This window comes from Lithobates pipiens, unplaced genomic scaffold, assembly GCF_037356315.1.
Source record: "Lithobates pipiens isolate NorthernLeopardFrog02 unplaced genomic scaffold, aLitPip1_a1.2 Scaffold_22, whole genome shotgun sequence".
Lineage (NCBI taxonomy): Eukaryota > Metazoa > Chordata > Amphibia > Anura > Ranidae > Lithobates > Lithobates pipiens.
Window position 1 is genome coordinate 39,318,185 of NW_027507784.1, and position 138,099 is coordinate 39,456,283.

Sequence of the window (138,099 nt, forward strand, 5' to 3'; positions counted from 1 at the left end):
GAGAGACAGGAGGGGGGCCGGGAACCCACCACCAGCCAAGTGCTGTCGGAGTTGGATGACGAGTGGGCTATTCATGAAGAGGGTTTGTCCCTTTTTTTGCATTTAAAAAGATACTTGGTAATTTCAAAGAAAAAAAAACAGGAAAAAAAAAATATTATAATTTTCTAACAGGTCACTTCTTTATTTTCTTATTTTTATAGTTAGGGTCCCTTTGCATTTTGACGCACTAAAACAAGTGTGTCCAGGTTCTCCATAATAAAAATAGTTCCCATTCCCACCAATGCATTTTGAAAAATACATAATTTTCTTTTCTGCATTTTAGATCATTGGGAGGCCCATATATGCCAATGGCAATGCATCAAAATGCGTATAACAAGTATAAACTGGCTTGGTCAATGGTGGTACAGTACATGTACAAAACATCATTTTTTTTTTCCTTGAAAATGACTTAGAATCCCGAAACATTATGTATCATTTTTTCAGCAAAGGCCCTACAGAATAAAATGGTGGGCATTGCATATTTTTATCTCACACAATATTTGCGCAGCTGTTTTTCGAATACAAATTTTTTGGACAAAATTTACTATAGTGGATTGTAATGAACAAAAACACAATATAATACCCAATTGTTTGCTAGAATATAAAAGGTAATGTTACGTTGAGTAAATAGCTACCAAACATGTCATGCTTAAAATTGCACACGCCCGTAGAATGGCGCCAAATTATCATACCTAAAAATCTCTATTGTCAACGTTTTAAAAGCCTTTACAAGTAACCAGTTTAGAGTTACACAGGAGGTCCGGCGCTAAAATTATTGCTCCTGCTCTGACATTTGCGGCGATACCTGACATATGTAGTGCGATCGCCGGGGGGGGGGGGGTGTTTCTTAAAAAAAATGTATGTCATTTTTTTTTATTTACATTTTTTTTAACGTTGTATCTTTCCATTCGTCAATTCGGAAGCACGTGATACCAGTTGATATTGTCCAATCAGCTCATGCCATTTCTCTTGGTGGGTTGGACTAGCTTCGGAAAATATCGTATCCTTCTGATTTGAATCCGTACAATTTGAATATATAGAAAATATAACAATCTTCTGGAAAAACTGCAACATTTTTCGAATCCACCTGGACCAACAAATATATGAAACGAATGCCAAAAATGAATCTGTTAAACATAACAAATATGACAAAACGAAATTATTCAATTCAATCCAAAACGAAGCGAAGGTTCCAGCGTGCACGGGTCTAATCTAGACATTTGCAGAATGAAAAAAAGTTGTTTCATTTCGATTCATTAACTAACTTGTTTAGAAAAATTAACTAATTTTGTTTACAAAAGTTTGTTTTCTGAAATTATTTTGTTTTGTTTATTCGTTTTTCTAATTCGATTCGAATTTTCCAAATTTAATTCAAATAGCCGGGAGTGAAACACGGAGAAGCACTGTGACCCACGAGACGCCAACTTTCTCAAGGGGTTTTCATCGTTGCCTCAAGTCCCATCCTGAGTCGCATATTTTTCCAAGATGCTGATATAACTCTGGACATTACACTTGGTTCTGTTTCGGCCCGTGGTGGTGTTTTGAATGTTCCCACTCAATGTTTCTTGTTACAGCTCCTACAGTTCTCTATTATAAAAAATAAATATAAAATCCAACAGGGATGGTGGAAACCCCTCATAATCAGCAAAGTAGGTGTGCAGGCCTGGGAACTCAGCAGAAGGGATGGTGGGAACCTCTCATAATTGGCACAGCAGTTAATGGGCACAACAGGTGTACAAACCTGGGAACTCAGCACAGGGATGGTGGGAACCCCTCATAATGGGCACAGCAGGTGTACAGACCCAATAACTCAGCACAGGGATGGTGGGAACCCCTCATAATGGGCACAGCGGGTGCACAGACCTGGGAACTCAGCACAGGGGTGGTGGGAACCTCTCATAATGGACACAGCAGGTTACAGACCCAATAACTCAGCACAGGGAGGGTGGGAACCCCTCATAATGGGCACAGCGGGTGCACAGACCTGGGAACTCAGCACAGGGGTGGTGGGAACCTCTCATAATGGGCACAGCGGGTGTACAGACCTGGGAACTCAGCACAGGGGTGGTGGGAACCTCTCATAATGGGCACAGCAGGTGTACAGACCTGGGAACTCAGCACAGGGATGGTGGGAACCCCTCATAATGGGCACAGCAGGTGTACAGACCTGGGAACTCAGCACAGGGGTGGTGGGAACCTCTCATAATGGGCACAGCAGGTGTACAGACCTGGGAACTCAGCACAGGGATGGTGGGAACCCCTCATAATGAGCACAGCAGGTGTACAGACCTGGGGACTCAGCACAGGGATGGTGAGAACCCCTCATATTGGGTACAGCAGGTGTTCAGACCTCGAAACTTAGCACAGGGATGGTGGGAACCCCTCATAATGGGCACAGCAGGTGTACAGACCCCGGAACTCAGCACAGGGATGGTGGGAACCCCTCACATGGGCCCACTGGATCCCCCTGAGAACTTCAGGCAGAGATCTCACCAATAGCCCCTGAGAGACAATCTACCAAAATCCGAATATATTGGATGAACTGATCTTTGAGTCTTGTCCAGGGAGCTTACAATCTTAAATCCGCCCAGCAATATCAGTCATTGGTGTGTATGAGGAGTTTGTTGTCCTTATGAACCCCATCCCTGCCAAACAAAGGCAGGTCCTCACAGATGGCGTGGATAACGAGGTGACATGAGGGTGCAGACACCAAACTCCTCTTTGTACTCAAAGTAGCAGGGAGGTGCGAAGATTGTCCTGGCCCCGGTTAACCCCTCGCGGCCCGCATTCCCACACACACAGGCACTTGCACGCCGCGCAATGACGGCCAAAATTAGGAGGAATTTTAGGAGGGTGACACAGAGCCACCTGCCCCTCGCTGCCAGGAACACATTGCACTTTTAAACATTTGTCGGAAGGAGCCATTTCCCCTATAAACGCCTCCAATGAAAAAACAAAACAGTGTTATGATGGCTGCGTTCCGTTCAATATTTTCAGTTTTTCAATGGTAAAATATTTTAAATTTTTTTTATGTTTTCCCTTTAGGACCCGTTTACAATAACGTGACGTGGTAACGCGCGAGTTGCCGCAACACATATAACAGGGGTTGCTGTATTGCTGTGACATTCATTTTGGATGGCAACCCAACAAGCTAAGGCAACACACTTGTGTTGTAGACATGATCCCCCACCCCCAAAAAATAAAAGAAAAGAGTCTCAGATGGGTGTCCCCATTAGATGATTACCTTCACTTCCTATTCTGGTGACAACTCTTAACACATTGGATTTCCCATCACTTATTGTACCGGTGACAACAGTACAGTAGAGGGTGAATCTTCAAGTACAGTAGAGGATGAATCTCCAAGTACAGTAGAGGGTGAATCTCCAAGTACAGTAGAGGATGAATCTCCAAGTACAGTAGGGGGTGAATCTCCAAGTACAGTAGAGGGCGAATCTCCAAGTACAGTAGAGGGTGAATCTTCAAGTACAGTAGAGGGTGAATCTCCAAGTACAGTAGAGGGTGAATCTCCAAGTACAGTAGAGGGCGAATCTCCAAGTACAGTAGAGGATGAATCTCCAAGTACAGTAGAGGATGAATCTCCAAGTACAGTAGAGGGCGAATCTCCAAGTACAGTAGAGGGTGAATCTCCATAGGCAGCAATGAAAACCTAACAAGGGGGCCAATCATTGCTGACGCCATCCAGAACTAAAATGAACTGGCTATGCATACCCTTTGAGGAATATTTATATAACAGTTAACTTGACATTTGCTGAACATTCGCTGCAGATGAATCTTCCTGGCACCCATATTTGCTGCCCCCTCTGTATCATTTCCCCTATCTCCCGATGGACGTGAAACTGGTCCTGCCATGGCATGGGATGCCCCATAATTCTCTGCATTGCATGCTGGGAGTAAGTACCCTGTGGTGTTCCCAGGAAAGCGGTGCAATTACACAGAGAGACAATTCCAAAGAGCGTCAGCAGGGGGCGCAGCCCTGGGGGCTGTGAGCACACGCCAGGACCCTATCGCACACCAGGGGGAGCCATTTGCAGTAATTAGCGCGTCATTGCCGCTTTGTTCACACTTTCTCCTTTTCTCTGTGCTGTGTGTCATGTGACCAATAAAAGACCCCCGTCTCACCGTATTCCCACCTGCAGCACAATTGCCCCAATGATGGCAGGGACACAGGAAAAAAATCATTAAATGGCAGAGGAATATTAGAATTTAAGAGCAGCGCCACTCAAAACTGATCTATAAATGTGTCTTTGCTGGAAAGTTGTGTCACATGCTGGCCGCAGTGTAGAGACGCATCCACCAGAATTTCCAGCGTCTCCGACAAATGGCATCAGGCAAATGATGGTGTCACCCCCCCCCCCCCCATAGGATACTTCATAATGTAGATTAGATGGACAAACCAGCTTCAAAACCTTTAACCACTTGCCTACCGGCCACTTTCACCCACTACCTGCCCAGGCCAATTTTCAGTTTTCAGCTTTCCGTGCTGTCACACTTAAAATTAGAATTGCGCAGTCATTCAACACTGTACCCAGATGACATTTTTTTCACACAAATAGAGCTTTCTTTTTGTGGTATTTAATCACTACTGTTTTTTTTATTTTTATTTTATGATAAATAAACAAATAAACACCAAAAATAAGAAGAAAACAAAAACTAAATATTTTTCATAGTTTGTTATAAAATTTTGCAAACGGGTCATTTTTCTCCTTCGCTGATGGGCACTGATAGGCTGCACTGGTGGGCACTGATGAGGAGGCACTGATTGGTGGCACTGATGGGCACTGAGGAGGCAGCACTAGTGGGCACTGATGAGGTTGCACTGATAGGCAGTACTGGTGGGCACTGATGAGGCAGCACTGATAGGTGCCACTGGTGGGCACTGATGAATATATACTGATGGACACTGATGAGGCAGCACTGGTGGGCACTGATGAGGAGGCACTGATAATCGGTGGCATTGATGGCCACTGATAGGTAGCACTGACGGGCACTGAGGAGGCACCACTGGTGGGCACTGAGAAGGCACTGATGAGGCTGCGCTGATAGGCGGCACTGGGGGGCACTGAAAAGGCTGCACTGGTGGGCACTGATGAGGCTGCACTGATAGGTGGATGAGGCACTGATGAGGTTGCACTAATAGATGGCACTAAAGAGGCTGCACTGATAGGTGGCACTGGTGGGCACGTATGAGGCTGCACTGATAGGTGGCACTGATGAGCACTGATGACGCTGCACTGATAGACACTAATAGGTGGCACTGATGGAACTGATAGGCACTGATAGACAGCACTGATGGGCACTGATAGATGGCACTGATGGGCAGCACTGATATGTGACACTGATGAGGAGGCACTGATGGGCACTGTTTGGCAGCACTGGTGGGTACTGATTGGCAGCATTGGTGGGCATTGTTGGGCCTGCACTAATTATCAGTCTAGATGTCCCTTTCACACAAGCCAGTTATCGGCTCTCCCCTCTCCTCTCCTCTTGCTGTCAGTGTGAGAAAAGGAATGCTGATAATCGGCTTGTGTTTACATCCTGATCAGCTGTCATTGGACACAGCTGATCATGTGATAAAGGGCGGCTGTAACTGGCTCTTTACCCCGATCAGTGATCAGCGCTGCCCTATTGACATCCTCCCGGCAAAGTGAGCTGTAGCCGTCATTCGGCTATAGCGTGGGTGAGAAGAGTTCTATATGGCCTTGTGGGCGGGGCAGTAAACAAAATACTCGCTGTTGGGAATCCTGAGCTGTTCTGTGATTTAGCTCACTGATGCTCCCCCAGAACTGAAGTATCAATATTGTGTGGAGTTGACATTTTGAAATATGAACAAAGAAAATCCCTCTATAGTGTGTACTTGTCTCATTCCAGAGCACCAAGTGTCATTTCTGTCTGCTGCTTCCTTCTTCTGCTATCAACATGAATCGCTTCTGACAGGTTTTCCTGACACCAAGAGAAAAATGGTGACATGGGGAAGGACCTCCAGCTGATTGACAGCCTCACCTATGTTCCTGTGTGCTGTGTGAAGAAGAGGGTGTGTCCCTTCCTTCCAATCAGCTGTCAGAGTTCCACAGATAAATAGGTACAACTTATGTAGGAGGATTTGTTTCATCTCTGTGTATCACTTGAGGCCAGTCACTTCACTGGGTATATGGAAGGGTTTACAGACACTTTAAAGCTGAACTTCAGTCAATATTAAGTGTTGAGATGCATTGTTGGAGAAGAACCTACCTGCTTTGTGTTATAGTGAATCAGGCCCACCCAGCGCCTTTCGTTGCTGTCTGGTGATCTGGGAACCTGTGCTTGTGGTGTAAGACCAGACTTCCTGGCCACGCCCACAGCAGACTCCTCCCCTATCTCTCACATCCAGAAATTCACTTTTTTTTTTAATACAACCTAAGCAGATTCAGCTGTGCCTTGGAAGTAAGAATGTGATTGGATACAAGAAGAGGAAGTGACACCTCAGGGTTACAGGAAGTACATACCCAGTGACCCTGTGAGGTGCTCTCTGAATTCTGTTTGGGTTACACACAGTTTGCTCCGTGTTTGCAGTATTTGCTTATAGAGCGCTGGCAACTCATTGATTGGCTGTCTAGAACTGCTCTTAAACTTCAGCTATAGCTAAATCTATGTTTTTTGATATCACCTGTTATCTGGAAGAACAGGCTTCCATTACTCACCCCCTTCTGAAAAAAAAAAACAATCCTGTTTCCTGATATACAAATGACCACCAGAGGGCGCCAACCAAAGTGTAAAAAAATAAATAAAAATTTAGAGTGACACAAAACATTACTTTCAAACAAATGTTACAATATAACATATATACTGACAACTACTACTACTACTAATAATAATAATTTAAACAATTACTAATAATTATAATGACTTTTTGACAAATGTTACAATATAACTTGTTCACTGACATATAATAATAGTAATATTAATAACGAATAAAATAATGACTATTTGTAATAATTACTTCTACTAATAATAATGCTTTTGGGGAAAATGGTATAATATAGAACACATGCGGAAAGTATTCACTTTTTCCACATTTTGTTATGTTGCAGCCTTTTTCCAAAATGGATTAAATTCATTATTTCCCTCAAAATTCTACAAACAATCCCCCATAATGACAACGTGAAAGGAGTTTGTTTGAAATATTCGCAAATGTATTAACTACTTAAGCCCCGGACCATTTTGCTGGCCAAAGACCAGAGCACTTTTTGCGATTCGGCACTGCGTCGCTTTAACTGACAATTGCGCGGTCGTGCGACTTGGCTCCCAAACAAAATTGGCGTCCTTTTTTTCCCACAAATAGAGCTTTCTTTTAGTCATATTTGATCACCCCTGCGGTTTTTATTTTTTGTGCTATAAACAAAAAGAAGAGCGACAATTTTGAAGAAAAAGATGCATTATTTTTTCTATTTTGCTATAATAAATATCCCCCAAAAATATATATAAAAAATTTTTTTTCACTCAATTTAGGCCGATACATATTCTTCTATATTTTTGGTAAAAAAAAAATCGCAAACCGTTTATTGATTGGTTTGCGCAAAAGTTATAGCGTTTACGAAATAGGGGATAGTTTTATGGCATTTTTATTAATAATTTTTTTTTTTTACAAGTAATGGTGACGATCAGCGTTTTTTATCATGACTATGACATTATGGCGGACACATGAGACATTTTCGACACAGTTTTGGGACCATTTTAATTTATACAGCAATCAGTGCTATACAAATGCACTGATTCCTGTGTAAATGACACTGCCAGTGAAGGGGTTAACCACTAGGTGGCAGTGTAAGGGTTAAGTGTGTCCTAGGGGTGTGTTTCTAACTGTGGAGGAGCGTGGTTCTGTGTGTGACACGTCACTTATCACCGCTCTCGATCACAGGGAGCTCTGATCAGTGACACTGTCACAAGTCAGAACGGGGAGATGCTTCTTGACATTAGCATCTCCCCGTTTTTCCTCTCCGTGAGACGATTGCGGGTATCCCTGCGGTGATCGAGTCTGTGGGACCCGCAATCCGACTCACGGAGGTTCTGACCGGCGCACACGCGATGGCACGGTGGCAAATTTAAAGGGACGTACAAGTACGCCTATTTGCCTGTCCGTGCCATTCTGCCGACGTACATCAGCGAGCGCCGGTCGGGAAGTGGTTAAAAATGTAAAAAACAAAAAAAATCCCATGTACATAAGTATTGACGGCCTTTGCTCAATACTTTGGTGAAGCCCCTTTGGCACCAATTACAGCCTCAAGTCTTGTTGAGTATGATGTATGATGAGTATGATGAGTATGATGTATGATGAGTATGATGAGTATGATGTATGATGAGTATGATGTATGATGAGTATGATGAGTATGATGTATGATGAGTATGATGAGTATGATGTATGATGAGTATGATGTATGATGAGTATGATGAGTATGATGTATGATGAGTATGATGAGTATGATGTATGATGAGTATGATGAGTATGATGTATGATGAGTATGATATATGATGAGTATGATGAATATGATGTATGATGAGTATGATGTATGATGAGTATGATGCTACAAGCTCAGCACACCTATTTTTGGACAGTTTCTCCCATTCTTCTTTGCAGGACCTCTCAAGCTCCATCAGGTTGGATGGGGAGGGTCGGTGCACAGCCATTTTCAGCTCTCTCTAGAGATGTTCAATTGGGTTCAGGTCTGGACTATGGCTGGGCCACTCAAGGACATTCACAGAGTTGTACCATAGCCACTTCTTTGTTATCTTGGCTGTGTACTTAGGGTTGTTGCTCTTGTTGAAAGATGAAACTTCACCCCAGTCTGAGGTCCAGAGCGCCCTGGAGCAGGTTTTCATCAAGGATGTCTCTATACATTACTGCATTCATATTTCCCTCGATCCTGATTAGTCTCCCAGTTCCTGTCTCTGAAAAACATCCCCACAGCATGATGCTGCTACCACCATGCTTCACTGTAGGGATGGTATTGGCCAGGTGTTGAGTGGTGCCTGGTTTCCTCCAGACATGACGCTTGCTATTCAAGCCAAAGAGTTCAATCTTTGTTTCATCCTCTATGGCAGTGGTTAGGGATGGACTGACAACTCATGGGGCCCCCGGGCAATAGGAGATTATGGGGCCACACAGTATACACACACACAATATACAATCACACAGTATACACAGACATGTTTCTATTGGCTGAGAAGGTACTGGAGAGGTGGGGCAGCTATAATCTCAGGATTTTTAGACCAAAAGGATGTCGGTAAGGGATATTTCAGAGACAGATGTAGAAAAAACAAAGATTTTTACATACTGTCCCTGGTTTTACTGAGGCTGGCAAACCTGATGGGGCCCCCTAGTGGCCCGGGGGGCCCTCGGGCAGTGCCCGAGTAGCCAAATGGTCAGTCCGTCCCTGCCAGTGGTCATCAACCCTGTCCTCGGGGCCCACTAACAGGCCAGGTTTTAAGTATTACCTTGGGGAGATGCAGACTAGAATACTACAATCACTGAGCAGCAAATGATATCACCTGTGATGTATTTCAGTTATCTTGCAAACCTGGCCTGTTGTTGGGTCCTGAGGACAGGGTTGATGACCATTGCTCTATGGGGAGGAAGGGCCGTAAAAAAACACTGGTTTTTACCAATCAAGGAAATCTGCCAACATCTCAAAATGACTTGTAGAGACAACAATGATACCCCAGTTGGGACCTTAGAGGCAGACAAATGAGGTGATAAGACAGTATAGCAAGAGTATAATAAGAGATAACAAAATGTTATTGTTGTACAATCATAAAGCATAAGCATTTAGTCAGTAGATAATCATGTTAATAAAAACAGATCATATTGGGACATGCTGATTAAAAACAAATAGCAAATAGCACCCACTAACTCAAAAATGTTGGAGCACCAGGCTGGCCAATATGAAATTACGAGGCCAAATCCTGCATGGTGTTCGCAGAGCAATCCGACGCGTTTCCAAGTAATGTTTTTTTCCTTCTTCAGGGAGAGAGAGGGGGATGCAGCACAATCTAGAGTGTGATGGTATTAAACCATCTCCCAGGGACCCTCCATAGTATTTCCCCCAAAAAATTGCATGTTAACACACATGCAGGACACCAAGGTCTGAATGGACCACAACTCCCAATAAAAACGTTATTTCATAGTTTCCCACCCAACTCCCTCCTCCACCACTCAGCTGTCATCACAAAATCCCAACAAAATCCCAACCCCCCCAAACAAGATTTTTTTGTTGATAATTTTTCTTTTCATAGATATTGTTAGACCAGTCACGTGGCATCATTACTACATGTCCCTTTCATCGTTACATTGGGAGACCAGGGCACTGTGGTCCCCATGACGCCCTGTACACAAAGTACCTTGTGGGCGTCATGCAACCCAGAAGACTGAGGACATCTTGTGGTGGAGCGAGGTACTGTACAGGTGTTGCCACTGTTTTTTTTTTCAAAGATACAACCTCCAGGGCTGTCATCTTCATCCTTGTTTTGCTACAGGTCAGAAAGTTTATGGTGACAATAAAACAAAAAGCAGCATTGGGGTACAATCCACAGAAGAATTAGAAAAGAGGAAATCGTCCCAAAAGTGGCTTTTCGGGTATAACCGGGGACCGGCGGACACCTGCTGGCTTCTTGTCTTTTTGCTATTGCTTAAAATAAAGTCAAAACTTTTTGTTTTCATTTTGGATAGAGGATGAGCTCATTCGCATCATGAGGTGGATCGCAACTCTTTTGTTTTGTGCATTTTAGGGGAGCCCGTGAATTTCAAAATAGGTGCAGGCGTGATTTTTCAAATTGCATCGCACCAAAATGCATGGTACATACGGTTTAGCGGGATTAAGTTCATGCATGTAAGAATTAACCTGTCTGCAAACCTCAAACATGCAATATGAACAAAGTATATCCATATATAGTGTGTACTTGTCTCTATCCAGAGCACCAAGTCTCATTTCTTTCTGATGCTTCCTTCCTCTGCTATCAACATGAATCACTTTCCTGACACCAAGAGAAAAATGGTGACAGGGGAGGGACCTCCAGCTGATTGACAGTCTCAGCTCTGTTCCTGTGTGCTGTATGAAGGGGGGTGTGTCCCTTCCCTCCAATCAGCTCTCAGCTCTCCTCACTGAGCTCTGCAGAGAGTAACTTCAGCTCTCTCCGCCACCTTTTTTCTGATCTCTAAGACAAGCATTATAAATTCAGCACTTTGAAAGGATGTAGGGGAGAGAAACTGCAGATAAATAGATACAACTTATCTAGGAGGATTTTCATCTTTGTTTTACCTGTGGATAGTCACTTCACTGGGTATATGGAAGGGTTCACAAGCACTTTAATGGCATCAGGGCATGTCTGCAGAAGGCAGTGAGTTTTCATGTGCTGCAGGAAAACGCACAATTTTGCATGCATTCCTGCACCACCCTGCACCTGCTGTGAACAAGCCCTAAGGGAGGGTTATAACCCCTGTCAGTTTTTTTTATCACCCGTGTGTGTCCCATTTGGGGAGATTTCCCTTCGTTTCCGGCCCTATAGCCAAAACAGGAAGTTATAGGAGATCCCTGCAAAGTGAGGGAAGATCTAGAACTAGTGACCCCATTGGAAGATTTCCCCTCTACTGGGGTTCTGGGGACAACACAAAATTTGGGATTTTCTTTCACTTTCAATGATAATGGTAAACAGGACAAACCGAGAGGATGAATCTCCTTAATGGGGACACAGAGAACAATAAAGACCTGACAGAGGTTCTAATCCCTCTCCACTCTATCCAAAACTAAAGACACATGTTTTGTTGCAAACCCTGATTGAAGTTTTCTACATCATATCGGATCATTGGACCGATGCTGCATGCAATGATTGTGCGTACCACCTGTATATATATATATATATATACATTTTTTTTATTAACTCAATGGGCATGTGTTTTTTTTTCATCCTGAATAATTATGGATGAAGTGTGTGTATATATATATATATATATATACACCCCTCACATTTTTGTAAATATTTTATTATATCTTTTCATGTGACAACACTGAAGGAAAAAAAAAAAATATATATATATATATATAAATGTATTTTTATTTTTTTACATTTATTCATTTATTATTATTATTTATTTATTTATATTTATTAATTTATTTTTTAACTCAATGGTCTTTTTTCATCCATTATGAATTAAAGATTATATATAGTATACATTTATTTTATATTTTATATATATATATATATATATATATATATATATATATATATATATATATATATATATATATCTCATTTATTTATATTTAAAAATTATATTTATTAATTTATTTTTTAACTCTATGGTCTTTTTTCATCCATTATGGATGAAAGATTATATACAGTATATATTTTATTCTATATTATTTTCTATGATATACTTAATATATATATATACACACACACATACATAAAAAAAAAAAAATATATATATATATAGTATATCATATAAAATAATATAGAATAAAATATATACTGTATATAATCTTTCATCCATAATGTGTATATATATATATATATATATATAATATATATATAGATATGTGTGTGTGTAAAAACTTTTTTTTTTTTGGTTGAACTCAATGGACATGTGTCATTTTGAAGGACTATATAAGAATCCACAGTTAACATCACTCCATAGATATGATTGCTCTGATAGGTCAGTATAGCCGGGGTGTGGTGTGTCCAGGTCACCAGCACCGGCTAGGTGGCACATGGCTGGGCCCTGAGTGTGTGTGGGCAGATGACACCCCGGTGACACCCCCCATCTGACAGATGGAACCTGTGCACTGTATTAGTGCCTTCACACACACACATAATGAGTGCTGTTATGGTGCCCTGGTGCTAATTGGTGCACATTATCACGTGTGAAATCACCCTGATGCAATGGGTGGTGTGGGCCCAGAGTACCGGGGTCATGACGGGTCTATCTGGACCCAAGCAGAGGGGTGATATCTAATCACATGACTGGGGTGTAATGGCAATCATTAGTCAAAGTTGAAAACTGCATGTGGGGCCAATGACAACCAATCAGAAGTCTGAAGATAAAACTTCCTTTTAAAAGCATTTTTCGGCTTATTTATGGGTCATCAACAGAATTCTGTATTATTTTAAGTTCCTTGTAAAGTATGTAATGAATATATTCATGTGCTGGCAGCCATATTTGCTCATTATATACGCAGCCTGTAGTTGTGGCTGTGCTTTACTGTTCCTCCTTCATATATACATAATGAGTTGTGATTGATTACGGTTGAATAATCATAGATATAAAGATCACTGGGTGTTTTTATTTACAAATGTTAAACAATGAGCATGTGTTTCCACACAAACATACACAATGTTATAAAAACAAACAAACAATATAAGCAAGATATCTTCGAAGTGAATAAATATTACAGCATGATGAGTGAGACCAACAATCTTTGTGGTTGGCCACTTATGATTGGTGGTAGACATGTGCACTGCCGGAAATTTTCGTTTCATTTGTTTGGGGTTTTTTTTTCGTTTTTCAGGTCATTCGAAAATTCAAAAATCTGAAGATAAGAAAGAAAATTTGAAAGAATAACTAACTGACTAATAATAAGTAACTATTAAATTATAGGTAAGCTTTAAAGCTCTCTGATGCCATTTTGGCCTCCTCCAATGTTTGTTCAGGGCCCGAGAATTGCAACCCCCCCTCCCCCCAATTACTATTACATTATAGGTATTGGAATTTCCTTTTAAATTTGGCTGTTGGTGAGCGCAACGAATACAAACTTATCCAAAGTTGCGATTTTATCCGAAATAACGAGTTCCGCATCTAAACAAATGTGACGGAACTAATTAATAATAAATAAAAACACGTTTTTATTTTTATTATTTTTATTTATTACTATTAATTTGTTACGTTCCATTCGTTTAGATGCGGCATTCGTTATTTCGGATAATACGTAGCTTTGCATAAATTTGTATTCGTTAAGCTCACTAACAGCCAAATTTGAAAGGATATTCCAATACCTATTATTTAATAGTTAGTAATAGCTAAAGTGGAGTTCCACCCCAAAAAGCGAAAATGTATTGATGTGCGTAAAAATAAAAAAAACATTTGTAGAAATTTTTTTTTTATGCACCTCTAAATGCCTGTTGCTAGGGGGTCCCTCGTAATCTGCCTCCTTCAGCGCCTGGGCTCCTGACGTCACTTCCCTCGGTGCAGGAAGGGAGATCGCCTCTTCCTCCCCCCCCCTTGTCAATCATCTGAGACACGTGACAGGTCCCAGATGATTGAGCGGCCAGTGACGGCGTGCGGTGCGGCTTGCGCATGCACAGTGGGTGCCCGCAGTTAAAATGCCGGCGCCGCTGAGTGGAGGGGGGGCGAGCGGGGCTTCGATCTCCCGCATCGCTGGACCCTGAGACAGGTAAGTGTCCGATCCTTAACCACCCGGCCGTATATATGCATTGGCCGGGTGGGAGCCGTCTACTCCTGATAGGCCGTTCAGGAACGTCCTTCAGGAGTAGCGGGATCGCGCGCGCGCGCCCGCGCAGCGGCGCGATCCCGATGTGCTCGTGTCACCCGGACACGGCACATCTCAGATCGGCAGGAGGGCTCTGTGATTGGCCCTCCTGATCACATGACGGCCGTGTCCAATCACGGCCGTCATGTGATGTAAACAAACAGCCGGTTGCTAGGCAATCGGCTCTCCTCTCCTCACACGGAAGTCACTGCTGAGGAGAGGAGAGCAGAACGCTGCAGCCGGCTGATGATCAGTGAGTATGAGCTGTTTTTACAGCTTTTTACTCACTGATCATCAGTGTAGTGTAAACACACAACACACCACACAGTACAAACACAGTCCCCACATATGTCCCCAAAACACACATGTCCCCAAAACATACATGTCCCCAAAACATACATGTCCCCAAATAATAAAAACACATGTCCCTAATAATAAAAACATGTCCCCCACATATGTCCCACTAAAATCACATGTCCCAATGATTATCTGCACACATATGTACGTGATCACCTGCACACATATGTACATGATCATTTGCGTACATATGTCCGTGATCACACAAACCAATTATTATACACTTAACGGAATTTTTTTTACCAAAAACATGTAGCAGAATATTGGCTTAAATTTATGACAAAATTTGATTTTATTGGATTTCTTTTCAAATAGAAAAAAGAAAATATTGTTTTTTTTCCAAAAAACGGAGTCGTGAATAAATAACACCAAAATAAAGCTCTATTTGTGCGAACAAAATGATAACAATTTCATTTGGGTACAGTGTAGCATGACCGCGCAATTGTCACTGAAAGCGCTAGAGCGCTGAAAGCTGAAAATTGGGCTGGGAAGGAAGGGGGTGAAAGTGCCCTGTATTGTAGTGGTTAAAAGTCAGCAGCTGCAGTATTTGTAGCTGCTGACTTTTCATTTTTAATTTGTAAAAGGGAACCCATCTTTAAGTTATCATTTCAGATTTTTGAATTTTCTAATTTCCAAATTTTCTAATTTTTGAATTTACAAATTTTCGAATATTCGAAAAATTCGTAAAACGGGTTTTCCTTAATTTGGAAATATCTGAATTAACTCATTTGTTGAAATTCGTTCAAAATTTTTTTTTTTTTAGGAAAAAACAATGTGCACTTGTGCAGTGACACCATCCTGGCTGGTTAGATATAAACATAGCTGTGCGGCGCTAGAAGCGAGACTCCCTAAACCAAAAATATACATTTTTACAAATCTTTTGCACACAAACATACATGAATATTACAACGTTATAACATGTCTATTGCATGGATGTTTCTTTGATCAATCTGCGCTACGATCGTTTCTCTGATGCTCAGATATGCGTTCGATCGATCAGAAGTGATCAGCAAAAATCTGGCATGGCTGACCGATCGTTCAAGAGCTCGTTAAATTGGGATATGTGGTTTATTATTGGGATATGTGGTTGATTTAATTTTTTATTTGCAATGAATAATCGATTGAATGATCATATTGATATGTGTGTAGCCAACTTTAGCCTTTCAGATAGATTGAAGATAATGGGCTCCATTCAAAATCGTTATCTTACCACATAGGGGCATGCGATAAGATACCGCTCTGCGTTTTTTCAAAAAGTTTTTTGGCATTCACTAAAAAAAGCTACTAAAATACCGCATGAGTTATTTTATGAAGTCACGCGGTATTTTAGTAGTGAAAACTTGCGGCAGTCTAAAGCCCCGTGGTAGCCGGTGTATTTATTACCAGTAGTATAGTCAGTGGGGGTTGCCAACAATAAAAATAAAAATGGCCTGGGCCCCCCCCCCAATACATACCAGTAGGGCCAGAACAAGGTGTGGGCAGGAGGGGGCAGCTACCCTGGGCACTGTGGTATTATGTGAGGTGGGAGGGTGCCACAAGGAGATGGGATTTGTTTTGGGAGGGGGGGAATTTGGAATGCAGAAGAGGGTAAGAATTGTTCTAGGAGCGCAAATTTGATGAGAGGGGTGCCAGGAGTGGTGATTTTGGGGGATTTGTGCTGGGAAGGGGGAATTACATAGTCAACATTACATAGTAGGTGAGGTTGAAAAAAGACACAAGTCCATCAGGTCCAACCTATGTGTGTGATTATATGTCAGTATTACATTGTATATCCCTGTATGTTACGGTTGTTCAGGTGCTTATCTAATAGTTTCTTGAAACTATCAATGCTCCCCGCTGAGACCACCGCCTGTGGAAGGAAATTCCACATCCTTGCTAGAAGAGGTGATATGGTAGAGGAGGGAGGGAATTTGTGCTAGGAGAGGATTTATTTTGGGGGCGGAGGGGTGTTTCTGCTAGTAGGAATGATTTGGGGGGGGGGATTTGTGATAGGAGGGGGGATTGTCAAGGGGGGGGGGTTGTGAAGGGAGGAGGCATTTGGAATGTGGAAAAGAGGATGTATACTCAGAGGAGAAATTTAAGAGGTAGAGGATTTTTTTTTTTTGGGGGGGCGGGGGTGTGCTGTGGGTATTTGAGGAGAGGATTGGAGCTGAAAGGGGGTATGGAGGGGGCAAATATTTGTGCTGGGAGAGGGGATTTCAGCAGGGGTGAATTTGTCCTGGGAGGAGGGGAAATTTATTCTTAGAGGGTAAACATGTGGGTTAGTGCTGAATTTTATTGGGGGGGGGGATTTTTGTTGGCACATGATGCTCATACTTAGGGGGGGAGGGGGCGATGCACGGCTTGGTAAGTTTGCCCTGGGCTCTAGATTAACATGTCCCAGCACTGCATACCAGACCTTTATCCAAGCATGCAGCCCAACAGGTCAGGAAAAGGGGGGGCAAACAAGTGCCCCCCCATCCTAAACCATACCAGGCCACGTGCCCTCAACATGGGGGGTGCTTTGCGAGCGCCCCTCCCCAAAGTACCTTGTCCCATGCTGATTGGGACAAAGGCCTCTTCCCTACAACCCTGGCAGGTTTTTGTGGGGGTCTGCGGGCAAGGGGCTTATCGGAATCTGGAAGGGGCACAGGAGGTAGTTTTTGACAAGATCTTTATTAAAAAATCGGGTTCTTCTCCCTGTTAGACATGGAGATGAGTGAAGGGAAGATGGTCCCCACCCGTCTCCATATCATTGGGTATCGCTGCGATCGGTAAAGCGAGAACAATAATTCTAGACCTCCTCTGTAACTCAAAACATGCAACCTGTAGAATTAGAACATCGCCTATGGAGATTTTTAAGGGTAAAAGTTTGTTGCCATTCCATGAGCGGGCGCAACTTTGAAGCGTGACATGTTGGGTATCAATTTACTCGGCATAACATTTTCACAAAAAATTGGGCTAACTTTACTGATGTCTTATTTTTTAATTTAAAAAAGTGTATTTTTTCCAAAAAAAAGTGCGCTTGTAAGACCGCTGCGCAAATACGGTGTAATAGAAAGTATTGCAATGACATTCATTTTATTCTGTAGGGTTTTAAAAAAAAGTAATTTTCTAGCAAAAAATAAATAAATATATTTTAACCTGCAAACAAGTCTTAAAAATAGGCTTGGTCTTAAAGTAGTTCAGGTCCAGTGTACTGCTTGTACCTTGATGAATGGGACATACCCCGAAAGCTTGTCCTGAAAAATTGTATGTTAGTGCAAATAAAAAAAGTATCACAGACAGCGGCGGTGCGTTCATTAAGGGCGCCCCCTCTCTCCAGCCACCCCCCTTTATGATTAATGGGTAGATTCATGCATTGCATGAATCCATCCATGGCCGCCACCGGCATCCCCTATTCAGTCGTCCGGCCCCTTTTCAGACCCATGGCACCTGAATTAAAGTGGTGGGGGGTGTATTTGCACCTGATTAGAACCATAGGCTCTAATAGGCTTCAAAAAAGGTGAACTGCGAGCGCAAAGCATTGCACTCAGATTCCACCCAGGTGTGTTAGAAAAGCGAATGAGTATTTGCTTTTAGAACATTGAACCACCTCTCCACCAACCAGGTAGCATGAGTCTGATACCCATCACCTGATCGGCTAAAAGGACGGGGGCTGCGATTGGACGCCTATCAGGAGGAGGGGAGGAGATGCATGAAGGACACAGCGCACCACTGCAAGGTCCCACAGCTCGCTGCCGTCACCTGCAGCCTGACCCACCACTGTCTCACAGTGGCAACTTTTGATGGGCATAGTGGTGGCATTTGATGTGCACAGTAGCTGCGTTTCATGGGCACAGTGGCTGCGTTTGATGCCACAGTGGCTGCATTTGATGGGCACAGTGGCTGAGTTTGATGGGCACAGTGGCTACATTTAATGGCACAGTGGCTGCGTTTGATGGGCACAGTGGCTGCGTTTGATGGGCAGAGTGGCTGCATTTGATAGCACAGTGGCTGCATTTGATGGGCACAGTGGCTGCATTTGATGGCACAGTGGCTGCATTTGATGGCACAGTGGCTGCATTTGATGGCACAGTGGCTGCGTTTGATGGCACAGTGGCTGCATTTGATGGCACAGTGGCTGCGTTTGATGGGCACAGTGGCTGCATTTGATGGCACAGTGGCTGCATTTGATGGCACAGTGGCTGCGTTTGATGGGCACAGTGGCTGCATGTGATGGGCACAGTGGCTGCATTTGATGGCACAGTGGCTGCATTTGATGGCGCAGTGGCTGTGTTTGATGGGCACAGTGAGCTTCAAATTATGGGGGTTTTTTCAGAATTTTTCAGTTTGTTTGCGCCCCCCCCCAAAAAAATTTTGAGCACCAGCCGCCACTGATCATGGACAGTACTCAATTGCTTCTATTGCTTCCTATGTGTGAAATTCCTGGTGTTCCTGTCAGTCCCTCTGCTTTCCTATTAAAAACAGACCACACTAGGTATGAGAGCACACCGCGGTCAGTTCTTTAGCTGTGCTGAGAACTTCTCCAATGATAAGACTTGTCCTCCACCCCCACCCCACCCCCCCCCCCCCCCCCCCCCCACACAGCCATCCACTGGGAAGATCAGTGTGCTGCTGTTTCTCCTCCCCCAGCTCTTATGCAGCTGAGAATTCTGGGAAGGTCACCCATTGTCTTCAAATTAGTAGAGTTCACGCTGGTTGCCCCAAAGGATTCTGATAGATCCTACATAATTCTAGCAAGCAGAGAATTCTGTGAAGGTTGGCATTGTCTTCTAATTAATGAAGTTCACGCTGGGTGCCCCAAAGGATTCTGGTAGATCCTACTAAGTTCTAGAGTGCAGACTATTCTGGAAAGGTTGAAGTTGTCTTACAGTTAGTAGAGTATACAGTGGCTGTCCCTGAGGATCTTGGTAGATCCTACACAGAGAATTCTGGGAAGGTCACCACTGTCTTCCATTTAATAGAGTCTGCAATGGCTGCCCCAAAGGATTCTGGTAGATGCTACATAGTTCTAGAGCACAAAGTATTTTTGGAAGGTTGCCATTGTCCTCCAGTTGGTAGAGTTCGCACTGATTGCCTCATTGTCTTCCACTTAGTAGAGTTTGCCCTGGCTGCCCTAAAAGATTCTGGTAGATCCTACATAAGCCAATCGTGTAGAGGATTCTGGGAACGTTGTCATTATCCTCCAATTAGTACAGTTCACACTGGTTGTCCCAAAGGATTATGGTGGATCCTTTAAAATGAGTGTAGAGGATTCTGGGAAGGTCACCATTGTCTACCAGTAGAGTTTGCACTGGTTGTCCCCAAGGGGTCTGGTAGACACCACATAATTCTAGAGTGCAGATGATTCCAGGAAGGTTACCACTGTCTTTCACATAGTAGACTTCACACTGGTTGCCCCAAATGATACTGGTAGATATAATTCTAGAACACAAAGGATTCTGGGAAGGTCGCCATTGATTTCCAGTTATTAGAGTCTGAAATAGCTGCCCCAAAGGACTCTGGTAGACTCTATGTAGTTCTAGAGCACAGAAGATTCAGGGAAGCTTGTCATTGTCTTCCAGTTAGTAGAGTTCGCACTGAAGGCCTCAAAGGATTCTGGTAGTACCTACATAATTTTAGTGCACGGTGGATTTTCGGCAATTTCACCAGTATCTTCCAGTTAGTAGAGTCTGCAATGGCTACCTCAAAGGATTCTGGTAGACTCTACACATTTTAATTTACAAATGTTAGTGTACAAAGGATCCTGGGAAGCTCACCAGTATATTCCACTTAGTAGAGTCTGCAATGGCTGCACCAAAGGATTCTGGGAGGTCTCTGGCGTCTTGCATCCATCAGCTGTGCACCATACAGCCAAGATCAGAGGCTTTCATCCCAGGCAGAAAGGGGGGACCTGGTGTGATTCTACTCCTGGGATTGGGGGGGTGGGGCAGTGGACATTTGCACTGTCTTGCTGGGGCAGGTGCAGAAAGTGACACTTGGGGCGTCGGGCAGATTAAAGGGCCCTACGCACCCAGCAACATCCCAGCAGAGAAGGACCTCTGATCACAGGCTGGGATAACACGACGGAGAGAGAAAGCAAAATACTAAGAGGAAGCCGGGGAGAGAGGACATGGAGAGAGGGGACAAATGGGAAACACTTTGTATTTACACAGGCTACGTGTCACACGGACAGCTATTTATTGTCATCGCTGGGTGTGAACCAAGAAGATGACATCTACATGTCAAACCATCTTCTGTACATCTCTGGGATATTAATGCTCCAACTACTGTCTACCCATACGCCTTGCGGCGCTTTAGTGGGACGGTAATCTGGCTTCTATGAATGGAGCTCTTGGGGCCCAGCGGTCCATTGCATTGCGTCAAGACAAGGAATAGGCTGCCAACGCACCACGCCAAAAGAAAAAACACGCTTTACTAATTTTTTTTTCTAACAATGCAGTGCACAACAACGCAGAGTATATCTGTTGTGGAGCCCTGTAGTGCATTGGGCTCTACTGTGCAATACGTTGGGGTGCCAACACATACACATACAGCAGGTATATTGCCATGCGTTGCCATTTACGTCTTTGCGGTGTGTTACCTTACATGCGTTAATGCCGACTGAGCCACACATTAATGTGCATTGGGTTAAGGCAGCCCATTGAAACGCAATACAACACACTACCATGCGTTGTGGGCAGGTGTGTTGGCGTTCCTTTCAAAATACATGGCACCACTACTCAGTAAAACCTTATGTGCATTACCATGCGTTGCGTCAAGCACCTTACTCTAGGGAAGTATAAATGGGCCCTAAAACTTCTGCCAATAGATGCCAGATTACCTTCTATTCCTTGGATCTGTGGAATGTATGGTTAGATCTGTGGGGCTACTACATTTATAATAATTCATGGTACATCCCATTAATCCCATTGGTTGATATTTCAATCAATTCCAGAAAAATATTGATCACTTTGCAGCTTTTTTTTTTATTATTATATTGCATTAAATTGTTATTTTCACCTTTATTTGATTGCTACTTTACTATTATACTATATACTAAAATGTACTTTAATTATTATTATTTTTTTAATGAGATCAGAGATCAGATATTAAATAAACAATGTACCTGGTGTCATCTGGAATGACCAATCAAAATTCATCTAAAAAAAAAAAAAAAAAGCAGCTGAAAGTGGATTTGGAAACAGGAAATCAATGTTATTGGTATTTTTTTTTTGTCCAATAAAGTCCCACATTTAATCCGACCGTAATAAGTCCAATCTATGTCGGGTACAGCGTATGGGGCAAACTCTCCCAGCAGATGTTGTGGGACATTATAGGGACTAAGAGACATTAGAGGAGGGGGAGGGCAGGAAACAAGGTGATAATTGTGTAATGAAGGAGATTAAGTCTATATAAACAGAGAGGGACAGTGTGTACAGACCCCCCCCCCCCCCCACTATAATATATTCATTATATGTCATTATATACTGCTAATTCTACATCATCATATAGACAGTGTACAGATACCACCCCCCACTATATGTCATAATACACTGCTAATTCTACATCATTCTATGGACAGTGTACAGAAGACACTGCACCCAACCACCACTATAATATATGCATTATATGTCATTATTATATACCCCCCCCCCCCCCACTATAGTATATTCATTATCTACCCCCCACTACAATATATGCATTATATGTCATTATATACCCCCCCACTATAATATATTCATTATATACCCCCCACTATAATATATTCATTATATACCCCCCACTATAATATATTATATGTCATTATATACCCCCCCACTATAATATATTAATTATATGTCATTATATACCCCCCACTATAATATATGCATTATATGTCATTACATACCCCCCCCACTATAATATATTAATTATATGTCATTATATACCCCCCCACACTATATGTCATCATCTACCCCCCCCCCACTATAATATATTCATTTCATTATATACCCCCACTATAATATATTCATTATATACCCCCCACTATATTATATTCATTATATACCCCCCCTATAATATATGCATTACATGTCATGATATACCCCCCCACTATAATATATTCATTATATACCCCCCACTATAATATATGCATTATATGTCATGATATACCCCCCCACTATAATATATTATATGTCATTATATACCCCCACTATAATATATGCATTATATGTCATTATATACCCCCCCACTATAATATATTAATTATATGTCATTATATACCCCCCACTATAATATATGCATTATATGTCATTATATACCCCCCCCACTATAATATATTAATTATATGTCATTATATACCCCCCCCACTATATGTCATCATCTACCCCCCCACTATAATATATTCATTTCATTATATACCCCCACTATAATATATTCATTATATACCCCCCACTATAATATATTCATTATATACCCCCCACTATAATATATTCATTATATGTCATGATATACCCCCCCACTATAATATATTATATGTCATTATATACCCCCCCACTATAATATATTAATTATATGTCATTATATACCCCCCACTATAATATATGCATTATATGTCATTATATACCCCCCCACTATAATATATTAATTATATGTCATTATATACCCCCCCACTATATGTCATCATCTACCCCCCCACTATAATATATTCATTTCATTATATACCCCCACTATAATATATTCATTATATACCCCCCACTATATTATATTCATTATATACCCCCACCACTATAATATATTATATGTCATTGTATACCCCCCCCCCCCCCACTAAAATATATTCATTGCATGTCATTAAATGCCCTCACTATAATATATTCTTTATATGTCATTATATGACCACACTATAATATAATGCCCTCACTCTAATATATTTATTATACGTCATTATATGCCCCAAATATAATATATACATTATATGTCATGATATGCCCCAACTATATATATATATATATATATATATAGATAGATAGATAGATAGATAGATAGATAGATAGATAGATAGATAGATAGATAGATAGATAGATAGATATTCACATTGCAAATTATTAAGTCAAATAACTAATTGGGATGAGTCATAATTGACTTTTTACGGGTCTACCCATGTAGAGTGAATAGTGATTGGTTGGGATGGGTTAGCATAGTCTTGTTAGGTGTGAAATGGTTTGGGTGATTCTCACACCATAATTTGTGGTATTTTGTTTTCTTTCCCTTAAAGTGATGAGTACACCCCTCCCAGCTGTATATTGTCACCCCACCCCCTGTATATAACATCCATCCTCTGCCCCCGGGGCTAGACCACACCATGCACAACACACTGACACTAGGCTGCTGCCTGACCACACCTGCCCCGCTCAGCCGGGATATGGGTGAGTATCTATCTATCTATCTATCTATCTATCTATCTATCTATCTATCTATCTATCTATCTATCTACTATCTATCTATCTATCTATCTACTATCTATCTATCTATCTATCTATCTATCTATCTATCTATCTATCTATCTATCTATCTATCTATCTACTATCTATCTATCTATCATCTATCTATCTATCTATCTATCTATCTATCTATCTATCTATCTAATTTATTCATCTAGAAAAGCTTTTCTCAACCTTTTTACCCCAGAGGAACATTTAAAATAACTTTCTGGTCTCAGGGAACCCCTGCTTAAATAAATGAATTGGGGGGTCATTAAGTACACCCCCCCTTCCGTTTATGGTCAGTGGGAATTATGCAGGCACCATCAGATGGGAGGTCAATCAGCCCTAGCAATCTCTGGAGGAACCCTAGGATTCCATGGAACTCTAAATAAGAATGTCCGATCTTCCTATCTTCTTTCCTGCCTTCCTTCACTTCCTTATTTCCTTCCTTCTTTATACTTATTCTGTAATTAGATCAGTCAATGAATAATTGCATGTTAATGTAAACCTTTAGTGCTCAACTGGAAAAGTGATTGATGAATTTCCTTACTCCAATTTCCATCATTTAGCGTCTTTTGTGAAACCATAGCAGACCTGTTTCCCATAGCAATGTTCCAGCCTAATTTGGGAAGGTGATGAGGGAATGTAATTGCGATGGGTAACAGTGATCCCTTTTGGGTTGCAGTGGGGGGGGGGGGGGGGGCAGACATTATCACTTTGTACATGAACTATTTAGGATCCCAAGTCATAGAGATGGTGATGTAACTTTTTACATTTTTTTGCTATTTAGGTACAAACCTCCCCCCATCGTCCGGATACTATTTGCCCCCTCAGTATTGCTCTTCTGCCTTGCCACCACCTACCTCTCTACAGATTAGTGCCCGGCTGGAGAACAAGAAACTGTGGGAAAAGTTCAACTCTGTGGGAACAGAAATGATACTCACCAAAAATGGCAGGTGAGCTACTACCATGGGAAGGAGGCAGGTCACCACCATGGGGGGGGATGGCAGGCTACCTCTAAATGAGATAGGCAGACCCCCTCCAAGAAAGGGGCCATGCTATCACAGAGAGAGGCGTATGGACTATCACCAAAAAAAGGGGGGGCAGGCTACTGCCAAGGGAAGTGGACAGGCTACCACCAAGAGAAGGGAGAGGCTAGCACTGAGAGCAGGGGACAGACTATCACTGACCACCAAGAGAGGGGAGTGGGCTACTGCCAAGGGAGGCCTACAGGCTACTGCTAAGGGAGGGGGGCATACTACTACTCAGGGAGGGGGGGGGGGCTGGCACAAAGAGAGGACGATGGACTACAACCAAGAAAGGGGAACAAGCAACTACCAAGAGAGGGGAACGGGCTATCACCAAAAGAGGGAAATGGACTTCTACCAAGGGAGGTCTACAGGCTACTGCTAAGGGAGGGAGACATACTACTACTCAAGGAGGGGGGCAGGCTACCACTGAGAGAAGGAGATGGTCTACATCCAAAAAAAGGGGATAAGCTACCACAAACAGAGGGGGGCAGGCTACCACTGAGAGAGGGAGATGGACTACAACCAAGAGAAGGGGACGAGCTGCCACAGAGAGAGGGGGGCAGGCTACCACTGAGAGAGGGAGATGGACTACATCCAAGAGAAGGAGACGAGCTACCCCCAAGAGATGGGGACAGGCTACCACTGAGAGAGGGAGATGGACTACATCCAAGAGAGGGGGCAAGCTACCACAGAGAGAGGGGGGTGAGCTACCACCAAGAGAGAGAAATGGACTTCTGCCAAAGGAGACCTTGGCAAGAGAGGGAGATGGACTACATCCAAGAGAGGGGGACGAGCTACCACCAAGAGAGAGGGGGACAGGCTACCACTTAGAGAAGGAGATGGACTACATCCAAGAAAAGGGGACGAGCTACCACCAATAGAGGGGGACAGGCTACCACTGGGAGAGGGATGTGGACTACATCCAAGAAAAGGGCTACCACAGAGAGAGGGGGACTGGGCTACCATAGAGCGAGGGGCACAGGCTAGAGGGGATATAGAGAAGGTTTTTGAAAACATTAGTAGACATTGACAAGAATAATATAAAAGGACATAAAAACATTGTAGTGTATTTGGATATGTTAGTGACATCGGATGAATCGATCTCACTCCTCTTTCCACCAGGCGCATGTTCCCAGAGTTCTTGGTTTCCCTTTCCGGCCTGGATCCGCACCGTCTCTACTCCCTGTGTGTCCAGGCCGTGCCCGAGGGTGAGAACCGCTACAAGTGGAGGGATGGAGTATGGAGCAGGAGCGGCCGAGCAGAACCAGGACCGCCAACCCGCTTCTATCTTCACCCAGAATCTCCGGCTCCTGGCCACCGGTGGATGGAGAGACCCATCTGCTTCAACAAGATCCGACTGACCAACAACACCCTGAGTCAGGGGGGGCAGGTAAGAAGTAAGGATGAGCGGAGACGTTTCAGTGAAATTGATTTTGCTGCAAAAATCTTGCTGGAATTTTGGCAAAATTTGCCTCTAATTTCACCAGATTTTATGCTTAGGTGAAAAATGCTTGGAAAACAAATACAGCTTAAAAATTATTTCTATGCCACTCTGTGAAGTGTTTTGTGTTTATTTCCTCACTTTGAGTACATTTTTTTTTCTTCCCTCATTTTTTTTCTGGTGTTTTCCCTCATTTTGAGAATTTTATCATTATATATTTTTTTCTTATTTTGTTAGTGTATTTAAAAAAAAAAATCTAATTTGTTTTAATATTTTGTTTTTATGTTTTTTTATCCCCGTTTTATATTGGTAATATATAGATTTTTCAGGTTTTTTTCCCTCATTTTGTGAGTTTTTATACCTATTTTTTTCCCTCATTTTATTTGAGCATTTTTTAATGTTTTTGTTCCTCATTTTATTTGAGCATTTTTTTATGTTATTGCCCCTCATTTTGTTTGACATTTTTATGTTGTTTTATATTTTTCCTCCTTTTGTTTGAATATTTTATTGTGTTTTATATTTTTCTTCATTTTGATTGAATATTTAAATTTTTCATGTTTTTTTTTTCTTCATTTTGATTAAGTAATTTATTGCTCTTTTATGTTTATTACCTCTTTTTGTTTGGCTTAAAATAGCCAAACAAAAAAGAGGAAATAAACATAAAAGAGCAATAAAATACTTAAACAAAATGAAGAAAAAAAAAACATGAAAAAATAATAGTTTATTTTTATTATTTTCCGTCATTTTTATTAGGTATTTTATCTTTTTTTTATGTTTTCCCTCCCATTTAGTTTATTTCTTTTTTTACATTTTTTTTATTGGCATATATTATTTTTTTAATTTTGTGTTAGTATTTTTTTGTTCATTTTATTAGTTTTTTTTTTCCTCAGTTTGTTTATTTCACTTTTTAATTTACATTTTTTTGAGTTTGAATATGTTATTTTTTCATGTTTTTTTATTTTATATTTTTTAAAAATATTTTTTCCCCTCATTTTGTTTGGCATTTTTATGGTGTTTTATATTTTTCCTCCTTTTGTTTGAATATTTTATTGTTTGTTTGGCTTAACAACAAAATTAAGAAAAAAAAACATGAAAAAAATTGTTTAATTTATTATTTTTCCAAATTTTTCTTAAGTATTTTATTTTTTTAAATGTTTTTCTCCCCCATTTAGTTTATTTATTTATTTTATTTGCAAATATTATTTTTTCATTTTTATGCTAGTATTTTTTAAACTATTTTTTTGTTCATTTTGTTAGAGGTTTTATTATGTTTTTTTCCCTCATTTTGTTTATTTCACTTTTAATTTTTATTTTTTTAGTTTGAATATGTTATTTTTTTCATTTTTTTTTTTTTAATTATATAATTTTTTCATGTTTTTTCCCTTATTTTACTTCAGTATTTTATCTTTTTTATATTTTATTTCTTTATTTGTTTGTTTCATCTTTTTAGCGTTTTTTTCTTATTTGGTTTGAATATTTTCTTTTTTTTTTCATGTTTTTCCTTCATTTTGTGTCAGTATATTTTTTTTAATTTTATATTTTTTTTTTCATTTTTTGTCCCTTATTTTACTTGAGTATTTTAGCTTTTTATATATTTTATTTCTTTATTTGTTTGTTTCATCTTTTTAGCGTTTTTTTCTTATTTGGTTTGAATATTTTCTTTTTTTTTTCATGTTTTTCCTTCATTTTGTGTCAGTATATTTTTTTAAATTTTATAGTTTTTTTTCATGTTTTTTTACCTTATTTTACTTGAGTATTTTAGCTTTTTTATATTTTATTTCTTTATTTTGTTTCTTTGTTTTAGCTTTTTCCTTATTTGGTTTGAATATTTTCTTATTTTTTTTTTCATGTTTTTCCTTCATTTTGTGTCAGTATATTTTTATTTTTTTTATAATTTCATCGTTTTTTTCATGTTTTTTCCATTATTTTACTTGAGTATTTTATCTTTTTTTATATTTTATTTCTTTATTTTGTTTGTTTCATCTTTTTAGCATTTTTCCTTATTTGGTTTGAATATTTTCTTTTTCTTTTCATGTTTTTCCTTCATTTTGTATGAGTATTTTTTTTTCTCATCTTGTTTGAGTTTTCTAATAGTATTTTTTCCACCCTCGTTTTCTTTATCATTGATCGTTAGATCGACTTCTCTCTAGCAGGAGTGGCTATAGATGGAACGAGATCTGGCCAGTCCCTGCTGACCCAACCGAATTTCGATCCATCTCTGGCCAGCGTTAGGCTTTATAATGGAGATGCGGTAGAGTGCTCAGCTCTCGTTTTGGGCTCATGTGATGTTTGTGTCTCCCCCTCCCCCAGATGGTTCTTCAGTCCATGCACCGCTACTCCTTGCGCCTCTATGTCATCCCAACCTCCGACGGCGGATCTCCACCCCGGCCGGCAACTTCCGTCTCCTTCCCTGAGACATCTTTCATTGCGGTGACCAGCTACCAGAACCCCAGGGTAAGAGAAGTCCCCACCACCCCTCTTCTTCCCACCAATCTGTACCAGGCCAACTCACCAAACCTATTTGACCACACCCCTTACAATCTGATTGGACAATCTCCTCGAGACCTAACAAAATCCGGTTTAGTCCAAGGCCACTGCCTGATTAGATAAGGATTGAAACATGTTTTGACCACTTCTAATTGTCACATAGTTGTTGGTAAAGCCTAAGATCTTTAATACTTTGAATTTCCACCGTTTTTACATTGGCCTCTCGCGCGTTTCGTCACGCTAAATGAAGTGAAGCATGCGTGCACAGTGCAGCTTGTTGATTATGGTTTTATCCATAGCATTAGGGACATCTTTAACACAGGGCAAAAGGGGGCAGCTGCCCCGGGCCCAGACTTTTTTGCGAGGCCCTTGAGCACGCACTGGCCACAAATAGTTGATAAGTGGATTCAGGGGGGGGGGGCCCAAAAAAATATTTGGCAAGGGTCCAATCATTATTAAAGATGGCCCTCCATAGCATGCTCCACCCACAATGCCCCAAAATAAAATAATCATAGGATATTATTTATTTATTGACCCCAATTAAAATTTCCCCCGTTTTTACATTGGCCTCTCGCGCGTTTCGTCACGCTAAATGTGGCGAAGCATGCGTGCACAGTGCAGTTTGTTGATTATGGTTTTATCCATAGCATTAGGGCCATCTTTAACACAGGGCAAAAGGGGGCAACTGCCCCCGGCCCAGATGTTTTTGCGAGGCCCTTGAGCACCCACTGGCCGCAAATAGTTGATAAGTGGATTCGGGGGGGGGGGGGGCAAGAAGATGTTTGGCAAGGGTCCGGGGGGGGGGGCCAAGAAGATGTTTGGCAAGGGTCCAATCATTATCAAAGATGGCCCATAGCATGCTCCACCCACAAAGCCCCAAAATAAAATAATCATAGGATATTATTTTTTATTGACTCCAATTAAAAGTCCTTAGTCCTTCCTTCTGTCATAGACCCCTCCCACTTATATTCTGACCCCTCCCCCTTACCTTCCTCTCTCTACTCTCTCTCCAACAGCTCTCCCTGCTGAAGATCGAGGAGAACCCGTTCGCCAAAGGAATAAAATACTTCAAGAATCAACAAGAAAGGTAAACGGGTCTTCTATTGTTTTCTGTAATGTGTCTATAATAATAATCTAACTGCCAGACACCAGTGTGGGGATTCAGGTTTTAGTTCCCCAGTACTGATTAAGGCATTTAAAAAGAAATGGCGTTTTATGGCCACTGGGTGGCGCTTATAATCATACTACCGGTAGGTATTTATACCCATAGACAGAATATGGCAGGTTTCTTTGGAGATATGTGCAGATGTGTGTCGCATTCCTTTAGCAAGCTTCTTATACATAGACCCCCACAATGTGTGTGAAGGTGTCAGGCACTCAGTGTGTGCATTGGCTGAGCTTCCATTATAAGGGCAGCATGGGTTTCTTGGGAAAGATATAGGGGTCATTCTTTATCTTTAAACCTGCAGTTTAATCTGCATGTATTTTGCCTTCCCCCTCATACATACTAATAAATGTAAAAAAACAAAAACAAAAAAAAAACACCATATTTTTCATCACTGTGATGTCATCACTGGGTCTCTGTGCTTCTTTGTGCAATGCAGGCAGATCATGGTTGGTGGGAGTGGCCTAAAACCACCACAGCACCCGGCCTCAGTACTCCTCACAAGCAGTGGCGGCTGGTGCTCAAATTTCCTGGAGGGGGCGGCCCGTGGCCCCCACTCAGCCAGCCATCCTTCCAACCACCACCACCAAACCCCCCTCCCTCATCGCTCGATCGATCGCCACTACCCACTCCATCAAGCGCCGCTTCTCTCACTCGCCCATCGCACGTCTCTTTCCCCGAGTCCCGGTGGTCTCCTCCCGACCAATCAGGAGTCCTGGAATCCGGCCAATGGGTTCTTAGGACTCCCAGGCCAATCGGAGTCTCAGTACCTGCTGATTGGCCAGGATTGACCAGGAGGAATACATTAGCGGATATTACTTTGCTATTGTCAGACAACTGGGTGGGCTCAGAGTGCAGTGCCCCCACCCTTTTTTGAACCCAAGATGTGCAGAAAAAGAAAAAACCCATTGAAATTCATGTGTCCTGCATGTAGATTAGGGGGCTGGACGCATGGACAGGGAGGGGTGGCGCTCGTGTGCCCTGCACGTAGATTAGGGGGCTGGACGCATGGATCGGGGGGCTCCCGTGCATCCTGCCTGTAGATTAGGGGGCTGGACGCATGGACAGGGAGGGGGCGGCGCTCGTGTGCCCTGCATGTAGATTAGGGGGCTGGACGCATGGATGGGGGGGCTTCCGTGCATCCTGCCTGTAGATTAAGGGGCTGGACACATGGACAGGGAGGGGGCGGCGCTCGTGTGCCCTGCATGTAGATTAGGGAGCTGGACGCATGGATAGGGGCAGGGGGTGGTGCCCATGCACCCTGCATGTAGATTAGGGGGCTGGGCGCATGGATAGGGGCAGGGGGTGGCGCCCATGCACCCTGCATGTAGATTAGGGGGCTGGACGCATGGATAGGGGCACAGACAGTGTGCTTACATCCCACCCAGGTGTGTCACAACAGTGAATCAATATTCGCTATTGTAACACTGATCCTCCTCCTGGCCAATCAGGGAGAGGGTTTTGACATCGGTCACATGAATTGGCTGAAAGGACATGCGATCCTATTGGATGCCTAGGAAGAGGAGGGTAGGAGCCTGAAGCCGCCATGGAGGTGAGGACACGGAGCCTCTGCACCATGCTGCCTGACACCCGCCACGATGGGGTAAGTGCCAGACTGACCAGCAAAGGGGGGGGGGCTGGGTGCTGCACAGGGGAGAAGCAACCCCCCCCAAAAAAAATAAAAAAAATACCGCCACTGCCTTCATGCATTCTATGTATGAAGATAAAAAGCATACTTACCCGAGACCCATCTTCTCCAGCGATGTCCATGACAGCAGTGGCTCTCTCAGCTCTTTCCCTCCTCATTGGCTCAGAAACAGCAGCGGGAGCCATTGGCCAGTGATCTGCCCACAGACACCCCCATTGCTCCAGCCCACCACCCCACACTAAGTAGGCGTGTGTATGACGGGAAAAAAAAAGTTTTGTTTCTTTTCGTTAATCTAGTCATTTCGTTTAGTTCAATTCGGTTGATTCGTTCAATTGGTAGTCGGAATTTGTATTTGACATTTTTTGAATCTTCTTTGAACTCACCGTTTTTTTCTCGGTTTAAGAGACCAAATCGATACATTTTGAATCGGTCAAAACGAAAAAGACGAATCTTCATCAAATGGCTACAATGACTCTTTAAATCTCCTTTTGGCCTTAACAAAATCAGCAATTATTTCCAAATGTTACTCTAATAACACACACAGTGTTTGAGTTCAGAAATGTGTTTACAGTTTGAATTCGAATGTAAAATTAGATTCAAATTTCAATTAGAATTTTGGAAATTCTGATGAATTTCATTTCGTTATTCGGGGGCATTCGGTAAAACTTTGTTTATACCATAATTCGGGTATTCGGATATATCCGAAACTCTAAATAACAAAAATTTTTGGAACGAAACAAACCGCACATGTCCAACACTAACCTCCCCCCCCCCATTTGCCGACTTGCTCGCTTGCCCTCTGGCCTGCCAGGCCCCCCGTCAGCCTTGCACTTACCCTATGCAGGCCAGGGCGGCTGCAGCTTTCCCCCTCCGCCCCCTCCGTGTTTCGGCCGTCGCGTCTCCTCCCGGCTAATGGGGTCTTCGGACTCCCGGGTCAATGGGGGTCTCAGGATCCGCATCCCGATTGGCTGGAAGGAGAAACAGGAAGACATTAGTGAATATTAATTCGCTAATGACACACAACAGGGTGAGCTCTTCACCCTGAGCCCATCCTTCTTTCTAAAGCCTCCAGCTCTAATCATGTGCTTCAAAAGTAAAAAAAAAGAAAAACATTGGAATCCATGCTTCCGGCGCCCTGCATGAAGATTAGGGACCGGGCGCATGGATTGGTAAGGACCCCCATAATGACCCACTGCTTTGGAGTCACTCTGCACATGCTCATTGTGGTATTTTGTATTGCTAGAGAGTTTTTTTTTTGTTTTTTTTCCTTGGGAGGGTGCATGTGATCAGCACAGGGCTAATCAGCACTGTCTAGACAGAGGGTCAGGTGTCCTGCAGCCTCATAGGAAAATCAGGGGAGAATAAAAACTCCTCCTACAAGCTTTAACCAGAAACTGATAGAAGTCACAAGACTGCTGTATACTGCTGATGAGAAAAAGGTATTTAGCGGCTATTATTCACTAAAATAATATAATTTTCATGTTCTGTGTACTGTAGGAGACCAGATATAGTGAATGCAGGGTGCTGGGTTAGGTAACACTCGAAGTATAGCAATTTGTGTAATAGCCACTAAACAAAGCTCTCTCTCAGTGCAATTATTGTGTCTCTCTTTTAATAACTGATACATTGGAAGGGTGTGCATTGTTTTAAGTGAGTTAGGAAGGAGAAGGAGCAGCAAAGCACAACCATTGTGTAGAGCTGCAAAGCAGGAGTGTGTAGTGAGCAAACGTGTCTTCCGCCACCTACATATATTAGAACAAATTGTACATAGGAATAACATTTTTTTTTCAAATAATAATATGCATTGAGAATATAATTTATAATCTGGTCTCTTTTGCATGTATATCTTGAAAGAAATCATTAAAAAAAAAAAAAAACTGCACGCTCTTTTTAAGCAGCGATTTTGGCTTGTTCTCTTTTTCAGCCACACACCCAAAAAAAGGATCTGTGGGCTGAAAAAAAATGACAGAGACTCAGGTAAGGAATATATGGCAAGGCAGGCCTGGACGGTACAGGCAAACATTCTGCATCATGGTTTTGTATTCAAGAGAACAGATTGCAATATGTCTATTGAAAATCATTTTCATGCATTACCAATATTTACCACAAGATGGTGCTGTAATGAAGCACAGATCGTGTATGTGTATATATATATATATATACATATATATATACATATATATCCACTTTTCCACTACAAGTGCACTTGGAAAAGCAGTCACTGTAGATCTGAGGGGAAGATCTGCAATGAGGGGAAGCTCTGCTGATCCAATCAGGTGCAAGCAAAAATGCTGTTTTTTTCTTGCAAGTAGTGCAAAGTGGATTTTCCTTTAGTAAATCAACCTCAATGTCTTTGTATTTTGTAGCTGATTAGATAGTAAAGGTTTATGCAGGCCATAGATTATGCTATTTTCTTTCCTTCTACCAGTGGTGGCCCGTCCATTAGGGGGCATAGGGGCGCTGCCCCCCCCCCCCAAATCCATGCACCCGACCCATAATCTCCATGCGGGGTGCTGTCGCATGAATTTAATTTTTTTTTTTTAATAAGCTCATGATTAGAGCCCGAGGCTCTAATTGGCTTCAAAAAATGGATGGACTCACGGTGCAGAGCACTGTGTCCTGAGCCCACCCAGTTGTTTGACATTAGCGAATTAATATTCGCTATTGTCTTCCTGATTCTCCTCCCAGCCAATCATGAATCATTAAGACCCAATTGGCCGAGAGGAGAAGCGATCGTATAGGCCGCTGAGGAAAGGAGGAGGGTGAGGCCGCCAAGCAGGTAGAAGCCAGAGCTGGGGTAAGTGCAAGAGGCCTTGGGTTTTGACACTGAGCGACTTACCACGACCGGGGGGGGGGGGGGGGGGGCGATGTTGGGTGTCTTTTGTGCCCTCCCCCAAATATACAGCATCAGCTGCCACTGGTTAGAGATAATACATTCCTGGAAGTGTTATACTGCCACATGACTTCCATGCACTTAGCATGAAACAATATAACAGTTGACAGGTCCGCTTTAGAGTGTGCCTCCTGTGCAGGGAGAACTGTAGACACAGTGCAGTTGCATAGCTCCCAACTGTCCCGGATTTGGAGGGACTGTCCTGGATTTGGAGGGACTGTCCCGGATTTGGAGCAATGTCCCTCTGTCCCTCATTCCTCCTCATTTGTCCCTCATTTTGGTCTGATCCATATAGCTGTATAAAAAAATTGCTGCATTTGCAAATTCCAAAAGCCAATATAAAGGAATTAATTATAGAGAGGGGACCATTATAGAGAATAAAAAGCTCCATTTGTTGTTGCCACCATCCCTAATATATTGTGTATGTAAAGAAAATAAGTACCCCCGGCCCGGTACTGTGGGACTTTAAGGGCAAACTTTTGAAGACCCAGTATTTTAGAAACATAGAAAAGTTTATTATTTCATAAAACACTATGACGGTCTGAGACAACACCATACACACAGTAGTACATGATCTCCATATATAATATGAGAACAAAATCAATTCTCTTATGGGCCGTCGCATTTCAGAAATTCAGGGTAAATCCCTTGTTCAGGGTCATGGGGGAGGTGATAGTTGGAGATACTCTGGACTAGAGAAAACAAACTCTAGAATACAACAGGGCAAACATTGTGTTAAACATGGAAGCATCACAGACAAAAAACACATGAACATATCAGTACTATATGCATGGAATCGAATGTTTGTTAAAAAGATTGTTGGGATAGCGCTGAATGCTAATGCTAATTCAGCGCCATGCCAACTATCTTTTTAACAAACATTTGATTCCATGAATATAGTACTGGTATGTGCATGTGTTTTTCTGCTGTGATGCTTCCATGTTTAACACAATGTTTGCCCTGTTGTATTCTAGAAGTCTAGACTTTGTTTTCTTTAGTCCAGAGCATCTCCAACTATCACCTCCTCCATGTCCCTGAATAAGGAATTTACCCTGAATTTCCCGAAATGCGTCAACCCTTGGAGAAGTGCTTTTGTTCTCATATTATATATGGAGATCATGTACTACTTTGTGTATGGTGTTGTCTTAGACCGTCATACTGTTTTATGAAATAATAAACTTTTTTTATGTTTCTAAAATACTGGGTCTTCAAAAGTTTGCCAATATAAAGGAATAGTAGTGGTAAAAAAAAGTAGTAGTGGTAAAAAAAAAAACACTTGTGGGTTTAACCAATCATTTTTTATTGTACAATTCTCTTTTAAGGGGGGTCCTATGCATGCATACTTTTGCTGATAGGTGTCCCTCATTCCCATCTCAAAAAGTTGGGAGGTATGCAGTTGCTGTCTATATCAGTGGTCATCAACCCTGTCCTCAGGGCCCATTAACAGGCCAGGTTTGCAAGATAACTGAAATACATCACAGGTGATCTCATTTGCTGCTCAGTGATTGCAGTATTCTAGTCTGCATCTCCCCAAGGTAATACTTAAAACCTGGCCTGTTAGTGGGCCCTGAGGACAGGGTTGGTGACCACTGGTCTATATGCCGTCTAGATCTCAACTTTTATCACCACGTATTTCCAATCTTTGTGTTTGCGGTTTGCTTGCTGCCCTGTTTGCTAAGCCTCACGTGTAACAAAGTGTCCTGCGTGTCCTTCCAGAATGTAAGCGCTTAAAAGAGAGCGCACAAGTCCCACTGAGCCCGGCTGGGGGCGACACGGAGGAGTCACAAGCGCTCTCAGAAGAGAGTGCAGAGGAAGCGGAGGAAAAGCAAGAATACGTAGAGGAGACTGAGGAAGAGAGAGCAGAGACTCAGCCGCCTGGAAAAGACACTTCAAGAGTCAGCAAGAAAAGAAGCCCGGGAGGGGACAGAAATCCGGAATGCAGGAGAGATCAGACTGTACATGAGAGCGCAGAGAAAAGAGAAGACGGAGGACAAAGGACGGACATGATTGTACAATGGGGGCCCCCGACACAGAGAACGCCATGGCTGCCACCCCCTGCGTTCTCTCCGCTAGCCCTGACACCGTACACTCCCTCCTCCTGTCTGATGGGACACAGGTAACCAGCAGCTACACAGGGTGCTCTGCATCTTTGGAGCTTATTTTTTTATGTTGTAAAAAAAAAAAAAAAAAAAAAGAGAGAGAGAATATTTATTCATAAATGTTTTCACCTAGAATCAACACGTTTTATACCTGTACCCAATGAGAAAAAAAATCTGCACACTGGCATAATACTCAAGAGAAATTGTAATATCTATTGGAAATAATAGTCAAATTATATTCCTGCATTAATAATATTTACCACAAGATGGTGCTGTAATAAAGCACAGAACGTATGTTAAAGCCGGAGTAAACCCGCTGAAGGTTTTTTTTTCTTGACCTGCAAAGGAAAAGGCATAATGAGCTAGTATGCACCGCATACTAGCTCATTATGAAATACTTACCTTAGAACGAGGCCCCGACATCTGGCCCGATCCACACCGAGGGAGCTGACATGTTCCCTCGGTGTGTCTCTTGTGAGTGGCCGGAGCGGCGATATCGTCACTCCCGTGTATGCGCGCGGCAGATTTCTTTCTGGCAGGGTCCAGGGTCTGCCGGACTTTCAGCCGAGAATCCCCTGTGCGCAAGCGCCGCGGCAGTCAGCGGCGCATTGCGAGGGGAATATCTCCTAAACCGTACAGGTTTAGGAGATATTATTTTTACCTACAGGTAAGCCTTATAATAGGCCTTATTATAGGCTTACCTATAGGTAAAAGTAAAAAAAATTACTATACAACCACTTTAAGATCATGTTTTAAAAATGTGTTGCCTGATTAGATGTTGAGCCCATAAAAGAGAAGTGAGGGATTGAAAAACAATATTATTAATATTCAAGGTACTTATATAAGTGCTGTCAATTTATGCAGCACTTTACATATACATTGTACACTCACATTGGTCCCTACCCTCAAGGAGCTTACAATCTAAGGTCCCTAACTCACATTCATATACTAAGGTCAATTTAGGCAGAAGTCATTTAACCTACCAGCATGTCTTTGGAGTGTGGGAGGAAACTGTAGTACCCGGAGGAAACCCACGCAGGCACAGGGAGAACATGCAAACTCCAGGTAAGTAGTGTTGTCGTTGGGTTTTAAACCAGCAACCCTTTTTTGCTGCTAGGCAAGAATGCTACCCACTACACCACTGTGCCACCCTACATATATACATATAGGTGGATGCTGCATCTGTCCCCCACTGCCTCTAGGACTGAGAACTGAGGGATCAAAGATGGCTGATGACTCAATACTCAGTGTGCAGAGAGCCATGACAGTGGCTTGTCAGTCACCGGCTCTCCACTCTGCCCCCTCCAGCACCCACTGGAGCGCCGGGCTGTGGAGGGGAACGGCAGCGGCTGGTTCAGGCTCCCAGCAGCTCACTGAGAAGGCTGAGCCAGCTGCCGGTCAGGAATCTAGGTGAATCCTGACATAAGAGTTGGGATCCCTTTAGAGTCTGGACCGGGTGAGTGACAACAGTATACTGAATACGGGTCACAGAACGAAATGCACTCCTGTGACCTACAGGAGTCGTGGGGCCAAAAGAGCTTTGGGTATACGTCTTTTTTTTGCTGTTCGTGTTGATTACTGTAAAAAGAGTTTTTCCTGGATTGGCTGAATAGAGTAATTAAGTTTATGGCCATTAAACCAAATCTTGTATATGCATTTCAAATGAATATTTAGCAGGTTCTGCTTGTCCCTTTGTTCCCCCTGTCCTCTACAGGCTTCATTCTGCTGCTTTTCACATTGTCGCTGTTTGTAGTCGCAGTCATGTGACCGTCTGCTCTTTTTTTTTTTTTTCACAGATTTGCCCAGCCTGTACATTCCAGTATGGCCCCCTTCCCTGCTCTGCCCCCCGTTCCTCCTCCCACTGCCCCCTACTTCCTTGGCCCTTGGACTTCATCAGCGGGTAGGTTTGGTCATCCCCATCCCGGACTTCCCCCCCAGTTCTTTCAGCAGCAAGTGTGTGTTTCGCCCTGGTACCTGTCCCCGCAGATTACCTCCAGAGGACTCTGAAGCTCTGAGTGTGGAGGAAGCCTGAGCGCAGAACAATGGACGTATGATGGAAGCTGGCAGAGCCCCCTCTGGAGCTGTGAACACTCTGCTGGGTTAGCTTGACTTGCCGCACAGCACTCTCCTGTAGTGATTAGTGGACCTGCCGCACAGCACTCTGCTGGAGTGATTAGTGGGCCTGCTGCACAGTACTCTGCTGGAGTGATTAGTGGACCTGCCGCACAGCACGCTCCTGGAGTGATTAGTGGACCTGCCACACAGCACTCTGCTGGAGTGATTAGTGGGCCTGCCGCACAGTACGCTGCTGGAGTGATTAGTGGGCCTGCTGCACAGTACTCTGCTGGAGTGATTAGTGGACCTGCTACACAGCACTCTGCTGGAGTGATTAGTGGGCCTGCTGCACAGCACTCTGCTGGAGTGATTAGTGGGCTTGCCGCACAGTACGCTGCTGGAGTGATTAGTGGACCTGCCGCACAGCACTCTCCTGGAGTGATTAGTGAACCTGCCGCACAGCACTCTCCTGCAGTGATTAGCGGACCATCCACACAACACTCTAAGACTGAGTAGAACCACCGTATACTGTTAGGCGGGTGAGTGCTGCTACAGACTGGGGTACAAGGGTTTCTATGAGAGTCAATGGGACAGGTGCAATCCTACAAAAAGATCAGGCTTGGGTTTTTTTTTTTCCTGAAGAAAGCTGCTAATTGGTGCACAGACCTGGGATTATGCACTCCTGCAATCTCAGAATACTTTCAGTTTTCAAAATGGACTTTACAGAGAAGCCTTCACTGAGAATAGAACTTCTCCTAAGTCAGGAAGCATGGAACCCAGAGGCAGGCAGCTTCATCAGGTCAGCAATGGCAACCATTGTGGTTCACTCAATGGAGGGGCTGCTTACTTATTGGTGGAATCCAGGGGTTGTAGGGTGAGGTCCCCCTAATATAATTCCTGACTGTTGCCATTTATTTTTTGTTTTGTGTGTTACATTGTCCATATTTTTAAATATATAAAGGGATGGTGGGAGCCCCTTAAAATGGGAAGAACAGGTGTACAGACTGGGGAACTCAGCACAAGGATGGTGAGAACCCCTCATATTCGGTACAGCAGGTGTACGGACCTGGGAACTCCACCCAGGGGTGGTGGGAACCCCTCATAATGGGCACAGGGGGGTGTACAGACCGGGAACTCAGCTGAAGGATGGTAGGAACTCCTTAAACCAGGGTATAGCATAGGTGCAGACCCAGGAACTCAGCACTGGGATGGTGGGAACCATTCATAATGGGCACAGCAGGTGTACAGACCTGGAAACTCAGCACAGGGATGGTGGGAACCTTTCATAATGGGCACAGAAGGTGTACAGACCTGGAAACTCAGCACAGGGATGGTGGGAGCCCCTCATAATGGGCACAGAAGGTGTAAAGACCCGGAAACTCAGCAAAGTAATGGTGGGAACCCCTCACAATGGGCACAGCAGGTGTACAGACCTGGGAACTCAGCACAGGGATGGTGAGAACCCCTCATAATGGGCACAGCAGGTGTACATATCTGGGAACTCAGCACAGAGATCTCAAACTAGAGCCCCTGAGAGATAGAAGCCTGATTGGTGGCTCAGGGGATAATGCAGTCAGCACTTAACCCAAAAGGGACATCCTGTTCGCAGGTTGTCAGGAAGTGACCTCAGCCACACAGACGGCCAAAACTGTCACTTTATTGGAAAACTAGAAGCAATTTATTGATAAAGCTCCGTATTTACAAAACACAAGCAGTAGCAGCACTGTGTCCCTCAGAATCGATGTTGTTGCTGCTCTTCTTCTGCTGCAGGCTCTTGAGTTTCCGGGGCCCGGGCCCTCTGCCCCCCTTCATATTTCTGTAGAAAGCGGTGCAGTTTAGAGGGGTAATCTGTCATAACGCCGGTGACCCCGTAATCAAAGGCTCGCTGGAAATCCGACTCCTGGTTCAATACCCAGAGGTAGACCTGTAGAGATGGGAGAGAGATTGTTTATTGACTGTCTGCATTAACCACAGCAACCAATCAGCTCTTAGATGTCACTTCTTTAGTCAATCTGACTTGCTGCGGCTTCTAATGCACATTGTGAGAAGCTCACAGTGTGCGGTGAAATCAGAGGAAGTCATTTCAGTGCAGGAGAGGAACCGGTAGAAATGTGCAAGACTGAAGGGAAGACCCAGATGTCAGATTTCATTTTTTGCCTCGTATTGCCCCCCCCCCCCCCCCGGGATGACGGCTCTGTGCACACATCTGTGCCAGCTCAATGTTCATGGTTATGCTCTGTGCAGACCCTTCCAACGCAGGCCTTGGATGACCAGTAATAATTAACTAGAATACTCCATTGCTCAATGATCGGTTCCTTCCTCTGACATAGATATGCAGGCATTTCCAAAGCCATCCATTATCAGCTTTGATCTTGTGTCTAGGGGTAGCCCAACATTTATAAATGTTTTCACACCTGAATTCAATAGGAAAATGTGTGAAAACTTTTATAAATGGGCCCCTTGGTGTCCTCCTCTCCTTACCTGAATCCCCCGGGCTTGTAGGTGCTTGAAGAGACCTTTCCTCATCATTAATCTGCAAAAGAGGTAAACATGGTTCTCTCATTACTTTATCATAGTACACATTACTACACACAGCACTACTACAACTGTAGATGTTCTTTACCCAAGTACACAGGTAGAATAGAGGGAAGGACGGCTGATTGCTATCCATGACTGGAGATGAATGGAGATCCAACCAACCATATTAGGCAGAGGTCTCCAAACTGTGGCCCTTTTCTTGCATTTATCTGGGCCTTGGGGCACTATTTCCTTCACTGACACCAACAAAGGGGCACAGTTCCTCCCAATGATACCAACAATGGGGTGCAATCAGACCAATGATGGGGGCACAATACCTCCCTATGACACAAATGATGGGTCACAATTCCTACCAATGACACCAATGATCGGGGCACAGTTCGTCCCAATTATACTAACAATGGGGTGCATTGACACCAATGATGGGGCACAGTTCCTCCCAATGATATTAATGGGCACTATTCCTCCCAATGATACCAATAATGACACCAATAATGGGGCACAGTTTCCAATGATACAAACAATAGGACACTAGTCTTCCCAATGCCACCAGTAATGGGGCACAATTCCTCCCAATGACACAACCAATGGGGCACTATTCTTCCCAATGACACCAACAATGGGGCACAGTTCCCAATGATACAAACAATGGGGCACTATTCTTCCCAATGTCACCAATAATAGGGCACAATTTCTCCCAATGACACAACTGGTGGGGCACTATTCTTCCCAATGACACAACCGATGGGGCACTATTCTTCCAAATGACACAACCCAAGGGGGACTATTCTTTCAAATGACACAACCCAAGGGGGACTATTCTTTCCAATGACACCAAGAATGGGGCACAGTTCTCAATGATACAAACAATGGGGCACTATTCTTCCCAATGTCACCAATAATGGGGCACAATTCCTCCCAATGACACAATCGATGGGGCACTATTCTTCCCAATGGCACCAAAAATGGGGCACAGTTCCCAATGATACAAACAATAGGGCACTATTCTTACCAATGTCACCAATAATGAGGTACAATTCCTCCCATTGACACAACCAGTGGGACACTATACTTCCCAATGACACAACCGATGGGGCACTATTCTTCCCAATGACACCAACAATGGTGCACAATTCCCAATGATACAAACAATGGGGCACTATTCTTCCCAATGTCACCAATAAGGGGGCACAATTACTCCCAATGACATAACCGATGGGGCAGTATTCTTCCCAATAACACCAACAATGGGGCCCAATTACTCCAATGATAGGGCATAATTCCATTTACTGACACAAACAATGGGGCACGATTCCTCTCATTGACACCAAAGATGGGGCATTCTTTACTCCAACTAATGCTGGGAAATTTTCTACTCCTGATGACCACAGTCCGGCCCCCCCAAAAGTCGGAAGGACAGTAAACTGGCTCTTTATTTAAGAAGTTTAGAGACCTCTACTTTAAAGCTTTCACATGACAACAGGACAGGCAGACCCAACCAGGCTCAGGCCCCAGTCCAGTAGGGGCGTACCTGCCTGTACCCCTGTATTGACATCCCTGTCCATAACCAATAAATCTACAAATACAAAATCATTGAGAGAGCAGCAAAGATTTTATGCTTATGCTACTTCAACCCGGGTGATACTTTGATGAGTTTCCGAGGATATTTCTCAGTTTGAATGGAAAAGGAATAAAGTTGTCAGTTTGTAAAAGTCTGGTTCAATGTGTGTTCAATGTAATTGGATCATGTGTGCTAGATCTGACTCATGTTTCTTTATTTGATCTTTCAAAGCATGCAAAAAAAAAGGGAAAGGAAAATGAATCTATTTGATCATAATTTAGAATAAACTGAAAAATAAGCAGCAAATGTGTATAGCTAAAACAAAAGAAAGAAATAAAAGCCCTGAAATGTGATCCGTATTTCCTATTACATTTGAAAGGTTGATGCAGAGTTGGTTGTGTGTGATCAGTGTTATCTTTCGTTAAGCTTTGTCTTACCCGAGTGTATATATATGTACAGTATACAATCATCTGCTGTGTACAGACCAATAAATATATATTTTCTAAAACTGTGTTTTATTCCTTTACTGGCTAGGCAACCAGACAGAATCGATTTTAAAGGTTTTCCCATATTTTTCTAATTGATCACAATGCTCCAGGCAAACACATCCACCACGGCCGGGGCTTCCCGGGATCTGCATTCTGCCCTCCTGGTATACAAATTCATAGGCCACACTACGCTGTATTTATTTTTTATTTTTTTTCTAAACTGCAACAAGCTTTATTGATGTCAGATTAGGTGAGACAAACTCTTTCTTCCCCGTCAGACGTGACTCTGCTCCTGATGCATTTCACCTAGCGGGCTTAAGCATAGAGAGTCAGAAATCAGTGATCTTATAGGTGGCCTCCTATGAGTAAACCCATATGATCAATTGCGTCAGCGGGTGCCATCACAACTGATGCATTTCACCCAATGGGCTTAAACTGGAAGTCCGGATTCATATTATCTAAACTTAAACCTGCTCCCAGCCCCATTCTATATAAGTCCTATACTAACTATACTGTAAAGTAAAACTGTTTCTACTCATCTATACTGAGGGTACTCCGGTCCAGTCACTTGATTTTCCCGGGGCCGGCTTCAGTGAAGAGAAGAGAAGAGATCGCCGACAATGGCGGCAGTGCCTGTGTGGTGACGTCACCCATAGATTTACTATGGGGCATCTGTTGTCTGCTGTCCCTCCTCCCATGAAACCCGCACTGGGATACAATCATTTAACTGGACTGGAGCGCCCTGAGAATAAGTAAGTACAGACATCTTTCAATTACAGCAGCGGTCTCCAAACTGATGCCCTTTGCTTGCCTTTATCCGGCCCTTAGGGCACTATTGCATCCACTGAAACCAACAATTGGGCACTAGTTCTCCCACTGACATCAATGATAAGGCAGAATTCCTTCCAATGAAACCAACAATGGGGCAGAATTTTTTCATTGACACCAAGGATAAGGCAGAATTCCTTCCATTACACTGACGATGGGGCAAAATTTCTTCCATTACACTGACGATGGGGTAGAATTTCTTCCATTGAACACAATGATGGGGCAGAATTTTTTCATTGACACCAAGGATAGGGCAGAATTCCTTCCATTACACTCACGATGGGGCATCATTTCTTCCATTGAACACAATGATGGGGCAGAAGTCCTTTCATTGACACCAATGATGGGGCACTATTCCTCCCACTGACACCACAGAGGGTATTGTTTACTGCCACTGAACGCCAGGACATTTTCTACTCCCACTGGCCCTAGTCTGCCCCCCTAAAGTCTGAAGAACAGTAAACTGGCCCCTAATGCTGCGTACACACGACCGGACTTTTCGATGGACTTGGTCCAGCGGACAATCCGACGGACTTTGCAGCTGACTTTCAAATGAACGGACTTGGCCCCACACGATCACTCCAATGATCACATGATAACGTAGAATAAGGAAGTTCATAGCCAGTAGCCAATAGCTGCCCTAGCATTGGTTTTAGTCCATCGGACTAGCACACAGACGAACGGATTGTCCGCTAAAAGCCGAGTCCGGTGGACAAATTTGAAGCCAGTCCTATTTCTAGGTCCGCCGGACTTTTGGGAAGAAAAAGTCCGCTGGAGCCCAAACACGATCAAATTGTCCGACAGACAAGAACGATCGTGTGTACGTGGCATAAGTTTGGAGACCCCTGTTTTACAGGATAGTTACTAGAATTTAGAATAGGGGTGGGAGAAGGTTTAAGATGAGATAGTATTTTCCTGGATTTCTACATTAAACATAAGAGGTGATTAAGTTCATCAATTGTCTTCTATGAGGTGTACGGCTTTTTGATAGCGACAAACATAATTATGTGAAAGAAGGATTGTGCAGATCAAGCAGTCGCATACTGGAGGCTGCGCTAAGACACAGGCGTCACGGAGGAGCACAGGGTCCACTGGAGTCAGTAGATGACATGAGATGCTCTGGGGTTGCCACCTCATCCCTTTAAACCTGAACACACATTAATTACACGGGTTCTGTGGCTGATTAAGGTGGTAATTAAACTCACTTGGTGCCCTATCTGCATTAAATTAGCCTCAAAACCTGTGTAATTCATATGTGTTCAGGTTTAAAGGGATGGGGTGGCAACCCTACCTATAACAATGGATAATCAAGGGTGTCACGGAGTCATGGGGCACAGATGAGTCACTGGATAACACTGGATGCAAAGAGTTGTCTTAGAATCATGGGGAAAAAAAACACAGCTGCAAGGAATCCCTGGATGACTTTGGATACAGAGTCATGTGACACACGTGAATCATTGGATGATCACATTTAGACGCTCAAGGGTTTCATGGAGTCATTTGGGGTACACAGGTGTCAATGGATGACACTTGGATGCTCAGGGATGTACTGAGCCCACTAGGAGTCATGGGGTACTCAGAGGCTGGATGGGAGGGCCAAGGAGGTATGAGGAAACAGGTGCCTATGGCAAGGTTTAGCTGTAGCATGTCAACGCAAAGTCTCGAAATTTCAGGTGGCGAGTGAGTGGTAGCGGCACAGGCAGTGCTGACAATTGCATGCTGAAGAGGAGACCAGGTTCTGGATTCCCAGAGAGGGGAGTGTGATGGTTGGGATGTTAAATTTGCCATGAAATTAAAACACCCAGAAAAAATGTTTTGAGCTAAAAAGTCAGCACACTCACATTAGCACCATTTGGGGCTTAGTAAGTGAACTATCATGGGGAGGAAGGGACAGCTGATTAAACTGTATGACCCACAGTCTGCGGGCATCTGACCATCACACCTATATGAGCTTGTTGGACATTTTCTTTCAAGTCCCCCATCCCTACCCTTTTGGTATAACATCTCTTGCCACTCTGGAAGCCTCCACTCTTCTGGGAAGGCTTTCCACAAGATTTCAGAATGTGTCGGTGGGAACATTTGTAAAGGTCAAGGTACTGATGTTGGACCTGAGTCGCATTGCATTGCTATTCATCCCAAAGGTGTTCAGTAGGGTTGAGGTTGGGGCACAACCCATCTGAACCACTAGAGTTCCTTCACACCAAACTGATCAAACCATGTCTTTGTGGAGCTGCCTTTGTATACCAGAATTCAACAATTCGGAGGCGGCAGGGAGTCCACATACTGTCCATACAGAGCACATGTCAGGTATTGTATACTAAGTTGATTACACGGCGTGCACTTACTTGTCCTGCAGAAGGACCAGAAACCGGTTCCTCATGAGCTGATTGTGGGGGAAATACGTCCTGTGATGAGACAAGTGTTAGTACCGAGACCTGTTTATCCTGTTAATACAACACAATGGTCTGAATCTGGCCATTGCAAGGGGAGACGGCCCAGTGCTGGTGTCTGTCTACGGCAGGTACTTGCCAATGGACAGGAAACCCCCATACCCAGGGAATGGACCACTAGAGATGATAGCTCAGACTGACCTGTTTATAATGGACGGCATGTAGGTTTCCACCACGGACTCTGGCAACGGCACGAAGGGAAGGAGACCAGTATAGTAGAGGACAAGGAGGATGATCCCTCGACGGGGTGTGAACATGAAGGGCATGTCGGAGTTCTGGAGACGAAAAGACGAGGATGAGACAAGGAGGACAGGAGATAAGGGAGAGAGTGCAAATAAAATTGGGAATAGTCGGGGGGGATCGTGGGCGGGGTTCTGTTTGGTATTTTTTCTTAAACTACCAAACCTAAGAAGCCCGGTATAGTAATCTGGGCTCACAACCCAACCAATTATTGGCCAGTGATTACATGGAAGTGTTTTGGGTGGATGTGGGGATGAAGGTTGGGGGGGGGGGTGGTGGTTGGGGGGTCTGTTTGGTAGTTTTTCTTAAGACAATTCTTTACCTCCTCCCGACATTTCTTCATGACTGGATCGCTGGTACTGGCCCAGATTGTCCTTTCTGTCCTCTGGTACTTCTTCACCAGGTCTGAGACCTACAGGAGCACAGTATAGCTGCATTACATATTCTGACCACACAGTGGCGCAGTGACCACACTAAGGTGCGGGTTCACATCTGGTTCGCAGCATTTTATATGCACCTTTTTAGGTGCAGTACTTTTGAACTCTATATAACGTGCTTTTTTTTCCAATGCGCACAAAAGGTGTGAACAGAGGCTTAACACTTTATTCATTAAGTACCTTTTTAATCAGCTCATCGCAGTCTCGCTTTATCTCTATGTTGATGGGTTTCTCTGGGAATCTCTGAAAGACTTCCTCCAGCAGCGGCATTTGACGATCGTGTCCTAAAGACATGTGACCTGAAACACACAAACATGTGACTGTTCTGCCGGCAGTACTGGCGCAGGTCATGTGACTTCTCATCAACTGCCACTGAGTCCTAAGTTGTCCTGTATAGTAATCCGGTTGGTCACATCCCATCCAATCATTGAACAGTGATTGGATGGGACAATGCGAGGGGCTTACAGAAAATAAATAGAGACCATCTTCGATCACGACCAGCCCCAACATTGGCCAGCAACAGCTATATGACTGGCCAATGGGAGGCGATAAGGAGTGACTGTGACTTATGATCCCCTATATGTGTGTGTTGCGTACATCACAGTAGCCATTACACACAATACACCTCACCCAAGCCCATGGAGCCCAGTATACAATTTCTAGCTCAGTTACCTCTAATGCAATTATACAGTTTAACCACTTCAGCTCCGGACCAATAAATACCTTAAGGACCAGAGGTCTTTTTGCAATTTCGCACTGCGCTGCTTTAACTGGTAATTGCGCGGTCATGCAATATTGCACCCAAACGAAATTTGCGTCCTTTTCTTCCCACAAATAGAGCTTTCTTTTGATGGTATTTGATTGCCTCTGCGATTTTTTTTTTTGCGATATAAATGGAAAAAGAGCGAAAATTTTGAAAAAAAAAGATATTTTCTTCTTTTTGTTATAAGAAAAATCGAATAAACTAAATTTTAGTCATACATTGAGGGCAAAATTTATTCAGCCACATGTCTTTAGTAAAAAAAATGTCAATAAGCGTATATTTTTTGGTTTGCGCAAAAGTTATAGCGTCTACAAACTAGAGTACATTTTCTGGAATTTACACAGCTTTTAATTTATGACTGCCGATCTCATTTCTTGAGGTTCTAAAATGGCAGGGCAGTACAAATCCCCCCCAAATGACCCCATTTTGGAAAGTAGACACCCCAAGGAAATTGCTGATGGGTATGTTGAGCCCATTGAATATTTATTTTTTTTGTCCTAAGGGATTGAATAATGACAAAAAAAAAAAAAAAAAATTTTTTTTTACAAAAAGTTGTCACTAAATGATATATTGCTCACACATGCCATGGTTATATGTGGAATTGCACCCCAAAATATATTCCGCTACTTCTCCCGAGTATGGGGATACCACATGTGTGGGACTTTTTGGGAGTCTAGTCGCGCACGGCACCCCGAAAACCAATCACCACCTTCAAGATTTCTAAGGGTGCAAATTTTTGATTTAACTCCTCACTACCTATCACAGTTTCGAAGGCCATAAAATGCCAAAATAGCACAAAACCCCCCAAAATGACCCCATTTTGGAAAGTAGACACCCCAAGCTATTTACTGAGAGGCATGTTGAGTCCATGGAATATTTTATATTTTGCCACAAGTTGCGGGAATATTACAAACTTTTTTTTTTTGCACCAAGTTGTCACTAAATGATATATTGCTCACACATGCTATGGGCATATGTGAAATGACACCCCAAAATACATTCTGCTGCTTCTCCTGAGTACGGGGATACCACATGTGTGGGACTTTTTGGGAGTCTAGTCGCGCACGGCACCCCGAAAACCAATCACCACCTTCAGGATTTCTAAGGGTGCAAATTTTTGATTTAACTCCTCACTACCTATCACAGTTTCGAAGTCCATAAAATGCCAAAATAGCACAAAACCCCCCCAAATGACCCCATTTTGGAAAGTAGACACCCCAAGCTATTTACTGAGAGGCATGTTGAGTCCATGGAATATTTTATATTTTGCCAAAAGTTGCGGGAATATTACAAACTTTTTTTTTTTTGCACAAAGTTGTCACTAAATGATATATTGCTCACACATGCTATGGGCAGAAGTCAAATTACACCCCAAAATAAATTCTGCTGCTTCTCCCGAGTACGGGGATACCACATGTGGGGGACTTTTTGGGAGCCTAGCCACGTACGGGACCCCGAAAACCAAGCACTGCCTTCCGGATTTGAATATAAAATGCTACCAAAAAACCTGTTAGCGATGGCAGGGATCAGGCCTGACTCTGCGATCGCTGCAGTTATGTGTTTAGTGTTTTGTAAGTGACAGTGATCGATCGATACTGCACTTGGGTGGGCTGGGCAGAGGGGCAAAACGCAGGTGCCAGCAGGTATTTGGGCTGATCCCGCTAACAATGCGTTTTTTTGGAACCCTAAACTGCTGGGGACGCTAGTATAGATCTGATCAGATCAGATATTGATCTGTTCAGATTCTATACCACTACGGGAGGTGTATGCTTTGCGTGTGGGTGTTAGCGGTACTGGCACTAACCTAGCGCTGCCTGGGGCGACGCAGACCCTGACCCTAAAACCTAATTGATATCACCCGCCGGGTGATCAGGGGGTTAAACCTTTATTGGGTAATAAATGGTGGGTGCCCTGATGCTATAAAAAACAAACTAACCAGAGTCACCCGTAACACTTATACGGTGATCAGTGGTGAAAGGGTTAACTAGGAGCAATCAGGGGGTTCAAATTTTTATTAGGTAGTATATGGGGGTCCCTGGCGCTATATAAAAACCTGACGGGGAACCTAAATAACTAACTGGCTAACCAGCGTCACCAGTGACACTTATACTGTGATCGCTGGTGAAAGGGGGTGAAAGGGTTAACTAGCAGCAATCAGGGGGTTAAAACCATTATTGGGTAGTATATCGGGGTACCTAGCGCTATAAAAACCTGGCGGTGAACCTAAAAAAATAACTAGCTACCTAGCGACACTAGCGACACTGATGCAGCGTTCAGAAAAATTATCGCTTAGTGACACTGGCAAAAGGGGGTGAAAGGGTTAACTAGCGGAAATCAGGGGGTTAAAACCATTATTGGGTAGTATATCGGGGTACCTAGCGCTATAAAAACCTGGCGGTGAACCTAAAAAAATAACTAGCTACCTAGCGACTGTAGCGACACTAATGCAGCGATCAGAAAAACGATCGCTTAGTGACACTGGCAAAAGGGGGTGAAAGGGTTAACTAGCGGCAATCAGGGGGTTAAACCCATTATTGGGTAGTATATCGGGGTACCTAGCGATATAAAAACCTGGCGGTGAACCTAAAAAAATAACTAGCTACCTAGCGACACATGCAGCGATCAGAAAAATTATCGCTTAGTGACACTGGCAAAAGGGGGTGAAAGGGTTAACTCTAGGGGCAATCAGGGGGTTAAATCTTTATTGGGGGGTGATAGGGGGCTACCCTGGACCTAACACTAACTGTCCTGACAGTTTTTACTGTCACAACTGACACTGAATGCATTGATCAGTAAAGAAATGATCAATGCAATCAGTGACACTGTGACTGGGGGGGGAGGGGGGGCGGATCGGGGGGCAATCGGGGGGGGGGATCGGGGGGGGGTTTGTGTGCCTGTGTGTACCTACATGTCAGTGTAGTGTTGGTGCACACTTACTTTTACTCTTCTCCTCGTAGTCCGGTCAAAAAGACCGCCCGAGGAGAATGACATCACTTCCTCCTTCCTGTGTAAACAATACACAGGGGAGGAAGCTTCTCATTGGCCAGGAGCGATCCAGAGGGGGTGGCCGAAAACCAACGGCCATCCCCTCATCACGGAGCGCTCCTGGACCGAATCGGACCGCCGTAACCAGCGGGAGGGGGTCCGATCGGACCCCCCACCCGCTGGAAGGAAATCACGTAGATGTACGTGATTGTGCCTGCCTGTGCCATTGTGCTGACGTACATTGGCAATACGGCGGTCCTCAAGTGGTTAAGGGGCTCATTTAGTCTTTGCATTTTTTTTTTTTGCACACATGTTTAACCATTTAAGGACCTGAAGGATTTACCCCCTTAATGACCAGGCCATTTTTTGTGATACGACACTGTGTCGATTTAACTGACAATTTCGCGGCCGTGCGATGTTGCACCCAACCAAAATTTATGTCCTTTTTTTCCCCCCCACAAATAGAGCTTTCTTTTGGTGGTATTTGATCACCTCTGCATTTTTTTATTTTTTGCGCTATAGACAAAAAAAGAGCGACAATTTTGAAAAAAATTACTCTTTTTGCTATAATAAATATCCCCCCCCCCACAAAAAAAAAATAACAAAAATGTCTTCCACGGTTTAGGCCGATACGTATTCTTCTACATATTTTTGGTAAAAAAAAATCACAATAAGCGTTTATTGATTGGTTTGCGCAAAAGTTTTAGCGTCTACAAAATAGTGGATAGATTTATGGCATTTTTATTATAATTTTTTTTACTAGTAATGGCGGTGATCTGCGATTTTTAGCGGGACTGCGACATTGCGGTGCACAGATCGGAAACCTAACTGACATTTTTTACACTTTTTTTGGGAACCAGTGACATTATTACAGTATACAGTGCTAAAAATATGAACTACTATTGTACTAATGACAATGGCAAGGAAGGGGTTACACACCAGGGGCGATCAAAGGGGTTAAATGTGTTCCCTGCAGGTGTTTTCTAACTGTATAGGGGGCGGGGGGGGGGGGTGGGCTGCCTGGGGCAACACACAGATCCGTCTTCCTGCATAGCAGAAACCTGTGCGATCTCAGGCTGATCCCCATTCTGTCACTTGCGGGGAATGATCGCGGGTGGCCGGCGGACATCGAGTCCACCCCACCTCACCCCAGCTGATTGGCTCCTCCCTCCCCCCGGGCCAGTGCGCGTCCACAAAATACAGTTCCCTAAACGATGTACAATGACGGCGACTCGCCTGCGGCTGGTCGGCAAGTGGTTAAAAAACGATTTTAGGCCTGAAGATAGCATTAAACCCCAAAATCGTTATATAATTTCTGAAAGCATTAAAGAATAAAATAGTGGTAGATTGAAGTTTTTTAATGTCACACAATATTACAGCAAAGGTCTCGGGAACGCAAAATTTCAGTAAAAAAAAATACACCAAAATTATTTTAGGCCACACAAATGCAATAAAGTACCACATTTTTTGGGGGTAAGATATAAAAGCCGAGGTTGCTCGGAATAAATAGATACCCAACATGTCAAACCTTAAATTTGCATGGGCCTGTGAAATGGCAACAAGCTCCAGTACCCTATATTTTCTATGGGCAATGCTTTAAAAGCTCCCTATAGTATACTTGTTCTTACATGCGACTTTTAAACTCCGCCTCCGTGTGGGCAAACCACACGCTTGTCATGTTTACTCTAAAATTCTATAAATATATTGAAACAGAAAAGACCCCTATATGTCATCAGATCAGTTTAGTGTTACGGAGAGGTTTTGATGCATATGCAACATGTGTATTGCAATAAATGTTTTCATGTGTAGGTGCCCCTCCCCCCCCCCCCCGATGCATGCTTTTACTATATATGCTTGGGTGTAACTTGAATTTTTTACAATTGTCCACTCGTCATTATACTGTGGCAGGTCGGCTCGTCCCCGCTCCTCTCCTGTACATACTGCCCCCATCATACCCTTCACACTCCTCTCCTGTACATACTGCCCCCATCATACCCTCCGCACTCCTCTCTTGTACATACTGCCCCCATCATACCCTCTGCACTTCTCTCCTGTACATACTGCCCCCATCATACCCTCTGCACTCTCCTCTCCTGTACATACTGCCCCCATCATACCCTCTGCACTCCTCTCCTGTACATACTTCCCCCATCATACCCTCTACACTCCTCTCCTGTACATACTGCCCCCATCATACCCTCCGCACTCCTCTCTTGTACATACTGCCCCCATCATACCCTCTGCACTTCTCTCCTGTACATACTGGCCCATCATACCCTCCGCACTCCTCTCCTGTACATACTGCACCCATCATACCCTTTGCACTCCTCTCCTGTACATACTGCCCCATCATACCCTCCACACTCCTCTCCTGTACATACTGCACCCATCATACTCTCCGCACTCCTCTCCTGTACATATTGCCCCCATCATATCCTCTGCACTCTCCTCTCCCGTACATACTGCCCCCATCATACCCTTCACACTCCTCTCCTGTAAATACTGCCCCATCATACCCTCCGCACTCCTCTCCTGTACATACTGCCCCATCATACCCTCCACACTCCTCTCCTGTACACACTGCCCCCATCATACCCTTCGCACTCCTCTCCTGTGCATCCTGCACCCATCATACTCTCCCCACTCCTCTCCTGTACATACTGCACCCATCATACCCTCCGCACTCCTCTCCTGTACATACTGCCCCCATCATACCCTCCACACTCCTCTCCTGTAAATACTGCACCCATCATACCCTCCACACTCCTCTCCTGTAAATACTGCACCCATCATACCCTCTGCACTCCTCTCCTGTACATACTGCACCCATCATACTCTCCGCACTCCTCTCCTGTACATATTGCCCCCATCATACCCTCCGCACTCCTCTCCTGTACATACTGCCCCCATCATACCCTCCGCACTCCTCTCCTGCACATACTGCACCCATCATCCCCTCCACACTCCTCTCCTGTACATACTGCCCCCATCATATCCTCCGCACTCCTCTCCTGTACATACTGCACCCATCATACTCTCCGCACTCCTCTCCTGTACATACTGCCCCCCATCATACCCTCCGCACTCCTCTCCTATACATACTGCACCCATCATACCCTCCGCACTCCTCTCCTGTACATACTGCCCCCATCATACCCTCCACACTCCTCTCCTGTACATACTGCCCCCATCATACCCTCCACACTCTTCTCCTGTACATACTGCCCCCATCATACCCTCCACACTCTTCTCCTGTACATACTGCCCCCATCTGAAGTGGTTATACATTTCAGTCCAGGAGGGGAGCCGGTACAACTGTGCAAGACTGAGGGGAAGGATGGAGGTCAGATTTAAATGCAGTCCATAGGAGGGCAGTCAGGACTTACCTGGGAAAAATGTCACCTCCAGAGTCTCCTTATACTGCGGAAGATCCTGAAGGGAAAGGAAGAGAATATATACATTACAGGAAGGTCACTGACCTCTATCACCAACAACAAAAGGTGTACAGCCCTACGGGATCAGACAATCTATAGAAATACACCGGTCCCGTCACCTGGTCATTACCTCGTATTTGACGTCACATATGTTGACATCGTGTCCACTCTGCCGCAGCAAATTGTCGTCATGTGACACCACAACCTGCCCGTCCTTGGTCAGGTGACAGTCCAGCTCCAAGAGGTCCGTGTGATTGGCTGTGGCACTGCGGCGGCAGAAAAAGTTTAACCAATTACAGAGGTGCGTCTGAAAATGACCCCACTCCACACCTCTCTAAACTACAGGCAAAGTACAATAGTCTATTATATGGAGTGAAGAAGGAGAAGGGGGATTGTTGCGGTGCTTACAGACAATAACGGAAACCATTTATTTAAAAAGGGTAAATCATTTTAATGAGAATAAAGTGTACAGGGACCAGGAATATGTAATGTGTGTGCAGGGGCCAGGAATATGTAATGTACAGTGTGCAGGGGTCAGGAATATGTAAGGTACAGTGTGCAGGGGTCAGGAATATGTAAGGTACAGTGTGCAGGGGCCAGCAAAATGTAACGTACAGTGTGCAGGGGCCAGCAATATGTAATGTACAGCGTGCAGGCGCCAGCAATATGTAACGTACAGTGTGCAGGGGCCAGCAATATTTAATGTACAGTGTGCAGGGGCCAGGAATATGTAACGTACAGTGTGCAGGGGCCAGGAATATGTAATCTACAGTGCGCAGGGGTCAGGAATATGTAATGTACAGTGCGCAGGGGCAGTGTAATCAGTGTATCTGCCGTCTTAACATTAAGCCACACCCCGCTGACGCATTTCACCCCGATAGGGCTTATTCATAGAGGTTACCAGAGTCTGCTGACAAGTTAAAGCAGGCCACGGGGAACTGCTGTAAAGTTACAAGCAACGGTTAGAGATTTCTGCATGTTAGAATTTTTTAAACGTTATAATCACTAATTATCCAACTTGTCCTGCCCAGTTCCAGTCGAGTGTCCTGGATCTCCAACCTCCTGCAAGGTTCTCCTCTTTGCACTCGTGTTACATGGGCCTCACAGCCACAGGATTTCCAGAATCCCAGAGTGATGTAGAACATGATTCTGTAATTACGGTGGTAACCGGTAACTCCTGTCATTACATAAGTGCGGTTTACAAACCTTCACTCATTTGTTTCTGCCTTGGGTATTGGCAATGCTTTCATGTCACACATCCCAACGCCTCCCTGAGCATGTTCAGCCTTGTCATTACCTGACTGAAACCCAACGAGGAAATCGGCCACCACTCAACCCCCCATCATCTGTGTGCTACAGAGGTGCTAGCCCTTGTATATACGGTCGGAAATTCCGACCACAAATTCCGCCGGATTTTTTCCGATGGATTTTGTCCGAAACTGGTGTTGCATACACACGATCGTTCGGAACGTGATGACGTTCGTTCGTTCCGATGGGACTACGTTCAGCCTAGTAGCCAATAGCTTTGCTCTCGTACTTTGATCTGAGCAGGCGTGGCACTTTGTCCTATCGGAAATTCTCTACAAACGATTGGAAAAAGTCAGATCGGATTTTGCTGTCGGAAAATTTGAGATCCTGCTCTCAAATTTTTTCTAACGGAAAAAGTCAGATAGAGCCCACACACGATCGGATTTTCCAACAATATAATCCGATCGGACCGTTTCCATCGGAATTTACAACCGTGTGTACAAGGGCTAAAGGAGGAGAATTAGAAGAATGCCCCTTAGATTGGTGGTTAGTGGAAAGGATATCCCTTATACCGGTGGTCAGAATGTCCCTTACATTGGTGATCAGTGGGAAGAATGTCCCTTACTTTGGTGGTTAGTGGGAAAATATCCCTTACATTGGTGGTCAGTGAGAAAATACCCCTTACATTGGTGATCAGTGGGAAAATACCCCTTACATTGGTGGTCAGTGAGAAAATACCCCTTACATTGGTGGTCAGTGGGAAAATACCCCTTACATTGGTGGTCAGTGAGAAAATACCCCTTACATCGGTGGTCAGTAGGAAAATACCCCTTACATTGGTAGTCAGTGAGAAAATACCCCTTACATTGGTGATCAGTGGGAAAATACCCCTTACATTGGTGGTCAGTGAGAAAATACCCCTTACATTGGTGGTCAGTGGGAAAATACCCCTTACATCGGTGGTCAGTGAGAAAATACCCCTTACATCGGTGGTCAGTGAGAAAATACCGCTTACATTGGTGGTCAGTGGGAAAATACCCCTTACATTGGTGGTCAGTGAGAAAATACCCCTTACATCGGTGGTCAGTGGGAAAATACCCCTTACTTTGGTGGTCAGTGGGAAAATACCCCTTACATTGGTGGTCAGTGGGAAGAGTTGTGGCCAGCGGGAAGAGTTGTGGCCAGCAGGAAGAATGCCCCTTGCATTGGTGGTCAATGGGAAGAACTCCCCTTTACAGATAGCTAAAAGGAGGATAATTGGTGTCATTGGTTACATTTCGAAGAGGCAGAAATTGCTCATTGCTCAAGGAAGCCCTAGCAGCCTGTGGAGGAACCCTGGGTGAGAAAGGCCGTGTAAAGGAAGGCGGTAAAGATAGTCATGTTGCTCAGTCCATACAGATGACACCAAGCTATGCAGTGGAATAACGTCCTTAACAGGATGTCTTCAACTTACAAGCCGACCTCAATGCTCTGTCTAATATGTGGCAAATGAGGTTGAATGTTGATAAATGTAAAGTTTTGCACTTGGGGGCTAAGAATATGCATGCATCATACATGCTAGGGGGAGTACAACTGGGGGGATCCATAGTGGAAAAGGATCTGTTTTTTTTTTGTAGATAATAAGCTCAATAATAACATGCAATGCCAAGCTGCGGATTCCAAAGCGAGCAAAGTCCTTTCTTGTATTAAGAGAGGTATGGACTCCAGAGAGAGAGATATCATTTTGCCCCTGTTCAAATCATTAGTAAGGGTCTATTGGTGCTGGCTGCTGGGGAACTATTGTTGCTGGAGGTGATCTATTTTTACAGGGGAAGAGACTTTTGTTGCTGGGGAGGTAAGTTGTCGCTGGTGGGGGATCTATTATTGCTGGGGGGGGGGCTTGTATGCTATTGGGAGAAAATTGTTTCTGGGAGACATCTACTGTTGAGGGAGAGGTCTATTGTTGCTAGCTATTCAGAGTCTATTATTGCTGGGGGTGCTCCATTGTTTCTGGATATAGGAGATCTATTTTACTTCCTATCATTAACAAATTACATACAAATTACTTAGCACCACAAATTGATACTTGGTTCTGTATACATTACTGAGAGGTGGGTAGGGGGTGGAACCAAGGAACAGTGCTCGGAGGTGGGACCAAGGAATGGTGCTCAGAGGTGGGTAGGGGGTGGAATCAAGGAAAGGTGCTCGGAGGTGGGTAGGGGGTGGAACCAAGGAATGGTGCTCAGGGGTGGGTAGGGAGTAGAACCAAGGAATGGTGCTCAGAGGTGGGTAGGGAGTGGAACCAAGGAATGGTGCTCAGAGGTGGGTAGGGAGTGGAACCAAGGAAAGGTGCTCAGAGGTTGGTAGGGAGTGGAACCAAGGAAAGGTGCTCAGAGGTTGGTAGGAGTGGAACCAAGGAATGGTGTTCAGGGGTGGGTAGGGAGTGGAACCAAGGAAAGGTGCTCAGAGGTGGGTAGGGAGTGGAACAAAGAAATGGTGCTCGGAGGTGGGTAGGGAGTGGAACCAAGGAATGGTGCTCGGAGGTGGGTAGGGAGTGGAACCAAGGAATGGTGCTTGGAGGTGGGTAGGGGGTGGAATCAAGGAAAGATGCTCGGAGGTGGGTAGGGAGTGGAACCAAGGAATGGTGCTCAGAGGTGGGTAGGGAGTGGAACCAAGGAAAGGTGCTCAGAGGTTGGTAGGGAGTGGAACCAAGGAATGGTGCTCAGAGGTGGGTAGGGAATGGAACCAAGGAATGGTGCTCGGAGGTGGGTAGGGAGTGTAACCAAGGAATGGTGCTCAGAGGTGGGTAGGGAGTGGAACCAAGGAAAGGTGCTCAGAGGTGGGTGGGAAGTGGAACCAAGGAATGGTGCTCAGAGGTGGGTAGGGAGTGGAACCAAGGAATGGTGCTCGGAGGTGGGTAGGGGGTGGAACCAAGGAATGGTGCTCGGAGGTGGGTAGGGAGTGGAACCAAGGAATGGTGCTCAGAGGTGGGTAGGGAGTGGAACCAAGGAATGGTGCTCGGAGGTGGGTAGGGGGTGGAACCATGGAATGGTGCTCGGAGGTGGGTAGGGAGTGGAACAAAGGAATGGTGCTCGGAGGTGGGTAGGGAGTGGAACCAAGGAATGGTGCTCGGAGGTGGGTAGGGAGTGGAACCAAGGAATGGTGCTTGGAGGTGGGTAGGGAGTGGAACCAAGGAATGGTGCTCAGAGGTGGGTAGAGGGTGGAACCAAGGAATGCTGCTCGGAGGTGGGAAGGGGGTGGAACCAAGGAATGGTGCTCGGAGGTGGGTAGAGGGTAGAATCAAGGAATGGTGCTTGGAGGTGGGTAGGGAGTGGAACCAAGGAATGGTGCTCAGAGGTGAGTAGAGGGTGGAACCAAGGAATGCTGCTCGGAGGTGGGAAGGGGGTGGAACCAAGGAATGGTGCTCGGAGGTGGGTGGAGGGTGGAATCAATGAATGGTGCTTGGAGGTGGGTAGGGGGTGGAACCAAGGAATGGTGCTCAGAGGGGGGTAGGGGGTGGAACCAAGGAATGGTGCTCAGAGGTTGACACAAAAGGTGACTTGGCAGGAGGGAGTTCCTGCACCTATTCTCTGCTAACATTTATAGGCAACGCTGATCCAGGGAATATCCGGTTGCCTCTCAGGGGATCAGGAAGGAATTTTTGCCCTGCTGAAGCAAATTGGATCATGCTTTGCCGGGGGGATTTTTTGTCTTCCTCTGGATCAACTGTGGGTGAAGAATTGAGTATATGGAGGTTTTCTATTTGTGTGTGTGTGTTTTTTTTTCTCACTGTGGGTTGGACTGGATGGACTTCTGTCTTTTTTCAATCAGATTAACTATGTATGCTGCCAGTTATGACAACGTGGTCATACAACATCATCCAACCAGGAATGGGTAAAATCAATGTGCCCTGTGCCTTATTGACCGTAGCTGCCTTTGGTGAGTTGATGGTACGCTGACATAACGGAGCATGGCCATTGTCTATATATGGTGGAAAAACCTTTATCTTGGGGCAATGAGGACATTTAGTAAGTGCTCTGCATCTAATCAAAATGTTCTTCTGGAGGGCAATATTGGGGATCAGTGGGGTACGTCATTATGTGACATTCAACCCAACCCAGGAGGATGCAGGGGGAATACTTGAACACATCAAGAGATCTAGCCTCAAAGGTAGACCTTATGATGAGATAATAAAAAATAAAATCAGTTTATCAAAGACTTGAAACTGTCCCTACTACCCTATAACAACCCATTGGAATCTGAGATCGACTTTCTCATATGGTATGTTGTCTGTGACCTGTTTGGGTAGTTACCTTCACTTCCTGTGGCATTCTGTCACCGCAAAAATATGGCTGAAGTTTTTCTAGTCACAATCTGATTGGTTGCTCTGGGCCATGGTTGTTACTCAAGAAGTTTGATTACAAAACAGGACTTGGTGGTGGTAACATATTATACACATGAACATATTATACACATGGACATATTATACACATGAACATATTATACACATGGACATATTATACACATGGACATATTATACACATGGACATATTATACACATGGACATATTATACACATGGACATATTATACACATGGACATATTATACACATGGACATATTATACACATGGACAGGTCAACCATGGCAGACCCACTTGTCAAACGCTCCTATGGTGTTCTCGATCCTCTCTCCGGCTCCTGGAAGACACACATAGAATAATTCCAAGGTCAGTTTAATCTCAATAAATCTTTGTGAATCGAGTTCTATTTATTTTATCATTTACATATCATGCTTTCTTATTGTCCTATAGATATGGTCTCTGCTGTGCTCCTTGTATACAAGTCAACCTGCAAAAATACTAGATCCAGAAGAATAATACTGGACTGTATTGCTGGCTTGAACGTGGTAATCACTTTTTATCATACCTTTCCTAAGCCCTTGCTGAAGAGCATATGTGCTATATTGTCAGAAGTATTGGGACGCCTGCCTTTACACGCACGTACATGAACTTTAATAGCATCCCAGTCTTAGTCGGTAGGGTACAATATTGAGTCGGCCCACCCTCTGCAGCTATAACAGCTTCAACTCTTCTGGGAAGGCCGTCCACAAGGTTTAGGAGTGTGTCTATGGGAATGTTTGACCATTCTTCCAGAAATGCATTTGTGAGGTCAGGCACTGATGTTGGACGAGAAGGCCTGGCTTGCAGTCTCTGCTCTAACTCATCCCAAAGGTGTTCTATCGGGTTGAGGCACTGATTCTGTGCAGGCCTGTCAAGTTCCTCCACCCCAAACTTGCTCATCCATGTCTTTATGGACTTTGCTTTGTGCACTGATGCGCAGTCATGTTGTAACAGGAAGGGGCCGTCCCCAAACTGTTCCCACAAAGCTGGAAGCATGAAATTGTCCAAAATGTTTTGGCATGCTGTCACCTTAGGAGGTTCCCTTCACTGGAACTAGGGGGCCAAGCCCAACCCCTGATAAACAACACCTCACCATAATCTACCCTCCATCAAATGATTTGGACCAGTGCACAAAGCAAGGTCCATAAAGATATGAATGAACAAGATTGGGGTGGAGGGACTTGACTGGCCTGCACAGAGTCCGGACCTCACCCCCTATAGAACACCTTTGGGATGAATTAGAGCAGAAACTGCAAGCCAGGGCTTCTCCTACCGTTTCAAAGCCTGACCTGCACTTCTGGAAGAATGGTCAAACATTCCCATAGACACACTTCTAAACCTTGTGGACGGCCTTCCCAGAAGAGTTGAAGCTTTTATAGCTGCAAAGGGTGGGCCAACTCAATATTGAACCCTATGGGCTAAGGCTGGGATGCCATTAAAGTTCATGTGTGTGTAAAGGCAGGCGTCACAATACTTCTGGTAACATGGTGTGTGTATATATAATATATATATATACACACACACACAATATTACCAAGAGTATTGGGATATATATATATATATATATATATATATATATATATATATATATATCCCAAACTTTTGGTAATATCGTGTGTGTGTGTGTGTGTGTGTGTATACACACACACACACACACACACACACACACACACACACACACTTTAAAGGTATCCTTAGAGGGGGGTGAAGTTGCTGACCTTCTTCTGAAAATGCCAGTGCTTGCTCTAAGTTGCTGACCCAAAGTACTGGACACAGAGGGTCAGCATGACAGCCAGGTATTTAGCATTTTCAGGAGAAGTCATGCCATCCTTATATTTCCCAGAAATTTTAATGGCACATGTAATGAATGGCTGACCCCACAGGCACTTTCCATGACTGTTACAATTGACAGAGCTCCTTGACGTTTCTCTTTTCGGTGTAGAGGAGTAAGTGAAGACCCCCCCCCACCCCACCTACCTGTGGCTAGATGTGTACTCACCTCCTCGGTGGGATATATGCCGGCAATAGAAGGGTAGCCTCTTCTTCCGGTGCAGAATGTGAGGATTCTTTAGGAGGTAATAGGAGGTGGCCGCGTAGCCCCCCAGAACTGGCACCAGGTAGTATAATGAGGGCAGCATGACGTCAGGTGCTCGGTGGGGGTTGATGACGGGATGACAGGGGGAGATCTCCAGAGGTGGGGGTTGATGATGGGATGACAGGGGGAGATCTCCAGAGGTGGGGGTTGATGATGGGATGACAGGGGGAGATCTCCAGAGGTGGGGGTTGATGATAGGATGACAGGGGGAGATCTCCAGAGGTGGGGGTTGATGATGGGATGACAGGGGGAGATCTCCAGAGGTGGGGGTTGATGATAGGATGACAGGGGGAGATCTCCAGAGGTGGGGGTTGATGACGAGATGACAGGGGGGGATCTCCAGAGGTGGGGGTTGATGATAGGACGACAGGGGGAGATCTCCAGGCAAGCAGCGGGGAGGCTCCGATTGGATCCTGGCAGGGAGACGGTCTCAGCAATGATGCAGAGGAAAATAATCATTAATTGGAGCTGCAGGGTGGATCTGTGGAGGAGACGCAGCGGCTGACGGAGAGAACAGAAGATGGAGGCAGGTTAGATGTGCCAGCAGTTAACCCCTGCCTGCCCACCACTCTGTCCCCTTGATGTCCCCTTCACTTGTCACTCTGCCTGTAATACTGGCTCTGCCTCATTCCCTCCTCCGCCCCCGTCACAGTCACTGGACTGGAACACTGCCTAGGACAAACATGGCAAAGCGGTGTTTTTCTGGTTTTTTATTTCTTATCGGAAATTAAATAGAATTAGACCGCTGTGCATTGAGGCGGCGCCCTCTTATAATATTGTGCATCATGTTTAATCATCACGGAATTATTTTTGCAAATCACAAAAAAATTTAAAATTAAAAAATGCAATTAACAAAACCAGATGCAAAATAATTCAAAGTACTTTAATAAAAAATGATATTTGCTGCATCGGTCTGTGCAGTGCTGTGATCATCGATAACGTCCGGAATGTCTGGGGAACTTGTTGACTCAAATCAGTCAAATTCCCATGGACATTTTGGCAGTTAGCTACTGTATATGGTTTTTCCAGCATGGATGGTATATTGGAGCCTATCTGATCTAAATTTTATGTATAAAAATCTGTGTACATATTGAAAAACATTTTAAAATCCTATTGATCATTTACCAACTTTTATTTTGTATATGTCATAAATATACACACACAGGCAGTATATACTCTAGATATAAGGAGATATATAAAGTGGTGGCCAAAAGTTTTGAGAATAACACCAATATTAATTTTCACAAAGTCTGTTGTTGTTTTTAGATCTTTTTGTCAGATGTTCCTATGGTATACTGAAGTTTAATTACATGCATTTCATAAGTGTCAAAGGCTTTTATTGACAATTACATTAAGTTTATGCAAAAAGTCGCCTTCTTTTTTCAAGACCTCTGCAATTCACCCTGGATTGGTGTCAATCAACTTTTGGGACCGCATCCTGACTGATGACAGCCCATTCTTCAATAATTAATGCCGTGTACACACGACCGCACTTTCCGACAGTCTAGGTCCGACGGTCTTCCCGACGGACTTTCGGCGGACTTTCCGAACGAACGGACTTGGCCACACACAATCACACCAAAGTCCAATGGATTTGAACGCAATGGCGTATGACTGGACTAGAACAAGGAAGTTCATAGCCAGTAGCCAATAGCTGCCCTAGTGTCGGTTTTCATCCGTCGGACTAGCATACAGACGAACGGATTGTTCGACCGGACAAGAGTCCGTCGGAAAGATTTGAAACATGTTCTAAATCTAAAGTCCGTCTGCTTTTTCGACAGCAATGGTCCGATGAAGCCCACACATGGTCGAATTGTCCGACGGATTTGTTCCATTGGATCTTTGCTGACGAAAAGTCCGGCCGTGTGCACACGGCATAATGCTTGCAGTTTGTCAGAATTTGTGAGTTTTCTTTGTTCAGCCGTCTCTTGAGGATTGACCACAGGTTTTCAGTGGGATTAAGGTCTGGGGAGTTTCCTGGCCATGGACCCAAAATGGTGTTGTTGTTTAGTTCCCCAAGCCACTTAGTTATCACTTTTGCCTTATGGCAAGGTGCTCCATCATGCTGGAAAAGGCGTTGTTCCTCACCAAACAGTTTATGGATGGTTGGGAGATGTTGCTCTCAGAGGAAGTTTTTGTACCATTCTTTATTCATAGCTGTGTTCTTGGGCAAAATTGTGAGTGAGCCCATACCCTTGGCTAAAAAGCAACCCCACACATGAATGGTCTCAGAATGCTTTACTGTTGGCATGACACAGGACTGATGGCGTTCACTTTTTCTTCTCTGGACAAGGTTTTTTTCTGGATGACCCAAACAATCGGAAAGGGGATTCATCAGAGAAAATGACTTTACCCCAGTCCTCAGCAGTCCAATCCCTGTACCTTTTTCAGAATATCAGTCTGTCCCTCCACGTTTTTCCTGGAGAGAAGTGGCTTCTTTGCTGTCCTTCTCGACACCAGGCCATCCTCCAAAAGTCTTCGGCTCACTGTGCATGCAGATGCCCTCACACCTACCTGCTGCCATTCCCGAGCCAGCTCTGCACTGGTGGTGCCCCCATCCCTCAGCCGAATCAACTGTAGGAGACGCTTGCTGGACTTTCTTGAGCCACTCCCTGAAGCCTTCTTCACGAATGCAGTGGAAATGTTTTTTATGGGATTCATGGCAAAGAGGGACTTTGCAATTAACTACAATTCATCTCATCCCTCTTCATAACATTCTGGAGTATATGCAAATTGCCATCATAAAAACTGAGGCAGTAGACTTTGTTAAAATTAATAGTTGTATAATTCTCAAAACCTTTGGCCAGGGCTGTATATACAGTATATATATATATATATATATATATATATATATATATATATATACACACACACACACACACACACACTATATATATGTATATACAGTATAGATGGACACATCTCAGTACCAGAACAGAAGGTACCCAGTTATTAACATTATAATATTATCACTAATCACATGTTATAAGGATATATATATATATATATATATATATATATACACACACACACACACTATATATAAGTATATATACACACTATATATATATATATATATATATATATATATATATATATATATATATATATATATATATATCCTTATAACATGTGAGATTCAAGAAAAAATTCAAATATCAGTGACGGCATAATAAAATAATGTAAAACTGTAGATACTAAACTGAAATTATTAGCAATTAGAATGATGGCAACATACAGTAAATGAGTAAAAGGAGCATGGAAGGTTGATAATGGTTGTATTCATAGTACTGTTAATCTAGTAAGACTAGTAAAATATTCTTATTAGAATATTAGTGATAATATTATAATGTTAATAACTGGGTACCTTCTCTTCTGGTACTGAGATGTGTCCATCTATACTGTCCTAGCACTGGGGGCTACCTTCTCTTCTGGTACTGGGCTGTTTCCAGCCAAACTGCCCTGGCACTGGGGACCTTCTGTTTTGGTGCTGAGCTTTTTACATCTAGACTATCCTGGCACTGGGTACCTTCTATACTTGAACTGAGCTGTGTACATTTAGACAGTGCTGGCACTGGGTACCTTCTCTTTTGGTGCTGGGCTGTGTACATCTTGACTGTCCTGAAACAAATAACCTTCTCTTCTGATATTAGGTTGTGTACACCTAGACTGCCCTGGTTCTGGGTACTTTCTCTTTTGGTACTGGACTATGTACATTTATACCACCCTGGCATTGAGTACCTTCTTGTTTGGTACTGGGCTGTGTACATCAACTCTCCTGGCACTGGATACCTTCTCTTCTGGTACTGGGCTGTGTACATCTAGACTGTCCTGGCACTGGGCACCTTCTCTACTGTTATTGGTCTTGGCTGTGCACATCTATACTGTCCTGGCATTGGGCACCTTCTCTAATGATACTGTCCTGATACTGTCCTTACCTGGTATAAGTTGGCTCCTCTCTTGGCTCAAAAAAACAAGTTCCTCTCCTGGCACAGATTTCCAGTGCCTATATTGGTACAGAATTCCAGCTCCTTTGTGGGCACAGGGTTCCAGCTCTTCTCCTGGCACAGAATTCCAGCTCCTCTATTGGCACAAAATTACAGCTCTTCTCCTGGCACAAATTTCCAGCTCCTCTATTGGCACAGAATTCAAGCTCTTCTCCTGGCACAGATTTCCAGCTCCTCTCCTGGCAGAGTCCTTTTACGCTCTCTCTGGTCACAGCGTATCTGCCCTTGGTTCTTCTCTTGCTACAAAGCAGACTAGCCCCCTTCTCTTTGTCCTGGCACTCTGCTGTGCCATGTTTCTACTTGTTCTCTGGACTGGAAGGGAATTCTGAGCATCAGCAGAACAGAAGAACAGCAATCAGCAGTTTAAGGTCAGCAGTGTGTTGGCCCTGCAGAGGTTCCAGCACTGGACACCGACCTCTTCTGTGCTCACAGGGCTCAGGTGTGATTTCAAATCTGCTCTGCTGGGTTCCTGGGGCCACGTCTCATTATACCTGTACAGAAGCAAAGGCTGTTCCCAGGCAGCTGAGAAGTTAACTCCCTATCTCAGTTACAAAACACACCCACCTGCATTCTTGGGCAGGTATGTGCCCGTTCACCTGATCACACATGGACAGAACCTGTTTGGGTGGCAGCCTAGGGTCAGGGAGTTGTGGCTTTTTCCTGCCCATCCCCAGGGCAACCTGCAGATATCTATATGACAAGCTGGTATGGAGCATGTCATCAATTGTTACTGAATTAATACAGTTAGTTATAGGCAAACCCATCTAATTAACAGCATGTGCAGGTGCATGTATGAAAAAGTGTCTTTGGGTAATTTGGGTAAAATGTGTACCCATTCTGGAGATTTCCCATCATTTCCTGTCCTGGAGACATATTGCAGTAAAAGTTTTTTTTTATAGTTAGGTACACATGACTGCGGCTTTATTTAACTTCTTACCCTGGTGACGCAGGAGAAGAAATAGGGGAAGAAGTTGTGAGCAGGACAAAAAGGCAGGGACAGCAAACGAGCACAAACATAAGTTCCTCACGCAGCTAAAATGTTTTCACCCCCTAGGGCTGTGACAGCCTGTTTTGAAAGACTGAGATCTAAAGTGGTTGTAAAACTCAGACACGAAATATAAACAAAGCATATCTCTCTCTATAGTGTTTACTTGTCTCTGTCCAGTGCACTAAGTGTAATTTCTGTCTGCTGCTTCCTTCCTCTGCTATCAGCAAGAGTCACTTCAGTTTTCCTGACACCAAGAGAAAAATGGTGACAGGGGAGGGAGATCTTTTCCTGTGCGCTGTGTGAAAGGAGGGGAGTGTATAACTTTAGATCTCCACCCCCTTTTTTCTGACCACTCAAACAAGCTTTAAAAATTCTGGAACGGATATGGAGAAGAAAAGACTGCAGATAAGCCGAGTTAGACTTACCAGTAACTCCTTTTCTGAGAGTCTTCCAGGACAGTCCATGAGACCTAGGGTTTCTCCAATCAGGACAGGAAACACATGAAGTCCACCAGATAAAAGGCGGTCCTCCAGGCCTCCCCTTCAGTATTCTCGAGAATCGCAGGACGTCCCTTCAAAACATATGCATAATACATAATTTAAGTACATAACTGGATGGGAATCCAGCTGTCCTGGAAGACTCTCAGAAAAGGCGTTACCGGTAAGTCTAACTCAGCTTTTCTCAAGTCGTCTTCCAGGACAGCCCATGAGACTATATACCAGAACTTACCAGTCTAGGGAGGGACCACTGCCTGGAGGATCTTTCGACCAAAGGCCTGCTCCTGAGAAGATAGGAGGTCCAGGCGATAATGTTTAAAGCGGGAGTGCTCCTAGAAAAAAAAAATATTAAAAGCCAGCAGCTACAAATACTGTAGCTGCTGACTTTTAATAAATGGACACTTACCTTTCCTGGAGTCCAGCGATGTTGGCAGCCGTAGCCGATCAATCGCTCGGCTCTCGGCTGCTGCCGCCATTCTCTATTCCCGGAAGTGGAGGCAGATACCTGTATTATACATGTTTCTGCACCCCCCCCTCCGAAAGGTGCCAATTGTGGCACGGGAGGGGAGGTGGAATCAGATGAGGGGAAGTTGCACCTTTAGGTGGAACTACGCTTTAACAAAAGTCGTAAAACTGGACCGCTTTACATATTTGTTCCGGTGAGGCTCCAGCCCTTTCGGCCCAAGACGCGGAAAAGGCTCTTGAATGCACATTGGAAAATAGTGAGGAAACTTTCATAACCCTATAGGATTCAGTAATTGCCTGCTTTATTCACCTGGCTATGGTTTTCTTGGAGGCTCCCTTACCTTTATGGTCCCCAGAAAAAAGAACAAATAAAGCATCTGCTTTTCTAAAACTTTTGGTGACGTCAAGGTAAAGTTCAGCATGGAGGGTAACCGAACCGAACCAAAGAGCTTGTGGATCCATCCCAGGTTCATAGCAGGAACAGCTGCAGTGGACGTTGGTGCAACCTCACCCACAGTACTGCTGGAAAGCAAGAGCTCATTTGAGACATCTCTGAGTGAAACCCACTGATTGGTTATCGCGGATGCAATCACCCGAGTCACTTTCACAACTTTTTCCTAAAGAAGGGAAATCTTTTGATCTACTGAGCAAATCTCCTACCCGCGATATGTTACTCTCTGGGCAGAATTCAGAGAAGGTTTCTCTTTGTTGACTAGCCAGTGTAGCGACCGGAGAAACTCCTGCAGAGTTTGGAGATCCTTCTCTAGTTCCTGATGCGACTCTGCCACCAATTGATTTTAGTCTCAACGTTGCCAACGCTTCTCCCAGGATCTTTGTAAAGGAGCCGATGACAACCTGAAGAGCAGCACCCGCAACTGAAAATGACGGACATCTGATCCCATTTTCACTGCTAGTCTCAAACATTTTTGGAATGCTGGATGAATAGCAATGTGCAAGTTTTAAGTACGACAACGCTGGCTTTAAGTCCCTTAAAGCCAGCGTTGTCGTAAAGCAGACTTTTGCTCGAAAAACACTGACGAAAGTGTGTGCATCTGATCGAACGATTCAGAGAGTGAAGGTTCAAAATTAGGCAATACTTCCCTGATGGCTTCTTTATCACAAAGATATGGGAATAAAAGCCTTTGCCCTGATCTGACCGAGGGACCGGGATCAGGACTTCCTGATCTACCAAGTCTCCAATCTGAAGGCACAGCGCCATCGCCTATACTCGATCACGGGGTAGGTTGGTGAGCAACAACCTTTCTGGCGGCTGGGAATCAAGCTTTAGCCTGTGCCCATTGGTCACTAGATCCAAGATGAATGGACTTGAGGTGACTGCTGCACACTGTGGGAGGAAGGCCCTCAATCTTCCTCCCACTGGGAGGCAAGAGTCATTGTGACTTGGCGGGTTGCTGAGGAAGGAGCTTGGTGGGTTGTTGAGAAGGGAGTTGTGCACAAGAAAAACCATCATGCTTGGACATCTGAACCTTTTCCTCTTCAATTTAGAGTGTCACATAGATCGCTTTTAACAAGTTATCAACATCTTCTAGACCAGTGATGGCGAACCTTGGCACCCCAGATGTTTTGGAACTACATTTCCCATGATGCTCCTACATTTTGCAGTGTAGTTGAGCATCATGGGAAATGTAGTTCCGAAACATCTGGGGTGCCAAGGTTCGCCATCACTGTTCTAGACTAAGAACATGGATTACTGGAACCATGTCCTGTGGTCAGATGAGACCAAGATACATTTATTTGGTTCAGATGGTGTCAACCGTGTGTGGCAGCAACCAGGTGAGGAGTACAAAGAAAAGTGTGTCTTGTCTACAGTCAAGCATGGTGGAGTGTCATGGCCTGGGGCACCATGAGTGCTGCCAGCACTGGGGAGCTACAGTTCATTGAGGGAACCATGAATGCCAACATGTACTGTGACATACTGAAGCAGAGCATGATCCCCTCCCTTCAGAGACTGGGCCGCAGGGCAGTATTCCAACATTAAGCTGAGGGTAAAGGTGATAGAATGGCTAAGCATGTCTCCAGACCTAAACCCTATTGAGCATCTGTGGGACATCCTCAAACAGAAGGTGGAGGAGCGGAAGGTCTCTAACATCTACCAGCTCTGTGATCTCATCATGGAGGAGTGGAAGAAGACTCCAGTGGCAACCTGTGAAGCTCTGGTGACCTCCATGCATGGAGGGCTAAGGCAGTGCTGGAGAATAATGGTGGCCACACAAAATCTTGACACTTTGGGCCCAATTTGGACATTTTCACTTAGGGGTGTACTCACTTTTGTTGCCAGCGGTTTAGACATTAATGGCTGCGTGTTGAGTTATTTTGAGGGGGACAGCAAATTTACACTGTTATACAAGCTGTACACTCACTACTTTACATTGTAGACAAGTGTCATTTCTTCAGTGTTGTCACATGAAAAGAAAGAATAAAGTATTTACAAAAATGTGAGGGGTGTACTCACTTTTGTGAGATACTGTACATACTTACCTACCTGCTCCATTGGTCCCAGGCTGCAGTTATCCCCCATTGGCTCTAAGCCTGAGAACCGCGACTGCTGAACTCTCCGTTCTTGGGTCAGCTCTGAGCAGTGTTGACCGTCAGTCACCGTTCTCTGCTCCTCCCATCCAGCGCTCACTGAAGCGCCGGGCAGGAGAGGGGTGGGAGCAGGTGGCTTAGATGGACATAGATGATGCGATTTTCTTTTGTTGCAGGAAAGGAAAATCGCTCAATTCCTCAACCTCCATCAATACAGTCAGTGTTGATGGGGGGACCCCTCCCACGGAGCTCTTGTGTTCTCCCGTTAGTGGTAGTGGGGAGCTGTCCCTGCTGGGAGAACACAGTGATTATTGCCAGTGGCTATATGTGCCAGCACTAACTGCATATAAATAACCGGCATGCTGGTAGTAACAAAGTCTAATCGATGGATCGACTTGGATACAAATCAGCTTGCCCATACATGGATCAAATCTCAGCCAGTCCCTGCTGAACAGTCTGTGACCTGCTTTAGGCTCTCAGTGGGACATTGAGAGGCTGAGCCAGCTGCCTGTAAGTTATCTGGGCGATTCCCAACATCATTGTCGGGATCCTATCAGCGACTGGAACGGTTTGGTTACGTCAGTGCACTCCTGTGACCCACAAAAGAAGCACGACCAAATCATTTTTGGCCATATTTCTCTTTTAAATAAAGCAACAAACCTAATGTTTTTTTTTTTTTTTTCCTGCTGATTACCGGACAATGGAACAACAGATGCAAAAGGGATTGTTTCAGACCACAGAATAGAATTGTGATTTAGCCTGTTGTGTTGTTTCATGACCAGAGAAAAGAACAGAAAGTAACCAACACAATTTCTTTTTGAATATTTTATGACATTTTATTACATCTCATTCCAAAGGTTGCAGAATTCATTATATCCCTTCTTGCCAAGAACAGATGGAAAATACTCCGTCAGGTTGTACAGGCATTAACCCCAAAGTGTTTGGCTGCTGCCGATTGTTTTTTGTTACCGTTTTCAGGACTAAGCTTTATTCATAGGATTGGGATTGGTAGACTGGCGGCTATTCCAACCCTCATTTGCAATGGCTCCTGTGGCGCCATAAATACTTTAAAAAAAAAAAAAGTAGAGCAAGAGCGGGGTTTTGGGACTTCAAAATGAGGCAAGGCTTGTTAAGGTCCTAGGCCCCCATCCCTATCAATATAGAAGAAAAGGCGAGGAATTGGGACTTTATATGAAGCATGCGGTGGTAAACAAATGGATTGATGGATAAAAAAAAAAGATATTTATTAGTTCATATACAAATATATAATATTTATATTACATTTAATTTATAATAATATAAATTTAAATTACATTTTAAGGCAATTTTTCATAACTGTAATCTAGGGTTCAAACAACTAATCGATTACTCGACAACAAATAATTATGAAATTAAATCTATTAATCGAGCAGCAACATAATGGGGTTAAAAAAAACTAAAAGTAGCCCTTTAGGAGTAGAAAAAGAGCAAATAATCGCTACCGTAAATTTTACTTTCACTGTTGCACAGTAAAAAAATTAACCCCTTACAGTAGCGATTATTTGTTTTTTTCGTACTATAAGAGCCCTTTCACACCGTCGGCGGTAAAGTGGCGATATTTTTAGCACTATTCGGCCGCTAGCAGGGCGGTTTTAGCCCCCCCCCCACTGGTGGCCTGAAAAACGGTTAAATTCGCCCGCAAAACACCACCGGAGTGGGTTTTGCCAGCGGTATTGGAGCTCTGCCCCACCGATTTCAATGGGGAGCAGCAGCAGTGAGTTCACTGCTCCAAAGAAGCCGCTGACACTTTTTCTGACGCCCTGCCAGCGCACTGCTCCAGTGTGAAAGCCCTCGGGGCTTTCACACTGGAGTGCATGGAGCAGCTTTTATCGGGCGCTATTTTTAGCACTCTAGCGCCTGAAAAATGCTGGCAGTGTGAAAAGGGTCTTAAGGGCTATTTTTATTTATTTATTTTTATTTTATTTTTTTACTTATGTTACTAAACGTCTTAGATCTGGTTCACACCTATGTGTTTTTTGGTGCTTTTTGCAAAAATGCACTACAGTTCATTTAACGCACACATCTATGCTTTTTTTTCAGCTGCTGCATATTTAGAAAGGGTCAGGGACTTTTTTCAAAAGCAGAATGGTGCTTTTTTTGGTTCAATATACTTCAATGGAGAAGCTGCAAAAAAGCATGTAAAAAGGCATCAAAAAAAAAAAAAAAGCAAAAAACGCAAATTGCAGGAAAATCACATGTGCAAAAAATCAAAACGCACAGCAAAAAGCAACTGCAGAAACAGATCAAAAGCAAACAGTGTGTACCAAGCTTTATGCTGGCCACACGGATACATTTTCAGACGAGAATATTCAGACAAACAAACAATCTTGTACATTCGCTGAATGAAAGAATGTTGTTTGAAATTTTCACTTGCTTTTAACATTCTGTTTTAAAATGAATGTCATTTCTGAACGAAAACCACATACACTACTGTCTGAAAATTCCTTTGACCGAGAAGTTTTCTATTAATTCCAAGTTGAAAAGAAATGTCGATTTGACCCCTTGAAGGATTAGAAAATGAAACAAACGTTCTTAAAATTTTTTTTTTTTTTTTTTTTAAGACGTTGTTTTTGAATGGCCAGCATATAATATATTACAGTTCTGTTTGAAAATCTGCGAAAGTTTTTTTTCTTTTAACCACTTCGCACCCAGGCCAATTCCGACGTTTCTCTCCTACATGTAAAAATTATAATTTTTTTGCTATAAAATTACATAAAACCCCCAAACATTATATCGTTTTTTTTTTTAGCAGAAACCCTAGAGAATACAATGGCGGTCATTGCAACTTTTTATCTCGCATGGTATTTGCACAGCAATTTTTCAAATGCGTTTTTAAAAAAATAAAATAAAAAAACAGTTTCATGCTTTAAAAAATAAACAAAAAGTAAAGTTAGCCCAATTTTTTTGGCATAATGTGAAGATGAAGTTACACCGAGTAAATAGATACCCAACATGTCATGCTTTAAAATTGCACACACTCGTGGAATGGCACCAAACTTCGGTACTTAAAAATGAGCTATGACTAAGCACCGTGTTCGGTCAGCGGCTGTGCAGTTAGTCTGTTTACCAGCCTAGATGCTATGATTTTAATTACATTTTTGAAATAAAGTTGAATAATTCGGAGTGCGGCTATCCAGCTACATCTTTTCTACTTCAGTTCCTGTTGCAAACAGAGCCAGCACCCTGTGGGATTGTGGAGACAGCTGTTTTGGGAGAAGTCATTACCTTAGAGCGGTAATTCTTTGTACTTAAAAATCCCCATAGACAACGCTTTAACATTTTTTTACTGGTTACATGTTTTGAATTACAGAGGAGGTCTGGGGCTAGAATTATTGCTCTCCCTCCAACATTCACGGCGACACCTCACATGTGTGGTTTGAACACAGTTTTCATATACGGGCAAGACTTATGTATGCGTTTGCTTCTGCGTGCGAGCACACGGGGACAGGGGCCCTTTAAAAAAAAAAAAATGTTATTTTGACACTTTAAAAAAAAAAAATTTGATTACTTTTATTCCTATTACAAGGAATGTAAACATCCTTCGTAATAGGAATATGGCATGACAGGTCCTCTTTACAGTGAGATATGGGGTCAATAAGACCCCGCATCTCACCTCTAGGCTGGGAAGCCTAACATAAAATAAAAAAACAAACAAAGAAAAAATGATCCTGGCTTCCCGAGCCAAGGTGGCGCCATTTTTTTTAATGCAGAGGCCGGGTGTGACATCATAACATTGCGCCCAGCCTCCGACGATCATAGAGACTGCGGCGACCATCTGGAAATCTCTATGGTGGATATCCGGGGCCAGTAGATCCATCCTTCGACTCACCGATCGAGTCGGTAGAAGCACCGGAGGGCGGTGGGAGGGGGGACCCCCCTTTTGCCGCCCATAAGAACGATCAAGCGGTGGAACGTCTGCTATAATCATTCTTATGGTGCATGGAATCGCCGGCTGAAAATGCCGATATCTGAATGATGCCTGTAGCCTCAGGCATCATTCAGATATACCACCGCAAAGTCGAGGCCGACATATGACGGCCTGCCGACGGTAAGTGGTTAAATAAAAATAATTTGATCTCAGAGTCTGATGATATTTACTAGATTCAACCTCTAATAGTATATACAGTATATCTCCTCTAACAGTATATACAGTCCATCTCTAATAGTATATACAGTATATCACTTCTAATAGTATATTTCTTCTAACAGTTTATATCTCCTCTAACAGTATATCACTTCTAATAGTATATACAGTATATCTCCTATAACAGTATATACAGTATATATCTCCTCTAACAGTATATCACTGCTAATAGTATATAAAATATATCTACTCTAACAGTATATCTCCTCTAATAGTATATCACCTCTAAATAGTATATACAGTATATTTCCTCTAACAGTATATACAATATATCTACTCTAACAGTATATCTCCTCTAATAGTATACATCTCCTCCAACAGTATATCTCTTCTGTCTGTTATTCTCAGAGTGGATTCGAGATTTTACTCCCTAACCATATAGTTGGTTATTTATATTTACCACTGCATAGAGATATTTAAGAATAAATTACCAATTTTTTTAAGGTTATTAACCGATTAATCGCTCAAAACAATAAAATCGGCCAACTAATCGATTATGAAAATACTTGTTAGTTGGAGCCCTACAGTAATCCATATAACAATTTTAAAAACACCACATAATATTAATTTATGAACCAATAAAATGTATTTTATATACTCATTACATGATATCTATATAGCCTATAACAATAGGTATATGATGCCTCACACAAGTCACCTCTCAGTTCTGTTTTCTCCCAAACCTCATTTCATTTTCCCATTTTTTTCTTGGTGGCGCTCTTTTTCACTTTCCTTCACACGCCTCATTCTTTTCTTTCTTTTACTCCTTCTTCTATTTCCTCTTTTTTTTTCTCCGGCTGCTTCATCTTCACCATCATCTCACTCACGTTTATGGGTCACACTGCCAACCTTCATCCCAAACCCACGTGTTGTTATTTTTTCACAGAGGTCATAGGTGATAGATCATCTAGACATGTATAATTTTCTTTATTTTAGATAGATACTAAAGGCTTGCTCCCGAAGAGTGACTGAAAGTCAAGAAACGCGTCGAGCTATCAGCTGCCGTATTCTATACCAATCGTGTTGACAGATTTTTTTTTTTATACCATTCGTTTACATAATACGTGTTTATATGACTATACGTGAAATTGTTTGCCGTCATGTTTAATATTTTTTACCAACAAAGATAGGGAGTAGCAAGGTTATAGGCTATATAGATATTATGTAACATGTTTATGTGTATATAAATTACATTTTATTGAATCAAGAATTAATATTATGTAATGTTTTTGAAATCGTTTACTGTTATCGTGAAAAATTGCCCTAAAATTTGATATAAATATTATATATGAACTAATAAATATTTTTATATCCATCAATCCATTTGTTTACCAGCGCGTGCTTCATATACAGTCCCAATTCCTCGCCTTTTTCTTCTAGTTAAACGTAGAATTCCAATTTTTTGTTTCATTTTCAAATGGTCCACATTTTGCAAAAAAAAAAAAAAAAAAAAAGGCAGTCTGCTTGGCACCTAAATATGGGTGTAACAGGGTCCTAAAAAAAAGGTGGAGTTAGCCTTATAATAGTTTTTTAGGGCCAAGCTGGCCCAAACCAACTGTGTCCATTACAGATTGTTGGGGCCGCTGTATGTGCTGTAATGGTCTGTAGTGACATTAGCTACATGCAAAGCGGCACTACGGGGGTTATTTACGAAAGGCAAATCCACTTTGCACTGCAAATGCACTTGGAAGTGCAGTCGCTCTAAATCTGAGGGGTAGATCTGAAATGAGGGGAAGCTCTGCCGATTTTCTCATCCAGTCACAAGCAAGCAAACATTTTTTTTTTTTTCCTCTTGCATGTCTCCCTCGGATCTACAGCGATCGCACTTCCATGTGCCCTTGTATGTAGTGTCTTCCTGTCTGCTTCTCCACCATTCAGGATAAGCCTTGCATTTTTTAACCACTTGCTTACTGGGCACTTAAACCCCCCTCCTGTCCAGACCGATTTTCAGCTTTCAGCGCTGACACATTTCGAATAACAATTGCGCGGTCATACATCACTGTACTCAAATTCAATTTTTATCATTTTTTCTCCACAAATAGAGCTTTCTTTTGGTGGTATTTGGTCACCTCTGTGGTTTTTATTTTTTGTTGAAAAAGACCGAATTTAAATTTTTTTAAATTTTTTTTCCATAGTTTGTCATAACATTTTGAAAACAGGTAATTTTTCTCCTGCATTGATGTACACTGATGAGGCGGCAGTGATGGGCACCGATGGGTGGCAGGGATGGGCACTGGTTGCTTACACTAATAAGTGGCACTGATTGGCACCACTCGTGAGCATTGATAGGTGGCACTTGTGGGCATTGATAGGTGGCACTGGCAGGTGGCAATAACAGGTGGCACTGTAAGGGGGTTCTGATTGGCCCAGATGAGTTGCCCGTGTTCCTTAATCTTTGGGACTGATGTCCCTTTAACATAAGCCGGTGATCGGCTTTTTTTGCTGCTCATGCTGACAGTGCGAGAAAAAAACTAAAAAATAAAAAAAAAACTATTACCAAACTTTTGTTTACATCATGTGATCAGCTGTCATTGGCTGACAGCTGATCACATGGTAAGGGGCCAGGACCGCCCCCTTACTCAGATCGGTGATCACCCGAGTCTCAGTGATCACAGCGCGCTCCCCGCGCACCCTGCGTGCACAGGGGAGGATGTCCTATGACGACCTCCTGGAAATTGAGGTCCGCGCTGTATTCGTCATGCGGCTATGACTGGACCTCAAGTGGTTAACCAATGAATATAAGGCTTCCTTTGATTGGCCAAGGTGGAAATCATGATGCCTCTCCACTTCAGCCAGAGGAAGCCTTGTATTTATTGATAAAAACTAATTATATATATATATATATATATATATATATATATATATATATATACACATACATATATATATATATATATATATATATATATATATATATATATATATATATATATATATATTATATATATATATATATACACACACACACACACACACACACACACATATACATATATACACACACACACACACACACACACACACACACGGCTTCTGCAGAATAGTGGAGAAGCAAATCAGCCCAACTCTCATATCCGGCAGCAGATGGGGAGTTGCCTCGTTGCTGCAGCCAGAACACACACAGGCGCCACTGACTGTATGTAGCCAATGACACTACAGTACCTTACAGCGCACACAGCGGCTGCATCAATCTGTAATGGAAATAGATTTCGCACTGGGGCACTGGACAGGGAGGAAGGGGCCAGGAGCACCGGCAAGGACTAAGAGGAGGAGGAGGATCGGGGTCGATCTGTGGAATTCCATTGCACAAAGCAGGTAAGCATAGAGAGGTTTATTTATTTATTATTTTTTTTAAATATTCCTTTATAAATCACTTTAAAGATAAAAAAGTGGCCCTTGCACAGAAGACTGTCACAATAAAAAAAAGTCCATAACATAGTATACACCAATATAAACCAACAGCAAGAAAGACGAGATTGGGAATAATTCTGTATATCAACATAAACCGATAGCAAACACATAAAACAGCATTTTATTTTTTGCTGAACCACAAGCTTTACTGCTGCCAGATAAGGCCAGACATGCAAATCGCTCTGCCATCAGAGATGACTCCAAGCACTGAGGTCACATGCTTGATGAAGGGGTCCTGCGTGGCTCCGAAACTCTAAAGATGTGATCACTGATTAAAGCTTTGGACCCATTTTTTTTGGAGATCCCGGTGTGCTGGTGACATTACTTTCTAAGGCGCCACGCACTGACGCATTTCGCCCAAAGGACTTACTCCAATAAGGTCACCTACGTGACCTATGATCAAGTCCAAGGGGTGAAGCGCATCAGTGTGTGGATTGACGTCTGATGGTGGAGAGAATGTCTGACCTAAGCTGGCATCAATAAAGACTTGCTACAGTGGAGTACGGCTTGTGTGTTTTAAATGCTTTGAGGGGAAGAGAAGGATCCCATAGCTCCTGTGCACCCATGGCCGATGTGCTTCCCTGGAGTCTGGGTTGGGTTAATGTAGATTATGGTCTGCTCCAGCCCTGAAGAAGTGTTCAGAGTCCCCCGAAGCGTGTTGGCTTGCCTTCATCAGTAAATTAAAGATCAGATTTTGACCTCTCCATGCTGATGATATATTCTCTGGCGTTTCATACACCAACATACAAAAGAACTTTTATCTTTGGGGGGGGGGGGGGGGGGTCCCCCTCCAGGTGTACAGCCCAAATTTATATCAACAGCATCCACATTTTTCAAACTTTCAAGGAAATCTAAACCATCCCAATCCAGTACTACCACATCCACAGCAAAAGGACAGCAATAAAAACCTGACTGAGGTTCAAACCGCTCTCCACTATAACCAAACATATGTTCTGTGCGGAGTTGGGCTTTAAGACCTTCATCCTATATTTCAAAGGAATCTTACAGTTCTTTTTGGTTCATACATAGAAAATGTGGTTAAAATCTCCAGACTGGCCATATCGATGCCATGCAATGAACAGTACACTGCCAGTCCTTTATGGGGGGGGGGGGGGTCTACCAGCATGCGCCCCTCTTTTCAGCCACAATCTTGATGAAGTGGGCATGGTTGGCATACAGACTGTGGTTCTGGCTGATATCTGCCCACTGCACTTTTCCAGCATCATCGCCCGCCTCTAAGGCCAGCTGGTCCAATATGTGGCCTGTCAAAGAAGAAGAACAAGGAGGTCAGCAGAAGAAGAAGCGACTCAAGGGAAGACGTGTGTTAGGTGTCAGTATCCCCACCTGTATCATCATGGAAATTAACGGCTTGTGTCTCCATCCAGGCGTTATCAGTGTTCCGAGGGTCATCCACATACCCCTTGTACACCTGTAAAATCACAGATGTTAAAAAATAAAAATAAAATAAAAACAAAACAAAAAACAACGCAGTACAAGAAATATCAGATAGAATATGTCCCAGGAAGGAACAACAAACTGCCAGTCTGTCAGATTCACACCAAGAGAAATGAGACTTAAAGCGGAGTTCCACCCAAAAAATTGAACTTCCTCTTTTCCGGTCCCCCTTCCCCCCCGTTGTCACATTTGGCACCTTTCAGGAAGAGGGGGCTTAGCAGATACCGGTCTAATACAGGTAATTTGCGCCCACTTCTGGGCATAAATACCCGAGTAACTCACGGGTATCTACACCACTTCTGGCGCCTCCTCCGTCCATCCCCCCGCTGTCTTCTGGGAGACAGTCCCAGAAGACAGCAGGGACCAGTGGGATAGCGCAGCGTGAAGTCGTGCATGCGCTTTAGGGAACCAGGAAGTGAAACCTTCCAGATTCCCCTACTGAAGATGGCGGCTGCAGCTTTGGGTGCCGACATCGCTGGCTCCCTGGACATGCAAGCGTCCTTATTTAAAAAGTCAGGAGCTGCGGTATTTGTGGCCGTTGATAAAAAAAAAAAAAAAAAAAAAAAAAAAGCAGCGGAGCTCCGCTTTAAAGGACAACTCATAGTTCCCGTAACAGAATTTATTACCAGATGGTGTTGTTACTCCTCTCCCTGTAACAGGCCAAAACTGTCCAGCAAAACAGGAAGTTGGAAGGGTTGGGAGAAACCATATTCTATCAGCAGGGGTGATAAACGATTGAATTTTATATGGGTCCAAAAAAAAGAAGAAGAAAAAAAAAAAAAAGAATCAACTATTGCTGTACCTGCTCAATAAGTGTAAGCTGGAGTTGGGCTTTAAGTTGTTTGCCGCTTATGTACAGTCCAGCCAAGACTACAAATCCATCAAAGAATATCCTATCCCATACGGTGACAACATTGATGCATCATTTCACTTTGGAACGCACAGCCTTGCCTGGCTGTCATATCAATCTGATTGGACACTTTACAGCTCCAAATCTGCACGGTTTTTCCCACGTCTACAAATCAAAATCACTGAAGCTGAAGGATTCAGCTGGTATTTTCAGAAGCAATGGTTTCCAAATTGGAGACATAAACCACAATATAATATCACAGGGATGGTGGAAACCCCTCATAATGGGCACAGCAGGTGTACAGACCCGGGAACTCAGCACAGGGATGGTGGGAACCCCTCATAATGGGCACAGCAGGTGTACAGACCCGGGAACTCAGCACAGGGATGGTGGGAACCCCTCATAATGAGCACATCAGGTGTACAGACCTAGGAACCGAACCCAAGGATCCTAGGAACCCCCGCAAAGAGCTCAGCAGGTGTGTGCACCTGAAAGAGTCCCCTAAAAATAGAAGAGCCTGTCAGGGGCTGAACTCTGCAGCACCCAGGGGACCAGAGGTTTTCATATCACATTTCCTCTGCCATGCTGGGTTTAAATCAAGATACACAAGGATATGGTTTTCCATAAAAGGACTGTAGGTAGCTGATAACCAAAATGACAAACACGTCATTAACTAACCCAACATACTAAAAAAAAAAAAAAAAAAAAAAAAACACATATACAATTTTCCTTACCAGGGAGTTGCAGAGTACAGTGCTATCATAATTGTTCACGGGGGCGTTGCTAGGATTGTGAAAGACCTGGGTCACCTCTGAGCAAGGAGAATAAGGATGGTGGGTGTGCCTACTAACCATATACACAGCACACGTGTCATCGTCCTTATACCCACAAAATATGCTTTAAAAACGTTGTGCTACAAGGGAGAGTTTGACAGATATACAAAATTGAAAGGCATGTACACAAATGCTGGAAGTCTAGTTAACAAAGCGGCTGCGACACGTCTCCTGGAGTTATTTCCGGGTATCTCAGGCTCCGGTGCTGTGATGAGCCGGAGCTGCAATGACGTCACTCCCATGCAAGCCGTTTATTCAGTGTGTATGCACCGATGATGTTGGCACATGCAGATACAGGGGATCTCTCCTAAACAGTGCAAGTTCAGGAGATATCCGGGTAACGGGTAAGCCTTACCTTTAGGTAAAAGCGGTGTGTAAGGGTTTACTACCACTTTAAGACCCCTTTCACACTGGGGCGTTTTTCATGCGCTTTAGCGTTAAAAAATACGCCTGAAAGAAGCTGCAACTGCAATCCCAATGTAAACACCCGAGTGCTTTCACACCAAGGCGCTGCGCTGGCAGGGCGTCAAAAAAAGTCCTGCAAGCAGCTTCTTTGCAGCGCTTTTGGAGCGGTGAATAAAGCGCCCCTTCCCATTGAAATCAATGGGAAGCGCCTGTAAAACGCCAGAAAAACGCTATTGGCAGCAGCGTTTTGTGGGCGCTTTTAACCCTTTATTTGGCCACTAGCAGGGGTTAAAAGCTCCCCAATAACGCTGGTAAAGCGCTGCTAGTTTAAGCGGCGCTTTACGAGCGTTTTTCGGGCGCTGACATTGTGAAAGGGTTCTTAAAGCACTTGGGCTTTCACATTGGGACTGCAGATGAGGCTTCTTTCAAGCGCTTTACAGGCGCCTTTTTAACGCTAAAGCGCCTGAAAAACGCCCCAGTGTGAAAGGGGTCTAAGAGCAGTAAGGATGCAGAACTCCCCTCCACAGTTGGTGGTGTCAGCAGGGAGTTTAGAGAAGTTCAGAAACCTTTTAGATGCGTTTCATAGCAAACACAATGTACAAGAGAGGGAGGGAGAGGGAGGGAGGGAGGGAGGGAGGGAGGGAGGGAGGGAGAGAGGGAGAGAGGGAGAGAGGGAGAGAGGGAGAGAGGGAGAGAGGGAGAGAGGGAGAGAGGGAGAGAGGGAGAGAGGGAGAGAGGGAGAGAGGGAGAGAGGGAGAGAGGGAGAGAGGGAGAGAGGGAGAGGGAGAGGGAGAGGGAGAGGGAGAGGGAGAGGGAGGGGGAGAGGGAGGGGGAGGGGGAGGGGGAGAGGGAGAGGGAGAGGGATTCTCTCCCCCCCTCCCTTCATACTCCTGACACTTTGCAGGAGTCTGCAATGCACAGAGTGCAGGGACAGGATTACGAAGCACAGGGACCTGGTAGTGCAGAAGACAGATGCAGGCAACACAGGCTAGTGTACGGAGTACAACCTAAATTACCCCCTCCCAGCCTCATATGTCCTACAGAAAAGATGCAATTTAACAGCCCCCACCCCAGTACAAATTTACCCACCTAAACTCACATCCCACCATTCCCCACCCAGTTCACGCTCTCAGTACGGACCAAACCCTTCCCAACCCAACAGACCTTACAACCCAGCCCCTTATCACTACAAGCCCCCCACTATGACCTCAGAACTCGGGGCTCCCCTTATAGTACACAGAAGTGAGTTGGGGGGAGGGTAAATAATCACTATATGAGACAACACTGGATCTCAAATAGAACAAACGGGTGTTTCTTGCAATTATCGAGCAGATATAATAACCCTTTAAATGTTTGTATAAGTTGCAATAAGTAAGAAACTGAAACTTGGTGAGAGGTTGATTGTAGGTGAGTCAGGTGTGACCTGACCCAGTGTTGGCACAACGCGCCCCTTTTCCTTGTTTGATCTAAGGGTGTGACGTACCGGTAAATGATCCTGGGAGAAAAGGCTCTGAATCCTCTCCTGCGTGTCCTTCTCTTCTCCCGCCCTCTCCAGAGAGTTCAGAGCCTCCTCGCAGAACTCCCTGCGTAGTGTCGCTGTGATCACCTCTCCAGGATCCACCATTCCCTGCAAAAGGGGAGAAAAAACAACAACATCAACTACATCATCATAGTGAAGTGGGGGGGGGGGGGGATGGGGATGATGAAACACACATGACTATTGCCCACAGAAACCAAACCAGTTTCCTGCTGCTGCTTATGTTTTGCCTTCCCTGGTTTCTCCCCCCCTCCCCCCCCTCCATCAACATACTAATGAAATAGAAAAAAAAAAAAAAAAAACACTTTTCGGGTTGATTACACACATTATTTTAGACACAGTGATGTCATCGCTGGGTCTCTGTGCTTCTTTATACAATGCAGGCAGATCATGGCTGGTGGGAGGGGCCAGCAGGGTGCTGTACAGAACTTCCTGAAGACATCACAACACCCCGACCTCAGTGCTCCTCAGTCCTGGATCTTGGGAGGAGTTATGCAAATATCAAAATGTCCTGGTGGGTGTCCGCCTGGAGGGAGTGGCGTAGCGTGGGTTGTCAGCGCTCAGGGCAAGGTGAGTAATTTGCGCCCCCTAACCTGCAGACTTTTAGCACTCCCCAGGGGCCCTTCCCTTCCTACAATAGTACTGACCTACCCAAATCCTAAACTGACCAATCTGATTCCTACAGTGACCACTACACTACACTGTCCACTATACTGTCCCCTACTCTAACCACTATATTCCACACTATATTACACTGAGCACTAAACTGTCCACTACTGTACAGTGACCACTATCCACTACACACCGACCACTATACTGTACTGTCCACTACACACCAACCACTATACTGTACTGTCCACTACACACCAACCACTATACTGTACTGTCCACTACACACCAACCACTATACTGTCCACTACACACCAACCACTATACTGTCCACTACACTGTACACACTATACTGTACTACACACTGACCACTATACTGTACTGTCCACTACACACCAACCACTATACTGCACTGTCCACTACACACCAACCACTATACTGCACTGTCCACTACACACCAACCACTATACTGTCCACTACACTGTACACACTATACTGTACTACACACTGACCACTATACTGTACTGTCCACTACACACCAACCACTATACACTGTACTGTCCACTACACACTGACCACTATACTGTCCACTACACTGACCACTATACTGTCCTGCCTACAGTATTTCTAAACTGACACTACATGGCGCTGCTCTTCTACACTCTCTCACTCCAGCTGCTGCTTCTCCCCAGACTGCGTCCACCCACCCATGGAGCCAGAGCTCGAGGGACACAGGAAATGAAATCAGCAAAGGCAGGCAGCAGTGCCACACTCTGGAACGGAATTTGGCCCCCCCCCCCCTTAATGTTGCGCCCGAGGCAATGGCCCCCTCCGCACCCCCACGCTATGCCACTGCCTGGAGGAGTGGGTGTTCCTAGGCAGGCTACATTCACAAAGTAGCGCCCACATGCGATGCAGAGCCTCTATGATTGCTGTTGCCCTCAGGAAGGCGGACCCCTTGGTGAAGGATGGCTCCTCTCTGCAGTCCTTCATTAGGCAATACATTGACTGGAGCCGTTCAGTTAGTGTATGGTGACTCAGCATGGAGAATATGGCAGTTTTATAGATTTAAAGATTTCCTGTTGCAACATCCAATGTAAACATGCAACATATACAGCAGGAATATGCAATTAGCGGACCTCCAGCTAATTTGTTGAAAACTACAAGTCCTCTGGGTCCTACATGCCTCTGCCTCTGGGTGTCATGCTTGTAGCTGTCAGAGTCTTGCTACCCCTCATGGGAGTTGTAGTTCTGCAACAGCTGGAGCTCTGCTAATTGCATATCCCTGGTTTACAGGATTGCAGAGGTTACAGTCCTGCGAGTTCAGAGAGGAGATATTAGGTGAGAGTGGCCGATGACCGTCTACTCACTCCAGGTATAGCCCACTGGCCGCAATCCTTCCTCTGAATGGCTACAAACTGTAAGATGGCTTTCCCCGTCTCCGGGTCGGTCACTTTCTCTCCTGAAGTGTTTCTCTTCCACCTGTAGGGGGAGACAAATCATTACTGATATTTGCACCAAAAGAATAAATTTTTATATATATTATATATATATATATATATATATATATATATATATATATATATACACACACACACACACCTACATACATACACTCAGTGTTGATCAGGCAAACAACTAAAATACAAATACAGTGCCTTGAAAAAGTATTCACACCCCTGGCAATTTTCCACTTTTTGTCATGTTACATCCAAAAAACATAAATTTATTTTATTGGGATTTTATGTGATAGACCAACACAAAGTGACATATAATTGTGAAGTGGAAGGAAAATGATAAATGGATTTCAAAAGTCTTTACAAATAAATATGTGAAAAGTGTTGGGGGTACATTTGTATGGCGCCCCCCGGAGTCAATACTTTGTAGAACTGCCTTTCTCTGCAATTACAGCTGCAAGTCTTTTTGGGGATGTCTCTACCAGCTTTGCACATCTAGAGAGGGACATTTTTGCCCATTCTTCCTTGCAAAATAGCTCAAGCTCTGTCAGATTGGATGGAGAACGTCTGTCAACGGCAAGTCTTGAGATTCTCAATTGGATTGGCCAGAGATTCTCAATTGGATTTAGGTCTGGACTTTGACTGGGCCGTTCTAAGACATGACTTTATCCCTGACCTGTCTGGTGTGTTCCTTGGCCTTCATGATGCCGTTTTTTCACTAAGGTTCTCTAACAAACCTCTGAGAGCTTCACAGAACAGCTTTATGTATACGGAGATTAAATCACACAGGTGGGCTCCATTTACTAAATTAGGTGACTTCTGAAGGCAATTGGTTCCACTAGATTTTGGTTAGGGGTATCAGAATAAAGGGGGGCTGAATACAAATGCCCCCCCAACACTTTTCACATATTTATTTCGTAAACAATTTTGAAAACCATTTATCATTTTCCTTCCACTTCACAATTATGAGCCGCTTTGTGTTGGTCTATCACATAAAATCCCAATAAAATACATTTTAAGTTTTTAACATGACAACATGTGGACAATTTCAAGGGGTATGAATACTTTTTCAAGGCACTGTATAAATTATTTTGAGTGGAAAAAAAAAAAAAAAAAAAAAAAAAAGACAGCTGAAATAAATGCTGTATATAGGATCCATTTTATTTTTATTGCTGTCCATCCAGTCCTAAGACTTAAAGGGCTCTGCCACACAGCATAGGCAGCTTAGTGACTGAACTTTTTTCCTGCAGCAGTTAAATTGTTTAACTTGTATATGTAGTAGCTGCATTCATTTTCCTTTTTTATGCTTTATTTCCCTGTATTTTCCCCTGATGATCCTGCCAGTAACACACTCCCTGTCATAGGGTAACAAAGCTCACTCAGTGTACTGTATCTATAGAGGGAGCCATGGTTGTCACCCCTATGACAGTACTACAGCACACCTCCTACCATCCTCTTTTCCAGAACGTGGGTGGGTATGTGACAATGTAACACAGGAAGAGAGTGCACCATGTTATCAATTTGCATAGTTTCTGGCAGGATCAAACGGGTACTTTTTTTGCCCTTATTTACAACCACTTGCCAACTGCCACATGTACATTTACTTTGGCAGAATGGCACAGATGGGCGTAAAGGTACGCTCCTTTGAATTTGCCGCCGTGCGGTCACGTGCGCGCCGCTGGGCGGCGTGCGCACAACCCTGCCAGGGGCTCCGAGAGTCGGATTGCGGGTCCCGTGGACTCGATCACCGCAGGGATACCTGCAATCGTCCCACAGAGCTGAAGAATGGGGAGATGCTAATATAAACAAGCATCTCCCCGTTCTGCCCAATGACACGGTCACTGATCACAGCTGTAAATCGGGAGCAGAGACCAGTGAAGTGTCTTTTGTAGCCCCTCCCCAAAACAGTTAGAATCACTCCCTAGGACACACTTAACCACTTGCCGACCGCCGCACGACGATATACGTCGGCAGAATGGCACGGGCAGGCATATTGGCGTATATATAAGTCCATGCCTGCCCGCGGGTGGGGGGCCCGATCGGGCCCCCCCCCGGTGCCTGCGGCGGTCGGCATTCGTTCGGGAGAGATCAGGGATGAGGGGACGGCCATTCATTCATGGCCACCCCCTCGCGATCTCTCTCGACGAATGGAAATCCCCCGTGACATCACTTCCTCTCCTGTAATGTAAACACAGGAGAGGAAGTGATGTATTCTCTCCTCCGTGTCGGTATTTTCCGTTCCGACACGGAGGAGAGCGGATCGGTGAGTTGCACCAACACTCTACACACACAGTAGAACATGCCAGGCACACTCACACCCCCCCTTTACCCCCCGATCACCCCCCCAATTACCCCTGCCCCCCAGTCACAGTGACACCAATGTCATTTTTTTTTTTTTTTTTTTTTTTTTTTTGCATTGGTGTCATTTGTGACTGTAATAACTGTTAGGGCAGTTAGAGTTAGCCCCCTTTAGTTCTAATGTACCCCCCTAACCCCCCCAATAAAGGTTTAACCCCGTGATCACCCCCCGTCGCCAGTGTCACTAAGGCTGGGTTCACATTGCAGCGGTTTATGAGAACGAATGTGATTCGCACCGCACTGCAGTGCAAATCACATCCGATCTCTGTGCGATTCGAGTTCAGCCATTCGCCGCACCCGCCGCACCCGCCACACCCGCCGCACCCGCCGCAAATTCGCACGGGACCCTTTTTTTGGCCCGCAGCAGAATCGGATCGCATGGGTGTTCACACCATGCGATCCGAGTTTGCAGATCGCACTGCGATATGCGAACTGATCTGGGGGTGTCAGTAACATTTCACTGACACTCCCAGCAGTTCGCATAGGGCAGTGTGAACTGCCGCCGGGAGGCATGCGATGCGGGAACCCGCCGCGGATTCGCGGCGTTTCCGCATCGCTCCAGTGTGAACCCAGCCTAATAAGCGATCATTTTTCTGATCGCCGTATTAGTGTCACAGGTGACGCTAGTTAGGCAGGTAGGTATTTAGGTTCGCCGCAGCTTTTTATAGCGCCAGGGACCCCCATATACTACCGCATAAAGCCCCCTGATTGCCCCCTAGTTAACCCTTTCACCAGTGATCACCATATAACTGTTACAGGTGACGCTGGTTGGTTAGTTATTTTTTTATAGTTTCAGGGCACCCGCCATTTATTACCTAATAAAGGTTTAACCCCCTGATCACCCGGCGGGTGTCATTTGTGACTAATAACTGTTAGGGCAGTTAGGGTTAGCCCCCTTTAGTTCTAAGGTACCCCCCTAACCCCCCCAATAAAGGTTTAACCCCGTGATCACCCCCCGTCGCCAGTGTCACTAAGGCTGGGTTCAGATTGCAGCGGTTTGAGAACGGATGTGATTCGCACCGCACTGCAGTGCAAATCACATCCGATCTCTGTGCGATTCGAGTTCAGCCATTCGCCGCACCCGCCACACCCGCCGCACCCGCCGCAAATTCGCACGGGACCCTTTTTTTGGCCCGCAGCAGAATCGGATCGCATGGGTGTTCACACCATGCGATCCGAGTTTTCAGATCGCACTGCGATATGCGAACTGATCTGGGGGTGTCAGTAACATTTCACTGACACTCCCAGCAGTTCGCATAGGGCAGTGTGAACTGCCGCCGGGAGGCATGCGATGCGGGAACCCGCCGCGCATTCGTGGCGTTCCCGCATCGCTCCAGTGTGAACCCAGCCTAATAAGCGATCGTTTTTCTGATCGCTGTATTAGTGTCACAGGTGACGCTAGTTAGGCAAGTAGGTATTTAGGTTCGCCGCAGCTTTTTATAGCGCCAGGGACCCCCATATACTACCGCATAAAGCCCCCTGATTGCCCCCTAGTTAACCCTTTCACCAGTGATCACCATATAACTGTTACAGGTGACGCTGGTTGGTTAGTTATTTTTTTATAGTTTCAGGGCACCCGCCATTTATTACCTAGTCTCACTAGTGTACCCCTAAATTTAGGGGTGTCTACTTTCCAAAATGGGGTCATTTGGGGGGGGTTTGTGCCATCTTGGCATTTTATGGCCTTCAAAACTGTAACGCCCTTAGAAAGCCTGAAGGCGGTGCTTGGTTTTCGGGGCCCCGTACGCGGCTAGGCTCCCAAAAAGTCCCACATATGTGGTATCCCCGTACTCAGGAGAAGCAGCAGAATTTATTTTGGGGTGTCATTTCACATATGCCCATGGCATGCGTGAGCAATATATCATTTAGTGACAACTTTGTGAAAAAAAAAAAAAAAAAAAAAAAAAGTTTGTAATTTTCCCGCAACTTGTGGCAAAATATAAAATATTCCATGGACTCAACATGCCTCTCAGCAAATAGCTTGGGGTGTCTACTTTCTAAAATGGGGTCATTTGTGGGGGTTTTGTGCCATCTTGGCATTTTATGGCCTTCAAAACTGTAATAGGTAGTGAGGAGTGAAGTCAAATATTTACGCCCTTAGAAAGCCTGAAGGCGGTGCTTGGTTTTCGGGGCCCCGTACGCGGCTAGGCTCCCAAAAAGTCCCACATATGTGGTATCCCCGTACTCAGGAGAAGCAGCAGAATTTATTTTGGGGTGTCATTTCACATATGCCCATGGCATGTGTGAGCAATATATCATTTAGTGACAACTTTGTGAAAAAAAAAAAAAAAAAAAAAAAGTTTGTAATTTTCCCGCAACTTGTGGCAAAATATAAAATATTCCATGAACTCAACATGCCTCTCAGCAAATAGCTTGGGGTGTCTACTTTCTAAAATGGGGTCATTTGTGGGGGTTTTGTGCCATCTTGGCATTTTATGGCCTTCAAAACTGTAATAGGTAGTGAGAAGTGAACTCAAAAATTTACGCCCTTAGAAAGCCTGAAGGCGGTGCTTGGTTTTCGGGGCCCCGTACGCGGCTAGGCTCCCAAAAAGTCCCACATATGTGGTATCCCCGTACTCAGGAGAAGCAGCAGAATTTATTTTGGGGTGTCATTTCACATACGCCCATAGCATGTGTGAGCAATATATCATTTAGTGACAACTTTGTGTAAAAAAAAAAAAAAAATTTTTTTTTTGTCATTATTCAATCGCTTGAGGCAAAAAAATAAAATATTCAATGGGCTCAACATGCCTCTTATCAATTTCCTTAGGGTGTCTACTTTCCAAAATGGGGTCATTTGGGGGGGTTTTGTACTGCCCTGCCATTTTAGCACCTCAAGAAATGAGATAGGCAGTCGTAAACTAAAAGCTGCGTAAATTCCAGAAAACGTACCTTAGTTTGTAGATGTGACAACTTTTGCGCAAACCAATAAATATACAATTATTGACTTTTTTTTTACCAAAGACATGTGGCTGAATACATTTTGGCCTAAATGTATGACTAAAATTGAGTTTATTGGATTTTTCTAATAACAAAAAGTAGAAAATATCATTTTTTTTCAAAATTTGCGGTCTTTTTACGTTTATATCGCAAAAAATAAAAATCGCAGAGGCAATCAAATACCATCAAAAGAAAGCTCTATTTGTGGGAAGAAAAGGACGCAAATTTTGTTTGGGTACAACATTGCATGACCGCGCAATTACCAGTTAAAGCAGCGCAGTGCCAAAGTGTAAAAAGACCTCTGGTCATTTACCAGCAAAATGGTCCGGTCTTAAAGTGGTTAAAGAGGGATTCCACCTACAAAAAAAAAAAAAATTAAAAGCCAGCAGCTATAAATACTACAGCTGCTGACTTTTAATAAATGGACACTCACCTATCCCGGGTTCCAGCGATGCCGGCAGCCGAGGCCGATCGATCGCTCGGCTCTCGGCTGCTGCCGCCACCATTCCAGGTGAGGGAATCAGGAGGTGAAGCGTTGTGGCTTCACTTCCCGGTTCCCTTCTGCGCATGCACGAGTCGCTCAGCTCAATAGGAATGGTCAGCGCTGTCTCTGGGACCCGTGTGTGTCCTAGCAGACAGTGCGGCGGGACAGGAAATGACAGACTCCCATGTCTATGCCCAGAGTCTATATCTTAGACAGGTACCTGCACCCCTCCTCCCCCCTGAAAGGTGCCAACTGTGACACCGGGGGGGGGGGGGGGGGGGGGGGGGGCTTGTATCCGATGAGCGGAAGTTCCACTTTAGGGTGGGACCCCGCTTTAACCCTTTCCTAGCCCTCCTAGTGGTTAACCTCTTCACTGCCAGTGTCATTTTTACAGTAACCAATGCAATTTTATAGCACCGATCGCTGTAAAAATGACAATGGTCCCAAAAATGTGTCAAAAATGTCTGAAGTGACCGCCATGTCGCAGTCACGATATATAAAAAAAAAAAAAAAAAAAAAAAAAAAAAAAGGCAGAGCACCACCATTATTAGTAAAAAAAAACAAAAAAAAAAAAACTATTAATAAAAATGCCATAAAACTATCCCCTATTTTGTAGACGCTATAACTTTTGCGCAAACCAAACGCTTATTGCGATTTTTTTTTACCAAACATATGTAGAAGAATACAGATCGGCCTAAACTGAGGGAAAAAAAATATTTTTATATATTTTTGGGGATATTTATTATAGCAAAAAAGCTTGCTTTTTTTTTTTTTTTTTTTTTTTTAATTGTCGCTCTATTTTTGTTTATAGCGCAAAAAAACCCCCCCCAAAAAAATAAAATAAAAAACGCAGAGGTGATCAAATACCACCAAAAGAAAGCTATTGGTGGGGGGGGGGGGGGGGGGGGGGAAGGAGTTTGGTTTTGTTTGGGAGCCACGTCGCTCGACCGCGCAATTGTCAGTTACAGGGACCGCACTGCTGAAGCGCAAAAAGTGGTCTGGTCTTTGGCCAGCAAAATGATCTGGGGCCTAAGTGGTTAAACATGACAAAATTCATTTGGTGGTATATTGAACAGACTCAGGGGACCAGATAAAGGAATATTAGGCACCGCAGCCAAGTCACCTCCCTTGCCCCTCAATGGTAAGCTGTCACGGTAGTCCCTAACCCCCACCCAGCTGCATGTATATGTGTCGGGTGCAGAGCAGGAATATCCCTGACTTCAGATGATTGGCCCAATACAGATGGCAGCTTCCTGGCCGGCTCACACATGTGGGTTTAAACTTGGATCTAAACATACCCAACCTCATCGCTATTCCTTCATATCAGAGTAAAGTTCATTTATGTGAACGGCAGGAAAGGCGACTAATCACCGTCATCTTTTATAGGAATGGTTTGCTTTAGAACATTCTGTATGGGGACCGGGTCCCTTTAATGATGAATTAAAGTGGTTGTAAACCTCAGACATGAAAGATGAACAAAGCCTATCCCTCTATAGTGTGTACTTGTCTCCATCCAGAGAAGTGTCATTTCTGTCTGCTGCCTCCTTCCTCTGCTATCAGCGTGAACAATTTCCTGACACCAAGAGAAAAATGGTGACGGGGGAGGGAGCTCCAGTTGATTGACAGCTTCAGCTCTGTTCCTGTGTGATGTGTGAAGGAAGGTGTGTTCCTTTCCGTCCAATCAGCTCTCATAGCTCTCCTCACTGAGCTCCTTTAGTTCCCCACCCCCCGCTTTCTGAACACTCGGACAAGCTTTATACATTCTCCACTTTGAATGAATGTAGAGAAGAGAAGACTGCAGATAAAATAGGTACAACTTCTGTAGGAGGATTGGTTTAATCTCTGTGTATCACCCGGAGATCAGTCACTTCACTGTGTGTATGGGAGGGTTTACAACTACTATTAATAAATACATAACTACATTCATGGTGTTTTTTTTAAATCTGGTGTTCAGCTTTAAACTGTATGTAACATAACGTAGGGAGGAAATACTTACCGTGTGATGATGGGGTCGGCTGCATGGTTGGGTCCCCACCTTCCTAGTAGCCCTCTTCCTGTCACCCCCGTCCTTCCACTGGGGTTCCTGACAAGAACACATTGTGACAGATGTCAGAGGTGAATCACAACTTCAACAGCAAGATGTGTTCTTTGTACTTACTTGGGCTTCCCGTCCTCCACCAGGTACACCCCCTCAAAGCTGGTCCTCTGCACATGGCCGTCCAGAGTGTTGTACTTCGGGTGAAAGTCTTCATTGCTGCAAGACACAATGACCGGAGTTCACATACATGCAGCTCACCAAGAATCATAGGGACCCGTGTGCAGGAACACGGGGCAGAAAGGAGAAGGGATTGGTGCCAAACGTGTGGCACTTTTGTAACACGCCTGCCGGCCCCGGCCGCCTCCCGTACTACGCCTGCCGGCCCCGGCCGCCTCCCGTACTACGCCTGCCGGCCCCGGCCGCCTCCCGTACTACGCAGTCTGACCATCTCCTGCATCGTGCCTGCAGTCTCTGACCATCTCCTGCATCGTGCCTGCAGTCTCTGACCATCTCCTGCATCGTGCCTGCAGTCTCTGACCATCTCCTGCATCGTACCTGCAGTCTCCTGCTGCTTGTAAAAGCAATCCAGCAGCTAGTTAACCACTAGGATTGCTTTTACAAGAGAGCCGACAGACAGCACTAAAAAAAATATAAATAAAAAAAATGTACCAGGATGATGCATGTACAGGTCCGTCACTGGTCAGAAAATGGTTAATCAGCCCAAAAAAAAAAAAAAAAAAAACCCCACACACATGCCCAATATGTAGCATAATCTAACCACACCCACTTTTTGCTACGTGCGCCGCAGGTCACCATCTCCCTGTTAGGGGCCCCAGTGCATTACTTTGCCCAGGGGCCCATAAAGCTATTAAGATAGCACTGACAGGAAGTCTCACACTGGATGACTGCACAGATCTAGACAAAATACAAAGTACATGGAGATTCAGGCAGAATACACATGAGGAATGTATACAGACAAGATTTGTTTAGCTTGGGGTACAACCTAAAAACAGGAACTGAAGTTTTATTTAAACGTTGCACAGAGCCAGCCTTTAAAAACATACAAAGCATTCAATCCAGATTAAGAGGAAAAAAAAAACAAAAGAAGAAGAGGAAAAACCAGCCAGGTAAGAAAAAATAAAAAATAAAAACCCACAGAAGAACCACGGAGCCTCTCTCACCTGTGTGGCGGGTCTGCCCAGACTGGCTGGGCGAGCACAGGGCGAGCCGTGTACTCTACAGGCTCGTACTCCGGCCAATCCACCGACCAGCTGACCTTTTCGGGGGGTACCGGCCACCTCTCCACCTGAGAACCTGGATACGGAGAGGTGAGCGCCTTCACGTGACTCGTCATGGCAGGCCGACGATTGCGGTTACTGTACCAGTATGCAAACACAAAGCTGTAGAGAGAACAATAGACCAGACATTAGATTGGTCACCTCGCCCTGTAAGCTATTCCTAATTTATGAAGACAAATGACAAATCACCCGACAGCAAACAGTCGCTGGAAAGCTTCAACCAGGACAATAACAAGACAACAGTCAAAGATTGGCAGCTATGGGAAAAAACTGACTCAAGTAGTCCAGGAGCAGTTGCTTAGCTCCATCACTCAGGAATGGACTCTCTGGAGGGAGGGGGAGGACTTTCCTGCATGCAAGAGACACACAACCTGGTAACCACTTAATTAGTTTAAGAGTTACTCCTGCTGTGCCCATTATGAAGGGTTCCCACCATGCCTGTGCTGAGTTCCCGGGTCTATACACCTGCTGTGCCCATTATGAGGGGTTCCCACCCCCCCTGTGCTGAGTTACCAGGTCTGTACACCCACTGTGCCCATTATGAGGGGTTCCGACTATCCCTGTGCCGAGTTCCTGGGTGTGTACACCTGCTGTGCCCATTATAAGGGGTTCCCACCATCCCTGTGCTGTGCGCCTGGGTGTGTACACCTGCTGTGCCCATTTTGAAAGGTGTCCACCACCCCTGTGCTGAGTTCCAGGGTCTGTACACCCGATGTGCCCATTATGAGGGGTTCCCACCATCCCTGTGCTGAGTTCCCGGGTCTGTACACCTGCTGTGCCCATTATGAAAGGTGTCCACCATTTCTGTGCTGAGTTCCAAGGTCTGTACACTTGCTGTGCCCATTATGAGGGGTTCCCACCATCCCTGCGCTGAGTTCCAAGGTCTATACACCTGCTGTGCCCATTATGAGGGGTTCCCACCATCCCTGTGCTGAGTTCCAAGGTCTATACACCTGCTGTGCCCATTATGAAGAGCGCCCACCATCCCTGCTTGAACGAGGGAAGATCAGAGTTCCAAGGTGGGCAAATACAAAAGACATGGCACTACAGCAAGGAGATCTTACATTTGTAGTCCCCGAGATTCAGCCCGCCAGACCCCACCCATCACTAAACTGTCACTTTTGTAACCAAAAATCTGAATCATATGGATTGAATTTGCACCTTCCAAAAGCAGCTAGTGCAGCTGTGATGGAAACCGTGGTAAGAAGACGAGGCACGTTGAGCCACACCATCCAAGCGACTCCGATCCACCAATCACAGTAGCGTCAGTCTTCCTAGCTGTGGAGGTGAGGGATAAGATGACACAAATCAAACAGAGAAAAAAAAAAAAAAAAACACACTCAAACGACTTGCTTCCTATAGAACAAAAGAAAAGGGCGGCACAGACTACAGTACAACAAAATGGTAGACATCCCCAATGGTGCTCTCCAAAGGGGTCAGCCCAATCAGAATTGAGATTTCAGTTATATTTGGGAACCCACAGGGCAGAGTCACCTGCTGGCTATCGTTTTTTTGGGAACTCTGAGATATCGTACCATTAGCTGCTGGCTAGCAGAGAGTTTTGGGCGTTCCCATTACTGCATTCCCTGTAACACTGGATAACAGACAGAGTGAGCAGGTGTACAAACCCAGGAACTCAGCACAGGGATGGTGGGAAACTGCCATTGACAGCGAGGTGTGAGTTCGCTGGTTCCTTTGCTCCTGTGCTTCCAGAGACCAGGGGCTAGAGTTGCTTCTCTGCCTCAGGAGGGATGTTGGATACTGGGGAGAACCCTGGTGCGGGCCCCCTGGCTGGGCCCGTGGAAGATTCTGGGCCCGGCCAAAGGAGTGATGAGTCCCTGTCTGCCTTTAGACAGAGGATTGTTGTAAAGCTGAAGCGGATTGAGAAAGAAGAAGAGGAGAAATCGTTGATTTTGATGGCTGAATTTAGGAAGAAAACAAACAAGTTTGTGACAAATTGTACAGCAAGAAGAGGTCGGCTCTGAGGCCTGAGTTGAAGGACTTGGAGCAAGTTGTTAAGAAGCAGAAGGAGCTGGTGAGCTCTCTGAAGGAGAACAGTGGCATATTTAAAGAAAAATAATACAGAAATGAAGAAAGATTTAGCCAAATAAGAAGAGGAGCCGCTTCCTGCATGGAGAGTGAGGAGATGCAAGTACAGACAGCAGAGAGTGAGAAAGTGGGCCCGGAGGATGAGTCCAGCTCTTCAACACCTCAGACATCTGCTGAGCCCTCAATGGCGGAGGCCTCGGTCTCCTTCCCTCCCCAGCAATGTGGAACATCTGAGCAGGGCCATCTTTAAAGCAGGGCAAAAGGGGCAACTGCCCTGGGCCCTGTCATTGTTGTGGGGCCCAAAGCAGCTGCCTCATACTTTCCAACTATCCTGGTTTAAATTCCCTCGTCCCTTGAAGTTTTAGTCCCTTCCTGTGTCCTGATATCTCAGTGTGAAGTGCTGCTACTAATGCTGCCCAGCTCTGTCTTATTGTTGTGTACAGACGACTCACCTGCAGACCCTGTGTTTACATGTAAATAACCGTCATTCATATGTAAATAGCTGAGGCCAGTGGCACTGATATGTAAATAAAGGTGGCATTCATATGTATATCATGCCCCCCTGCAGTGAGGAGACTTTGTGCTGTAACCTATAGCAACCAGTGAGCAGTATTACTGTACAGTAATCTCTAGCAGCCAGACAACAAACAGAAATCATGTGCTGTAACCTCTAGCAACCAATCATTAAGCGGTAATGATATGCTGTAACCTCTGGCAACCAATTGCAATAACTGCCTGATCTGATACAGTAAACTGATTTTAAGTCCAGCTGCTATTTATTGTATGTATCAGAGAAGGTGGAGAGCAAAATTGCATGGCCCCCCCCCCAAGAAAATTTTTGCCCAGGGTCCAATCAATATTAAAGACGGCCCTGCATCTGAGCAGGAGGTTGAAGGTTCTGGCATGCAGCTCCCCAGGATGGTGAGGAGAAGATGGACATCGTTCCCAGCCCTGTGGAAGAAAGACCTGTGGAGAGAGCAGGTACAGTGTGTGTGCAGGATGGTGTGAACTTTAAAGTGGTTGTAAACCCTTACAACACACTTAGGCTTACCTGTAGGTCCAAGAAATATCTCCTAAACCTACACGGTTTAGGATATATTTGCCGAAAGACAGGTACCGCTGTCTACAGCGCACTGAGCACGGCACCGTCAACGACGAAGATGCCGCGCGTGTCGGCTCCCGTGGGAGTGACGTCATCGCAGCTTCGCCAAATGACAGCGGTGTGGAGCGGCGAGACCCACCGAGAAGATGGATGCGTCGGACTACAGGGGAAAGCGGTGACATCGCTGGCTCCTGTGTCAGGTAAGTGACACATAATGGAGTACTATGCGATGCACAGTAGTCCATTATGCTTCGCCTTTGCAGGGAATGAAAGAGGAAGTAAACCCATCAGGGTTTACTTCCTCTTTAATGACAATGGGCCTGCTGAGGGTTGTAGTGCTACAGACAGTCAGCCCAGACCCATAGACAATGTACAGCAAGCAATAACATCTGCTAATAACTGTCAGCTTCAGTCTGCAGAGAGGTCCATGGACAATACAGAGACTTTGCCTGGACCAGGCACAGCGGCTGTTCCTGTGAATGGTGGAGGAGATGCTGGGTGCAGTAGTACTACAACTCTCCAGGAGTCTAAAGCAGCCAAGACTGTGATGGATCCCAGGATTGAAGCTGAGTGTTCGGGGGCAGGGGGCGGGTCCTGCATCTGCTAATCAGAAGACTGCTATCCCAGCTGATTCAGACTCTCTGCCAGCAGGTTTGAATGTATCTGAGGACAAGACTGCAAATGCTGGTGGTGGAAGAAAAAAAACTTATGCTGGTGTTGCTGCCACAGGATCTGGAAAGGGGGAGCAAGCAGGGAGGGAGCATGGGGACGTTCTATCTTCCTCCCTGTTTAAAAGGAGGAATGTTGTCCAGTTAAAATGGGAAGGCGATGGAAACCCCCCACATAGGAGGACAGTGGTGGATAAAATCCTGCAGATGGGGTTTAGGCCTGCAGATATCTTCGCCCTGATCAGTCTGGCAGGTTCCTATGAATATGATTTGTCCTTTATCCGTCCGAAGTCTTTGGACATATTTTGGGAGAAGTATGAACACGTGTGTAGGGGCCTGCCGGACTGGAAAGGGCTCATCCCCAAGCTTATATCACGCCAGCCCCTCATTAAAATGGTGACAATTCTTGTCCGTAATGAGTCTATACCACAAGGGGATTTATCTGGATGGCTGAGGAGGTATGGGGACGTCCTGAGCCCCCTAAAAAAGATTTTGGACGATCGGGGAATATGGACTGTGCAGCTAAAATTAAAGGTCATTGACAATGTTGTCCAGCATCTGCAACAAGTGTGGAGATAAAGGGCATCTTGCATCCTCCTGTCCAGTAATGAAGTGCTCTCTGTGTCAGGGTATAGGACATTTGGCAAAGGACTGTAATATTATAAGGTGTAATCTGTGCAATGCGGTGGGACATCCTTACAGTCAGTGTCCTGAGGCAATGCACAACAAGCCAGAGCTTATGAGAGAGTTCTTCCGCCTGGACATGGAGGATTCTCAGAGCTCAGCAGCTGGAGGGCCTGTGAGTCCATCTGAGTCTGTGCCAATACCCGATGTGCCTGTGTCTCCCCAGTCTGTGCCAATACCCAATATGTCTGTGTCTCCCCAGTCTGTGCCAATACCCAATATGTCTGTGTCTCCCCAGTCTGTGCCAATACCCAATATGTCTGTGTCTCCCCAGTCTGTGCCAATACCCAATATGTCTGTGTCTCCCCAGTCTGTGCCAATACCCAATATGTCTGTGTCTCCCCAGTCTGTGCCAATACCCAATATGTCTGTGTCTCCCCAGTAGGTAAGGTTTCAGGTGCTGCGAATGTGTCCAATTCTTCTGTGTCTTCTAAAATTACAGAGGCTGCAAGAGGTGCTGAGGCAGGTGCATCAAGTGTGGTGTCAGTCCCTCTCCCTCGATGCTGCAAGGTTTATATTGAGGATCGTGGTGTGCAGAGGAGTGGGGAGGATGGTGAAGAGGCTGGCCTGGTGGTAGATAAGGGAAGGGAGAGTGGGGAAAGGGGAGGATAGGTGGGGGGAGGCTGTTGACTCCTTTTTGTCCAAGGATGATATGGAGTCGTTGGAGGATAAAAGGAAGAGGGGCAAGAGGAAGGAGGGAAAAAAAAAAAGGGAGGTACAGTTACCTTAAGTCCTAGGGTTTTGCATTTAGAAAATAAGTTTGGGGTCCTGTCAGATGATGATGAGTGGGACTCGTTCAGTTCAGCGTCCTCTATGGATGATGGGTGCCAGGGTGCAATGAATCGCGCTGGTTCTCCCAGCAGAGGGACTAGTCAGGCTAATAAACAGCTGCCTCAACTACCCTAACGGCAGCTCTCATTCAGTTTTTATAAAAGGCTCCATGCATGGTGACGGTGATGTCCCTTAGTATGGCTCTCCCGTAGGGATTATGTTGTGCGCATTTTGGTTTGCATTTATTATGTTCTTGTTTTGTATAGTCATATTCAATTATTTTGTAAATATGTTTTATATAAGTTGTTGTTTGTAAGATTTTCAATAAATAATATAAACTCCTCATAATGGGCACAGCAGGTGTACAGACCTGGTAGTTCAGCACAGGGATGGTGGGAACCCCTCATAATGGGCACAGCAGGTGTACAGACAATGAGAACCCCTCATAATGGGCACAGGTGTACAGACCCTGAGAACTCAGCACAGGGATGGTGGGAACCCCTCATAATGGGCACAGCGGGTGTACAGACAATGAGAACCCCTCATAATGGGCACAGGTGTACAGACCCTGAGAACTCAGCACAGGGATGGTGGGAACCCCTCATAATGGGCACAGCGGGTGTATAGATCTAGGAACTCAGCACAGGGATGGTGGGAACCCCTCATAATGGGCACAGCAGGTGTACAGACTTGGGAACTCAGTGTAGAGATTACACCAAGGGTCCCGAGAGACAGAAGAGACTGTCAGGGGTTAACTCTCCAGCATCCGCCAAACACTTAAGCCCCGTACACACGAGCGGACTTTTGAACATCCAAAGTCCGACGGAATGATTCCGTCAGACTATTCGATCGTGTGTGGGCTGCAACGGACTTTTGATTCGCAAAAGTCTGACGGACTTTAGAAAATGGAACATGCTTCAAATTTTTCTGACGGAACTCCGCCGGACCTGGTCCCTCCGAAAAATTCGCTCGTGTGTATGCTATTCCGACGGACTAAAACAGACGCTAGGGCAGCTATTGGCTACTGGCTATGAACTTCCTTATTCTAGTCCAGTCGTACGTCATCACTTTCGAATCCGTCGGAGTTTGGTGTGATTGTGTGTGGCCAAGTCCGCTCAGTCGAAAAGTCCGTCAGAACTCTGTCGGAAGTCTGTCAGACTTAAACCCTCGAAAAGTCCGCCCGTGTGTACGCGGCATTACACTTATCTCTGCAGCCTTCTGGTTGGTTGGTGTCTGCTTATTTCGCACAGAAGTCAGACAACAGACAATGTAAAAGTCAAGCAGGGAGAGGTTGTATGGATGAAAAACCTGTCTGACCACTTCTGGCCCTGAACAGAGTGATGCAGTGGGACATCTGCCCCATTGTATGGAGGTAAGTGTTCTGTTTTGGCGGGTCAGTTAAAGTAGAATGGAGCCCTACCTGAACCACATCTGGTTTGGTAAAGCTCTGTGTATCTAACAATTGGCATGTTGGCATAAAATACCAGGGGTTTCACTTTTCTATTTCCAGATCAGTGCTGCTGATCTCCTGAAGCCTCCTACAGCCACTTCCAGTCTACACGCACCAGTTCCACCAATTGGCTGCACATCATTGCTCTGGACCGGCTTCTGTGGGCAGTGTGTGTCTGCACAGCCGCTCATAGTCCTCCAGGAGTGGATGGGACAAGCAGACAATACGGGAGAACACTCGGGGGACAGTTGTCACCCCGTGACGAGTAAACGAAGGGCCCCGGAACCGGGGAATCTGGGGCAGGGCCCCGGAACCGAGGAAAGGGAAGGGCCCCGGAACCGAGGAAAGGGAAAGGCCTCATTCATGCAGATGGCAGTAAAAAAAGGTGGTTGTGTTGCAGTTTTACTGCCCACCTTAAAGTAGAACATGCAGCAGCAACAATTATACCCGGTTGTGTACTGCCCCTGAATACGACCTACTCCAGGTAAAAGGTCATTCATTACCTACAAGGGCTTGGCAACGCATTGCCTGGGGATAGGCAGCAGCAGAATGACACATAGGACGTCAGGGAAAGCCCCGATGTCAATCAAGTGGCACAGGGCTGCCGGGGGGGGGGGGGGGGCAAGGCGGGAAAGCTTGAGCACAACCTGTCAATCAAGTAGAACTGGGGGGGTGGTAGCAAATCTGACAAGACCACAGACATGCCGTGTTTCAGCATCCCTAGCAATCATCTGCCGGATTTCCAGTCTCTTGATTGGCTGGCAGGAAATGACATGATCCTATATATACACACCTATACGGGAGTCCATACACAGCTCAGTGTATTACATTCAATTCATTCAGTAGAAGACTGAGCAGGCAGGCAGGTGTTATTCAATGGTGACAATACCTTTGTCTATACAAAGGAAAGTGCATAGTGTGAATTAATAAGCAGAGGCAGCTCTGCCCTGAAAATGCCACCGCTCCTGGCAGACGGGCAGTTCATATAGCTGATCCTGATTGGGCTTTTTATTATAATCTTCACAAACCTCCTGAAATAAACAAAAGAATAAAATAACAAGAAGCGAGAAACAGAAAATGACAGAACTGAAGAACGTTCTGGGAAAACAAAACCAGATTGTTCTCCGTAAACAGAAAGGGAAAGTACTTTCTGCTGATGGCAGAGCCGGGTGGGGTTCCAGGATTGGAATGCGGGTCGGGCCCAGAACTCCTCTACATAGAGAGGACATCGGTTTTGAATGCGTTTTGTACACGAACACACAACATAACGTATATACTGATCCCCCACATGTGGAGATCTCCATCCACAACCGCAGTGATTTCTGATGACGTTCTCCGATAACCCCGGAGACATGACAACCGCATGGTTATCACTGCAACTGAGCCAGACACGGACTGTGAGTCTGTCAATGTAGATCTCCATGGAGAGTACATGAGAAGGACGGAGCTCACCATCAATATTTCATGTTTCCTGCACTTAAAGCTGATGTTGTTACCGGCCAGAAGACACGGCTGGGGAGAGAACAGAGGGATCCCGGGTGTGTCTTCGCCCTGACATCCTACAATTCAGTTCATAACACAAATTTTAACTCACAGTGAGGTAACCCATAGCAACCAGCAAGAATGTCAAGGTAGAGCAGGGTAACTTATAGCAACCAGCAAGGACGACAAGGCAGTGCGAGGTAACCCAGAGCAACCAGCAAGCCCACTGCAACAGATCCTCAGAGGAGGGTCCCTTATCAGACACCTGACACACTCCTGCTCCTATCTGCCCCCAGGGTAGATTAGTACCTACCCAGCATGAGGGGGACTGGGCCCGGGACGGGGACTGCGACCGGGACGGGAGGGGCTGAAAGAATGACCTCATATCAGAAGTCACCAACACATCTTCAAACTGCCCTCTTCTTGCAGGCGCTGTTAGATTGGGAATTCCTCCGCTGGCACGGGTACTGTGCCGGGACGGGAGGGGCACGAGGACTGTGCCAGGACAGGAAGTATAGGGCTGTGAGTGAGGATACTATAATGTATTTTGTCTTTCTGCTATGGAACCACAAGTTCCAGCATTCCCTGCTTCAGCCCCTCTAAACCAATCACACTGCAGCCCCTTTTCCAGCACTTGTAGTTCCACTGACTGACAACTGCCAACACCTGTTTTCTCCCCTGGGACCTCATTGGCTGGCACAGCTGCCATTCATACACTGCGCGGTCTTGCATTGGCAGGGCGCTAGGCGGAGGGCGGGAGGGAAGGAAGGTGGCACGTGGCCCGCTCTTACCTGCTAGGCGCCCAAGTAGCCCTATGATTGGCCGATCGTCCGTGGCACGAGGAGCGGAGTCCGCACCGACCGAGCGAGGTAGTGACCAGCCCGCCGACACTTCTCAGTTGACAGATCGGCGGCATACTGCGCTTGCGCAGCCCTGCCCCGCCCCTTGCACGCGCCCGCGTTGCTAGGGAAGGAAGGAAGGAAGGGAGTGTGTGTATGTGTGTGACCGGTGTTCTGCCTAATAGAGTCCGGCCATCCATATGTGTCCGCTCCGTACTGCGCATGCGCAGTACGGAGCAGACGAAGCTTCGGAAAATCTCCGAAGCTGAACGGCGCCTGCGCCGTGAGTGGAGGAGTTAGCCCCACTATCCAAGCGGACATAGGGTTTAGAATTTTAGAGGGCCCCTCGCGGGCGAGCTTCGCTCGCCACGCTTCAGGCTCGGCCTCGCTGCGCTCGGCTCTTTTTTATTCTAACTCTATGTCCACTTGGATAGTGGGGATAGAACCTGGACTCACGGCGCAGGCGCCGTTCGTCCTCGGCAATTTTCGGAATCTGTGCTCCTGTGTACTGCGCATGCGCAGTACGCAGAGGACAGCATCTGATGGAGGACCCTATTTGACAAGACACCGGGTGTTTCGTCACATATGGAGACCCATCACTTATGACTACCCGATGGACTGCGCATGCGCGACGCATGCGATCAAAACACTGTGGCGATCTGCGCTTGCGCAGAATTTGCACCTCGCCATGGTTACTAAACTGCGGAAATAGTCTTGCTCTGTGTACTGCGCATGCGCCAAATTCAGTCTGGTTTTTACCGAACAGATCTACCCCATTGGACACCTATGTCCAACAATATTTGCACAGTCATTAATCAAACGTAAATTTTCAGGGGAAAAAAATAGGCTTTAATGAATTTTAGGGAACACAAACACAATATAATACCCATTTTTCTGGTAAAATATAAAAGATGATGTTGTGTCAAGTAAATAGATACCAAACACGTCAAGATTTAAATTGGCACATGCCCATGATATGATGACAAACCTAAAACTATCCATAGGCCATGCTTAACCACTTGCCGACCGCCGCACTCCGATATACATCGGCACAATGGCAGCGGTGGGTAAATGGGCGTACCTGTACGTCCCTTTAATTGTCAGGGCTAGCAGGTGCACACGCCCGCCGCGTACAGCGTGACCGCACCCGCTGGACCCAGGGACTCGATGTCTGCCAGTCTCCCAGCGATCGTGTCACAGAGCCGCAGAACAGGGAGATGTCGATGTAAACAAAGCTTTTCCCCGTTCTGCCTAGTGACATGACAGAGATCACTGTTCCCTGTCATCGGGAGCAGTGATAGTTGTCATGTCAGTGGTAGCCCCTCCCCCCCACAGTTAGAATCACTCCCTAGGACACATTTAACCCCTTGATCGCCCCCTAGTTTTTAACCCCTTCCCTGCCAGTGTAATTTACACAGTAATCAGTGCATTTTTATAGCACCGATCTTGGTATAAATGACAATGGTCCCAAAATAGTGTCAAAAGTGTCCGATGTGTCCGCCATAATGTCGCAGTCACAATAAAAGCCGCAGATCGCCGCCTTTACTACTACTAATAAAAAAATAAATAATAAAAATTCCATAAAACTATCCCCTATTTTGTAAACGCTATAAATTTTGCACAAACAATCAATATACGCTTATTGCAATTTTTTCGGCCTAAACTGAGGAAAATATTTGTTTTTTTTTATATATATATTTTTGGGGGATATTTATTATAGCAAAAAAGTAAAAAAATTGCATTTTTTTTCAAAATTGTCACTATTTTTTTATATATATAGTTTATAGCGCAAAAAACAAACAAAAAAAAACGCAGAGGTGATCAAATACCACCAAACGAAAGCTCTATTTGTGGGGAAAAAAGGACGTCAATTTTGTTTGGGTACAAAGTCGCACAATTGTCAGTTAAAGTGGCTGAATCGCAAAAAGTGCTCTGGTCAGGAAGGGGGTAAAATCTTCCGGGGCTGAAGCGGTTAAAAAGCTATTACAGGTCATCAGTTTATTATTATTATTATACAGGATTTATTTAGCGATAACAGTTTGCGCATCGCTTTACAACGTAAAGGGAGACACGACTACACCAACAGTACAATTCAAAACAAGAGGGTTAGAGGAGCTGGTTCACCACTTGCCGACCGGCTCACGCTGATATACGTCGACGAATTGGCTGGGTTTTACTGAACAGATCTACCGCGATGGGACCACGATGGGACACCTATGTCCCACAATATTTGCACAGTCATTAATCAAAGGTAAATTTTCAGGGAAAAAAATAGGCTTTAATGAATTTTAGGGAACACAAACTCAATATAATACCCATTTTTCTGGTAAAATATAAAAGATGATGTTGTGTCAAGTAAATAGATACCAAACATGTCAAGATTTAATACAAATACATTACAACACATGACCTCACTTACGATTTTTTTTCTATCGTACGAGCATTTCCGTGACTTTATTTAGCTATTCAATTTATACTTGCGATTATTAACCAAAAACGGTCGTACGATCGCTTGTACGTTATTCGGATCATGTGTACGGGGCATAAGGGTTTACAACCACTTTAAAATGCCATAAATCTTTCCCATAGGTTTGTAGACGCTATAACTTTTGTGCAAACCAATTAATATGCGCTTTTTTTTTTTTTTTTTTTTTTTACAAAAAGTATGTAGAGGAATATATATCGGCCTAAACTGATTGTTTTTTAAAAATTTTTTTAGGGATTTTTATTATAGCAAAATTTAAAAAAAAAAAAGTTTTTTTTTATAGAATTGTCGCTCTTTTATTTGTTTATAGAGCAAAAACTAAAAACCGCAGATTTGTGGGGAAAAAAGCATGTCAATTTTGTTTGGGTACAATGTCGTGCTATTGTCAGTTAAATCAACGCAGTGCCGTATCGCAAAAAAATGGTCTGGTCATTAAGCAGGCAAATAGAAGATTTGGTTGTTAGCTGGAGGCCGGGTAGGCCACCCTGAAGAGAGAGAGTTTACAGGGATTGCCTAAAAGTGGACAGAGAAGGAGATGGCTGGACAGATTGGGGTAGTGAGTTCCAGAGGATGGGAGAGGCCCTGGGGAAGTCCTGGAGACTAGCATGGGAGGAGGAGACAAGGGAGCTAGAGAACAGAGGAGCGAGAGGACGGTTTGGGTGATATTTGGAGATAAGATTGGTGATGTACATCAGGGCAGAATTGTGAATGTCTTTGTATGTTATTGTTAATGTTTTGAATTTTATTAGTTGGGCAATGGGAAGCCAGTGGAGGGATTGGCAGAGAGGAGTGGCGGACACTAAATGGTTGGTAAGGTGGATGAGTCTGGCAGTGGCATTCATGATGGACTGAAGAGGGGATAGCTTGTGGAGAGGTAGGCCAATGAGGAGGGAGTTACAATAGTCAAGGTGAGAGATGACAAGGGAGTGAATAAGTTGCTTAGTGGTCTCAACGGTTAGAAAGGGGCATATTTTGGAAATGTTTCGGAGGTGAAATTTGGACAATTTGACAGTGATTGGATTTGGGGCTGAAAGGACAGGTCAGAGTCCAGGATTACACATAGTATCTTGGCATGAGGGGAGGAACTGATGGTTGTATTATTGATCTTGGTGGATAAGTCATATAGCATCACAGATCAGGGTATATAGCATCACAGATCAGGGTATACAGCTCAGCCACACACATCAGGTTATATAGCATCACAGATCAGGGTATACAGCTCAGCCTCACACATCAGCGTATATATCATCATAGATCAGGGTATACAGCTCAGCCACACACATCAGGTTATATAGCATCACAGATTAGGGTATACAGCTCAGCCTCACACATCAGCGTATATATCATCATAGATCAGGGTATACAGCTCAGCCACACATATCAGGGTATATATCATCACAGATCAGGGTATGCAGCTCATCCTCGCACATCAGCGTATATATCATCACAGATCAGGGTATGCAGCTCATCCTCGCACATCAGCGTATATAGCATCACAGATCAGGGTATACAGCTCAGCCTCACACATCAGCATATATAGCATCACAGATCAGGGTATACAGCTCAGCCACACACATCAGAGTATATAGCATCACAGATCAGGGTATATAGCTCAGCCACACAGATCAGGGTATATAGCATCACAGATCAGGGTATACAGCTCAGCCACACACATCAGGGTATATAGCATCACAGATCAGGGTATACAGCTCAGCCACACACATCAGGGTATATAGCATCACAGATCAGGGTATGCAGCTCAGCCTCACACATCAGCGTATATAGCATCACAGATCAGGGTATACAGCTCAGCCTCACACATCAGGGTATATAGTATCAAAGATCAGGGTATACAGCTCAGCCACACACATCAGGGTATATAGCATCACAGATCCAGGGTATACAGCTCAGCCACACAGATCAGGGTATATATCATCACAGATCAGGGTATACAGCTCAGCCTCACACATAGGGTTGCCACCTTTTCTTCAAGCCAAACCCGAACACTTTTTCAACAAATTGAATTTTTTTATATATTATTTTGCTGTAGACACTATAGGATTATAAAAGACCTGGGATACATTTGGGTGCCCCAAGGAGAGTAGTAATGTAATGCACAGAGTGCGCCTTGGCACACAGTGGATGTGGCCAAATCACTCAGCCACAGCCTGGTCTGAATAATGTGTCCGGGTTTCAGGTGGACTGAAACCCGAACACATGATTCAAAACCCGAACTGTCCGGGTGAATCCTGGACAGGTGGCAACCCTACTCACACATCAGCGTATATAGCATCACAGATCAGGGTATACATCTCAGCTTCACACATCAGCGTATATATCATCATAGATCAGGGTATACAGCTCAGCCTCACACATCAGGGTATATAGCATCACAGATCAGGGTATACAGCTCAGCCACACACATCAGGGTATATAGCATCACAGATCAGGGTATACAGCTCAGCCACACACATCAGGGTATATAGCATCACAGATCAGGGTATACAGCTCAGCCTGACAGATCGGCACTGACAGCATTCCCCCCATTGCAGCAGGTCCAGCACTTACCGCCGGGCTGTGGTGTCCTCTCTGACTCCTCTGTACTGTGTCTCCTCCAGAGCAGCAGCAGTGTCCTTCCTCGAGTCCAGCGCCTGCCTCCTCCACTCGTGCCTCCTCTTCCTAAGTGCCGGGCACCCAATATGAGCGGCTGGCGCTTTGGCCAATCAGGAAACAGGTCTGACGACCTGCCTCCTAATTGGCAGGGAGGAACATTAGTGTGAAAATAAAAATTCATTCGCTATCGTTACACAATTGGGTGGGCTCAGGACGCAGTCTCTGCGCCCTAAGCTCACCCTATTTTGAAGCCTCTGGCTCTAATCAGATGTTTAAAAAAAAAAAAAAAAAAAACACCCCCACCCACCCCTGCTATAGGAATTAATGTGCCTGAGATCCTGAAAGGGGCCTGGCACATGGATAGGGGGGTGGCGCCCGTGTGCCCTCAATGCACTGTTTTTAGGGGACCTTTGTGTGTTTTTTTTTTGAGGAGCCCCTGCCCTGTAGGTGCGTGCCGCCTCTGATCCATCTATCTTGGCTATCAGTCCTCCCAATCCTCTGCAGCAAATACCTATTGGCTAACATTTTTTGACATGTAACTCAATCATCCCCACATGCTCCACTATGTATGACTGAAGCATTGTCATTTCATTGTTAAGATATATTCTTTCTCTTATATACCAAGTAAATTCCTTAACTTAACACCCCGTGGTGAACAGAGATTACTCACAGTTGGATGTTTGTCCCACACATCTATGGTCATGTATAAGCCCTTGTACACACGGTCGGACATTCTGACAACCAACTCCGTCGGATTTTGTCAGACGGATTTTGTCCGAAACTGTTGCATACACACAGTCGGACAAAGTTGTCAGAAAATCCGATCGTACTTAACGTGATGACGTTATTTCGTTAGGACGGGACTACGTTCAGGCTAGTAGCCAATAGCTTTGGTCTAGGAATTTGATCTGAGCATGCGTGGCACTTTGTCTGATTGGAAATTCTCTACACATGATCGGACAAAGTCCGATCGGATCATGTTGTCGGAAAATTTTATAGCTGGAAAGCTTGGTCCGACGGAAACAGTCCGATGGAGCCCACACACTGTCGGATTATCCGACAACACGGTCCTATCGGACATTGTCCATCGGAATGTCCGAGCGTGTGTACAAGGGCTAAGAGCCGTGTGCTTTTATGCGATTGAGGTCATTTATGCAATTCTTTCATGTACTTCCTTGCAATTTTAAACAAACCATTTTGAATAAATCTTTTTTTATACTATATGTTTATTGCTGTTCTGCCTGCCATGAAAGTCCCACTCCAATGGGGGCTTGTATCTTTTTGCCAACACACATGGATGTTGGCAGACATCATGTTGTCGGAAAATTTTTATAGCTCTAAAGCTTGGTCCGTCAGATACTCCGACGGAAACAGTCCGATGGAGCCCACACACTGTCAGATTATCCGACCACATGGTCCTATCGGACATTGTCCATCGGAATGTCCGACCGTGTGTACAAGGGCTAAGAGCCGTGTGCTTTTATGCGATTGATGTCATTTATGCAATTCTTTCATGTACTTCCTTGCAATTTTAAACAAACCATTTTGAATAAATCTTTTTTATACTATATGTTTATTGCTGTTCTGCCTGCCATGAAAGTCCCACTCCAATGGGGGCTTGTATCTTTTTGCCAACACACATGGATGTTGGCAGACATACATCAGACTCCATAGCTCACCAGACTCTTTTTCCACTCTGACGTTCACGGCGACCCCTCACATGTGTGGTGCAATTACCGTTTACATATGTGTGTCGGACCTACATGCATGTTTGCATTTGCACACGAGCACAGGGGGGCAGGGGGTTTTACATTTTTTTTGATTATTTATTTTATTTACTTTTTTTTGCACTTTGTCTAAAAAGTTTGGTGAATGGTATCAGAAAACAGAAGTTACACACAAATGACCTTTACTGACCTTAAAAATAATCGCCATCCATCACAACACACTTTAGGCAATGTTCATAAAGCTTCTGGAAACTGTCAGCAAAGGCCTCATTAGGAACCGATTCCTGGATTGCCGGCACGTCCGCAAAACATTGTCTTGACCTTAGACTTTTGCAGGCCATTCTTTTTGGGTGGGTCGTGGCGAAGACAGTGAATGCCATTCTATCGATTGCCACTTGGATTCCGGATTGAACTGGTAGCACCAGGTCTCATCCAATGTGACGATGGTTGACAGAAAGGATGGATCCCGGTCACACATGGTACTGATATCTCCAGAGGTTTCCATCCATTCTGCTTTCTGGTCGTCTGTCAGCTTGTGCGGCACAAACCGGGAACAGATCTTCTGCTTACCCAAATCTTCGGGGACAATAGTTCACACCATGTCCTTGCTAATGCCCACTTCCACTTTCGCCAACATTCGTAGAGTCACTGATCTTGTGCCAGCATTTGTCACACTCGCTCGATCATATCTGAGGTTCTGCTTGTTGGTGGCCAACCAGAATGTGGCTCATCCTGAGTTGTTTCCTTCCCATTATGGAAAGCTTTTGAACTAGTCATAAACAATTTTTGCTCACGGCTCCCGTCACATACACTTGCACCAGTGGCGGCTGGTGCTCAAATATTTTTTGGGGGGGTGCAAACGAACTGAAAAATACTGAAACAAAAACATCAATTACAGCCACTGTGCCATCAAATGCAGCCACTGTGCCCATCATATGCAGCCACTGTGCCCATCATATGCAGCCAACTGTGCCCATCATATGCAGCCATCTGTGCCCATCATATGCAGCCTACTGTGCTTCATATGCTGCCACTGTGCCCCTCATATGCAGCCAATTGTGCCCATCATATGCAGCCAACTGTGCCCATCATATGCAGCCAACTGTGCCCAGCAAATGCAGCCAATTGTGCCCATCATATGCAGCCAATTGTGCCCATCATATGCAGCCAACTGTGCCCATCATATGCAGCCAACTGTGCCCATCATATGCAGCCACTGTGCCCATCATATGCAGCCAACTGTGCCAATCATATGCAGCCTCTGTGCCCATCATATGCAGCCAACTGTGCCCATAATATGCAGCCTCTGTGCCCAGCAAATGCTGCCAACTGTGCCTATCATATGCAGCCTCTGCCCGCTCGCCCACTTGTTGTCTGGTCAGCACTTACCCCATAATAATGGCAGGTCAGGTAGCGGGTGATGGCGGCAAGCTGTGGGACGGCTAGCACAGGTCAGGCGATGGCTCCTGTGTCCTCCCTGCGTCTCTTCTTCCTATTCTGCTAGGCGGCAAATGGGATCGCCTCTGTCTTCAGCCAGTCAGGTGATCGGTATTAGATCTGTGCCTCCTGATTGGTGGAGAGGTGGTTCCCTGTTCATTTGCTTTGCTAACACACCTGGGTGGACTGCAAGCTCAATGCTCAGCGCTCGCAGTTCACCTTTCGAGGTGCTTCAAAAAAATACCCCCCTGCCACTGTAATTCAGGAGGAGGGGAGAGTTCAGTGTACTCCGCTCTGCACTGTGTACCGAGGAGAGATTCTGGCTACAATACTAGGTGTTGCTTGCGGCGCGAGGGAACCAAGATGCTCCACACACGCCGCAGGCATTCAGGGACTCAGCCCTGATTTGCTGGGACTTCGGGACAGGGACCAATTTCCGTGACGGTCCCGGCGAATCGGGGACGGTTGGGAGGTATGGACCATAACTGCTCAGTTTACCTGCCCCAGTAGCGGTCACTCTCATTCTACTGGTGGTTAGATTATTGTCTCGCACTTGTTGCTTAGTTTGTTGTCTTCCTCCACCCTCATAAAAGAAGATCTGTACACCGTACTCAGCTGGAGCTGGTGGTAAACAATACAGAAGCTGCATTGTACCCACCACATACACAGTTACATAGTTAGTCTCGTTGGAGAAAGGACAAAAGTCCAATTAATAAAAGGAAAAAAAAAAACATACAATCCTATATACACAACCCTATACCCACAGTTGATCCAGAGAAAGGCAAAAAAAAAAAAAAACATGTCAATCACCATTGCAATGCTTTACAGACTTCAATACAAAAATAATCTATTAAATGCAAGTGAATAAAGAGTCCTGCGCAAATCTATCAAAAAAGTCCTTTTAAAGTGCTAAGTGCTGATGAATAAAAAACGTATAAATATATATGAAAAAATATTAAGCAAAAATTAAAAGTCAATAAAGTGTAATCCACAGGCACCAATATTTTTGCTGGGTAGTTTGTGTATACTATCAGGTTCAGCTGCATTTCTTGCACCTTACATTTGCACGTGCACTTTTGGTTTTTGATTATTTATATATTTTTTCTACATTTACTATTTTATACACTGATTTTTTGAAGAGGTATTTTTACCCTGTTTACTGTTTGTTGAAATCTATTAAATGCACCTTTTTTTTTTTTTCCATGGGTGTATTTTTTACAACGTACATATTTATAAAAGGTAAGATCATGCCTTTAATGGTTTTGTCATTCTAGTGCAGAAAAACCAAAGCCTCAAGGGAAATTCCCTGAGCTCTCTGCAGAATGCGGAAGAACAAGGTTTGGAGTATTTCTAGCAGTAGAGGAGCCTCGCACATCAGTTGCTCGTAGCTCTCTTCCACGATGGCATGTGCTGATCTTCAAGACTGGCCAAGGCGCTGCTTCAATACAGTCTCAGTGAGAGGCAGCACAGATACATCTCAGAGTTCTGTGGAATGGACCAAAGAAAGTCCAGTCTTCTGTACCTACTGCATCAAATCTCGGGTACCTGCCGCAAAGACCTGCGGGACTTGTGAGGCTTCGCTTTGCCAGCAGCACCTAGAGAAACACAGCAGATCCAGCAACCATGACTTATTCGAACCCACGGCTTCCCTTCACACCAGAAAATGCCCCTTTCACAGGAGGTCTCTGACCCACTACTGCTCCAAGGATTCCATCATTCTCTGTCATGACTGCTTGGTGGCTGCAGACCACAAGGGGCACATGGTGGAGTCTCTCCAGGAAGCTTCTGAGAAGAAGAAGGAAAAACTGGGAAATTCTCTGAATAAACATCGTTTGAGGAAAGACAGAACTCAAAACAGAATTAAAAGTTTGCAGGAAAAGATTATCGACACCAACAGAAAAGGAAATGCTATAACCAGTAACATATCGTCCCTATTTACCGACCTCAGGGGACAGCTGGAAGCTTTGGAGAGACAGATGGTAGAGGAGGTCTCAAGCCAACGGCAAAAGGTTATAGACTCCATTCATGAGCAGATCCAAAACCTGGAAAAAAAATTGAAGGATCTTTCCGAGAAGATATTATACATGGAGGAGCTGTGCAAAATGACCGACTCATTGGCAGTCATGCAAGCGCAGAAGTTTGGGACCTCTAACACGTCCCTGGTTCAGGAGCTCCTAAGAAGAATGAGTGATGAACCAAATACCAAAGAACTGGACGATGTGTTCCTCTCCATGACGCTGCACAATGAGCTGATCAAAATTATAAATAAAGCAAGGCAAAGTTTTCGCATCCCGGAGGCCTATAATATGGCGTTCAATGCAGACACGGCTGGGGATTTCGTCTTCATTTTGGGAGACGGGAAAACTGCCTGCAAGTCAAAGCTGAACCAACTTCGTCCGGAGACCCCAGAAAAGTTTTACTGCCCTCAGGCACTCAGCAACCAGAGATTTTCCGCCGGCCAACATGCCTGGGAGGTCGAGGCTGGCGGCAACGGGGACTGGATGGTAGGGGTGGCCTATCCCAGCATAGAAAGGAAAGGACACCTCTCCTATCTCGGGATCAATAACAAATCTTGGTGCCTAAGAAAATGGAACAATAAATATTCAGTGAAGCATAATGTTGTGGAAACACTCATAGATGCTGAACCGACCTGTCACAGATTTGTTATATATCTGGACTACGATGCCGGCCAGTTGTCCTTCTATCAGCTTAGCAATCCCGTCAATCATTTGCACACTTTTACAGCCATTTTCACTGAGCCCCTTCATGCCGCCTTCACTGTAGAAGACGATGCCTGGGTGAGAATCCGGAGCTAGAGAAGATAACTAGTGATGTAACTGCTGGTCCCCCAGGCTAAATGTTGGGACATAAAAGACTGATTTGTGCAATCGATTAATGTAAATCAGACTTCCTCAACCTTTTTACCACAGAGGGACCCGTGAAATAACTTCCTGGACTCAATAAACCTATGCTAATGTTGACTTTGTCTACAGCTTTCGGTAAATTAGCATGATGGTCAGTAGGAAGAATTCTCCTTACATTGGTGGTCATTGGAAAGAATGTCCCTTACACTGGTGGTCATTGGGAAGAATGCTCCTTAAATTTGGATCAGTGGGAAGAATTCTCCTTAAATTAGGATCAGTGGGAAGAATTCCCCTTACATTGGTGGTCAGTGGGAAGAATGAGCCTTAGATTGGTGATCAGTGGGAAGAATGATCCTTACATTGGTGGCCAGTGGGAAAAATGCCCCTCACATTGGTGGTCAATGGGAAGAATGCCCCTTACATTGGTAGTCAGTGGGAAGAATGCCCCTTACACTGCTAATCAATGGGAAGAATGCCCCTTACATTGGTGGTCAGTGGGAAGAATGATCCTTATACTGATGATCAGTGGGGAAAATGTTCCTTACATTGGTGGCCAGTGGGAAGAATGCCCCTTACATTGGTGATCAGTGGGAAGAATGCTCCTTACATTGGTGATCAGTGGGAAGAATGCTCCTTACATTGGTGATCAGTGGGAAGAATGCTCCTTACATTGGTGATCAGTGGGAAGAATGCTCCTTACATTGGTGGTCAGTGGGAAGAATGCTCCTTACATTGGTGGTCAGTGGGAAGAATGATCCTTACACTGATGATCAGTGGGAAGAATGTTCCTTACATTGGTGGCCAGTGGGAAAGATTTTCCTTACATTGGTGATCAGTGGGAAGAATGCCCCTTACATGGGCGATCAGTGAGAAGAATGCCCCTTACATGGGTGATCAGTGAGAAGAATGCCCCTTATATTGGTGATCAGTGAGAAGAATGCCCCTTACATGGGTGATCAGTGAGAAGAATGCCCCTTACATTGGCGATAAGTGGATAGAATGCCCCTTATATTGGTGATCAGGGAGAAGAATGCTCTTTACATGGGTTATCAGTGGGAAGAATGCCCCTTATATTGGTGATGAGTGAGAAGAATGCCCCTTACATTGGTGATCAGTGGGGAAGAATGCCCCTTACATGGGTGATCAGTGGGAAGAATGCCCCTTACATGGGTGATCAGTGGGAAGAATGCCCCTTATATTGGTGATCAGTAGGAAGAATGCCCCTTACATGGGTGATCAGTGGGAAGAATGCCCCTTATATTGGTGATCAGTGAGAAGAATGCCCCTTATATTGGTGATCAGTGAGAAGAATGCCCCTTATATTGGTGATCAATAGGAAGAATGCCCCTTACATGGGTGATCAGTGAGAAGAATGCCCCTTACATGGGTTATCAGTGGGAAGAATGCCCCTTATATTGGTGATGAGTGAGAAGAATGCCCCTTACATTGGTGATCAGTGAGAAGAATGCCCCTTACATGGGTGATCAGTGGGAAGAATGCCCCTTATATTGGTGATCAGTGAGAAGAATGCCCCTTATATTGGTGATCAGTAGGAAGAATGCCCCTTACATGGGTGATCAGTGAGAAGAATGCCCCTTATATTGGTGATGAGTGAGAAGAATGCCCCTTACATTGGTGATCAGTGAGAAGAATGCCCCTTATATTGGTGATCAGTGAGAAGAATGCCCCTTACATTGGTGATCAGTGAGAAGAATGCCCCTTACATGGGTGATCAGTGGGAAGAATGCCCCTTATATTGGTGATCAGTGAGAAGAATGCCCCTTACATGGGTGATCAGTGGGAAGAATGCCCCTTATATTGGTGATCAGTGAGAAGAATGCCCCTTATATTGGTGATCAGTAGGAAGAATGCCCCTTACACGTGTGATCAGGGAGAAGAATGCCCCTTACATGGGTTATCAGTGGGAAGAATGCCCCTTATATTGGTGATGAGTGAGAAGAATGCCCCTTACATTGGTGATCAGTGAGAAGAATGTTCCTTACATTGGTGATCAGTGGGAAGAATGCCCCTTACATTGGTGATCAGTGGGAAGAATGCCCCTTACATGGGTGATCAGTGGGAAGAATGCCCCTTATATTGGTGATCAGTAGGAAGAATGCCCCTTATATTGGTGATCAGTAGGAAGAATGCCCCTTATATTGGTGATCAGTAAGAAGAATGCCCCTTACCATGGTGATCGGTGAGAAGAATGCCCCTTACATGGGTGATCAGTGGGAAGAATGCCCCTTATATTGGTGATCAGTGAGAAGAACGCCCCTTACATGGGTGATCAGTGGGAAGAATGCCCCTTATATTGGTGATCAGTGAGAAGAATGCCCCTTATATTGGTGATCAGTAGGAAGAATGCCCCTTACACGTGTGATCAGGGAGAAGAATGCCCCTTACATGGGTTATCAGTGGGAAGAATGCCCCTTACATTGGTGATCAGTGAGAAGAATGCCCCTTACATTGGTGATCAGTGGGAAGAATGCCCCTTACATTGGTGATCAGTGGGAAGAATGCCCCTTACATTGGTGGTCAGTGGGAAGAACGCTCCTTACATTGGTGGCCAGTGGGAAAGATTTTCCTTACATTGGTGATCAGTGGGAAGAATGCCCCTTACATGGGTGATGCCCCTTAATGATACATAAAGATCATTTACTGGAAGAAATGCTAGATCTGTCGTTCTAACATGTCTCCCTAATTAGTTATATGATAAAAATATTGAGCAATAGTAATAAGTTAACTTGCTATTTTTGCACTGTAGTTTGTTTTTGAGTCGGGCAATATTTAATATGGGATATTTGTATGTTAATAGTTATTGAACAAAGCACTTTTTATTGTAGTCAATTGTAATACCAGCTATTTATTATGATTGCATTTAAAGGTAACCTGTCACATGTGACATGAGAGAAATAAACTACACGGAAATAGCTTTTATTTTTTTTATCTTCATGCTGCCATTATCGGATAATCAGCTGTGGAAAATCAACAGCAAACTGGAAAGACTTGTTTCCTTTACTTAGAGAAACCCCCTCTGTATGTCTCACATTCTTTGCTTAAAGATGTTACAGTATGAAAACTGGATGAATGTATATTTTCTGTTGTAATGCCTGATGTGTTATTTAATGTACAGAAATCAAATATTCTCTTTAAAATGTAGAGATGTATGAAGTAGCCTATAGAAGAATATAGTAGGACTGTGTGCATCATAATTGCATATATATAGTATGTGTGTGTGTGTATATATATATATATATATATAAAACTCATAAAACTGAGGAATTAATAAAAGACATGGAAATCACATGGAGTTGAATGTCTGTTGTGTTCTTTTTGAATTAGGAATAATGTTTGTGTACTGAGTTCTTTAGCGTTTTTTTATTTTTTATTTTTTTGCCAGGAGCATGACATAGTTTACATTTAGATTGAATGAAGATGTCTTAAAGCGGTAGTAAACCCGCAATTTTTATTTATTTTTTTAAAACCTGCAAAGCAAAAGGCATAATGAGCTAGTATGCACCGCATACTAGCTCATTATGAAATACTTACCTTAGAACGAGGCCCCGACATCTCGCCCGATCCACGCCGAGGGAGCCGACATGCTCCCTCGGCGTCTCTTCCGGGTATCGCGGCTCCGGCGCTGTGAGTGGCCGGAGCCGCGATATCGTCACTCCCGCGCATGCGCGCGGGAGATTTAAATCCGGCCGGACGAGCGCTGCCGGATTTTCACGGAGAGAACCCCCTTGTGCGCATGCGCCGCTGCAGTCAGCGGCGCATACCGAGGGGAATATCTCCTAAACCGTACAGGTTTAGGAGATATTTTTTTTACCTACAGGTAAGCCTTATTATAGGCTTTCCTGTAGGTAAAAGTTAAAAAAGTGGGTATACAACCACTTTAAGATGGCCATACACCTAATGCCCCATACACACGGTTGGACATTCCGACCACAAAATTCGTCTGATTATTTCCGGCGGATTTTGGCCCGAAACTAGTCTTGCATACACACGGTCGCACAAAGACATTCGGGAACGAGGTGACATTTGTAACGTACGACGGGACTACGTAGAGGCCAGTAGCCAATGGCTTTCGTCTCCAATTTTTTTCTGAGCATACGTGGCACTTTGTGCGTCGGAATTCTCTACACACGATTGGAAAAAGTCCGATTGGATTTTGTTGTCGGGAAAATTTTTAAATCCAGCTCTCAAACTTTTTCCGTAGGAAATTTCGACAGAAAAGGCCCGATAGAGCCCACACACGATCGGATTTCCCAACAACATAATCCGACTTTTTCTGTCGGAATTTCTGACCGTGTGTATGGGGCATTACAATCTAATTGTATAACATCCTTTAGATCCAGAAACAACCATCTAGATCAGTGATTCTCAACCAGGGTTCCGTGAAAACCCAAGGGTTCCTCCAGAGGTTGCTAGGGGTTCCTTCAGCATTGGGCCATTTCTGCCTCTCAGATAAGTTCCCACTCACACCATTGATCTTTTTAGATATCTGTAAGGAGGTAATTCTTCCCAATGACCACAAGTGTAAGGACCATTCTTCCCACCGACCATCACACTAATGTATCATGAGTTGTAGAGTTCTAATTTTTAGCAGAGGTTCCCCCGAAACCGGAGAACAATTTCAAGGGTTCCTCCATGTTGAAATGGTTGAGAAAGGCTGATGTAGAATGAGGTCCTCCCTGAATGGATATAAGTTGGGTTGTTTAGGTACGCCTTAACACAAATTCATTATGGCAGCTCTTACGGTGGCCATATAGGCTTTCATAAATGATCAATTTATTTTCCTACTGATCTCTTCTGATAGGAATTATCAACCCTGGTAAACACACAGGGCTTTCTACAGACAGCAGCGAAAAATACGGCAAATGGCACACAGTTAACCTCTTGGTTTCCTCTAAATGTTAACCCCTTTCCAGTCAGTGTCATTAGTACAGTGACAGTGCATATTATTAGCACTGATCACTTTATGAGGCTGGATTCACACCCCTATGCGAACTGGATGTGGGTTTTACCGCATCAAATTTACATAGCAGGAGAATTTGACTGGCTCTCTATGAAGCCGGTTTACATATCTCCGGTGCATTTTGCAGGAAAAACGTGTGCCTTTTTTTTGGTCCCTTTCAGGTCCGAATTCAGCAAAAAATTTGGGCTGAATTTGGACCTGAAACGTTGAACCAACACGCACCAGACCCCTGGATGCAGCGATGGTGTGATCCCAGCCTAAAGCCCCGTAAACACTATCAGATTGTCTGCTGAGTTTTTCCTTGAGATTTACCAAAACCATATAATATGAGGTCAAACCTTAGGCGTTTCAATGTGTATGCAATCAGGCCGGCCCTTCTACTACATGGTTTTGGTAAATCTGAAGGAAAAACTCAGCAGACAATCTGATAGTGTGTATGGGGCTTAAGTGTCACTGGTGATGTCAGTCGCCCCCACCTCTCCCAGCATCAATTAGTGCCAGATTGACCGCCGCACTATCACAGTCCGACTATAAGTCGCTGATAATTACTCCATTACTCCATTACTGGTATAAACTAAATAAATAAAAATTCCAATATAGACATCATTTGTAGACACTATAACTTTCCCACAAATTAATACAGTATACACTTATTGGGATTTTTTTGTTTTACCAAAGACATGTAGCAGGATACATTTTAAGCTAAATTAATGAAGAAATTAGATTTTTTTTATTTATTTTATTGTATATTTTTTATAACAAAGTACAAAATATTTTTTATTTTATTTTCAAAATTGTGTGGGAAAAATTATATAAATTTTGGGTACAGTGTTGCGTGACCGCACAATTACCAGTTAAAGTAGTGCAGTGCTGAATAACAAAAAATGGCCTGATCATGACAGGTGGGTAAAATCTTCTGGAGCTGAAGTGGTTATTACCGCTTTAACCCATTGCTTTAAAAATACGCTCAACAGTGTAGAAGGGATGAGAACACCACAGACCTAAGGCGAGTCCTGTAAAATGTTTATCGATCGTGGCAAGAGCTCAGGTAATAAATCCAACATGTTTCAGGGGTTCTAATCTCTCCCTTCATCAGGGTTTATGTGCTTGCAGTGATTGAGGAGAATGCTGGGCAATAATTCCAAAATCAGTAAAAAATAAGATAAAAAAATTATTTCAATCCAATGTTCATCCAGCTTGACCAGCAACCCCAGTCAGCACTATCTTATTCTTTTATTTTGCAATCGTTGCCCATTATTCTCTTCAATCTCTTCCAGTCCTGATGAAGGGGGGGGGGGGGGTTTGAACTCCTGAAATGTGTTGATTCTCTCTACTGACTTTGTTTTGTTTTTTGAAACTTCTTTTTATTATATTAAAAAGAAAACAGCAGGGTCTTTGCTAGGTGGGAAAAAGACCGGGGGCTTCAGCCCGAAGTCCAAGCCCGGTGTTCTGGCAGATAGTGTCCTGCCATCATATAGTGTCTGCCCCGTACTGCGCATGCGTAGTATGGGGCAGAAGAAGCTTCGAAAAATCTCTGAAGATGAACGGCGCCTGCGCCGTGAGTGGAGGTGGTAGCCCCACGATCCAAGCGGACATAGGGCTGGGAAAATTAGAGGGCCGTTCGCCACGCTTCGGGCTCGGCCTCGCTGCGCTCGGCTCTTTTATATTGCAACTCTACGTCCACTTGGATGGTGGAGATAGAACCTGGACTCACGCCGCAGGCGCCCTTCATCTTTGGGTATTTTCGGAATCTGTGTGTGCTGTGTGCTGTGCCGTGGGACCGTATATGATAGGACACCGGCAGCAGCGGCGAGAGGGGGGGGGGGGTTAGGCTCACTTGCTAGTTGCTGCCTGGCTCATCAGTGCCCATCCATGCTGACCACTAAACTGACCTACCTGCCCCCTACACTGACCCCCCGATACCTTCACTGACCCCCCCGACACCTACACTGACCTCCCGACACACACTGACTCCCCTGACACATACTTTGATCCCCCCTGACACCTACACTGACCCCCCCGACACCTACACTGACCCCCCGACACCTACACTGACCCCCCCGACACATACACTGACCCCCCCGACACCTACACTGACCCCCCATGAAACCTACACTGGTCCCCTGTGACACCTACACTGACCCCCCCCCGACACCTACATTGACCCCCGACACCTACATTGACCCCTGACACCTACACTGACCCCCCCTGACACCTACACTGACTCCCCAACACATACACTGACCCCCCTGACACACACTGACCCCCCTGACACATACACTGACACCTACACTGACCCCCCGACACATACATTGATCCCCCCCTGACACCTACACAGACCCCCGCTTACACATACATTGAATGTCTTGTGTCATTCAATGAGAGACAGCACTGAAAGCTGAAAATTGGCCTGGGCAGGAAGGGGGGGGGGGGGGGAAGTGCCCGGTACTGAAATGGCTAAGGGCCTCAAGCAATAGGTAAGATAGGCCATCAGTACTTCAAGATTTATCAATCTTCAAATATATACCATAGTTTGTAGATGCTATAACGTTCACAAAAAAACAATTAATATAGACTTATTTGGATATTTTTATTTTATTTTTTATAATTTTTTTTTTTTTTACCAAAGACATGCAGCAGAATACATTTTGGCCAACATTTATGAAGACCTCTGATTTTATTGGATATTTTTTATAACAGATAGTAGAAAAAAGTAGATATTGTTTTTTGTTTTTTTTTAAATGTTCAGTGTTTTTCATTTATATAATAAAAAAATAAATAAAGACCCCCAGTGGTGATTAGATACCACTAAAAGAAAGCTGTATTTGTGTGAAAAAAATGGTATGAATTTCATATGGATACAGTGTCGCAAGACCGTGCAATTACTAGTTAAAGTAGCTCAGTGCTGAATAGCAAAAAAATGACCTGGACATGAAGGGGGGTAAAACCTTTCCGGAGGTCAAGTTCACCTTTTGGTAACATGTTATACCCGTATTTAGGGTGTAACATATAACATGTTATCAAAGAGCACCTACCTGCACCCCTCTGATCCCCAGCTGTGAAAGCAGCGGGTGTGGGGGGGGGGGATTTTCTCCTCTCCCCCCACTGTCACAATTTAAAAAGAGTTGCACATCACGACACAGCCACACACAGCGATCTGTGAATGAATAAACTACAAGTACGGTCTGTCCTTGCTGCAAGACGGCTTGTACTTCTCGGTGGACGGTGAGGGTGCCGTTGAGCGTTCTCGTAGGTCATTGATCTTCCTGCTCTCCAGTAATTGCCCGTATCGGAGGTACAAGCAGACAGCTGTCCTCGGATTCTGCAGGAGCCTGAAATTGCGGCCCTGATCTGCTGATCACAGATGTAATGCTCTGCAGGTTCCAGTTAAAAAGAAAAAAAAAAGAAATGTAAATTTTTTGTTTTTTTAAATTTTTTTATTTGTACATTTTTTTTTTACCAGCAAATATATGTGCATTTGTAAATATTATTTTTTTTAAAGGTTAATTTTAGCCTGAAAACAAAGAATTCATTTCCTCGTTCTCAAAAATTACAAAAAGGGGAAATTTTGAAAAAAATTATTTGGACCAGAACGACAAAAAGTCCCCAACAAAGTTCATATAACAGGGACTTTTTCTGTGCCGTGAGCCACTTCCTCATTCTCTCACCTGCTCAGGTATGTCTGGTTTACAGACACCTTTTTCTCTGGAATGAGTGCCGGTAATTATATGAAGAGTATGCCGGCTACTCATTGGATGTCTTTCTCTAGTTTGAAATCTTATAGTTATAGTTGTCTTATATACTCCTATATATGTATATGCACAGCTCAACTGCCACTTTATTAGGGACACCTTGCTAGCACTGGTTTGGACACTCTTTTGCCTTCATTTTTCGTGGCATAGATACAACAAGGTGTTGGAAACATTCCTCAGAGATTTTCCATAGTGACTTCAGCAAGTTGTCTTCACCACATCTAGATGCCTAAATACATTGATTTGCTGCCAAGTGATTGGCTGCTTAACAATTTGTGTTACCAAGCAATTGAACAGGTGTACCTAATAAAGTGTCTGGTGAGTGTGTCTGGTAAAACACTCACCAGACACTTTATTAGGTACTCCTGTTCAATTGCTTGATAACACAAATTGTTAACAAAAATGTGAGGGGTGTACTCACTTTTGTGAGATACTGTATGTATATATATATATATATATATATATATATATATATATATATATATATATATAGACACAGTATCTCACAAAAGTGAGTACACCCCTCACATTTTTGTAAATATTTTCTTCTATCTTTTCATGTGACAACACTGAAGAAATTAGACTTTGCTACAATGTAAAGTAGTGAGTGTACAGCTTGTATAACAGTGTAAATTTGTTGTCCCCTCAAAATAACTCAACACACAGCCATTCATGTCTAAACTGCTGGCAACAAAACTGAGTACACCCCTAGGTGAAAATGTCCAAATTGGACCCAATTAGTGTCATGTGACTCGTTAGTGTTACAAGTTCTCAGGTGTGCTAAATTTGGTGTTATCGCTCTCACTCTCTCATCCTGGTCACTGGAAGTTCAACATGGCACCTCATGGCAAAGAACTCTCTGAGGATCTGAAAAAAAGAATTGTTGCTCTACATAAAGATGGCCTAGGATATAAGAAGATTGCCAAGACCCTGAAGCTGAGCTGCAGCACGGTGGCCAAGACCATACAGCGGTTTAACAGGACAGGTTCCACTCAGAACAGGCCTCACCATGGTCAACCAAAGAAGTTGAGATCATGTGCTCAGCGTCATATCCAGAGGTTAACTTTGGGAAATAGACGTATGAGTGCTGCCAGTATTGCTGCAGAGGTTGAAGGGGTGGGGGTGGGGGTGGGGGGGGGGCAGCCTGTCAGTGCTCAGACCATACGCCGCACACTGCATCAAATTGGTCTGCATGGCTGTCATCCCAGAAGGAAGCCTCTTGTAAAGATGATGCACAAGAAAGCCTGCAAACAGTTTGCTGAAGACAAGCAGACTAAGGCCGCGTACACACGGGCGGACTGTTCGCTCAACTTTGTCCGCTGAACAGTGTTTCAGCGGACAGTCCGCTCGTGTGTGGGGCTTCAGCGGACAGTTTGACGAACAAAGTTTTTCGGAAATTCCGAAAAACTGTCCGCTGAAACTTGGTTTGAGCGGACAGTCCGCCCGTGTGTAGGCCACTTTCGAAATGAGCAAACTGTTCCCGCTCGGAGGAAAGTCTGCTCATTTCGAGTGCGTCTCCAGGTAGGCGGGGCCCGCGAAGGAGACGTCGCGGGCCCCGCCGCCTGGTATGGACTTAAAGGGGAACCCCAACGCCGAAAAAAATCGGCGTGGGGGTCCCCCCAAAGTCCACAACAGACCCTTGTCCGAGCACGCTACCCGGCCGGCCAGGAAAGGGGGGCGAGCGAGCGCGCCCCCCCTCCCGAGCCGTACCAGGCCGCGTGCCCTCAACATGGGGGGTGCCTTGGGGAAGGGGGGGCCGCGTGGCCCCCCCACCCCAAAGCACCTTGTCCCCATGTTGATGAGGACAAGGGCCTCTTCCCGACAACCCTGGCCGTTGGTTGTCGGGGTCTGCGGGCGGGGGGCTTATCGGAATCCGGGAGCCCCCTTTAATAAGGGGGCCCCCGGATACCGGCCCCCCACCCTATGTGAATGAGTATGGGGTACAATGTACCCCTACCCATTCACCTGTAAAATAAAAGTACCCAAAAAAAAAACACAACACACGAGATAAAATATTTTATTGCACAGCTCCGGGGGTCTTCCGTCTTCGGGGGTCTTCTCGCCGGACTCCTCCGCTATCTTCTTGTAGCTCTTTTGCTAGCGGAGGAGTCCGGCTTTCTTTCTCCCCGCCGCCTGCCTCTTCTCCCGACTTCGGGGGTCTTGTCCCCCCTCTTCGGTTCTTCTGCCGGGCCACCGCGCCTTCTTATAGCTCTTTTACAGGCGGTGGCCCGGTCTTCTGTCGCCGCCGCCTTCCGTTCTTCTGCCGGGCCACCGCGCCTTCTTATAGCTCTTTTAGAGGCGGTGGCCCGGTCTTCTGTCGCCGCTGTCGCCTTCCGGTCGCCTTCCGTTCTTCTTCTTGTTCTTCTCCAGGAGATGTTGACACGTCGCTCTCTCCGGCCGGAATGCCAGAGCCGCGCTGTGCGGCCACTTATATAGTGACAATGGGGCGGTGTCACATGGTATATGTCACATGGGTTGGTCACATGGTGACCCCGCCCCCTTACGATGTCATAGTCCCCATGTGACATCAACCCATGTGACCAACCCATGTGACATATAACATGTGACACCGCCCCATTGTCACTATATAAGTGGCCGCACAGCGCGGCTCTGGCATTCCGGCCGGAGAGAGCGACGTGTCAACATCTCCTGGAGAAGAAGAAGAAGAAGAACAAGAAGAAGAACGGAAGGCGACCGGAAGGCGACAGCGGCGACAGAAGACCGGGCCACCGCCTCTAAAAGAGCTATAAGAAGGCGCGGTGGCCCGGCAGAAGAACGGAAGGCGGCGGCGACAGAAGACCGGGCCACCGCCTGTAAAAGAGCTATAAGAAGGCGCGGTGGCCCGGCAGAAGAACCGAAGAGGGGGGACAAGACCCCCGAAGTCGGGAGAAGAGGCAGGCGGCGGGGAGAAAGAAAGCCGGACTCCTCCGCTAGCAAAAGAGCTACAAGAAGATAGCGGAGGAGTCCAGCGAGAAGACCCCCGAAGACGGAAGACCCCCGGAGCTGTGCAATAAAATATTTTATCTCGTGTGTTGTGTTTTTTTTTTGGGTACTTTTATTTTACAGGTGAATGGGTAGGGGTACATTGTACCCCATACTCATTCACATAGGGTGGGGGGCCGGTATCCGGGGGCCCCCTTATTAAAGGGGGCTCCCGGATTCCGATAAGTCCCCCGCCCGCAGACCCTGACAACCAACGGCCAGGGTTGTCGGGAAGAGGCCCTTGTCCTCATCAACATGGGGACAAGGTGCTTTGGGGTGGGGGGGCCGCGCGGCCCCCCCTTCCCCAAGGCACCCCCCATGTTGAGGGCACGCGGCCTGGTACGGCTCGGGAGGGGGGGCGCGCTCGCACGCCCCCCTTTCCTGGCCGGCCGGGTAGCGTGCTCGGACAAGGGTCTGTTGTGGACTTTGGGGGGACCCCCACGCCGATTTTTTTCGGCGTTGGGGTTCCCCTTTAAGTACATTCCAGGCGGGGGAGCCCGCGACGTCTCCGTCGCGGGCCCCGCCTACCTGCACGCGCGCTCGAAATGAGCGGACTGTTGCCTCGTGTGTGGGCGAGTCCGTTCATTTCAAAAGTTGCGCGGACTTAGTACGACGAACAAAGTTTGCCGTATTTGTCCGCTCAAAAAGTGCTGTGTGTGGGCGTGTTCGTTCATTCAAAAGTTTGAGCGGACTGTTTGACGAACTTAGTTTCGGCAGACAGTCCCCGCGTGTGTACGCGGCCTTAGGACATGGATTACTGGAAACATGTCCTGTGGTCTGATGAGACCAAGATAAACTTATTTGGTGTCAGATGGTGACAAGTGTGTGTGGCGCCAACCAGGTGAGGAGTACAAAGACAAGTGTGTCTTGCCTACAGTCAGGCACGGTGGTGGAGTGTCATGGTCTGGGGCTGCATGAGTGCTGCCGGCACTGGGGAGCTACAGATCATTGAGGGAACCATGAATGCCAACATGTACTGTGACATACTGAAGCAGAGCATGATCCCCTCCCTTCAGAGACTGGGCTGCAGGGCAGTATTCCAACATGATAACGACCCCAAACACACCTCCAAGATGACCACTGCCTTGCTAAAGAAGCTGAGGGTAAAGGTGATGGACTGGCCAAGCATGTCTCCAGACCTAAACCCTACTGAGCATCTGTGGGACATCCTCAAATGGAAGGTGGAGGAGCGCAAGATCTCCAACATCCACCAGCTCTGTGATGTCATCATGGAGGAGGGGAAGAGGACTACAGTGCCAACCTGTGAAGCTCTGGTGACCTCCATGCCCAAGATGGTTAAGGCAGTGCTGAAAAATAATGGTGGCCACACAAAATATTGACACTTTGGTCCCAATTTGGACTTTTTCACTTAGGGGTGCCCCCTACCTGGAAGTCTAAATCACGTATATTGTGATCCTGCACTGCCAAGCTGCACTGAGGCAGTCGGTAGGCAAGTATTTAATCCCTATTCATTTTGTTAAGCACTGCGCAAACTGTTGATGCTATATAAATCCTGTATAATAATAATAATCATTGCCAAAGCCAACTTTGTGTTTTTTTTCACATTTATAAAACCCATTTTAGATCTGAGATTACTTAAAACCGCAAAATATTATATATTTTCTGAAAACAGAGACCCTGGAGAATATAATAATGATAGCTCCTATTTTGTATGTGATATTTGTGTATATTTATAGTGTGTACTTGTCTCAATCCAGAGTACTAAGTGTCACTTCTCTTTCCTGCCTCCTTCCTCTGCTATCTGGATGAGTCACTTCTGAGGATTTTACCTGACACCAAGAGAAAAATGGTGACAGGGAGGGCCGTCCAGCTGATTGACAGCCCCAGCTCTGTTCCTCTGTGCTGTGCGAATGGGGGGGGGGGGGGGGGGGGTGTCCCTTCCATCCAATCAGCACTCACTGAGCTCTGCAGAGTGTAACGTCAACTCTCCGACCCCTGTTTTCTGACTGCTTAGACAAGCTTTATAAATTCTTCACTTTGAACAGATGTAGAGAAAGAGAAAGAGAAAGACTGCAGATAAACAGGTACAATTTATGTAGGAGGATTTGTTTCATCTCTGTGTATCACCTGAGGCCGGTCACCTTACTGGGTGTATGGAAGAGTTTACAACCATTTACATTTTATTGCACACAAATGCAATATATTACCCAATTTTTTGGTAAATAATAAAAGATGAGGTTGCACCGAGGAAATAGATACTCAACATGTAAAGCATTAACATTGCACATGCTTGTAAAACAACAACAAACTTCAGAACTCTATATTCTCTAGAGGCAGCATTTAAAAGCCCCTACAGGTCATCAGTTTAGAGTGAACCCATGAATAATGGGCCCAGAACTATCGCTCTCAAATATGGCGTCCATGGCGATATGTATCATAAGTAGCACAATAAACATTTTCGAACATAGGCACCTCCGATGTGTGGTGTGTTTATGTTCATATGTTTGTGGAAGTGGGGGTGGGGTGGACTAATTTTTTTTGGTGGGGGGGTTTGGGTGGAACTTTTTTTTTTGGTCATTTCTTTTCTCAATAAAATTGTATATTATATATATATATATATATATATATATATATATATATACACACACACACACACACACACACACACACACACACACTCACCTAGAGGGGACCAAAAGTTCCCAATATAATATCTTTATGGTAGGTTCTGTTTATTGGGGTCTATTAGACCACTGATGTTTCATAGGTCCTCCCTCCATTAAAGCTAATAGAGCACAGATCGCACCCCATTAGCATCTTCCATGGCCACAGTGGCCGGACACCTGAAAACGGAAATAATGTTATATAAATCTCCTATGACCTTGTACGCACGGTCGGACATTCCGATGGAAAATGTCCGATCGGACCGTGTTGTCGGATAATCCGGCCGTGTGTGGGCTCCATCGGACTGTTTCCGTCGGAATATCAGACGGACAAAGTTTTAGAGCTGGGCTATAAAACTTTCCGACAACATAATCCGATCAGACTTTGTCAGATTGTGTGTAGAGAATTCCGATCGGACAAAGTGCCACGCATGCTCAGATCAAATTCCTACACCAAATCTATTGGCTACTAGCCTGAACGTAGTCCTGTCGTAACGAAATAACGTCATCACGTTACGTACGACCGGATTTTCCGACAACTTTGTCCGACTGTGTGTACGCCACACAAGTTTCGGACAAAAATCCAACGGCTTTTGTTGTCGGAATGTCCGACGGTGTGTACAAGGGCTATGGGTTCTTTGCAGCTAGGGGACATCAGCAAAAGGTCTCTCTTTTCTCCACCTGGCAACACCCATCTATACCTCCCAACATTTTGAGATGGGAATGAGGGACATCTACTAGCAAACGTATGTAGGCATAGGACACGCCCCCCTACCACACCCCCTTAAAGGGGAAATAACCCCCCCCAAAAAAAAGGTTAAATAAATCCACAAGTGCTTTTTTTTTTTTTTTTTTAACCACTACTATTCGTTTATATTGGCTTTTAAAATTTAACAGTTCAGCAGTTTAGAATTTGGATGAAAGGTTTAACGCTGGAAAACACTTTTTGAAAGATAAAAAGTGAATTTTATATACATCTATAGAGATCAGACCAAAATGAGGGACAAATGAGGGGAAAAACGGGACAGAGGGACATCTCTCCAAATCAGGGACAGTTGGGAGCTATAGGCCTGCAGGTGGGATAGCAGAGCCAGGATTGCCGTACTTCCTGGGGTCAATGAAAGCGATTATTGCTGCTGATGCTGTATATTGGTGCCAATAAAAAAGGTTACACCTCAGGAATGCCGTCTATTGTCATGCAACAGTTTAAGTAGGTTAATAAAAATACCTGAGAAGATTTCTTTTTATTTCCAGATGTTCTTGGAATGATCTTTATGAATGTTTTAATGATGGCTGTGTGGGCTGTACTCCGAGATCCCAGCTAGGTGCTGCTCAGCACGTCTGTCTTGTAGCACTGGGGTTCCCGGTTTGAATCCTGGTCAGTACACCATCCGCATAGAGTTTGCATGTTCCCTCTGTGGCCTGTGCTTGTGTGGGTTTCCTCCGGGGACTCTGGTTTCCTCTCACACCCCAAAGACATGATGGAAGGTAAACCATACCTCCCAACTGTCCCTGATTTGGAGCAATGTCCCTCATTTGTCCCTCTTTTTGGCCTGATCTATATAGTTGTGTATAAAATGCACTTTTTATCTAGCGTCTCCCAGTGCTGAACCAAATCCAAATTCTAAACTGCTGCATTTGTAAATTTCAAAAGCCAATATAAAGGAATAATAGTGGTAAAAAAAAGCACTTGTGGATTTAATTAACCTTTTTTTTTTTTAGTTAATTCTCCTTTAAGGGGGTGTGGCAGGAGGCGTGTCCTATACATGCTTTGCTTTGGTTTGCTAGATGGTGTCCCTCATTCCCATCTCAAAATGTTGGGAGGTGTGTAACTTTGAGATGGGAATGAGGTACAACTATTAGCAAAAGTATGTAAGCATAGGACACGCCCTCTCTGTCACACCCCTTAAAGGGGAATTATTTTTAAAATGATGATTAGTTAACCGCTTTCCAACCGACTCACGCCGTTATACATCAGCAGAAGGGCAAACTAACGTACCTGTACATGGCCCTTTAAGAGGTGGCTAGCGGGCGCATGCTCGCGGCAAGCTCCGTGAGTCGGGTCACGGGTCCCGTGGACTCGATCACCACGGGGATACCCGCGATCGCCTCACGGAGAGGAAGAACAGGGAGATGCTAATGTAAACAAGCATCTCCCCGTTCTGCCTAGTGACAGTGTCACTAATCTCTGCTCCCTGTGATCGGGGACGGTGATCAGTGACATGTCACATGTAGCCACGCCTCCCCCCCACAGTTATAAACACTGCCCAGGACACACTTAACCCCTTCACTGCCAGTGTCATTTACACAGGAATCAGTGCATTTGTATAGCACTGATTGCTGTATAAATGACCATGGTCCCAAAAATGTGTCCAAAATGTCTGAAGTGTCCGCCATAATGTCGCAGTCACAATAACAAAACAAAAAAAAAATCGCTGCTCGTCGCCATTACTAGTAAAAAAAATAAAAAATGAATAAAAATTCCATAAAACTATCCACTATTTTGTAAACGCTATAACTTTTGCGCAAACCAATCAATAAACGCTTATTGCGATTTTTTTTTTTTACCAAAAATATGTAGAAGAATACGTATCGGCCTAAACTGAGGAAAAAAAAATGTTTTTTTTAGGGGAATATTTATTATAGCAAAATGTAAAAAAGAATGTGTTTTTTTTTTTTCAAAATTTACGCTCTTTTTTGTTTATAGCGCAAAAAATAAAAACAGCAGGGGTGAACAAATACCACCAGAAGAAAATTCTATTTGCGGGGGAAAAAAAAGCAGGTCAATTTTGTTTGGGAGCCACATCACATGACCGCGCAATTGTCAGTTAAAGCGACGCAGTGCCGAATCGCAAAAAGTGCTCTGATCGGGAAGGGGGGAAATTCTTCCGGGGCTGAATCGGTTAAATCCACAAGTGCTTTTATTTTTATATATATATATATATATATATATTTTTTCATTACTATTCCTTTATATTGGCTTTTGAAATGCAACAATTTAGAAATCAGATGAAAGGTTTAGCGCTGGGAAACACTTTTTGAAAGATAAAAAGTGTATTTTATACACAACTATAGACATCAGACCAAAATGAGGGACAAATGAGGAGGAATGAGGGACAGAGGGACATTGCTCCAAATCAGGGACAGTTGGGAGCTATGAGGCTAACTGCCTCCTGCCTAAACCAGCCCCATTATGTGTGCTTGTATGCATGGGCATCCGCAGAATTTTTTTCAGGGGGGGGCATAAATTTAGGGTCACCCATGCGCCGCCCCTTTTCGATAATGTCATTATCACATTATCATGGTCAGAGACTGCAGACGTAGTACAGTCCCTAGGATAGGTAATGGATAATGGCCAACAGGCCCTCTTACCAGTCCCAGTGAAACTACAGCAGTGATCCCTCCGGCTGGATGATCGCTCACTCTGGGTTCCCCCGGGGGCGACTCTGGTCAGTAGTGTAGCATGTCTATATCCTGGCAGTGGCTCAGTCTTTCTCTCTCTGGCAGTGCTGGGCAGCGTTGCTCTCTCTGGTGGCGCTGAACAGCATGGCTCTCTCTGGTGGCGCAGGGCAGTGTAGCTCTCTCTCTGGTGGCGCTGGGCAGCGTGGCTCTCTCTGGCTTCCGCCCAGCACACTCCTTGTTCTTTTTCCTGTAGCACTCTCTCCCTCAGCTTTTTTCCAGGCTGCAGTCTCTCAATCTCGCTCTTGATCGAGCTGTAGCCTCCTCCCTGTGGAAAATGGGGCCACCAATCTTTTGGACTACATGTCCCATGATGCTCTCCTCTCCTAGTCTCCTTTGATTGGCCTTCAGTTATGGCCAATAGGGAAGGAATGGAGCAAGTAGAAAGCTGGTCGGGGAACCTGGTGAGAGCCATTGTCTCTTCTCCCTGACAGGAGAAAGGGGGGGGGGGGGTGACCAGGGGAAACCTGATAGCCCGCAGCTCGCCTTTCTCCTGTCACAGCGCCGCCGAGTTCTCTGCTGGACTGAGCGGGGAAAAGAGCCCGCAGTCACACTACACTGATAGGGAGGCTTGACAGAACCATGATGGTGTCACCCCAATAGTGATGGAACTGTGTTGAATTTAAGATCTGATCCCTGATTCCAGGGGGGGGGGCACTTGACCCCCCTTGCCCCTACTTGCGGACGCCCATGCTTGTATGTATGTATGTATGTATGTGAGATAGGGAGCCCAAAGCCGCGCTCCTCTTCCCCCCTTCTCTCCGAGGCGCCGACATTCTAACTGTGGGCGCTCAGCTGTGGCTTCACCACCGGGCACACGCTGCTCATGCGCGAGCCACACCACGTGCTGTGAATGGCTGGGCAATCTTCTGGGACCTGTGACGTGTCCCAGAAGATTGCAGGGAGGAAGGGGGGGAGAGGTGAACCTCCTTCCGGCGCCGCAGAGCCAGAGGAGGAAGTGGGAGCTGGGTGCCCGTAAAAACTGGGTACCGGCTCCCCCCCCAAAAAAATGACATGCCAAATGTGGCATGTCAGGGGGTCACCTGCACTTAAAGCCGAGTTCCATTTTTGGGTGGAACTCCACTTTAAGTTGTTATGTAGCGGAACGACTGTGCATTACCACAACTAAACACAAGATGTCACTGTTGTGCAGCGCAGTAAGCTATGGGAAATACACATGAGCAGGATCAGGGTTATATCCTATAGTTTGTAATTGTGTTTCTACCATTGCTGTCCTTCTGAAAATGCCAGTTGCCTGGCTCTCATTTTTCTCTTCAATACCTTTTCCATCATTTCATGCAGCAGATGCTGGCAGAATTCCCTGTCTGCAGTGTCAGAAGGTGAGGTCAGATCAGGTCAATGATTTAGAAAGGACAGAAGACAGAGGCGGGTCACGGGTGTCGGCAACCTTTTCCATTAGGTGACATGTTCACAAGCATTGGCGTGTCAGTGAACAACAGAGCGGTGTGGTCAGGGGCGTAACTATAGGGGGTGCAGCAGTCGCGACCGCAACTGGGCCCAGTGATGCAGGGGGCCCATGCAGCCCCCTCTACATATGGCCGGCAGCAGCATAGGCAGCTAGGGGTACCAGTGCACCATGCACACGGGTGGCTGGAGGTGGAGGGTGACTAGCAGAGCTCCATGCTCGACTATTGCACTGGCTGCTCTTTAGTTGTACATTCCCCGCATGACCTGTGTCCTCGGCTGGCTCCTCAGAGTACCCCTCTCCTGCTCCATGCTTTGCCGCTCAGTCCAATGTCTGTTCTCCCCAGCCAGAGTCCGCCCCCCCCCCTGGAGTTCCACCGCCGGACTCGGAGGGAAGGGCCCTGGCTGGGGTTCAGGGGGGCCCTTCATGGTTTCTTGCATCGGGGCCCTGAAGGTTCTAGTTACGCCACTGGGTGTGGTGTTTGTTTTTAATTTGTACGTTGCGTATTTATACAGATAATAGAAAGTTAAACTTAAATACTATATAGTAATTAATTTGTTTAAACTGTCATCAGTGATTAGCCCCAACGCATGCTCTCCAGGCTTTAGATCCATCCAAATTCATGCACTTTGGAAGTCATATTTCCCTAGGGCATGTGCCTCAGACCTCAGATCAGCCCCAATGCATGACCTTCAGATCTCTGATCAGCCCCAATGCATCACCTTCAGATCTCTGATCAGCCCCAATGCATCACCTTCAGATCTCAGATCAGCCCCAATGCATCACCTTCAGATCTCAGATCAGCCCCAATGCATCACCTTCAGACCATAGATCAGCCCAATGCATTGGGGCTGATCAGACCTCAGCTCAGACCAATGCATGAGCTTCAGACCTCAGATCAGCCCCAATGCATGACCTTCAGATCTCAAAACAGCCCCAATGCATGACCTTTAGATCTCAGATCAGCCCCAATGCATGACCTTCAGACCATAGATCAGCCCAATGCATGGCCTTCAGAGGTGGCAACTCCACCTTCAGACCTCAGATCAGCCCAATGCATGACTTTCAGACCTCAGATCAGCCCAATGCATGACTTTCAGACCTCAGATCAGCCCCAATGCATGACTTTCAGATCAGCCCAATGCATGACCTCCAGACCTCAGATCAGCTCAATAAATGGACCACGGACCTCATATTAGTCCAATGCATGACTTTTGGTCCTCAGATCAGTTTAAACCCGAACACATATTAATTACACATGTTCTGTGGCCAATTAAGGTGGTAATTGAACTCACTTGTTGCCTTATCTGCATTTAATTAGCCGCAGAACCCGTTCAATTCAGATGCGTTTGGGTTTAAGGCCGGGTTCACACCTATGCGAATTAGATGCAGGTCTCTCCGCATCCAATTCGCATAGCAGGAGAATGTGACTTGCGGCTGCGGAACGTCTTTGGCTCAGTTTCAGGGCCGAATTCAGGCAAAGATCCGTCCTGGAAATGGGGGACAGGGACACACATCGCTTCTGTGCAATCCGCAGCCGGTTCCAGTGTGAACCCGGCCTAAAGGGATGAGATGGCAGCCCTGGGTATGAAGCCAAGCTGACCCATGTTTCAGGGGCACGGCGATGGCGTCCTATACATTTCCTTTCACCTTTTCATCAGTTACTTTCCACCTACATTTACCATTTCTATCCTGGAAAAGAACCAGAATAAACATGTGAAGAAATATCACGATGCTGCAGAGCAGGTTAGGAGGACTGTGGGGAAACGCTGTTTACTTTTATTTTTGCACATTCATGCTGGTATTGCAGAGTCTACAGGAGAAGAAAATCAACATTTTGCGAGCCGTACGGGAACAGGCTGGAATGCTGCTGAATAACCAGCTGTGGAAAATTGGGGACTTTGGGGGATTTTTATCTTTTGAATGGAGTGTAGAAGAGATAGAAGCTCTGCCGGGTATTTGTTGCTGGCGTGCTAATACAAACATTTGTTCAATGGTCAGAGGTGGGGATTTCCTGGAATTGTGGTTAGACTTTCATTTACTTTCTGTTGGGTTTCAGGGATTCGGACCTACCTTGGATATATTTGGTGATGCAGCTTTCAGAGAGAGGAAAGAACACGGCCCAGACTAGGGAAGTAACACCCCCCCCCCCCAGAATCTGACTGTAGGGGTTCACACCAACGTCAGACTCGGGTAAACTGTGTCCATCCCACCCTGAGATTTGTATTGCTGTGCCACAAAGCACAATCCCATCTGGCAGGGGAAGGGACCTCATCTTTCTGTACTACAGCTTCATGTTCCCTTGCAGCTCTCCTCAGCACCCTGTGACTGAAAGCTGGAGCAGCAAACTGCTGAGCTCATCTGTCACCCTGCTTCCTCCTCCTATCAGCATGCTTCTTGCAACTGATTGGCTTCTTGTGCTGCTGCTTCTCCATTTCCCAGTCTGAGCTCTGCTGTACAGAACCTACAAAAGGTGGATACCAGGTCATATATAGGATCCCACATTGCTTGTGCATAAAAAAAAAAAAAAATACATTTAATGATGTATTACTGATTGCAGTCAGGTTCCGGTGCTACCACTAGCCAAACTAGGCAGCCGCCTAGGGCGCCCGGCCACTGGTGTTCCTACGCCCTTCTCTCTGCAGCAACCAACTAAGTCTTGGCATCAGCAGGCAGCCTACGCTCCGTTCGCACATAGTGTCAGAGGCACAGCGGTGGTGGAGGACTGTGTTTGTGTCCTGACTCCCGAATGAATGGAAGCAAGCAAACATTCATTGATGGGCACTGGTGAGGCTGCATTGATGGACACTGGTGAGGCTGCATTGATGGGCGCTGGTGAGGTGACATTGATGGACACTGGTGAGGTGACATTGATGGACACTGGTGAGGCTGCATTGATGGACACTGGTGAGGCTGCATTGATGGACACTGGTGAGGTGACATTGATGGACACTGGTGAGGCTGCATTGATGGACACTGGTGAGGCTGCATTGATGGACACTGGTGAGGTGACATTGATGGACACTGGTGAGGCTGCATTGATGGACACTGGTGAGGCTGCATTGATGGGCACTGGTGAGGCTGCATTGATGGGCACTGGTGAGGCTGCATTGATGGACACTGGTGAGGCTGCATTGATGGACACTGGTGAGGCTGCATTGATGGACACTGGTGAGGTGACATTGATGGGCACTGGTAGCCCTCATTTGATGGGCGGCGCTGGTGAGGCTACATGTGATAGGCAGGAGAGGCTGAATATGATGGGCTCTTCGTTAAAAAGGTGGGGTATACATGGGCAGGGAAAAGGGGGTGTAGTCAGGGGTGGAGCCGGGGGGGGGGGGGGGCAGCAAAATTAGGTTTTGCCTAGGGTATCAAAAATCCTTAAACCAGGCCTAATTGCAGTTGTATCTTTTATATCTGCCTGGAGTTCAGCTTTAACCACTTTAGCCCTGGAAGGATTTACCCCCTTAATGACCAGGCCATTTTTAAGGTGTCATCTTAACTGACAATTGCGTGGTCGTGCGACGTTTAATGCAAACAAAATTGATGGATTTTTCCTCTCACAAATAGAGCTTTCTTTTTGGTGGTATTTGATCACCTCTGCGGTTTTTATTTTTTGCGCTATAAACAAAACAAAGAGCGACAATTTTGAAAAAAAGCAATATTTTTTACTTTTTGCTATAATAAATATCCCCCAAAAAAATATAAAAAAAATAATT

At 44.9% G+C, this 138,099-nt stretch overlaps 4 protein-coding genes across 5 annotated transcripts; 2 read left to right on the forward strand and 2 right to left on the reverse strand.

Annotated features, from left to right (window-relative positions):
- The first annotated feature begins 25,148 nt into the window (after window positions 1-25,148).
- Window positions 25,149-37,143, forward strand: LOC143925654 (T-box protein VegT-A-like). Its single transcript, XM_077450119.1, has 6 exons — window positions 25,149-25,314; window positions 26,512-26,779; window positions 29,141-29,284; window positions 30,334-30,404; window positions 34,055-34,107; window positions 36,740-37,143. Exons 1-6 carry the CDS (start codon window positions 25,292-25,294, stop codon window positions 37,141-37,143), a joined length of 963 nt encoding a protein of 320 aa, XP_077306245.1. The 5' UTR covers window positions 25,149-25,291.
- Window positions 37,144-40,832: 3,689 nt separating this feature from the next.
- GDPD3 (glycerophosphodiester phosphodiesterase domain containing 3) lies at window positions 40,833-67,146 on the reverse strand. The gene is made up of 11 exons (XM_077447399.1): window positions 66,562-67,146; window positions 62,528-63,124; window positions 60,784-60,826; window positions 55,032-55,167; window positions 54,854-54,899; window positions 47,900-48,018; window positions 47,605-47,694; window positions 47,184-47,317; window positions 46,938-46,997; window positions 41,659-41,710; window positions 40,833-41,101 (listed from the first exon to the last, which is right to left on the reverse strand). The coding sequence occupies exons 2-11, from the start codon at window positions 62,664-62,666 to the stop codon at window positions 40,910-40,912; spliced, it is 1,011 nt and encodes a 336-aa protein (XP_077303525.1). The 5' UTR covers window positions 62,667-63,124; window positions 66,562-67,146; the 3' UTR covers window positions 40,833-40,909.
- An 11,480-nt stretch (window positions 67,147-78,626) lies between these two features.
- On the reverse strand, window positions 78,627-104,149 carry NUDT9 (nudix hydrolase 9). Of its 2 annotated transcripts, XM_077447401.1 has the most exons (9): window positions 103,983-104,149; window positions 96,147-96,263; window positions 94,869-95,087; window positions 93,808-93,903; window positions 93,646-93,732; window positions 85,781-85,892; window positions 83,748-83,891; window positions 80,066-80,150; window positions 78,627-79,983 (listed from the first exon to the last, which is right to left on the reverse strand). In XM_077447401.1, exons 2-9 carry the CDS (start codon window positions 96,215-96,217, stop codon window positions 79,838-79,840), a joined length of 960 nt encoding a protein of 319 aa, XP_077303527.1. In that variant the 5' UTR covers window positions 96,218-96,263; window positions 103,983-104,149; the 3' UTR covers window positions 78,627-79,837. The 2 variants fall into 2 exon arrangements, with proteins under 2 accessions (XP_077303527.1, XP_077303526.1); XM_077447400.1 differs by lacking the exon at window positions 96,147-96,263 and having other exon boundaries at window positions 103,983-104,147.
- Window positions 104,150-113,692: 9,543 nt separating this feature from the next.
- On the forward strand, window positions 113,693-115,108 carry LOC143925655 (tripartite motif-containing protein 16-like). Its single transcript, XM_077450120.1, has one exon. The coding sequence runs from the start codon at window positions 113,693-113,695 to the stop codon at window positions 115,106-115,108; it is 1,416 nt and encodes a 471-aa protein (XP_077306246.1).
- Window positions 115,109-138,099: the final 22,991 nt, after the last annotated feature.

Bases quoted from the DNA above. Each gene is read 5' to 3' on its own strand.
- NUDT9 (XM_077447400.1), bottom strand. From the start codon at position 104,107: ATGCCGCCGATCTGTCAACTGAGAAGTGTCGGCGGGCTGGTCACTACC. The intron at 93,904-94,868 runs GTGAGAGAGGCT...TGTGTCTTGCAG, and splicing joins TGGGCAGACCCGCCACACAG to CAATGAAGACTTTCACCCGA. The intron at 93,733-93,807 runs GTAAGTACAAAG...TGTTCTTGTCAG, and splicing joins GTGGAGGACGGGAAGCCCAA to GAACCCCAGTGGAAGGACGG.
- LOC143925655 (XM_077450120.1), top strand. From the start codon at position 113,693: ATGGCATGTGCTGATCTTCAAGACTGGCCAAGGCGCTGCTTCAATACA.
- LOC143925654 (XM_077450119.1), top strand. From the start codon at position 25,292: ATGATACTCACCAAAAATGGCAG. The intron at 26,780-29,140 runs GTAAGAAGTAAG...CCCCTCCCCCAG, and splicing joins CCCTGAGTCAGGGGGGGCAG to ATGGTTCTTCAGTCCATGCA. The intron at 34,108-36,739 runs GTAAGGAATATA...GTGTCCTTCCAG, and splicing joins AAAAAATGACAGAGACTCAG to AATGTAAGCGCTTAAAAGAG.
- GDPD3 (XM_077447399.1), bottom strand. From the start codon at position 62,666: ATGCTGCCCTCATTATACTACCTGGTGCCAGTTCTGGGGGGCTACGCG. The intron at 60,827-62,527 runs GTGAGTACACAT...TGTGTCTTCCAG, and splicing joins GCATATATCCCACCGAGGAG to GAGCCGGAGAGAGGATCGAG. The intron at 55,168-60,783 runs GTGGGTCTGCCA...CTGCCGCCGCAG, and splicing joins ACCATAGGAGCGTTTGACAA to TGCCACAGCCAATCACACGG.